General features: G+C 40.7%; 9 protein-coding genes across 16 annotated transcripts; 5 read left to right on the top strand and 4 right to left on the bottom strand.

The window, feature by feature from the left end:
- Positions 1-227: 227 nt before the first annotated feature.
- cep170ba (centrosomal protein 170Ba) lies at positions 228-20,197 on the top strand. 4 transcript variants are annotated; one of them, XM_028566083.1, is made up of 19 exons: positions 228-436; positions 1,218-1,355; positions 3,379-3,468; positions 4,383-4,461; positions 5,335-5,393; positions 6,593-6,743; positions 9,299-9,427; positions 10,549-11,037; positions 11,124-12,052; positions 12,250-12,369; positions 12,812-12,950; positions 13,070-14,671; positions 15,627-15,873; positions 16,136-16,268; positions 16,894-17,028; positions 17,126-17,217; positions 17,707-17,800; positions 17,905-17,956; positions 18,092-20,197. In XM_028566083.1, the coding sequence occupies exons 2-19, from the start codon at positions 1,251-1,253 to the stop codon at positions 18,304-18,306; spliced, it is 4,860 nt and encodes a 1,619-aa protein (XP_028421884.1). In that variant the 5' UTR covers positions 228-436; positions 1,218-1,250; the 3' UTR covers positions 18,307-20,197. The 4 variants fall into 4 exon arrangements, with proteins under 4 accessions (XP_028421884.1, XP_028421886.1, XP_028421883.1 ...); XM_028566085.1 differs by having other exon boundaries at positions 12,250-12,408; positions 15,732-15,873; XM_028566082.1 differs by having other exon boundaries at positions 12,250-12,408.
- A 129-nt stretch (positions 20,198-20,326) lies between these two features.
- Positions 20,327-26,005, top strand: pld4 (phospholipase D family member 4). Its single transcript, XM_028566210.1, has 11 exons — positions 20,327-20,417; positions 20,541-20,615; positions 20,716-20,876; positions 23,572-23,755; positions 23,870-23,990; positions 24,242-24,369; positions 24,446-24,646; positions 24,862-25,001; positions 25,088-25,253; positions 25,347-25,443; positions 25,587-26,005. The coding sequence occupies exons 2-11, from the start codon at positions 20,565-20,567 to the stop codon at positions 25,787-25,789; spliced, it is 1,452 nt and encodes a 483-aa protein (XP_028422011.1). The 5' UTR covers positions 20,327-20,417; positions 20,541-20,564; the 3' UTR covers positions 25,790-26,005.
- Positions 26,006-26,788: 783 nt separating this feature from the next.
- On the top strand, positions 26,789-30,211 carry srp14 (signal recognition particle 14). Its single transcript, XM_028565832.1, has 5 exons — positions 26,789-26,938; positions 28,552-28,624; positions 28,737-28,849; positions 28,956-28,988; positions 29,171-30,211. Exons 1-5 carry the CDS (start codon positions 26,915-26,917, stop codon positions 29,258-29,260), a joined length of 333 nt encoding a protein of 110 aa, XP_028421633.1. The 5' UTR covers positions 26,789-26,914; the 3' UTR covers positions 29,261-30,211.
- On the bottom strand, positions 30,123-38,469 carry xgb (x globin). The gene is made up of 5 exons (XM_028565831.1): positions 38,170-38,469; positions 35,759-35,866; positions 33,984-34,104; positions 33,668-33,748; positions 30,123-30,483 (listed from the first exon to the last, which is right to left on the bottom strand). Exons 1-5 carry the CDS (start codon positions 38,337-38,339, stop codon positions 30,364-30,366), a joined length of 600 nt encoding a protein of 199 aa, XP_028421632.1. The 5' UTR covers positions 38,340-38,469; the 3' UTR covers positions 30,123-30,363.
- Positions 38,470-39,224: 755 nt separating this feature from the next.
- On the bottom strand, positions 39,225-71,899 carry LOC114546792 (pleckstrin homology domain-containing family G member 3). 3 transcript variants are annotated; one of them, XM_028565853.1, is made up of 19 exons: positions 71,693-71,899; positions 64,614-64,681; positions 53,213-53,751; positions 50,387-50,487; positions 48,504-48,573; positions 48,358-48,404; positions 48,105-48,255; positions 47,725-47,856; positions 46,978-47,160; positions 46,676-46,768; positions 46,348-46,434; positions 46,227-46,257; positions 45,894-45,995; positions 45,724-45,756; positions 44,935-44,945; positions 44,195-44,587; positions 43,315-43,431; positions 40,819-42,262; positions 39,225-40,707 (listed from the first exon to the last, which is right to left on the bottom strand). In XM_028565853.1, the coding sequence occupies exons 2-19, from the start codon at positions 64,660-64,662 to the stop codon at positions 40,025-40,027; spliced, it is 4,266 nt and encodes a 1,421-aa protein (XP_028421654.1). In that variant the 5' UTR covers positions 64,663-64,681; positions 71,693-71,899; the 3' UTR covers positions 39,225-40,024. The 3 variants fall into 3 exon arrangements, with proteins under 3 accessions (XP_028421654.1, XP_028421655.1, XP_028421656.1); XM_028565854.1 differs by having other exon boundaries at positions 44,282-44,587; XM_028565855.1 differs by lacking the exon at positions 44,195-44,587.
- Positions 71,900-74,907: 3,008 nt separating this feature from the next.
- spint1a (serine peptidase inhibitor, Kunitz type 1 a) lies at positions 74,908-82,847 on the bottom strand. Its single transcript, XM_028565263.1, has 10 exons — positions 81,976-82,847; positions 81,210-81,367; positions 80,895-81,036; positions 78,718-78,885; positions 78,020-78,067; positions 77,777-77,905; positions 77,590-77,640; positions 77,285-77,455; positions 76,093-76,152; positions 74,908-75,833 (listed from the first exon to the last, which is right to left on the bottom strand). The coding sequence occupies exons 1-10, from the start codon at positions 82,385-82,387 to the stop codon at positions 75,649-75,651; spliced, it is 1,524 nt and encodes a 507-aa protein (XP_028421064.1). The 5' UTR covers positions 82,388-82,847; the 3' UTR covers positions 74,908-75,648.
- Positions 82,848-85,217: 2,370 nt separating this feature from the next.
- On the top strand, positions 85,218-91,665 carry ppp1r14d (protein phosphatase 1 regulatory inhibitor subunit 14D). The gene is made up of 4 exons (XM_028565270.1): positions 85,218-85,596; positions 90,782-90,862; positions 91,117-91,149; positions 91,300-91,665. Exons 1-4 carry the CDS (start codon positions 85,417-85,419, stop codon positions 91,366-91,368), a joined length of 363 nt encoding a protein of 120 aa, XP_028421071.1. The 5' UTR covers positions 85,218-85,416; the 3' UTR covers positions 91,369-91,665.
- Positions 87,361-96,624, bottom strand: zfyve19 (zinc finger, FYVE domain containing 19). Of its 3 annotated transcripts, none has more exons than XM_028565266.1 (12): positions 95,982-96,624; positions 95,764-95,885; positions 95,619-95,672; positions 95,366-95,532; positions 95,112-95,254; positions 94,719-94,827; positions 94,402-94,620; positions 94,167-94,243; positions 93,857-93,958; positions 93,595-93,758; positions 93,280-93,360; positions 87,361-87,808 (listed from the first exon to the last, which is right to left on the bottom strand). In XM_028565266.1, the coding sequence occupies exons 1-11, from the start codon at positions 96,033-96,035 to the stop codon at positions 93,282-93,284; spliced, it is 1,290 nt and encodes a 429-aa protein (XP_028421067.1). In that variant the 5' UTR covers positions 96,036-96,624; the 3' UTR covers positions 87,361-87,808; positions 93,280-93,281. The 3 variants fall into 3 exon arrangements, with proteins under 3 accessions (XP_028421067.1, XP_028421065.1, XP_028421066.1); XM_028565265.1 differs by lacking the exon at positions 87,361-87,808 and adding an exon at positions 90,683-92,021; XM_028565264.1 differs by lacking the exon at positions 87,361-87,808 and having other exon boundaries at positions 90,680-93,360.
- bub1bb (BUB1 mitotic checkpoint serine/threonine kinase Bb) lies at positions 96,229-100,241 on the top strand. The gene is made up of 9 exons (XM_028565267.1): positions 96,229-96,378; positions 97,235-97,393; positions 97,503-97,562; positions 97,654-97,798; positions 97,884-98,080; positions 98,168-98,328; positions 98,460-98,653; positions 98,740-98,840; positions 99,637-100,241. Exons 2-9 carry the CDS (start codon positions 97,251-97,253, stop codon positions 99,914-99,916), a joined length of 1,281 nt encoding a protein of 426 aa, XP_028421068.1. The 5' UTR covers positions 96,229-96,378; positions 97,235-97,250; the 3' UTR covers positions 99,917-100,241.
- Positions 100,242-109,702: the final 9,461 nt, after the last annotated feature.

Below are 109,702 nucleotides of genomic sequence, written 5' to 3'. Positions count from 1 at the left end.
TTTACTCATAGACAGTATTTTTTTACAGTATGAAATACGATACATAATACTAATATTAAATAATACTATTATTAATAATATACATTTATGAATTAATAATAACTATGCTACTAGAGGGCGTTGCTATCTTTTTTAATCACCCCTTTTTTCTGCACCCGGAAAACAAACGGAGTGAGCGCTCTTACTTCCACCACCTCTCAGCTCAAACTCGTACAGCGTTTGATGGACTTGTCAAGCTACGTCACCGTGTCGGCAGAAGAGGCGTTGGATAGTTTCGCCTGGCTGTCGTTCCCAGAGGAAGACGAGGGTGTGATCGAAATTTACCTGTCCAGACTTACCTGGTGCTCTTATTGTACATGTCGGCCGTCGAATTTCATCTTCTGTAGGACATTAAACACTGGCTTCACTTAGAAGTAAAACGGAGAAGGCGTTAAAGGTAACGTTGTGTCCTTGTTGGAAGCAAATCATTGGGGAAAAAAAGCTTGTTTCTGTCCAGCCGGAGGCTCACTAACGTTAACGTTGACGTTAGCTAAACAACCTCACTGTCACCGACAGGCTCAAACATTCCGCGTTGTAATTTAAAAGAATATTGGTGCTGCCATTACGATACAATAAATAGGTTGTAAGTTACGATATAAATACCATATATGGCTAATATTTCTGTGGCAGTAATGTTTAGTTAGCCAAGGTTACAGGATGTAGGCTAAACACCTGAGCGGTTAAAGTTGTTAGCTAACGTCACTCACGGGCGCCACTTTGCAACAGGTTTAATGAAACTGTTAAAGGAGGTAATATATATATATATATATATATATATATATATGGTCTTTTTTTTTAAATTAAGAAATAAATCTGCATTTGCGAGTTGTGTGAACATGCTGAATATCATCTATTGAAACATGGAAACCTGTCTGCATCTAGCTTGCTGACTCACCAACGTAGAAAATATCTTCAGTGTTATTTAATTGCATTATTTCAATAGTAACACAGCCAGACCGGAATTCGTTGGATAAACAGGTCTAACTTAGGTGAGATGATTACTTCCCATCAGTAATCTCTAGCTACACTACAGATTTTATTTAGGACATTGTTCAGGGACTATTGGATTTTAATAATGCATCCTATAAGTGTCATTCATTCAACCCTGATCAGATTTCTTTGACTAAAATGTCATCATTTTGTCTTTTTGAATATTTTTTATTGTTGCCTTTTCCCAGGATGCTAAGAAGATCTTGACTCGTGGCCCCGACATGAGTGTGACATCATGGTTCCTGGTCAGCAGCTCTGGCACACGCCACCGGTTGCCCCGGGAGATGATCTTTGTTGGCAGGGATGACTGCGAGCTAATGCTGCAGGTGTGTGCCACTTTGTATGTTTAAAAGCACAAGTGAAAGGGAACATGCATGCTCTCTTTGGCGGTGACATTGTAGAGGAGTTTGTGTTTACACGGCAAACGCCAGCAGAGTGTCTTAAGTCTGTCAAAAATGAGTTTTATTATTCTTCACTGAAAGTCTGACAGGACCACTGGTCACAGAAATATGTGAAACACCAGTGGGAGGCTCCCTACATGCTTCATGTGTGTGCATTTCGGAGCGTGTAACCTGGTGACAGTGCCTCCACACAACGTTGCCCCTGACAGTCTTTCAAACAATGACTTTTAACACAGCTAAAGAATTCCACTGTGTTGTTTTTCAATGCAGTGTCTATTATAAACACATTTCCTTTGTGGTTTTTGTATAATACTCTCTCCCTCCTATTTCTACTCACTCTGCATTTAGACCAGTGAAAGAGGATTGTTGCCTCAGAAGCAGTTGTTTATACTTTCCTTAGTCAGTGCTTTATGCCCAGAAAAAAAACCCTGCCAACCACAGACGTCGGCTAGATTGAAAAGTTGCTCATGTCCACATTTAGGCGTTGCCGTATCCAAGAAAAAAACCTCAGCTTCTCCCAGTCTAAAGTGATGCAGACTTTTCTGGTGCTCTGCGTAAGTGCTCAGGACTGCTTCCTGACTTGGCACACAGTCAGTTTCTGCTGCAAATTGTTTTTATTAACCACTTTAATCTTTTCTTACTCTGTTTATAGCTCAATGCATTTTTCCCTTTCAAACCACAGTTAAATGTCTGTAACGCGAGAATCCTGTTTTGCGTGAAAAGCAGAGATTGAGTGTAGGTGTAAGGCTGCGTTCACACACAGTCAGACATTAGACGGTCTGACAAAAATGCAGGTCTTCCCATTCATTTTGAATGGAGCTAGTGCATTTAGACTGCAGTGATAGGGGCCACAGGGGTCAGCCAGAAAAAAAAACCATCCAAAAAGTTAAGACCAATTCTTACTCCTACTGTTGTTTGAACGCGCCCTTAGCTATATCACATAGGCCTTGACTTTGAATGTTTGGATGTTCCATGACAACTGATGTCTGTCTCTGATGATCAAGGTTTGTATCTCCATGACCAGTAATTAGATCATACGCCTCATACAATAGTAGTGACTGCATGGTGTAGTTATTGTTTCCTAGCGCCAGCGCAAACATTTTCTCTGTGATTAAAAAGGGCAAAGTGAAGCTAAGGGTAATCAAAGTAGGAATGTGGAATTCTTAGTGCTGCTGCCCAGTTAACCTAATCAAGTAGGTCAACTGATTGATAACCCTGTACTTTATGCAGTACAGTATTTACAAGAAGTTAACTAAGTTATTTGGAAGTCCACTGAGTGAATAGGCCAACACAGACCGTACATACAGCCTGTGAATGCCGTTTATCCCACTTAGTAGGCTGTGGGGAAGAGTCACCTTTAACCTTTGTGATGTTGTGATGAGGAGGCCCAGAGTGCATAATGAGCAGAGAAGAGAGAGAGTCAATTAGTCTGAATCACTTGTGCAGTTTGCGTATAATTGATGGCAGGCATATTTGGAAGTAAGCACATTTTTCCTCTGGTGAATGGCAGGTAGACCATGTGCACACAGACTTGAGCTACGCACGCAGAGTTGGGTCGATGAGGACCATCTATTTGTGTAATCTACTGCCAATTTATAAGGCATGTTTGAAGTGTATGTATGCAGGGGATCTGACTCTGCTCGGATGTTAGGTTTTCATCCACTCACAGGTCCTAATTTAGGATCATAATTTAGGAATGATAATGATGAAAAACAATTATTTGCTCCATTAATCATTTAGTCCTTGGCATGTCAAATAAATTGCCCTACAGTTCTCCAGAACCAGAGGTTTCCAGATGCATTGTTTTGTCATAAGTCAACTAGTAAATTCCAACATTTGAGAAACTAAGAATGCTTTGTGTTTTTGCTTAAAAATTGTGCAAACGATTAAACGTCGATCGACTAATCTGTTCCGTTCTAACGACTTTTTGCTATTCCTTTCATTGCAGTCTCGCAGTGTGGACAAGCAACACGCTGTGATCAACCACGACCCAAACACTGACGAGCATATGGTGAAGGACCTGGGCAGCTTGAACGGGGTGAGTGAGTCCATCTCTAGTGTCAGACTACCTGTGATAAAGGAGCCAGCCACTGGGCTCCCTAAAGACTCCAGCCTCAACACCACAAACAATTCCCAGAGCACAAAATACCTCTCTGTGTGTGCCAGAGACGGGGCCGGTTGGTAGAACAGCGGTAATCAGAAGACTGGACTTTCCTGCTGTTCTGGACCCCCTTTTTTCCTCCCGTTCTTTCTATCTTACTCTCCAGCTCCCCCCCCTCTATCCCTTCACTGCTCTGTTGCCACTTCACTGCACCATTATCCCAATGAAATCCAGAGTTGAGCAGTGGGAGAAACCGTTCTTTGTTCTCAGAGAGTGTTTCTTTTGGCCTTGGTAACTGCAGCCAAACTAATCAGAGCAGAACAGTGCAAGGACCTGTAACTGAAATCCAACATTGCTGTGTTTTCCCCTAATTTATACAGTCCATGTCCCCCCCCAAGTTATCTTCATTTAGTCTGCATAGGATAAGCTGTGCTCCTCCATTATTTTTTTCTGCACACTTCCAGCATTATATATATATATTTTATATTTTTTAACAGTGATCTGATGATACACTCTGGAATCCCTCTCACCAGTTGTTAGTTCAGGCAGAAGATAGCCAAATTGATCAGCAAACTAAGCACTATTGCCTGTATTTATCACCTGGCCATTAAGCATTTTTCAAAAGGCGAGACAGCCGTTGCTTAACAAATCTCATCAGAGTTTTAATGTGCTGGTGGATTAACTTTCAATGGGAAAAGGGCCAGTTGCAAAAGCACCTTACAGTAACTGGGTGCGTGCCAGAAGGAATTAGAGAGCCTGTCACCTGCGAGTCAACACATTTACCTTTTAATAATGTGAAAATGATTTGAGTTTGAATGTGTTTTTTTTTTTTTTTTTTATCTATTTTGCAGACATTCGTGAATGACCTAAGAATTCCAGACCAGACGTACATCACCCTTAAGCTCTCTGATGTCATTCGCTTTGGCTATGATATCCTTTTTTATGTGTTATTCATTCAAATTTGAGTCATGTTTGACTTAACTTTGATTGGACCTGTGTGATTTATGTAACAGAGTTTCTGTTCTTCAGTTAGAGCAGTCTAAGTTGGTGATTAGCAACCTACACAGAAATGAGCCAGTGGCCGGCAGCTGTTTCAGTCACACATTTTTTACATTTTATTTTCCCTCTGAGGTCTTTAGCTACTTCGGCATGTTAAGCTCCTGTGGTTTTTCAGTCAGGGGTTTCAGATTATTGTCCACTATGGACAGAAGATCTCCTGTACCCTTTGACCCCCAGAGCAGAAAACTCATGAATTGTAAAAGATAACCGGGGGGAGGACACGACATCTAGCAATGTTTGTGAACAGTGTGTGGCATGTGATGTTGCACATTTCAAAGAGTGGGTCGCCAAAGATATGAGTTTGTTTGAATTGCAACAGGTCTGTACTGCTTATCTGTTTGTCACCTTCTTGCAAGCAGTAGATAAGGCACATTTCACTATCTTGGTGGGGGGGATGGGGGCAAGTTGAAAACTAGGCATGAAAGAAAATTCAATAAGAGTATTACAGTAACTGCACATATACCATACTTTAGGTAGCAGGTTTGTATTCAGAGTTTTTACATTTTCCTTAAAGTCTCTACGCCAACAAACATCTGACTAGAGAGCCAGACACTAAGCTGTGAATATTTCAATATTAAAGGTTAGATAGGGACAGATACAAAAAAAACATAGATAAACTTCAACAGTCATCTGATGTATGTATCATAATGTTTTTAGCCGAAGCAAATTCACGACACTTGTCCCAAGTAGATGTATGATAACATTGATTTACAAATTGTTTGCGTACTTTAACTCATCCTGCACATGCTCATGTATATATCCTGGAGAAGAGCGAACACAAGGTCCCAGAGGAAGCTCTTAAAGTAAGTAATACTGACGGCACGTGCCATTGCTTTAAGCCAGCAGTGCTGAAATGCTTGACATGGATCCTTGTTGATAAAGCGGGGTGTTCTTCGATTACTTTTATTGTCAAATAATTAATTTTTTTAGCACTTAGTCAATGAAGTGTGTGTGTGTGTGTGTGTGTGTGTGTCCGTGTGTGTGTCCGTGTGTGTGTCCGTGTGTGTGTCCGTGTGTGTGTCCGTGTGTGTGTCCGTGTCCTTATCCGGTCAGGTTCCTATGCCAACAGTTGTCAGTCATCTGTATGAGCTCTGTGCTTTGAAACAAATTAGATAACTGGTGTTAGACTGTTGGAACAGATCTTGTTTACTACTGTAAATGGTAGGGCAGCACGATATGACATTCTACCTTGATAATGATAAATGAACAATAATTAATCGCGTTGTTCTAAATCATCTTTTCTGAAGCCAAAATGTCTCCAGACAACGTACACTGCGCTTTTTTTGGGGGGCACAAGTTGCTCAGTCGACTCGGACTCTGTGTTTGAGTTATCCTCCATTATGCTTTCCATGCGGCTGACTGGTCCGGACGAAGTCACTTGACTACACACACGGTAGAGTGTTGTTAAGGAGAAAGTAGGCACATCAACAGGAATAAATTATCGAAATTATCGTCATGGGAAAAATAGGTTGATAACAGCTTCAGAATTTTGATGTTGATACATTTTTTATTAATTGTCGAGCCTTAGTAAATGGCCAGTCCCTGTGTCATCTGGATAATTCTTCCATGTGCAGCCTCTAGCCTCAGCTTGAACACAGCCCAGCTAACCGTTGACTACAGCTAGAGCAAATGAACGACGCCCCAAAATGTCACAGTTTAAAAGCCCATTCCATACTAACAAAGGGGTTAAGTCATCTACACAAAGACTTGTATTTACAATTACCTATTTATCTGGTATTTTAATGTTGGATAAATAAGATAAAAAAAATGTTATCTTAATTTTTTTTTACTTTGAAGTGTACACACTAATTTCTACCAGGTTTTGTTAAATGTAAGTATGTAGTATCCATTGTTAACAATAACAAATCGGAGCTAACACTGACCAAAGGTCAATGGTGGATATTCTTCCTTATACTGTGCATGTCTGAGGACAGCTATATCTGTACTGATTGTTGGCAGAAGGTTTCTCACATCCTGCTTTCCCTCCTGTCTGTTTGTGCAGCATGAGAAGTACACCAGCCAGTGGCAGCTTAGCATAAAAGCCCTGCAGGCCAAGGTGAAGGAAAAACAGCAGCTTCAGAGCCCAGAGAAGAGCAAAGGCCCCGTTTCCAAACTGCAGGACAGGGCTAAGCAAAGAGCCCAGTCTCTCACAGGTAAACAACGCTGTCGGCACATACTCCATAATAGCAAATATTAGCAGGAAGGCAGCAGGTTTTATGAATACAGAAGTAAATTAATTGTGCTTGTTGCCAGAAAGGAACTGTTCTTACTAAAGTGAATTTGAATACCATGTTCAAACATGCAAGGAAGAGGAAGTCTTTGCGTCTCCATGTGCTTAATGACTTTGGCTATAGATCTTGATAAGGCGGTTGTGGCGTCCTTTATTAAGCGCTTCCCTGGTGTGAGATTAGGCTGCCATGTGAGCTGAGAGGCTGAGGCCACAATCCTATGGTGTCAGTAAAGACATAGATCTTGACATCATGGAGTTGGCAGAAAGATATACATGAGTAAGAGCTTGCCAGAAAAGCGGAGGGGTGAAGAGTTAAGGACAAGCAGTCTTATCTCTGACAGCCATTCCTGACTGCTGACAAGAGGTGGGGTGCTGCAACACGGCAGTGATGGTTCAACAGGAAGGTGTGCAGGTTTTTCTTGCCAAGTTGCCACTTCTGTACATGTAGCTGGTGGTGGATTTGTTGCTGCTTATACTTTCCTGTTGCTGTCATGCCCTCTCTGCCCTGAGCTGTACTGTGTAAATCCTATTGTACAGTGTAGGCAACAGTGGAACAGTCACAGTCTTGTTAGTAGTTAGTTTTAGAGAAGCACTTTTGTGAATGAACCTCATTCACACTGACAAAACCTATTCCAGCTGCTGTTGATTTAGAAATTCTCTGGTTTTCTGCTTCATAATCGCCCCTGTAAGCTTAGAGGGAAAATTACAACTGGTGCTTAAAATAGGACTTTTCCAGCACTAGGCTCATATCTCACAGAGTGCCTTACAAATAGGTAATTAAACTGCAGAACCTTGCAAAACAGTTAGTAAGCCTTACAAGGACGGGAGTGCAGTTGTATCTTCTGCAGCTATAGGCTAACTCCAGTGATCCTGTAAACCTGACTGCAAACCCTTTGTTGAACATGCTCACTGAAGCCATGTTTACTAAGGTCCGCGCAGTGTGACAGCAGCCTTGCCCTGTGTTGTTGTGACCCAGTCCACCAATGAGATAACAAAACTAGTCTCCTCTGTCTCGTTAAATGTACAGTCACAAGAAGATAAGAATTTCAAAGTATGTAACAGAAAACAAAGCTGCACTTGTGTTATACACTGCATATCTCTGTTGACTTCATGCAGATTCCCTTTGGCTGAATTTGATTGACTGGAGACCTTGATACAATGTAGGTTCTTTTGGTTTATTCTGGATAGGATGGAGATGGAGTGCTGCGAGAGCTCCATATATAATTTTTTTGTGTGTGCTTTTGCTTGTTTTCCCCTGCAGCTGTACAGGATGTGGAGTGTGTCCAATTCTCCAGCTGTTTTCAGGGCAGGACACTTGTACAGTGTATGACTCAGTTAGGCCTTCTTTACTCTGCCAGGACCCAAGGCTATTTAGTATTTACTAAAGGGGCATGACATGGATAGTCCACATCTTCCCCTAATACTGTATACAGTACTTATCAGCACTACATGATTTAAAATGTAAAATCCCTTTTTGAACCGATTGCTCATGTACTGACTTACCATGTTGTCTAAGTTTCAGTACTAACATGAAGCAAAACATTAGCTACCCTTACCCTGTTCAGTCACATATGTAGGACAAACATTAAATAGGATTTTGGCAAATTGCTTAACTAATATTTTTTTTTTCTGGGTCGGCTTTCTAATAATTTATGTTCTCTAAAAAGGTGCTGTGCTCAGTCAACTTTAGTTGAGACACTCACCCTTGTTTTCTTTAGCTAAAAGCAGAGGGTTGTCTAAGGGGAAAGGAATTAGTAACATGTCCCACTGCTTCTCTTGTCACTGTGTTGATGTCTTATTGTGTGTGTCCAAGGCAACAGTGGTGAAGTGCTGTTGATGCTTAAAATTGTGAAGCCTCCACATTCAAATCCAGAGAGCTTTTTTTTTATCCTATGTATCAGGCCGAAAAGCGGCTTCTAGATTATCTGATTAGTGCCATATAGGCATGGCTGGCATGTGTAGACTGGCAAGCCAGCAGCTCAACCCCAGTTCAGAAACAGCCTCAGAGCAATAACCCTCATCTCCTCATTACATACAAAGGTCAATCTGCAAACAATGAGTGTCACTGTCTATAAGAAGCCTCACTTTCGTTATTCATTATATTCGTTATTCTATATCTTGTATCATATAGTTTTTGTCTTTAAAGATTAGGATTAGCTTCGTCCCTATTTGCATGAGAAGGATTATGTTGTGGTGGTTTGCGTGATACAGTTTGTATCACAGTTGGGCCCTCACTACTCTCTCTGTGTCATGGGAATGTCAGAATTGTAAAAAGCCCAAAGGCCTTCTGAGCTCTGATGTTGTACATCATTTTGTTTGTTTATGACCTAACAACATTGTTTAATCATATGACTAACATAAATGTATTGCTTTATAAACACAAGAGGCTGAATAAATTTAGTTCTTTGTTTGGCTTTTTCTCGCCTGAGTTGTGCCTAATGGTGTGTATTTGTCTGTGTTTGTACATTTGTCTGGTAGCTGCCACAGATTCCCCAATATCCAAGCCTACTCCTCTCTACGGCCAACCGTCCTGGTGGGGGGAGGATGAGGACACAGCCAACAAAAAGAAGAACGTAGGTGGAAAATCGCCAGAACAGGAGTCTCCAGGTAAGATAATTTATCTTATATTTTTACTAACGTGCACAAACCACAGACTTAATTAATGCATACTGAAGTGTTTATATATTTGAAAGCAGAATGTCATTTTGTACTACAGAGTTATTTGTACTATAAATTAGATTAGATCTTTCCACATTTGTGAGTTAGATCCTGATTTGTAATGACATGTTTTTCTATGGCACTGCTATCTGATACCCGTTGTGGGTCACTGAGAGATAGATGGTGTAAAGCCCAAGGCAAGTCTCTGGCCAGTTGTGGACTGTTAGCCAGGCCGCATCGTGCCAGGCCAGTGGGTAGTGCCTGTCTGCCTCGTGATGGATTATGACCCTTTAAGCTTCTGGAGGGGGGAGGAAGGGTGATTGTTTGCCTCATGGTGCCCAGGCTGAAACAGATTATTCCCGCTCAGCTATCCTCCGTTGGACTCTGCGCTGTGATATTTGGCCACATCCAACTGGCACCCAAAGACCAACTGGCGGACTTGTTTTCTCAGTCTAACTGCTGGAATCTTTGTTATTTGTGGCTCCCACTTTATGGGATTGTGCCTCAGCAACTTCCCAATCATCTCAATCCGTTTCCTTAGCTTTGTGTACCTCTGATGTTTAAGTTACTTATCTATGGGCACCTGGGTAGCTCACCTGATAGAGGGTGCACCCATATAATAATAACAATAATAATAATAATAATAATAATAAAAATTATAAATAATAATAGTAATTATTATTATTATTTATAATTTATACTTTATGAATCCCGCAAGGGGAAATTACAACAATACAGAGGCTCAGTCCTAGATGCAGCGGCCGCGGGTTTGGTTCCGGCCCTTCGCTGCATGTCATTCCCATTCTCTCTCTCCCCTAAAGCTGTCCTGTCTGAAATAAAGGCTTAAAAATACCACCAAAAAAAGTTACTTAGCTATAACTGTGAGCTTGAAAACAACAGGGCTTACAAATGTTTCTATTATTATTGTTGTTATTGTTATTGTTATTATTATTATTATTATTATTATTGACAAAATGGTATTCTTTCTATAGTCATTTAATCACTCCGTGGATTACGGTATGTAGAACCTCCACTAATACTTGTCTCTCACCACTGTTCATTTCTAACAGAGCCTGCTAAAGATGTGTCAAGATATGAGGTCAACGGTTCTCTGTCTGACAATCAGGCCAAGTCCATCTTCTCCTACCGCCGGGAGCCTAGCTACTTTGAGATCCCAACAAAGGAATTAAAGCAGCGACTTCCCAAGAAACCAGAGTCGCAGGTTCACGAGGTTCCCACCAAGGATACCCCTGATCCCACTGAGGTTGTCTCCTCCACACCTCCCGTGGTCCAAAGCCATGCCTCCTTCACCATCGAATTTGATGAATGCACCCCAGGTAAAATGAAGATCAAGGACCACGTGACCAAGTTTTCTTTCCGCCAGCAACAGAAGCTTCCTTCCACAGAGCTTGTCACCACACCCACTGAGGTGATGTCAGCAGAAAGCAAAGTTGCTGATTGGCTGGTCCAAAGCAATGCTAGCATGATAAGGAGGAGGTCAAAGGCTGAGGACATGTACAGCACAAACAGTGACCCATCACTTCTGAAGAACACCAAAAGTGAGTAATTTGTACAAAGTCTGTTTATGTTTTATCAACAGCTTTGATTGCAATAATGTGCTAACTTGTGGTCTTTACATCATCAGAAAACCACCATGAAGATGGCACTCACAGTGATTCAGGTGATCCTGCCATCAATGGAAGTGATTCCGTCCAGTCAGAACCTCAGATTGGGTCCCATGTGTCTCCACAGCCCCTGAGAGACTCCCCGCCACAACACTTACCCTCCCCTGACTCTGAGGAGCCCTTGTCTTACACTCCACCAGAGTCTCAGTCCCTATCCAGTCTTGGCAAGGCTGAGCCTCACCAAGCCTTTGTCATTGAATTCTTTGATGATAACTCAAGAAAGAAGCGCTCCCAGTCCTTCACCAATAACACATCTCCACCTGAGCCCTCAGGCCTCCGGCTCCAGCTGGAGAAGGCGAAGAAGAGCTCAAGCCCAAATGGGGAGAGACATGTCCAATCTCCAGCCTCCACCACTCCCGCAACCCAACGATACACTGTTCCCCTGAAGGACCTGGCTTCCACAGGCTTCCAAAGAGCTGGCTCTCTACGAAGGGAGAAGACAGAGGACCGGATCAGCACCAGCTTTTCCTCTCGCTCTTCATCATCTGTGTCTGTAAGGCCCTTTAGCAGCGTCGGCCGGAGGTCCAGACTCGCCCAGGAATTTACTGCTGAATTTCTCAAACAAACAAAGCAGTCCTCTTCTGCCAGCTGGGATAAAAATACATCTAGTCCCCCTACAGCAGCTAAAACGGAGACAGTGGTAGTATCCCAGACTAGTCCCCCTCCATCTAAAGCTTCCTACCAGCCACAGACTTCCTCTCCTATCCACCAGCCTGTTCCCCTCAAGGCCCCTTTGATGCCCCTGGCTTCTCAGAATGTGGAGGTCAAAAGTCCCTATGTTGGCCTCAAAAATGAAGATGAGGACAGTCTGAGTGACGCAGGAACCTACACCATTGAAGCAGATGTTCAGGATAGAGAGCTAGAAGAGGCACGGAGCAATATCGACCAGGCAAGTTTCTTTCTAAATTTAATTAATATAAATTTGGCTAATAATGACAACCTGTTGCTTGAAGGCAATAGGTCAGCTTTGCAATCACCAGTGTCTTCCGTCTCTAGGTAGAAAAAGTCCCACTCAGAATGAGACATTGGCAGTCCCACTTCCTCCATTCCTGCACTTATCAACTTGCACTGCTTTGTTCCTGACAGGTGTTTGGTGTTTTTGAGAGCCCAGAGCGAACCAACCAGAGTGAAGCAGAAACATCATCAGCATTTAGGCCTCTTAGTGTTGAGAGCAGGGAGCAGCATAGGCAGAGTAGCTGTGGGGAGGTGAGGCCAGCTCCAGAACAGGGACAGAGTCTGGTAAAGGTAAACCTTCCTGCTCAGGGTGTGATCAATGATTGGATGATATAATCAATAATGTAATAGCCAATTTTAAAGACAATCAATTAATATTGGCTCAGTAAACCTTACTTTTTCTTCTTGGGGTTTTTTGGTCTATCTCTCTATTGATTTCTAGATTTGCCTCATCTTTCCTCACAGGTTCTGGGTTCTTCATGGTCTTGGTTTTTCTTTCTAACCAAATATATGGAGAGAAAAAAAGCCATTTTATAACAGTTGTACAACATACTTACTCATGAAACAGATGATTGTTGTCTTATTAACATTATTTTCTACTAAGGAAATCATATAGTTCTTCAAAATGTCTAATCTTCTGTCTTTTTTTTCTTTTTTTAAAGATATTGAATAAGTTGTATGTTCTCTCGTGCAGGTTCAGTCAGCAAGTGCAGTGTTACAGGGGGCTCCGAAGTGGATGTCTTGCTGGGCCAGCTTGGCAGACAGCTACACAGAATCTGGCCCTTCATCTGGCCTCTTTGACATGCCTTCCCAGATGGAGCTGTCAGGAGGGGGTAAGCCACCGTATGAGACACAAGTCTATTTGAAATGATAATGAGACGCCCTGATGAATATGAATGATATTCAGTTTTAGTATGTGTAGTTAATATGCATTAAAACTGTTTCACTTCAGCACTAGGTACAATCATCCATAAGGCCACGCTCAGCCGACACCACGACAGCACCGACCACGATGGTTCAAGAGCTCGCCGCGTGCTGCCCCAGGTACCACTGGGGGAGAAGAGTGACATTCCAAATCCCAGCATTCATGTTCAATATGACCCACATACAACATTCGATGTCGGAGAGAATAGATTGGTGGCCCCCAGGTCTCAGGATAGCCTCGACAGGTTATCAGTGCAGGACGATGTAGAGCCTGACAGTCTGAGTGATGCCAGCAGGTCAGATGATGGTTCCATTATAGAGCAAAGGAGAAGACCGCTGTCAGACACGGAAGAGAAAAAAAATAAAGATAGACTCTCCACCAAGTCTACGTCATTCTACATTGGGTCAAAGGAGGCCGAGTCCCAACCTGAACATGGGGGCGTTCCTAAGACTGAAATAAAACATGCGACCAAAACTTTCTCAACAGCCACCCTCACCAAACCGAGAGGTAACCAGGACTCTGAAAAAGTCAAGCCCAGTGTGTCTGCTCCTATCCTGAGCCAGATTACACGGAGTCCAGAGTCCAAAGAGGGCACTGTTTCCCAATTAATCAGACAAGAGAGCTTCACCAAGGAGCGGCCTAGCAATGCCAGATTGCCCAACATCTCGGTTCAGAGAGGCCCTGAATCATTCCAGGGAGCGTGCAATCAGGACACTCATTCTTACCTCAAAGAGACAGAGGATGTTCTGGCTGTTCTGGAGGCCAAACTCCAAGCAGGACAATCAGAAACGACACCGTCTCCAATAATAGATTCTCTTTCTGCAGAGTCTGATGTGGATACCTCCAGCACAGTCAGCCAACATAGCAATAAGACCAGGCCAAACACGCTGACTAAAAAACCCTCGGTTAGTGGCCTTCATAGGGAGAGGTCTTCAGCCAGTATAGCTAGTCAGGACTCAAGTCACCAATCCACTACATCAGAAAAGTTGCGCTCTCTGGGAGCAGACGGCAACAATAAGACTGAGTCTGTCAGGAGACCCGTTGGACTGAGACGTAGTGTTGGGAAACGTGGCTCCACAGACCTAAGTGATGACCCTCAGAGCTTACCTTACTCTGATCAAGAGTCTAACATCCACCAAACCCGCACAAAATACACCGTGCCCCTTCAGAAGGAGGATGCCAAGACCTCCAAAGCGTCCCAGGCCTTGAATCGTGCCCACAGCTTGTCAGCCCCGAGACCCACCAGAGCGTCCATGCTCCGCCGGGCTCGCCTGGGAGAAGCTTCAGACAACGAGGGCACGGAGACAGACCGGGTGTCGCAGGAGGCAGGCAGTGCCCCAGCTAAGCAGCCCCAGGAAACCAAGAAACTCTCCAGGCTGGATCTGCTAGCGATGCCTCGTAAGCGGACAAGCTCGTTCAACACACCCAGCGACACCGAGGCCTCTTCCACCCCACAGTGGACTGGCAGGAGCACAGGATTCTCCAACCGCAGCACCGAGTCTGGCAGCAGCTCAGTTCGAAGGGCCTCTGCTTCGGGGTCGAAGCCTGTAGAAAGGCAGCAGAAAGCACCGCTGACACCAGTCACTCGCGGACGTTCAAGCAGTGCCAAATATGCCAGCAGCACTGCAAGTGAGTATTAATACAGACACTCACACATACCTGTGTCGTTGAGTTTAAAATATCGTGACTGGTGTAACCACTTAACTCCTGTCTTAGTCAAACCTAGTATCGTTGAAACAAATGGATTGGAAGCATTGCAGGGTCTGTTAATCAACCACAGTGGTGAATTGGTTTGATACGTTTAGTCCTCAGTTTATAAACTGTATGTTCCAGGAAATAACACCTGGGGTCTATACTTCAGCAGCTTTTTCTTTTATAAAAGTGTTATTTGGGAGGGAATTTGACTCTGGCCTTTCACTTACATCAATTCACACTAACCTTCCATATTTTCGTGGTGGTGCAACGACCAGCGCAAGCAGCGCTTTGACCTTAAAATTCACTTTGCCTGTCTGTGTGGTATTTTATTGCACAGGTGGGAGAAGCAGAGCAAACGGCACGTTTGTCGTGCTTGTGCAATTAAAAAGGCCCTTATACTAAAATACCTTTTTTTTTTTTTTTTTTTTATATATATAAAATTCGATTTTTCTTCATCTGCACAGTGTTCTTCTGCAGTTTATGGTAATCCTTGAGGGTTCTGGGGCCATGATTAAGATTATAATTCTAGCCATGTACAAAATGGTTTATGCTACACAACATAGTATTCACTATATTATACTTGTCTGGTACTCAGCTGCTGTACTGTGGTAATCAAGTACTCATTTCAGTTTGTAAATGATTTTGAATCTGGAAAAAAAAAAAAATAAATCAAAACCTGAGCCATTTTTCTGGTCAAATTTAGCTGTAGAAATGAGCACTTCCACGGCAACCTTTCGGTCTCTTGTTCTGGGGAGGATTTTGGTGACATCCCATATGCTTGGTGGTGTTTTTCTTGCCTGTATTCTTTGATGGTATCTCTCTTTCTCTCCTGTTTTCCCAACTTCTCTATCCTAATCCTCCGTAACTCAAACCAATTCACGACACCAAGACTCCAGGAGACGACAGAAAGGCTCTGACTACGCCTCTACCTCAGATGAGGAGTACGACTCAAACCAGAGCACTCCTAAACACAAACGCTCCCAACCTTCCTCAGCTTCCCATAGCCCACGTCATCAGCCTCGGCCTCAGCCAGTAGTCGCCCTGCGTCCCAAGCCCCTCAGCAGAGATTCGGAGGAGGAGAACCATGAGGGAGACAACTTCCACAGTTGGTCCAACCACAGTTCTGAGATCGCACGGTAAGGAATAGACCTAGTTTTTTTTTTTTTTTTGTGGTCATGCTAATATGATTTCCAAAGGTTGAATGAATGTGTTACTATATCCTGACTGACATCCAAGATGGTTTCACACATGCAGCCTTCAGCATTTCTATACTGCGGTTACCATTAAAGGGCATAAAGAAGATTTCACATTCAGCAGGAAAATAATGTAGATATAAAGATAATTCTTATTCCTGGCAGCCTTTTTTTTTTTTTTTAACACATGTTCCTGCCTGGCTAGGTTAAGTCAAGACCTGGCCAAAGACCTTGCTATCTTGGCCAGAGAGATCCATGACGTGGCAGGTGATGGTGATCCACAAAACCCTGGAGTGGCGAGCAGTGCACCTGTCTCCACGGTGACCGCTCATGAACAGGTACACCAGAGTTATTCTTAGGGCTGTTGCTGCTTAATCTAACACACTGAATCATCAAACCTCTATCTCTATCGATCAACTGACTAAAACTGAAGAGGCCGATTCTCTTTTTGTGTCCTCTCTATCACAAACTATCCTCCTTTTGTTAAAAGAGGAAGTATCTCTTTTGTTGCAGATTTGTATATATACCAGTAGTATGTTGAGTAACCCTTTACTTGAAGGTATCTACATAAGAGTGTCATGACACTGTCATGAACCCATGAACCCTAACTCCAACCCTAACCATAACTTGTCATGACAAAAACCGAAGGACCCTTACTAAAAAAAGCGTTATGTCATAAACGTTTACGACTTGTTTATAATGTTTATGACACGTTCATGACAGTGTCATGTCACTCTTATGTAGATACCTTCATATAACGTGTAACCGTATGTTGTTCTACTTTGGCTCTGTACATTATGGTTTTATCTCTCAGGCCTTGTTTAACACATCAGCTAAAAGAGTCTGCCTGCCTGCCTGCCTGCCTGCCTGTCTGCCTGTCTGCCTGCCTGCCTGTCTGTCTGCCTGCCTGCCTTTCTGCCTGCCTGCCTTGTACCGTAACACTAAAGTCTGAATGTGTTGCAGCTGGTTCACCGTATTCCAGAGGCTGGATTAAACTACCAGAGAGTCCCACCAAGTTCTACATCTACAAGGGAACCCGACCAGAGCTCTGCTGACCATGAACCGCACCGCAGGCAGCGAGCTCAGAGCAGAGACGAGGTCTGGCACAATATGCCGCTCCACCTCATTTTTTCACTAATCTCTGGGACCGCTACCACTAGGGGATCATTATAAAGTGTTTTGTTTTTCTCTCCAGGTCATTGTCGATGACCATCTGATGCTGAATCCAGTGTCTCAGATCACCTTGGCCATTAGAGAAAACACTGAGCAACTTGCTGACAAAATTAAGTAAGATGTTATTTATACTGTACATTCGTTATTCCCAAACTTAATCTGGGTTTGATGAAAAACTGTATTGATCCTGTCTGACAACCAGACTGCATTAAGCCAATAATCTTATTAAATTAGTGTATATTAGTTTAACTGAGTGAGTCAGCACACAGGCAATATGTTACTGAGATGTAATCTTCTGGATAGATTAGATGCAGATAAACCAGTTGGTGTTTAAATGGTTCCATTGTGGTTTTTCTAACCTTTTTATTTGAACCAGAAAAACAAACGCAAGATATCAAAGAAGAAAAATATATTTAGGTATTCTTGATTGAAGTTAGTTCTTCTAAGTCACCACAATCAGAAAGCTTGGTCTCACACCCTCAGTTTTCAAGACTCAATTAGTGTTTTAGTGTTTTGGACTCAGAATTGTGGATTATCCCTTTTTAAAGAATACTGTAAGAAGCCCACTTTCTAATAACTCAGTTTGGCATGTTATGTACACAGGGTACTATTCCAGGACAGGATGGATATTTGGGAAGAAATTGAGGCCAAAGTAAACTCTGACAATGATGTCCCTGTTATCAAAACCTCCAACAAGGTTGGTGACTTATGTTTGTCAGTGTTCAAGTTAAATGTATGCCAGTTAATGCCGTGTGTTTGTTTGTATGTTTGTTTGAGCTAAATTGGACATCTATATTTCAGGAAATCGCATCTATCTTGAAAGAACTCCGGAGAGTTCAACGACAACTTGAGGGTGAGTCAACCTGATCCTTTATGAACAATATAAATACAAATATATAATTATCATAGTAATGTTTATAATACTTTGTATTGTAAAGCCAAATACTCAGCTAAAAACTACATTAAACTCCCCCCCCACCCCTCCCAGTCATAAACACAGTCATGGAACCCAGTGCACAGTCTGAAGCATCCAAGGCCTCTGCGGTCTCCTCCTCGTCTGTTCGGCCCTCCAGACCTCCCATCTCACGGGACTGGAGAACCATCCATTCTGTCTCCAAGCGTGGCGGCGGCCCGAGGCCCAGTGAGAGTGTCAGGAGCGTAGGTGCGACACAAGATGATCTCAGAACGGGATATTTAGTCTGAGATGTGACGCAAGCACGCAGGTTCCAAAAGTGCTAAACATCTGCTGTTACTCCACAAACCCAGGTGTCAAACCATTGCGCACACAATGAAACCAAGGGGGGGGAAGTGAGACTGTATATGCAGAACTGTAGCCTCCCGTACATCCAAACATACACACTACTGCACTATGAGCACTACACACTTATGTAATTTACAGTGAGTGGGCGGCCTACATGTAAGATAAAGATTTGAGGAAGTACCAAAATACTTCAATAAACCTCACCTCTGACAGGCCTCAAAACTATACTTGATTCTCTGTGTTTTGGAGGTCGACCTTTTTATATGCCAATGATATGACCAACATTGCTGATTTTAAAAGCTTATTGTATGTACTTGGTTTATTTGAAAACCGGCCTGAGCATAATCATCTCAGGGAAATCTACTAATATATGAGATTCCTATGTTTAGCAGCAAATGGCATTTTTGCGTAAATATTCGTTTATTGATATTTGTTTCGGGTAGAACGAACTGCAGCAACACGAGCAGATCTTAGTGTACTTGTATCCTCAGTAAACCCATTGCTTTTCCTCGTATATGTCATTCCATGTTTTTGTCTTTGTTTGCCACTTCTCTCTTGGTGGACCAGATTTATCGAAGAATGTAAAAAGTATTTATTAGTGGTGTTTTGTGAGACACTGTAACGGAGACAACACAACTTTGGGAGAGTTAATAGACTCAGTGCCAGACAAGTTAATGTTCTATTACACAGTTGCTACCAGCCAATTTCTTGAGTATTTATTCTGTTAACATGTCCCAGTGTAGCGACTCTGTCCAGGCCCTCCTCAGTAGATGGCCTCTATATTCTGTCCAGCCGGAGATGAAAATCCCTCTGGAATGTGTGGTCCGACTGGTAGGAGGGACTCAGTTTAGTCACCTGGCAACCACAAACTCAAGTGGCTATAAAGAGAGTGATTTTCAAGCATTCCCTCTACCTTCTTTATTTGTGTCAAACACTATTTTTTTTGTTGTTCTCCATACCTCAAAAGCACAGTCTGCTTCGAGGTTTGGCCAAAGACAATCATAAAGCGACTGACAGGAATGAATCTCCTTTATCTGTGTTTGTACTGGGATCCTCACACCTCACCTAAACCTCCACATGCTCATGAGCTATCAGAGCTCCTTTCCTCTCAAGTCACAAGGTCACTTCTGATGGTCCTCACATGACAGGAGAAGTAATGTCATTTTAGAATTCAAGTTGACAAAGTCAATTGTGTGAAACTGTAAATCTGATGATTAGCTTGTGACCTGTTGTTCAGTGTGTAAATAGTAGAAAAATGATACCTGTGCATTGTACAAATTACCTCTTAATCTTGTCTTTTGCACTAATGTAGTACATTATCCCCTTAACCTAATATGCTGCAAACTGAAAGCAGTTACCTTCCAGCGACTGATTGTAAACATTTGATGCTGTTGAAGCAGGAAAAGAAGGCGACCCAGTACAACAGCAAGTTTCTGTTTCCCTCTTCCCAGTCCAGATAGTACATGTGATTGTAATTGGGAAGTACCTTAAGTGCCACAGAGCTGTGTGGGACAGTGGTTGTTTACAAACTCAAGCAAAAACTGAATGTTAGTCCTATTGACATCACTTGCTGCTATGCTTATTCTATTGGATAGTATTTCTTCTTTGCTTTACTCCATCTAAGTCAAAGCTACAGCAGGTTTAAGAGCTGAAATGTAATTCTTGTTTGTCAAATTTGTGTCCCTTTTTTTTATATTCAATTTATGTTTTCCTTCCTTTCACCCAGAATGATTTGGTTGTGATCTTGCTGTCTAGATGGTATTTATGTTTGGTTTGTGTAATTTGTTAGATATTGATTGCAGATTTTTCAAATAAATTTGATTAGTAAAGTTGTTTTTTGTCATGACTTTTATTCACTCCCTACACTTTTTTTTTTTTTTTTAAATAGCAAATACATGTCTCAACCTGAAATGAAAGTGAAAACAGGAACTGTGCTATAATGTATTCAGTAGCAGAGATATCCCTTCATCTCAGTTTTGGGTGTAAGCTGAAAGGGAAGAAGCGTGTTTGTTGTGAGCGCTTCCTGGTGGAAAATTATCTACATCTGCTTTGTGTAAGTTTTGCTTTCAATACTTTGAAAACCAATCATCTGAAATTTAAACTTAGTTCTTATGAGTTCTGTCATTAGTTTATTTTCTGTCTGAGATGATTATTTCCTGCTTTTGAACGTTTATAGGGGACGAGCATTTGAAAGGAAAAAATGTCTTCTATGTATAGCAGCCTTCATGACAGTTATGTTTCAAACAAAAGGGTAGGACGACGTCAAGAATTCACCAACTCATTCACTCTGTTTTGGTATAACATTTTTCTTATTCCTGGACTTGTTTTTCTATCAAACTTCATGTTGTTAGAGGTCAACCAGCTGTGTGACATTAGCTGTGGTTTTGGGCTGTCTGATAGTCCTGGGGATCCTGCTTGCCATTGCTGTGCTGAAAAGACCACCACCCCACAAAGATCATGAGACACTTCCTAATGAAGCTGTTGGGAGCAATTTCTCTACGGACCAGTGCAGGTAATAATTATATAATAATATATATATATATATATATATATATATATATATATATATATATATATATATATATATGTGTGTGTGTGTTAGTTGATTTGCTTCTTCTATTCTTTAATCTGAACAACTGTGGAACAAGGTTCTGTATATCTGATATCTGTTAGATACGCGGGGGCGTGTTAGATACACGCCCCCGTGTTTCTCAACGGGGGCGGTACCGCCCCACAGGGGGCGTTCAGAAGATGATGGGGGGCGTTGGAAGCAATATTTTGTAAAGGGGGGCGTTGAGGTGCCCTTGGGGGGCGTTTGTTTGAAAGCTAGTTTAAACCAAAGATTCACAATAATACATGTTTACACTTAAACTACTAAAAAAATAAGTGGTCTGCAACATTAAAACCTGCCAGTTTACAGCACTGCGACTGGACGAGACGGATATCCTAACTTTTCTGTGCTTCTGTCAGCTTTGTTCGGCGCAGCTCCGTTCATGGAAACGGGACGTAAGAGCATCATCTTGAATGAGCTCTGTAGCTACTAGTGAAGCTGCGTTGAGATAAGAAAAGAAAAAAAGCAATCGCCGCGACGTCCTGTTGTATTCTTTAACCCCCCACAAGTAGACTAAATTTCACAGTAACAGTTTTTCGTCAGATGGTTTATAGAACACAATGTTTCCTACTGTACCTGAATGCAGCTTCATTTCACGGAGAAAGAGAGAAAGAAAAGAGACGTGCGAGAGAGATTGACTGTGCTTTGTTGTTTGGCAAACATTTAGCTGTTCCATAAACTCCCGGCCAGTTGAGGGCTTGCGTTTGGTGTTTTAAAACTTTCTTATGGAAGCGATAGAGGCAGTGATGTTACCGTTTACTGTACGGGACTCTCACACACCTCCACAAAACACAGCGCGATGTGGGGTTGCATTTTCTCCAAACGTTTTTTCTGCTATTTACTCGCAAGACAGGCGATAGCAAACCTAGACTCTTCTAACCCTAAAAAACGGCTCTCACTAACGTTCAAGGTTGTAAACTTATTTCCATTCGGCAGTAGGTGTCGTTCTTCAAGTCGTTTGTCATCACCAAAATACTTTTCTGTGTGCGTGCGTGCGTGCGTCTTCTGCTTTTACCCTTTGATAAGTGCCAGCTTGTTTTCCGTTGGAACAATTCGATTTTAGATTTGAATGAAAACTAGATTTAAATGTTAAATTGCTAGCTGTTTCTGATTGGCTACTGTTAGTGTTTGTAATAATAATTATAATAATAATAATAATAATAATAATACATTTTATTTAAAGCGCATTTCATGACACCCAAGGTCACTTCACAAACAAAAAAGGACATTCAAATTATAGTCATCTTATAAAGGTGCTGAGGTTCACACCATAGTTTCAATGTTATCTAGTCTTGGCTTGATTGGCTGCTGTTATTTAATTTGAATGTCGAATGGTTGCATTTTTTTTAAAAACCTGTAAATATATAATTTCTATTCACATGGCTTTTTTGATACTTTGGAAACTAATACATGTGTTTTGTCATTCAATTTGATTTTTTGATTATTTTTGATAAGAATAGTAACAACAATAATAGGCCTATATTAGGGCATAATCATTAATATTCGGGGCAATTAACATACATAATTGTTAGGGACCTGGATAATGGATAGGGGGGCGCTGACACAAAAAAGGTTGAGAACCACTGACCTAGATGGACCCGTGCTAATACACCACCGGTGCCTTCAGGGGCTTCTCTTATCTACCGGACCGAATAGCAACTCGGATTTCGGTGCCTTATTTAGGTGCCACTTAAAGGCCTACGCTTCTCTCTGATGCTCCGAAAACGGACGTTAGAGGGAACTGAAACATCGCCAACAGCAGATAACGTTAGCCTACCGTTAGCTAGCAGCTGAAGTAAACACGGTTAAAATGCTGACAGCTAAACGGTGTAAAAGTGTGTCTGTATTTCACTGGAGAAGATTTCAACAAAAGTCTATATCTGTGTTGTCTAAAAAACAACACAGATGTTGCGTTCACTTGAAATTCGCCTCGACAGGCTTGTGCTGCATTCAAAGTTGTTGTAAAATGCCCTTTTCCCATCTAGTGGTTGTTTTTGTCGTTTAACAGGAATTTACTGGTGAAATAAGTTATTGTTAGAAGTTATTGTTATTACATTTTGAATAAATCATTTCATTTTGAGCAGACTGTCATTTTGGGCTCCTTTTTTTATTCTTTAGATGAACTATCATATGTACATATATATATATAAAAGTATCGTTTTAGCACCGGGAGGAATGATGTGTCACCTTTTTCAGCCCTTCTGAGTTTGCAGGTATGTTAGCTGAACATTGACTTAATAGAAATGACATTTTTTGATCTATGTAATGAACCATACAAAATAGATAATCTATCATACAACTTCTGTGTATGTTAAATAATGTGTAGGCCTTCTGTACAGTGAATTAATGAATGATTGTTTCCCCTCTTTTCCCCCCTCTTTATCATCGCTTTAATGGAAACTTTGTGGTCCACAGTCTACAAATTACAGGAAGTAAAATTACAAAACATACAGTATCTACATCTATTGACCTTATGGTTAATGATTCTCAAAATCAAATCTATCTCTAATTCTAAATAAGATAACTCTAAGTTATAATTTTCTCCAGTTCAGTTTACATAGAATTCCCTGAGCAGATGTCTTTGTTTATCTCTTAGCATGACCCTGGTGGAGAGCATCCCTCAACATATGAAATTCAAAGCCAATGTAACGCTTGGGATCCCTCTGGAAAAGGCCTGGAAAGATCTTATCTCCATGGCAACGGACCAAGTGGACGTGGCCTCTTTCTACTGGACTTTAACTGGGGAAGACATTAATGTTAACTCTTCCTCTGACATACCTGTGAGTTATCAACTAAAACAGAAAGTCACACGGGAACATACATATCAAATCTTTGTGAAATATGTTGTTTGTGGGAAAGGCCTAAAATACAGAGAGTCTGTCGATCCTCTGCAGGGAAGGGAGATCCTGAAAGAACTCGAAGAGTTGCCCTCCAGAAATGTTTCTGTCCGAGTGGTGACCAGTGTTCCCAGTGTGAGAACAAACTCCACAGATTTAAAGATCTTAAAACAGAAAGGTTTGGAAGTGACTCCCTTGTTCTCTACATTCACTGCAGTCAGTGGTGTAGTCTCAAGTATTCTCCAAGTCAAGTTTGTTGCGCATTTTTAAGTGGGTACATGGAAATCCTGGTTTTTTCTTAGTAGGTGTATGCTGCGTATACCTGCGTATTACGTAGACTACACCACTGACTGCAGTGTTGTTGTGATTTGTGATGCATTGTTTGCAACAACTTCGCTTAACTGCAGTTCCCTTTTTGATTGTCTGCAGGAGTTCAGGTGAGGAAGGTGAACTTTGGTCACCTGACAAAGGGTGTTCTCCACAGCAAGTTCTGGATTGTTGACAGAAAACATGTGTTTATTGGCAGCGCCAACATGGACTGGAGGGCTCTCACGCAGGTAACACCAAAACATTTACAGATTTTAAACCTTAAAACACTGCCAAACCATTTTCATAATTCACTTTTGTCTGTAGGTGAAGGAACTGGGAGTAGTTGTCTACAACTGCACCAGTCTAGCAACGGACCTCCATAAGATTTTCCAGTCCTACTGGGTGATGGGACAGTCCAACAGCTCCCTGCCACGGCCCTGGCCTGCAGAGTACGACACCGCCATCAACAAACATCACCCCCTGCTGGTGAAAACTGATAATATCTCCAGCAGTCTGTACCTCACAGTGAGTTCCTTAGGTTTCAGTTCCATTTTACAGGACACTGTTATTCTGATGGATAAGGGGCTGTTGTTTCTGTTTACACCGAAGTAACCGTACAGTGTGTGTGTCTTACAATTTCTGACCTACCTACCTACAAAACTCAAACTGTTACCTTATAGAAGTCAGGGTTTTATGTTTCAAATGTGGTATTATTGTTCAATATTTGCATTTCACTCCAGGGTTCTCCACCATCATTCTGTCCTCTATCGAGGACTCAGGACCTGGAGGCTATTCTCTCCATCATCTCAGATGCCCAACACTATGTGGATGTCGCCGTCATGGAGTACTTCCCAACCACACGCTTTGAAAAGCCTCAGAGGTGACCCACAAAAGAAACCCTATTTTTCCATCAACTATTCACCTCTTTTGCTTTATTTCCTCACTTTGGATTCTTTTATTGAACAGATACTGGCCTTTCATTGATGATGCCATTAGGACGGCTGCATTCGAGAGGAAGGTTAAGATGCGGATGCTGATCAGCTGTGGGCGGGACTCTGACCCAGCCATGCTGCCCTTCCTTCAGTCTCTAGCCTCAATGGACAGCCCTCACCAGGATATCAGCATCCAAATAGTAAGACACAACATGAAATAAATGCATCTGCTGGGGGTAAACGCTGATCTCGCCTCTGAATTAATTTATTTTTGCACATCATTCACTTTTCAGAAACTGTATATTGTGCCTGTGGGAAACCAGTCTGATATTCCATACACCAGGGTCAACCACAATAAATACATGGTGACTGATAAAGTAGCCTACATTGGTGAGTTTATCTTCATGATTATTATTTCCACGCATTTACTGTTGAATTTGAACTCAGTTATTGACCATTCATGCATTGAGGAGTATGTTTATTGCATGTGAATTGGTTAATAATTGACCAGATAACATTGTGTTGTTCTTTAGGTACCTCCAATTGGTCTGGGGACTACTTTGTGACCACAGCTGGAGTGGGTCTGGTGATTTCCCAGCATGCTCCTCACCCTGAATGGAAGACCAAGGCCCTGCAGGGCCAGCTCAGGGCAGTCTTTGAAAGAGACTGGGACTCTGAGTTTGCTGTGCACCTTGCTGACCTGGGGCACCACCCAGACTGTGCACTATCAAGATGACGGAAACTCCTTTATATGAGTTTCATATACATTTTATTACCAAGGCCATATTCAAACCATAGTTTTGTTTATGTAGCTGTTGTTATGTTATCTTTGTCTAAATCAGCACTTTTGGTAGATTTTCCCATGCTATGAATGGAAAAAACAATATAATCATATACACGTATTTCATGACTTTGTGGTAATGTCTGAAGTTCTACCGTCAACTCTGTAACATGTTTTGTGGAAAAAATGCCTTGGTTACCTTGTTTTAAGCCATTCTCATTAATATTCAACAAGTTCTCATTAATATTCTCAGTTCTCATTAATATTCAACAAGCTAAGCTGTTTGAATCTGATTGGCTAACAGCTAGCCAATGAGAGCCTGGCTGTCAGAATCCTTTACCCAGCCCAACTGGGCAAGCTAATGAATAGTAATGAGCTCAGGCAATATGATGTCAGACTGACCAGCTTTTGTAATTGGCCTGATTTCTCTCTTATTTCTTTTCAGTGCTAGAGCTGACAAGGTTGCAGTTCATTTTCACATTCACAACATAACACAAACACATATGGACCTAACATATTTCAAAAAAAAATGCAAGTAAAAACGGTTTTGTATGGCAGGGCACCTTTAAAGTGAATATGTGCGGAAAGTGTATAAAGTGAATGTTTTGAATGTTGAAGCCCTGACATTTATATTTTAAAGTATATCAGCTGAAATGTAATATAACGTGCCTTTACCTAGAAAAAAAGTTTATTGAGTTATCATTTATGTTTTTATAAGCTGTGGTGTGTATGATTACCTAACATACTGTATAATTATTAAATATATATGGTTAATATCATTTATTTAATGATCAATCATGTATGTCAACATCCATGAGATTTTGAGATTTTGTTAACAAACAAAATAATGTGTTTAGGGTCAGTCACTTCAAAATGTACAAAGTTTCTTCCAACTATTTGATGTATGACTGACTGAAGGGATCTTTGTGTGGTATTCCCCTCCCTGACAATAGGCGGCCCTGTGACTTAACGCTTGTCCCGCAGTGAAGGCGCAGGGCGGGGCTCCGGCTTGTGTAGCTAGTACGTGTGCTTCACAGCAGTTAGGGCCACTAAGACAACGCTAAAGCTGAAGTCAGAATCATGGTGCTTCTTGAAAACGATTCGGTAAGAACAAAAAGTATATTGTTAATAATTTGGTCTGTCGACGTTATTGGTTGTAAAGTAGACATTGACACGGTATGCTTTAGCTAGCTTTCTAGTTAACAGATAGCGTTTGCCACACGTTAGACTGACTCATTAGCCAGCCTGCTAACGCTTGGTTGAAGCTAACACTGGTTTCGCGTTAATCTGACGAATGTGTTACATTTTTGTACTTTCTGGAATTTTAAGAGCCATAAACTGGCTTTTCTAACGTGCAGCCTGTAGAAGTGGTTCTAATTTCGTTCATAGACACCAATATAGTAAAACTTGGACTAGCTAGCTAAGTTAGCACCAGGGTTATTAACTATAAGTTAACTAGCTAAACTATAAATGTAACGTTATTATAACTGTACCTTTTTATAAACTAAAACAAATCCGCAGTGAAAAGGATTTCTAGTTAACTAGCGATAGCTACAACTAAAGCTAAATATAAACTAAACTGAACTCTGAAACTAAACTACAACTAGCTAGCAAACTCACTCGGAAGACGAACTAAAAAATAATTTTAAATTCTAATCTTTTAGCTAGCTAACGTTGGTTAGCATTTAGTAGCGTATCATTTCAAGATAACCAACTAAAGCAGACTAAAGTAACGTTAACGTAAAGTAACAAATTAGTTAAGTTATTCTAGCTGATTAGCTAGACCACTGCTCAGGTTGAAGGTGGGCGAGGGCTTTGATGGGAGTGTATTGGGTAACATATCTTCATCTACCAATAATAGTGATACATGTGTAATTTCTACACCTGCACTACCACAACAAAGCTAACCGGAGACTCAGGAAGATGGCAATCAGTCTATACACACACAGGCCTGGGAAAAAGTCTAATTAATTCAAAACACCTTGTGTGGGTGTTCGGAGACTTTTTGATTACTATAGTTTAGCTAGTTAAGCTAACCTAAATGTTAAGGTTACCTACCAGGTCTTTTTGCAACCTCTGCTCACTGCAAGATTATTAGTTGACGTTAGCTACCTAAAACTAATGCAGTCTAATAGAGTAGGCTGAAATGTTTCTGATATGCTCTCCCCGTATTAATGAGGGCAGGCTAAAATTACCATAAATGTTAGTAAACTCATATCTCATTATACCCTTCATGGAGTTTGTTTTTCCAGGGGGTGTTGTATAAAGTCACCTACACCTAATGGCCCTCATTTATCAACCTAACGTAGAAACCAGCGCAGATATGAGCGCAGAAATCATCTTACGACAGGCTTCACGTGTGATTCATGAAACGTTCGTATCACACCAATCAGAGCGTAAGAATGGTCGTACATTAATAAATGCAGCGGCTGGAAACGATCGTAATCTACGTACGCACGTTTCATAAATGAGGGCCAATATGCGGTAAAACTGCTCTGCGCTGGCCGTTCCATTGGAACCTGTAGGCGACTTAAAACTACATTAGTTTAGGCAAGGTTTACCTAATACACTGAAAACTGAGTGTATAATCAGTCCAAAACTGTGGAAAGCATAAGGATAAGTATCTGTGTTGTGACTGCAGCCCCAAACAATAATGATCATTTTGGCAGGGCTGTTACTTGTTGGGGCAATGATGTTTGATTTGCTCTGTTGACCAGTTTCTCACAGAGCTCACACGGCTGTTCCAGAAGTGCAGAACATCTGGCAGTGTTGTCATCACGCTAAAGAAATGTAAGTAGATCCCTCCTGAGTTTTGACATTCATCATAAAATTTTAGTCCGCAAGTAAAGCTGCTTTCCCATTTTCAACATCTAATTATCTGGAATGATAATTATCTTTCCAGATGACGGGAGGACCAAGCCAGCGCCCCGAAAGGGCCACACAGAGTCATTTGAACCAGCAGACAACAAATGTCTCATCAGAGCATCTGAGGGCAAAAAGAAAATTAGCACAGTGGTGAGCTTACTGTGTGTCCTATGTTTTGATCTAACAGATCTGATATTTAGCTGGAAATGTTTTTCACAAGCTGTTAATGCTTGATTCTCATTTCTTGCTATTTTAGGTCAGCACCAAAGAAGTAATCAAGTTTCAAATGGTGGGTTGAGCTAGTTTTGTGTTTTGAATGTCAGTGTTGTATGGAAGCTATTGCCCTGGGTCACTGTATGCAGACTTTATTGATTAGGTCTCCTTGATGTTATCAAAATTATCTTTGGTTCATAGTAGTCTCTTTTAATAAATGAGCTGATAACTTATTCATGCTTTAAATCCTCTTTACAGGCATACTCCAACCTCCTTAGAGCTCACATGGATGGACTTAAGAAGAAAGATAAGAAAAGCAAAAGCAAGAAAACCAAAGCCACCCAATGAGCAACAGACTCTTTAACATAACCATGGGTACCTAAACTGGCCTGTACGATTTGAGGCAAAGGGAAAGGCCTCCACTAGGTCTGTCACCCCAATCGGCTTTCTTCCCATTCACCTGAGGCCTCTGAATCACTGTTCATTCACCCGGTGACTACTTTGATATTATGCCAGTGTTTGCATGGTAATGTCTCATCTCTGGCTGTTGGGTGCCACTGGCCATATAGAACCGAAAACCTGAGGATTTCTCGCAACTCGTGCAGGACAAAGCAAGTCAACTTAATTCAATCTCTGCTATTTCTGCTTTGGAACCAGGTCGTCAACAGCTGTGTCACCTCTGGAACCAAATACATGGAGCCCAATGATTATTACCTGCCTTTCATTCTATTTAATTGTTAGAGTCCATATTTATGTTATATTTACAGCTGACCCGTGAGCTGTGTTTTTTTTTTTTTTAATTAAATAATAAGCATTGAATTTACTGCTATGTTGCTTTGAAACACAGAACTAAACCAGATGTTGGAGGATTTCTTTAAACCAGTTTTACCAGCTTGATGAAAATTTACTTTATTCTGTTTTTAGTTTAACTCCTGCTGTACAATAATTTTTATTTTAAACCAATTTCTACCAAGCTGATTAAACTGGCCATCTTAAATTTGTAAACACCAATTACATTTTGTAATTTGTTACTGTGGTTAATTGAAAGGTGAATATGATTCTGAATGATGACATGACAAATGTTAAAAGTTGTAGATTTTACTGAAAGGCATGTTTGAGTTATGAATACATAGACGGTATTTGTTGTACTTCTAATAATGTCACACCAAGCAGGTTTAACTACAGCCGGTATATTTTGTCAGCCATTTGTACTGTCTCTTCGTGCGCCCACGTCCTGATCTCATGAAAGAGGACTGCAGCAGAATTGAAGTTCAGAAATAAAGTATGTTGTTGAAAGTCGTTGCAAGTTTTTATTTGTGATTAAAATGGCAAACTGACTGCAGTAAACATGAGCAATGTAGAAAAGGAGACTGTAAATACACTATATACATGAACACATTTCTGTGCTGTACTGATAAAAACAGTGAGGTGAAGTTAAGAAAAGACGCATCTCATAGCGCTGTGTTCTTCTTGTCTGGTCTTTCCTTCGGGGAGAGTGCTAGGTGGCGCTGTCTGTTGCTCTCTTCCTCGTATCCCTGCTTCATCAGGCTGGTCACAAACTGGAACATGGTCTGGGTCACAAACAGCACATGTTGAACTGGGCCAGGGTCCCCATAGGGGAAGGACATTCATTCTTTAGACAAAGTTTAGAATTGCTGGCCAAGGTTTTCAGAAAGCGCATGTGTGAATTAGTACAAAACAGTGCTATTAGACATTGTTTGTCCACTAATGTGCACCAAAGTTGCAGTGCAGGATATGGAATAGGGAAGGTTTGCTGGAGGTTGTATGTCGCTTAGTTATGGAATATAATCATTTTCCTTGATCAATATGAAACATTTAAATTAACCAGTTACTTGAAGAAAGTGTGGGAGACAAGATAAAGCTCTTTATTGGGATAGACTTTAGGCTTGTAGCAGGTGTACAATTTATTAGAAAATGTTCACATCAATATGTTATTTGAAAGACTACAAGTACCCATAATGTTGTATATAAGGTTTTGGATTTGTATATGTGTTATATCATTTTGAAAAAGTCACAGTATAGTATGTCAAAAAATAAGATAGTCATAGTATAGTTTGTTGAAAAAAAGTCATAGTATATGTTGAAAAGAGGGATAAAAAAAGTCAGTATGTTGAAAAATTCATAAAAAGGTCATAGTACAGCACGTCAAAAAAAGTGATTTAAAAGTCATAGTAGATCAAAGAAAGTGATAAAGTCACAGTATAGCATTTTGAAATAGTCATAGTATAGAATGTCGATAAAAAGTCATCGTATAGTATGTCGAAAAAACGTATATTATGTCTCAATAAAATTTTAATAAAAAAAGTCATGGTATACTATGTCGAAAAAAGTAATAGATGTTGAAAAAAAGCGATAGAAAAGTCACAATGTCGAAGTCAGTATAGTTTGTCAAAAAAAGTGATTAAAAGTCATAGTATAGTATGTCGAAAAAAGTCAGTGTGTCGAAGAAATTGATTAAAAAAAAGTCATAGTATAGTATGTCAAAAAAATGATAAAAAGTCATACTATAGTATGTTGAATAAAGTCATAAAAAAGTCATAATATAGCATGTCAAAAAGTTGTAATATTGTATGTCGAAAAAATTGATAAAGTCATAGTATAGTACGTTGGGAAAAAAGTGAAAATAAAGTCATAGTATGTCAAAAAAAGTCATAGTATAGTAGGTCGAAAAAGTCGGAAAAAAATCTTAGTATAGTATGTTGAGAAAACTAGAAAAAAGTCAGTGTAGTATATTGAAAAAAGTCACAGTATATTTTTTTAATAAAAGTAGTATATACATAGTAGTATAGTATGTCGAAAGAAGTCATAGTATATTATGTCTAAAAAGTCTGAAAAAAATTATAGTATGTCAAAAAATTAATAAAAAAAGTCATAGCATATGATGATAAAAAAAAGTCATAGTAGAGTATGTCGAAAAAAGTGATAAAAAAATCATAGTATAGTATATCGAAAAAGTCATTGTATATTATGTCAAAAAAGTGATAAAAAGTAATAATATAGCACGTCAATAAAACTGAAGAAAAAGTCAGAGCATAGTGTGTGGAAAAAAGTGGTAAGAATACAACTTTTCTCTTCATCTATTTGTATTCTTTATTCCTGTAAAGTAGGTCTTGAAACTAATTACACACTACAGGGTTTGAACACTCAACCTTCTATCTTCTAACCATTTGCTTATCACACTATGCTATCTGACCTGACACATATTTATGGTTTCATCATTTCTGTCTGTTACACTTAGTATATTGGTCCTCAATACTTAATGAAACATACCCTGTAAGATTGAAACACTCAACCTTCTGTCTTTCAATCATTCTCTTATCAGTCCAAGCTTTCGGACCTGACACAAAAGCTGTTTTTGGCATATTTGTCTCTTTCACTTAGTATATTGGACCTCAAAACTTACCAAAACATTTAAGATTTGAACACTCAACCTTCTGTCTGTGAAAAAAGTCACAGTATAATATGTCGAAAAAAAAGTGATAAAAAATCATAGTATAGTATGTTGAAAAAGGAATTTAAAAAAAATCATAGTATTGTATGTTGAAAAAGTCATAGTATAGAATGTCGAAAAAAGTGATAAAAAAGTCATAGTATAATATATTGAATAAAGTTATAGTGTAGTATGTTGGGGCAATTCGGGGCCTGATCACCCCCGACTGGGTCTCCCAGGTGAGTGTGTCTGATTTTTAAGACCCTGGGTTAATCACTGACGATGTGTCCAGGTTGCACCACAGTGTATTTTAAGAACTGTCATTGAAAGCGTGGAAGAACATGTAAACTCCTCAGCCTGGACTGGGGAAAAAAAGTGATGTAAAAGTCATAGTATAGTATGTTAAAAAAAAGTGATAAAAAAGTCATAGCATAATATGTCGAAAAAAAAGCCATTAAAAACTCAAAGTATAGTTTGTTGAAAAAATTTCATAGTATAGTATGTCAAAAAAAGTCATACTATAATATGACAAAAAGAGTCATAAAAGTCATAGTATAGTATGTCGAAGGAAAGTCAGTACATAGTGTCGAAAAAAGTCATAGTATTGTATATCGAAAAGTCATAGTATATAGTGGTATGACGAAGAAAATCATAGTGTAGCATGTCAAAAAAAGTGATAAAAAGTCATAGTATAGTATGTTAAAAAAAGTGATTAAAAAAGTCAGTGTAGTATGTAAAAAACATGATTTCAAAAAAAGGCATTATATACTGAATGCTGAATCTGCTGATTATTTCATCTGAGATATGTGTTTTGCCAAACGTGTATTATGTCTTAAACCCCTTTAATTTTGTGATGCCATTGTTGTGGTCAATGGCCAGAAAGCTTTACACTAAAACTAAATTCCCTGGAGTAAAGAGACGTATCTATTGTGTAATACTGAGTTACACATTATTCAAGCGTCTAATAATCCAAGGGATCTGTAAGTGACATAACATGATGTGACAGAGCCATGTTCCATTTTCTTAATATGCTCATGTATGGTTCAGTGAGATGTAAATTCCTCATCAGTCAAGCCTGTGTTGCACTGGTTTCCATCTTGACATGTTGCATAGCACATTAAAGAGACATGCAGAACTCTGACGCAAGCTGGACACAAACCGTCACTACTGCTGACATGCTGATTGCACACATCAAGTCTATTTCATAAGGCATTTACCCAGAATTAGTCGCTAAAAAGCAAAGGTCTCTGATTAACGCCCACATAAGGAGACACACACACAGGTCACACAACGGCACTCCTTACCTTCCACGCCTCCTCCAGCTCAGCTGTCCACCTCTCCTTCAGGATGGGCTGCACGGCACAGATGAATTCTGCTCCGACATACTGGAAAATAATTATGTAAGATACTTACTGATGTGCGTATGCCTTGTTAACAAGGATGATATCCAGTTGGTGTGTAACAGCATTCTTGTTATGTGCAAGAGTAGGTGTGTTTCCATTTTGCAGTTTTGGGTCAATTCATTCAGCCGCTGTGATTTTAGGAGTCTCACAGTACAATGGTGAGTCTGATAAAGAGCTACAGCTGAAAGTAGAACAAGTTGGATCATTGGGGTCTTACACTGTAGTACTTAGGTGGGGCGTTGTAATGATAATGGCTTTTTCCCAGCTCCAGAGCCAGACCTTCCAGTCTCTCCAGCTGGTCCAGTCTAGCCACGCTTTTCTCGATAAAAGACATCACCCTGAAAAAGATGGAGAAAAAAAGACACCCAGCCCGATTGATCCACCAGTCAATTGTGAATTAGCAGTAGACGACTATCAACTGAGACATCTCCACTGAAGATAAGTGTGTGACACTCTTCTCTGTTGAAAGGCTGCATGGTGAGAGGTGCAGTTTCACAAACTCAAATGTCCAGAAAGATATACACAATTGATTCTTATCAATCTAGCTCACACTCGACACTGTAAAATTGCACGACACTTTATCCCTTTATGTCCTGCACAAAACACCATGGAATCAATTTCCTTTGTTGCTTTTGCAGGTGTGTCTGTCACCACTGCAGAGTGTGTGGGTGACAGTTTTGAAGATGAATATGGAACAAAGGGTTAGAGTTGGTTTAGCTCTCTCTTTCCTCTGTCTCGCTGCCACCGAGGACATTTTGTACTAATGTCCCTGAGTGTGGTTGAAGGACCATTTGGCCTTATCACAGAATTTGAGAGCAGCCGGTTCACGCTGGGATGGGTCTGTGTGTCTCTGCTGCAATGCCACGCTAGCCTCTGTACCTTCAGGTCCTCAGGCAGTAATTGGCTGCTTTGGCCTTGTGCATAGAGGAACACAGAGAAGCCTGATGCACCCTGGAAACCACAGACAAAAGGCTGTGATAGATGCTACAAGCTCTATCTGCAGCAGAGTGGTAAGCAACCTTATAATGATACCACTACCTGAGGCGCCACTTATCTTATGATTTCATTCACTGTACTGTATGCAACGTGGTTTCATTATGTACTGTTAAAAAGATGAGTCCAGTGATATTCTTGATTTTTCCGATGAAAAGACCAAAACAACTACAGAATGTATTGATTCCACTAACGAGTATTGCCTGTAGCCAACGGCTGATATTCCTCAGTGCCACGTAGCTCCCTGGTTGTCCAAAAGCTATTGAAAACACATCGAGGACACACTGTCCTGCTGCCGCACATGCTCACTGGAGCTGTGATTCCCGACCAGGGGTACTTCTACTTCTCCCAAGGGGTACCTAGAATATTTGTGGAGTGGCTCTGATCATTTCAAAAGGCAGAAATTATATTTCGGTAAAAGATAATCCACATATTTGTATTTAGAAAAATTGTATTGTATTGTATTTTTGGAGGACTAAAAAATAGTCCTCCAAAAATTCACAATTCACACCTGTTTGAGGATTGTTTGCTACAAGCTACAGTGCTCAGATAGAGCTGTTTAAGGAAATTACTGAGCCTTATTTAAACATGAAACTATATATTTGTGAGTTGTTTTTAAAATGTACTTCTTCAGTAGGAACCAATGGGTGACTTGGTGCCACAGACACAGAAAGGAAGTAGATATTAAGAGAAGGACTAATGCATTGTTGGTTTTGGTCTTGTCATGGGATTTGTTTAAAACAAGCAAATATAGAACTATGCCTGCCCTGTCCTTTTTTGCATAACAACTAGGACAAGGTCATCATAATGACAGACGCCAATGAATGGATGTCACACTTTGATCGTTAAGTGTTAGCAATACTAGAGTGTGTTGGATATCAATATGCTCTCCTGACCAGTGTATATCGAGCTGCAGTACTATGCTATGCTATCATTGGCTGGTCTGTTCAGTTTGGCTAAAGCGTTGCTGTGTTATGAGTTACAGAGTCGGTGACTGACCGTAGACCGTGTGCCCTGAGCTCCCGGCTGGTCCGCAACCTCTCCAGGTCCTCCACGTCTCGGAACAGGAAGAAGACATCCTTGCATTCCGGATGGGTCTCAAACAACCTGTTACCAAGACAACAACAGCGCACGCCTCTGAGAGCTGCCTGTCACATTCATTCCCAGACCAAAACAAACCTATCTATCTATATAAATATAAATATATATATATAATCCAGCACAGACAACCTGGACATTTGTGCTGATGAACTGTAACATCGAGCTAGGCATTAATGATTCATATAATATAGTTTCAAAGACATGTGGGCGTGGCAGGTCTAACAGAAGCTTATTCTATTTTGTTTATTTTTTTTGTGCTTCTAACCTGAAAAAGATGACAGAGTCCTCATGAATAAATCCATTAGATGTCTGCAACATGTGCCCTCCTTGATAGATAAACTGATGAATAGAGGTGGTGGCGGAGGTGTTACAGAAGCGATGGTGTCTCTAATGGCTACTGTGCAAAACATGAGTAGCTCAGTGCCCTTTGACAAGCAGATGATAATACAGCGAGAGGTCTATTGAAATGCTTGTTTTATATTTGTCTAACCCCCTAGTTTGGCTCATTAGTTTTAAAGTGTAATTTAACTATGTTACAACTGGCAGTGGAACGGTTCTGTGCATATAGTTTCATTTAATGAGAAATTGTAAGGCTCTATTTTTTTTAGAAGAATCCTGAATTTGCATTCGATTGAATGATAAACTCAATGTCTAAGCCTACAACGTTTGCACTCTGGTGTAAGTGGCTGTGAAATTTGCTTTCTCAATATTCATACCTCCTGCTCACCAGCTTCATTGATTTGAGAATAGGGGAAATTGGCTGCTCTTTATTTTTCCAGTTACTGTCAACACAGCAGCAACCTGTAGAGAGCTGGTTATTTTATTCCATTGTGTGTTCTCTCGATGCATACATGCAGACAATGTAGCACTATACTATATCGCTCAAGTGGAATTTTAATTGGCCCTGTTCAGAGGTTGTATTCATCACTATCGTGGCACTCAGGAATAGAGCCCATCTGAGTCTTTAGAGTCTCTTATTTTGTATAAATTGGACAGAAGAAACATCCCCTTGCCAAGGAATAAGGTCTGTTAAATAAAAATAAAAATAGAACACAATTGAAAACAGGTGATTCATATTTGCTGTTTTACTGTAACAATTACTGTTCAGTTATGATATACAAGCCCTGACACCCGGGGGGCCCTGGGGGGGCCCTGACCCAGAAGAGGCCCATTAATATCCAGACTAAAATATAAAGGACTATCTTTTCAACTGCTGAGGTCACCCAGGGGACGCATGGCATTAATTGGACTTCCAGCCATGTGCCTGGTAGTCTCTTTACTTTAGATGCTGCAGCCTGTCCACGACTCTTTATCACCATACACATTCATTTGTTTTATTTCCCTGCCTTCAATTTTATGGAAGGCCCGGTGGCTGTGTATTATTTTGTAATGTTGTTAAGATGTGATAGGAAGTGATAAGAGGGGAGGAGGGGTATTCCGCTCTGATCTCTAAATGAAAAGCTGTGGGTCAGAGGGCAGAGCACAGGAATACTGGATGTTCACTTTTGCGGCTTGTGTGATAAGGTCAGGCAGCAGATCAGAAGAGCTTCTGTACACCTTTTGTGCCAGCAGGTCAGAACACGGTGCAGAGGTTTCACGGAGTTGTTTGATAAGGTTAAACTGAAGTTTGTCCTTCACTGTGTGTTATAATCAGGAATATTGGTCATTTAAACATATGATATGGGAAGAAAAAGTTGGACCTATTTTATGTCTTTTGGCTATAAAATTCACAATTTAGGCTACATTTACCAAATTATTACATCCACAGATATATATGTATCCACACTATATATATATATATATATATATATATATATATATATATATATATATACACATTTATATACACACATATACGTATATACACACACATATATATACACACACATACATACATATATACATACATAAATATATATACATATATATATATATAAATACACATACATATATACACATATATATACACATATATATATATATATATATATATACATACATATATATATATATATACACACATATATACACACACACACACACACACACACATATATATATATATATATATATATATATATATATATATATATATATATATATATATATATATATATATATATATACTCACATACACATACATATATGTCTCAGTGTGACTTGATAAAACTTTGAAATTTAGTGACACTATATAACATTCCTGATCCTATAGCTTTACATTATCTACTCCCCTTCTAATTAGCCAACTAGACAAATTCATTTGAAGTTATTTAACCTGGAAAAGCACAGAAAAGGCTTAAGCATCCTACCTGACAAACATAATAATCCCAACTTTGGCTATATCGTCCTGGATAACTTTCCATGACTCCTTGATCATCTGAATCTGATCCTCGCTGGGATACGCAGCACCAGCAGCCTCCTCTGTAGTCCTGTCTCCAAACTCCGCTTTTGCTGCCAGACCTGATATTGCGCAGCCCATTCTTCATTAAAAAAATTAAAAATTATGTTTTTGCGGCAATCCAGGAAGAAAGATCGAGGGTTTGTTGATTTTGTGTCACAGGACATCTAATGTTGCTGGCATCATCTGGTTTAAGTGAGCGCCTGCTCCGCGTCTTAACTACACGCCTCTGGTCGGCATCACTGATTGGTGTCAAGTCAGTAAATAGACAGACAATATGCAAGTTCTAGTCGACGGTTCAAAAAAATAAACCTTCGTTGATGACAACACATTACAGGGAATGCTGAGCAGTAACTGCGCCTTTATGTTGAAGGATTTTATGTTGACTTCCGGTGTAAGTCATGCCTGACTTGACGCAGCGTTTTCAGTTGAGGGAAATTGACAGCGCGCACAAAGCAAAGGCACCAATGCTGGGCTCTGCAGTCATTTTAAATAAAAGACAGATTACACAAATTAATAAAGACATACACACGTGCCCACCTTATTATATTGCCACTAGCTGTTCCAGTCGGATTCTGGTAGCAAATTTAGATGAAAGTGCACGGAGCAAAACTTTTACGTGTCAATTGTATTTCAATTTCAATTCAACATTTTAACCCTTGTTTTGTTGACATTGGGGTCTCATAGAGCTCAATTCTGTAGACCTATGTACTAATATTATTAATGATTAAAGTGGTAATGCTTCCATTTGCCACAAACTTGCCTATTTGATAAAAAGGTGACAAAATACAGAAAACAGCATAAAACACAGTCATTTACCAAGTAAGACATATTTCATGTTATATGGGCTACACATGGGCAAATAATATTGTGTACTTTTCTGTAGCAGAATTCTGAAACCTGTCATTAAGTTAGGCACATTTAAAAGCAATTCTCATAAAATTAGGAAAAGTAAAGGACCTACAGTATGTGGATCCTTACCACCGTTTTTATTGAAAATATGGGAAACTTCAAGTATGAAACAATATATTTTCTGGAATGGGAAAGTAAAAAGGGTTGCTACTGGTCAGTATTTACATGAGGCCAATCTCCCAAATATACAGTTTTATAAATAATATTAAAGAAAATATACAACTTATTGAAAAAAATAAAGCTCCAGTGATACAGTATGTGAAAACAGTTTTAGAAGCAGCTACAGTAAACGTGGAATTAATTACACAAATAACTGCTGTGACCACATGCATGAAAGTCAACAAATGTTAAAAAGGAAACCCTCTTTGGTGTACAGTCGGTCAGAGACACAGCTCTCTCGTCAATGACACTTTAACTCCTTTTTGCTTTCCCCTAAAAATACACCGGACAGTTTACATGGTTAAATGGTAACATTGCTATAGTGGTTACACTGGGGACCAAATAGATACATATAACAATTGAGTTGAACCTAATCTTGAATTCATACAAGAGACTATATACACATTTTTACATACACTTGTACAGTCAAATACCCAATGTACAAATATTGCAACCCACCTTTTTAAAGACAATATACTTTCCCCTCATGGTCCTCACCGATGACCAATAATATCCCTTTGTGTTACACTGGGACCAAACATCATCACTATGTCCTACAGTGAAAACAACGTGCAGACAAAAAGTTGCATTCTTTTCCTTGTTGTTGCGTTTTTTTTTGGGGGGGGGGGGGGGGCAAGGAAATAGTGTTTCCACATGATAGTCCCTGATAATAAAAATTTACATAATTCACATGTTCATGAACTTGTGGTTAAGCTCTGGAATTTCTCTCGTAAGCTTTTCACAAGATTACTTTCTGTCAACTTCCCTGAAACCGGCGCAGCAGACTTTGTGGCACAGTCTTGGCCCCCTTGGAAAACGCTGTCCCCATCTTGTAGTTTGTAAGTTTCTTTTGTTATCAGAGACACCGGACTGTCGTAGCAGCTTCTCACAGGTTCCTGAAGGTTCTGTACTTCATGGAGGGGAAGAGACCCAAGCATGTGGTCCAAGGAGCTCCACCTGCACAGCAGAGGCGGAAGCTGGGGCTGGGTCCAGTCCTCTACCACAGGACACCTTTCTTTGTATACCGTCTCAGACGGTGTCCTCGGACAGTCTGTCAGAGCTTTGTGAAGATCAGAGGCACTATTGTACTTGTGTGAGCAGCCATTACACCTGTTTGCACAGCACCCCAGCATCCCGTTTGGGACTGTGCAGCTACGGGTTACTTTTGAGGAGTGGGAGGTGTCTGTGTATTTGATGCGCAACTCCTGTACGTCAGGCCAGTGGAAGGTATCTGTCTCTGGCGGTGGGCTTTGTGGGAAGCTAACTGTGCTCTGGGAGCTGGCTTCAGAGCTGGGGGTCTGGCCCGGGCTCGGAGAACACTCTTCGTGGATGACCGCCTGATCGCAAGTCTTTAAGGGCAATCTCAGGTTGGGTTTACCTGCACACATACACAAAAAACAGTCAGTCAGTCTTCAGTTTTCTCCATACATGAGGTAAAGAGGTAGGTTACTGCATAAGAAAGCCACATGGCAATTTGCATCCTATTTACCCTTTTTCTGTAATTGCATCTTCTCCTCGTGAACAGCGGGCATAGTCTTCAAGCCCTGTTGATTTGCTCTTTCTCGGTTCCTCTGCCAGACCATTGGTCTGTTATTTTTGATGCGCTGACTGTACTGACGTGCCAGCTGGAACACCTTGCTTTTCATCTTTCCCATGTCTTGTAGGATCTGGTCCTCGTCAATACTCGTTCGGAAGCTAATAATCTTGGGTAGTTGGCCATGGTTTACATGGCTCTGGTCTTCAGATGAGTCCTGACAGGATCCTCCCACTGCTGGAAAGGTGGTGGTGGGGGATGAGATGGAGGAGCCATCTGAGACAGTGCTTAATTCAGACTCTTCTAAAATAGGAGGTGGTTGCTTACTGGTTGTAACATCTGAAGTGTCTGAGCTGATATCCTGCATCTCTTCTAATCTTGAGTCATTAAGTTGCTCCTCCGCAAAATGCAGGACATCCTGGCTCTCCTCCTCCATTTCCATGTCTCGCAGAACCTTGTGCATGTCTGATGAGAGTCTGACCTCTTCTTCTGTGGTAGAGGAATCTGTGATGCTCTGAGATCTAGCCTTGACCTCCACTGGTCTCTGTGGTTCAGCCTTTTGAGGAGTGTCAGTGTTTTGAATCTTTTCCAAGCCAGGAAGGTCAAACACAGACCAGGAAGTGGGGCGGTTCCGAGAGAGGCCTTTCTTGTGGACTGGGACAGCCTGCTCCTGAGGAACACTGTTAAGCTGTCGGCTCAGGTGCCGGACCAGACCTGCTGGGATATAGGAGAGACTCTCCCTGCGCTTGATGCTGAAGTTAGCATCTTGGTGCTCAGCATGCTCGTAGTATCTTCTGATCTTGCGGATGAGGAGGCGATCTTGTTTAGAGAGAGTGGACCTGAGTTTCCCTTCGATGAGGGCGTTCAGTGCAGGATCGTGTGCACGCGTTGAAAGGTAAGCCTCTGAGGTCACCTGTGGCTCTAGGGAAGAGCTGGCCAACATTTGGGTCTGTTCCTCAAAGTCCATGCAAGCTGAGGGGCTTTTGAAGACGTCATTATCTATTGAGGGTGAGGGGCAGGCGAGGGAACCCAAGTCCTCTGAGACCAGACTGCTCCGTCTGGAGAGGCTGCTGATGAAGCGCTCAGCTATCATACTTGCTTGGTCCAACACAGAGGAAGGTAGGATGCTTTTATTGTCTAAAAGCGCCTCTTCTTCCTCCTCTGAGAGCTCCCCGTTTGTCAGTACACTCGTCTCCTCCACTTGGAGAACAGACAAATCACTCTCGCCTTCATCTTCCTCTCCAGTTTCTCTTGAGGTATCCTGAGGTTCTGGTGTGTCAGCTTCTTGTTGCAAAGGGTAGACAGGCGACTCGTGGCACTGGGAGTAATGCATCTCCAGCTGATCGCTCTTCCTTGCTTGAGGGACACAGTCTAGAGGGCACAGCTCCTCCGCATTGACCTGAAACATGATAAGAGTGTTTGCAAAGTGGGATGTAATGAGTAAAAGAGATATTAGGATGGCAAGCACTCTCTGTTACCCATTAACGTAATGGACCTAGGCGGTTTAATCTAAAGCATCCACAATTTATGATGCATGTCTTTTGTCTAATGAGGCCCACTTGAGCTTTATTACAGTGATCTATTTCTATGCACAATATGAAACTGTAGTAAAAACGAAGGCGACATTGTGATTGTATTTGCAGCTTGGTTTCTAATGCCTCCTTGTTGGACCATTTCTATTACCCGTAGCGAATTAAACGGTAAACATTGCGATGTCTGCGGCTCCAACAGCGTTCATAGTGCTGATGTCACCCTAATCGGTCATTAATCTAAATTTGTTTCCAAGTGATGTCTGCCTCTTTGGGAGTGCCAGCAATTGCAAAAAAGTACAGCTTGGAACTGTGTGGTGGAGATAAGGTTAGGAAGAGCAACAACCTACACTCTGCTCACATGCAGGAGCAATTTCGCAAAGTTACTGTGAGAATCAGGTAAGAACTGCTCCAAAATACAATTTTGCCTTTCTCAGTGGGAGTGCTGACAACAGAACAGCAGTGTTTGTATGTGTATGTATGTGTGTGTGTGTGTGTGTGTGTGTGTGTGTGTGTGTGTGTGTGTGTGTCATTTTAATTTCCAGGACTGAAAAATAAACATCGGGCACTAATATAGCTCCAGGCATGTTTTCAAACAGGCCTTACAGAAATGCTGTGCTCTGTGGGCAAAGGGCACTTATTAGGTAGGGACTTACTTAAATGTCTAATGCAGTATACATACAGCTTGCTCTCATTCACAGATATACTTTATAACAACAGCAAATAGACTGAAAGTTTGTCATTCAAAATATACAATGGTTAGAAAATATACTTAACAAACCAAGCGATACCAGGGGCATGAGTATAGACGGTTATTCTTTAACACAGGAAATAAATGTCACAGGTGGCCTGAGAGACACGTGTGGAAATGAATGGATGAGTGTATAAATCCCCCCCCCTAAAAAAAGGCTTTATTAAGTACCTGTGTGGCGAGAGTTTCTTTCACAGCCACATCCACATGTTTTTCCTCCTGCCTGTGTGTTTCTACCTCCTCTCTCTGTATAGTTTTCAGTTCAGCCGTATCTCTGATCTGATCATCCTGAAAGAGCAAAACAAGGCATTAAACCGTGGTGGTTTATTCTAAATCATCCTAAAGGTCAGCCTTGACAAATCCACTACAATGGTTATAGATGTATTAATTCATGTTCAGAAACATAACAATTTACCTTAACAAAGACTTTCTAATTATAAATATTCAGAGGGGAAATGGAATTAGGAAATATGATCATCAAAGAGCAAAGCTTTTGCTATTATAATGGTCATTTAATTAGATGGCGACATTAACCTTTGAAGTCAAATTATATTTAACAGGGCATTCCGCCTCTGGTTCTTATGATAATGCAGGCATGGTTTCAACAGCGTAAGCTTCGACATCAATCATGTCCCAAAAAAAACACAATCATGAAAAAAAAGCACACTTTAGCTACATGGATGAGGGAAACATATAATCAGAGGATAACAGTGCATGCACAGTCGTATGACCTCCAATCCCAGATACAACAATGAACCAGAAAAGCAAAGGCATGCACCAAGTTTGACTTTAAGGGTTCGCCCATACGTATGTTTCAGAGTTTGTAGTTTGGGAGAACTTTAGTCCATGCACTTTAATAGAAGGAATTCAACCTGAGGCATTCAATGTGCACAGTGCAAATGGTAGCAGGTGTTAGTTGGTTATATCTATGAAAAAGAAAGAAGAGGGAGAAGGGCGAGAGCCAGCGTGGGAGAAAGAGTGGCAGGGAGTGTTGTAAAGCCAGTGGAATGGAGCAGGAAATGGGAAACCTGTGGGTGGCAGAAACCCTCACCGTTGTGAAGTGAGTAGAAAGCAAAGCCCTGGCTCTATAGTGCCAGCAGGAGATGGCTGCCAGCACTGAGCTGGCAAAGTCGGCTACCTGGTCGTCTCCCATCAGTATATCTTCCTTGTAACTCTCCTCCTCCTCCTCCTCTTCCTCTTCCTCCTCTTCCTTTGCCTCCTCTTCCTTTTCCAGCTCCTGCCCCCCCTCACTGGGTGAAGAGCCCAGTTTCAGGTCACTGTCAGTAGGACTTAGCTGCTCCAGAGAGTCCCTTCTGGAAATTACATCCGCCACACATGGACTCTCAGCCTGGGGCTCGCATAGAGTGGAGGCCAGTGTACTGACACTAGTAGCTGGCTGAAGGGAGCATCTCTCCCCCAGCAATGCACCCTCACTGTCTGCATGCTGTAGCGTGAAGTCATAGACATGTGGTTTGTTATTGCAAGGCCAGTGCTAGAGCCATGATGTGAATGAAGGCTGTACATGGGATGGAATCATCATAAAGCTGCTTTAGCTCTGGGTGAGATATGATTTGTGTAATCCAGGGCAAGTCAAAGTATGTTCTGTGAAGATAAGGTCTGTACTTTTTTGGATGAAGTTATTTTGCAATTAGAATAGAATTGAATTGCTGAGTCAAAACTGGGTAAACCATATCTCACCCCAGCCCGCTGACCTAAAAACGGCATTCATACAACAGAATGAAAAAGCTTATCAAGGTTAATAAAAGACTACATTTGGATTTCAGCACTTACCTTTAAAACAGCTGCAAGGAGAACAAAGATAAAGAAGAGAAGGAGAGATAAACAAAAGAGAATGTCAATAACTGACAACAAGCATGCTCAATACACAATATTACATGAAAAAATAACCTCAATACCATGTGCATCTTGTACAATTATGGTCAGGACACAATCTCTGCCTCCGCAAGCAGAGACTGAGTGAGGCAGTAGTTAGTCTGGCCCAGACTTAAGGGAGGCCTTGTGATTAGATAAATACCAATTAGAAACATCTTCCTCTCTGAAGCTCAAACTGGACATGATGCAATTAGCCAGGATGTGATGACCTACTCCCTCACTGAGATGGGAAGGGTGACATGAAAATTGCTTCTTCATTACATTGGTTCGAAAAAATTGATCCGGACTGGGAGCAAAGAAGAACTGGGTAGAAGAATATGGAGGTTTTCTCGTTCATAATGGCCAATTAGAATAGATGAGGGCAGGGAGATGCCATCTGAAGGGAAGGTTGAAATTGACTATTGAAAAGAGCTTGTGTATGACAAAGCTTTCCACCAATGTGGCATAGGCCAGTGGAGTGGGAGTGAGTCTTTTGATCTGGTTTTCCAGGTCTCTTTGACAGAGAACAAAGCAGAAGTGCAACAGAGAAGTGGTTAATAACCTTAGCATTATAGGGGGCTGCGGGGCCACTGGACAGCACCCCGAACGTGGCTCAAACTGACCCACCACTGATGAATCTGCCCTTTTGGCTGCCAAAATCTTTCTGAACATCCAGTGATATAAACAAACTCCCCACAATGTACCAACCTCTTGTGCTCCTTATGATTTGTTTTGCAGGCTCTAAAAACACAGAAAATTTAAAAACATAACAGTGTAAGTGGCAATTAATCATCAGCAATTCTATTCTATTAATTACAAATATTAATACATAATAAATAGACACAAATAGCTGCATGGAGTAGTTTTTTTTTTTTAACCTGATCTCCTTCTCCCATTTTGCCCTTTAAGATGGAAGTCGTCAGCTTGGCAGGACTCTGCTTTCTTCAGCCTCTCAGGACTATAGTGGTACTTCCCTGGGTCTGAGCAGCGGAGAGATATGTCATCACACTCAGAGCCGCGATTACAAAAACAATTTTCGTCACAGAGATAGATAGGTTATGGGCTACGCCTTCCTGGTAAATTTGACAGCATTCCACATTTTCCACTGAAATTTAGCCATCCTCCTCTTTTATGAGCAGCATCTTTGGTTGCTATGGAAACAGTAACATTGGCCCTAGCGTAACAAAAGTTACTCTATTTGTAACACTTACAGTTAGAATTGTCCAGGATGGCGTCTTTTGCCTTTAATGAAAAAGACAGAGTGTTTAAAATACGAGGCAACTCATTAGCTGAGAAGAATAAAACTCCTGTAGGAGGGACTGTGTTGTTTACCTTCAGTGGGACGATGGTGTTGTGGTTCTCAAGAATCAGTCTCTTAATGTGATGGGCCCAGAGACGCTTCTCTTCTACTGACTTGGTCTGGAATAACAAGAACTTGCCATTTAGAAAAGTAATTGACGTTAATAAACACGCACCAGATACACGCATGCTTACAGGATAGAGACAAACTACAGTGTGAAACACCAGCTCTTAAGTTTTTGAGAAAAAAGGTTTTATTAACACAGAAGGTGTTTTGTGATATTGCCGCACAATTGATACAATACTTTGTAATTGTGCTGCAGAAGGAAACAGGTTGACAGTTACTGGTGTTCACATTTACCTGCACTGTATGGGGTTGCTTGGGATGCTTGAAATGGATGACACTGAAGAGCAGGGGATCCTTGGCACTGTCAAGTAGCATTAGGGTGGAGCACTGCAACCACAATGAATGTAGTGATGTAGCTTAACCCAATTGAGTTGGCTTCAATTTGCTTCCTTATTAAAAATGTTTTAATTATGTAAATATTGGGTAATTTAACAGAAAATATGATCTTTCTGTTGTACACCAATATAATTATCTTCACCTGCATTTCTTAAACTTTTAAATCACTAATCAATAAAAAGAAATGTCAAAAGACATACTAAGATATGGGTCTTGTAGACATAGTGTTCCCCTCTTTTCTTGGTAATAAGGAGCATCTTTTCGAAGAGGAAGAGTGTCCGGGTGTTCTTGGCCCGCAGGACATGAAAGGTGCCCTCCAGCACCAGCTCTCCATTGGTGGTCAGGTCAGGACCCTTCCAGTTGATCAGAAGAGACTGTATCTCCTGCAAGATACAAATGAAAGAACACACACACACACATACACACACCGTCAGCCATGTTCCTTCAGTATGAAAGAAAATAAATGCCAGCCACGTTTCAGCTTTTATTTGTAATCCTTATAAAAACTAGAAACTGAACCGGCCACTCGGTCAACAGCTCAAACGGAGGGAATCATTTAAAAGCTGTAGCCCTCAATTTAGCACTCAATTAGACTTGAGAAAAGGTGAATAGGTCAATACCAAATTGTGAAGGTTCATGGTTTGTTTCGGACAATATCTGCTCGGAAATACTTTATAATACAACTTATGCAAGAGATGAAAGCAAATATGTGGAATAAATTAATGAAAGAAATTAATTTGGGCCCTCCAGACTCTGCAAGAGCATAAAGAGTTACAGCAGCGCTGGACAACAGAGGTACATCAGAAAGAGAGGGGGGGAAAAAAGACAAACAGGGTGCAACAGATCATCTTGCAAATGCACCTGAGTACATTTTGTACTGTCTGTATGGCAATGGCATTAATACGCCTTTTAAGAAGGTGTTGGCATGCATGTTAATTCAGTCTGACCTGCACTCTGACAGCATGTTCGTGTTTCCTCTTCATATCATTGATGTACCAGGCCACTCCGGTCATGGTGTCTATGGCCTCCTGAACAACCTCATAGCCTTCCTCGTCTGAGTCAAAGTGCCTTGCAATTTCCTTTAAAAGAGATCAGGGACAGGTATAATTTCTGACAAGTTCCCCCCTACAGGGAATTAGTTAAATCCTTCCCCAAACAAAGAAAGATGTGTGCCTGAATCAATCTTGCCTGCAACAGTTACAAAATGACAAAAGGTTTGAGAACTACTCGTTAATGGTTGATAAATAACCAGAAATCTACCAAAGCCTGCAGGCTGCATTTTGAAGAAAGGTTGTGAAACAAAATGACCGCTGAGGACATTCCGTACCTGAAGTAGCAGGTGATACTTCAGGATCCTCTGGACTGGCTTTAGCAGATAGGATCCCAAAGGCAGGGAGCGCTTCAGAGCAGCTTGTCGATCGCTAAAGAACTTGGCCAAAGTTTTACTCCTCATGCAGTCAGTCAGTGCTGCCACCGAACTGGAGGACAGCAGAGAATTATATTAATCGTGAAAGATTTGACTCTCAAAGAAAATACTATAGCAAAAGCCCAATTAAAATTAATATTTTCTTGCCACTTACTTGGGATAGTTGGTGCAATACTGAGTGTATATTTCAAAGTATTCACTCTAAAGGAAACACAAGTCAGACAAACACATCACTGGTGTTTAGTTTCATGAGGAACTGATATCCCTGTAAATCAGCATGAGCAAGACGGTTCCTCTCACCTTATTTACAAAACATTGAGCGATGGCCACAGGGTCGTTCTCACACATGTCTAAGGACTGCAGCAGTTCACTGAAACGCAGAACACAACAAAGAAAGAAAGGTGAATATTAATGGACTTGCTAACCTAATTTCTTTGTCTAGGTCAGAATACAAAAGCAGAGGGAAAACACAAAAGAAGGAATAAAAATGAGTGGCGAAGTAAATCCATTCTTAAACTTCTTCTGTGAGATTTGAAGGTAGTTATGAAAAATCTCCACAAGATGGCAGCATACACCATTAAACATGAACCTTGTTGCATGATCAGACGGCGCGTGAAAGGACATGCATTTGACTTGGAATTCTCCATGCCTACAGTCCCATCAAAAACAAGCTTTATTAAGAGCTTGAGAAAACAAAACCAGAGAGCTGTACAGCATTTTAATACTTGACATAACCTCAATAACATGTGCATGGCTGAAGGAGGATACAAGAAGGAAAAACACAACTGCACAAAAGAAACAATCACCACAAGTGCCCTGCACGAAAGCTGCTCAGTTTACATAACACATGAAATTACGAGAATCAAAACACAGTTCATCACACTGCATTCCACAACTTAGATCAAAGACAATGGGGCTTTACAGAAACCTGACTAGCAAATGTGTCAACATGTTCATGGTACAATGAGAGAATCTTGAATGTTGAAATTTGTTTCAGAAAAAAATGTAAATTTTGTTCATACTGCATGATTACTTTGTCAATATTTAAGGTTGGAAGAGGGTTAAGTGTTACAAAGAAATACAAATTCCTGGATAAAAGAAAGGCTGTTTATCAATTAATGTGCATGCCAAATGTGAGTTCATGACACTCCTAGATTACAAAGCCAGGCAAAAACGGTTATCAAGACATTTACTGTGCATACTGTACAGTATGTGTAGAAAATAGTTTGTCCGTGTCAGTGTGTGATCCCTGGACAGTGAATAAACAGGCATTGGGATTTTTGTTTTTTAAATTCTCAAAGAGACACTGTAGAAAAAAAACGAATGCCTTTAACTCGTTTCCCCTGGGCAGCCTCCTGCAAATTGGTACAACTCTGTTGCAATATTAAGTAAACATGTGGCACGTGTTCACAGGCTGACACAAGCATTTCTCCACCTTAACAATGCCGTGATAAAAGACTAACGCAATCTTCATTGCCAATGTAAAATAAAACATCGGCCTCCTAGTGCAAGGTGACAAGAAGAAAAGCCAAATCTATTAAAAAAAGGGCAACACATGGCCCTTTGGATCCAAAATTTGTCAGAATCGGTCTTGTACAACAAATTAGAAAGCAATAAGAATCAAATCATCCCCATTTGTGGTTCAGAGCTGTAAGATAGCCTTGGCATTACCGGGGAGGCTCCTCGCTGTGAGAGCAGAGAGGAATGTTAATGTGTGTTTTGGCAAGCAGTGTGGTCAGCAATGAGTACATGTGGACATAAATGTAAAGCTAGCTGCACCACCATTTCTCTGGCTTTCTGGTATTTGAAAAAGTGTGTTTAGTGTAGGTGTAGAATGTGCTTCTCTTTTGTTTGTCATTGCATCCGTTTTGTGTCAGTGAAATAAGGGGGAAGGGAAATAAAAGTATTCATTCTTCAGTTACCTTACAATATAGTATCATATACATATGAAAGTATGTGAAAAAATTCCTCAATTAAAGGAAGTGGACACGAATGCAGTAATTTCAACTACGACTGTTCATTACTCTTACTGCGTACTTTTGACTGTTGTGACCATTTTTAGTAAGATATACTTCATTCATCATAACAAGGAAAATTGGATGGGGATTTTAGTTTTGGTTAGAGCGTTATTTAGAACAGAAATATTGCTTCTCAGTGTGTTCGTATTTGTCAGTGTGACTTACCTATTGAACTCATAGATGTCCTCTATGTTTCCAAACAGGGCACACACTTGCTCTGGCCGTATGGGAAGGTTACTCATATCAATAATGTGAGCCAAATAATCCTGGAAAGACATAAAAGATGGAGTTATACATAAAAGGTCATATTCAGTGACATATTAAGTCATACAGGCACTTTCAAATTCTTACCAATAGAGGGAGCATGTATGTAGAAAAACTATTTTGTGTTCCTGTTAAATCCTCTATGATGTTTTCATCTGACCTTTGGTTTGACCAAGTGATTCCTACAGTTGTTGGGCTACACTGTATTGTACCTATACAGAGAAGTGCTGTATCATCATGATTTCGAGGCTTTTCAGTTAAAAAGCAAAAAGGCAGTATCATCACAGTAATTCACATACAATTAATGAGATCTTTAGAGGATCCTTTTAAGGATTTGTTCCATTGACTGGAAGTCAGTGTGACTATCTGGAAGAGGTTCTGTGGTACCCAGACCATAAACATCAGCACAGCCTGTTCCCCTCCGACTCCCCCCGGACCTCAGGAGTATTCAGAAGTAGATAAAAATATCTAAAAAACACAGTAGCCAAATATGCCAACATCTGGATGATTATCCTCCCTCTTGGTCAATTACACACTCAAGTGGCATACAAACAACTCCAAACAAGTGGGGAGTAAGTTGACGAGAGACAAACACGCACACATGCAGCGACTATATAAAGAGCATACTGGTAAACAGCTTGTACACACACAGCCTCCCAGACAATGTGGTGTAGACACACAGACACACACAGACACACACTTAGCAAGCCTGCATGCAGTCCAGATTAAGAGTATAGTCATCACATCGCAGTACTGAATGAACTGCAGCCGGTCATGGATGGAGAATTCCAGTGCAGTGAGAGCAATGCTGACTCGTAGTCAGCAGGGCGTCTCATAGTCTCCTATAGAAAGCTCGACCCCACTGTTAATACCATAAACACGTGACCCTAGCATAGTGTGAGAGATTTAATGCTATGCAGTCGTCTAGTCTGCTAGTTTCAGCTGTGCTTTATTACAGAACAGGAACAGCTGTTTTGTCCTTGTAATACTGTTATTGGTCAAATCAACAATCATCATCAAGTGTCAAACAAGAATAATATTGAGTCATACGTTGGACCAGGTCTTTCTGAATCCCATAAGCACTGACCATGTTCAAGTTTCAACAATGTTGAGTTAGATTTTTCAGGGTGTGTTCAGGCCAGGTGTTGTATTTAGACTTGCAAGACCAGCTGGGTCAAACAGCTGTGCTCAAAACTTTATTTCATGGATAGACAGTTGAGAGTGAGATTTGAGAGTGAGTGATAGATGAGATCTGAAGTTAGCAGTTGACATAGCTTCAACAGCTGCTTGAGAGTTCAGTGTCAATGTGGAAGCTTTGAATTAGTTTGCTGAGGAAACACTGCCAATATGAAGGACGAGTTTAACATGTCTCTGTCAGATTCAAGGCCTGGTGTGAAATTAAAATGAGCTGCATGGGATCAATTTGATGGACGCCATACTGTAATCATACAAGGATAGAAGATACATCTGTACTAGACTGGCTTCCCACACTGTAGCCTATAGAAAAACCAATTGCTCTCCTTTCATCTGTGATATTTCTACAGTTGGTGCAAAAATGGAGGGGTTTGTGTTGGCTGGGAGGGCCTGAGAGCTCAGGCTAGGCTTGAGCTCGCTGCAGGGCCTGTGTGACTGGGGCCAGAGGAGGCTGCTTGATGGGCTGCTCCTCCTGTCAACTGAAATAGTTAGAAGTCCTGGAAGTGTTTGTCCGGAGCAAGTCGTTACTCAAGCTGTGATGAGGGCTGCACTCCCTCCCACAGCAACTGCCAGACGCCAGCACAGTCTGAGACAAGGTGAGGTGCTGGTTTACTGCCAGTCAGTCTCAGAAATGCCTCACGTGTTAAAGACATCACCATAAGTGCAGTGGAGATTGTTTGGCAGCAGAGTGCTCCTGTTTCTATGCAGGACCCAGGAAGAAGGTCTCTTGGTCTGGAAGTTGTTTCCAGACTACAAAGGGTAAAAAATGTGATAAGATGTTAAGTTGCCTGTTGAGTGGAGAAATCATTCCTGGCCCATTTTCCATGCTTCACATCTCTGAGATAGACTTTCTGCTATCTTTGGCTATGATCGTAAAGCCCATGATTTCTGTCATGAAAGACCTGCACTGTGTCCCAGTTTTGACACTGTTTGAACTCCAGATATGAGCGGAGTCCATAATCCCAGGCTACAGGCTGTAAACTTTCACTGCACTGTAAATATACAGAATGGTTTATATACAACACTATGACCAGATCATAAACTGCTCCACAGCCTTCATCTCTATGAACTAGAAATCTATAAACAGAGCACACATAGTTGCCAGATGTCAGGCATGCATTTGTCAACCGATTGATTTGTTTAGAAAGCAGGAAATCAGAATTAATCCTGGTAATGAAAAGAAAAGGAGAAATCCACTGAATCTTTTACACATTTGTCACCACAAACAGCTGCTTGGAACAAAGCAGACATTATTTGTTCTCAATAGCCACTGAGTGTAATTTCCCTATTTTGCCTCGTAGCTGGCCAAATTCAGTAAATCACCTCCAAAAAGTGCTGCAGACATGAAGTCATTGCTGCACAATAATCCAAGTTAAACATGTGCTTTAAGTACACACAATACTGATGATTTAGTCTCTATAATATCAAATGGTTGGCTCACAGTGAATACTTGGCTGAAAGTACAAGAAAAACACTAACTGTAACGGAAAATTAAATTTCAGTACAGTCAGCATAACCCTGACATCCACTCACCTCCACGATGCTGCGCAGGTCCTTGACGTACATGCGCTCTGTCTCAATGATCTCCATGACAACACGATCCACATAGGTCAGCTTTGGGTTGGGCGCCATGGCGTGAGTGACGACAGGCGGGGCGGGGATGTGAGGTATTTCACCACTTGCCTTCCTGTCGGAGGTGGCGTTGTTGTTCCACTGGTTGCTGATCACCCTGGGCTCCAGCCGTTCCTGCCAGCGGCCCCTGGTGCATGTGAGGGTGGGACTTCGGTCCCCTGCCCGCTCTACGGTGCTTTCGGCTGGGCTCAACTCCAAGTCTATGTCCTCCTCGCTCTGTATGGGTGGGGTGGTGGAGGAAGGAAGGGCTACGGTGCTCCCAAAAAGGCTGCGACTATCACGGGATGAACCAGAGGACAGGGTGGACGCCAGGCTCACTGGACGTTCACCCTCTCCGTCCAATGGCTCCACACATAGCCGGGTGTAACAGTCTGAGCTCAAGTCAATGTTTGTCTGGTCATGTTCACTGGTGGAGAGCGGCGAGGACAACTGAGGAGATTCTGGGACAGGTAAGAGGAACACAGACAGAAGGTAGGTGTCAGGATTTGAGAGATAGACCTTAAAACTGTCTATTTTAAGGGAGTTTGATCAGCACACTTGGGTAGTCATCTCACTTTGACATTTTTAAAGAGACTATTCAAACTACAAGACATATAAAAGGTCACTTTTTAAGCCTTAAAAGGTTGAGTGTTTCATATTTCAAAAGACACATTTTGGTTTGAGAATAACTTTAAAACACCTGCTATTTTATGGGTCAGATATCAGTTGTATACTTTAATGTAGGAATCTCACCATGGCTGTTCTCTTGCAGCAATGTATTTAATCATATTTCCACTACTGCATACCTGGCAGCTGCCATGTAACCAGGTTTCTGTGCAACTGCACTAAGTTAACTTAAGAAGCTGATATGACACCACCAATAGTAAACAGTGCAACTACACGGTCACATTGCTCATTTATATAAAAAATAAAATAAAAAAATATATAATAATAATAATATATCTCAACAATGGAGTATTAGAAATGCTATCAAGGTTTATTCAATTTTCTGTTAATAATAAGTAGTGTAATGCTGTTATAAACCAGATGCACTCTCAAATTGTCAAATTTAGTGATGACTTTTCTCACCAAGTGGATAAATAACAGCAACTGCATTAAAACACCATCTGGGGACGACTTCAGATAAATATAATTCTAGCTACAATGAACAGACTACTATCCAGAAATCAATAAAAGACAGCTCAGAGCTCTGGGTTTCTGCTCCCAGACCGAGACACAGGGGAGTGGTTTACAGTAAAAGGCCTTGCTCAAATCATTAATGACATGGCCTAATTTCAACACTGCATATTCTATGGAAATCCAGCCATTTCCTCTTGTTCTCCTGACTGCTGAAGGCTGAACCTTGGAAAAACAGAGAGGGGGAAAACTGATGGGAAGAAGAAAAAAAAAGGGAAGGGGACCAGCAGCTTTGTTTATATATCTTTATTGAGCTACGTTTGAATTTAGAAAGAAAATGGAATTCATATTCAGTTTCACATCCTTCCTGGCCAAATGGGGAATTTTCCTCACAAACGTTTCCTAAATAGGCTATATGAAGTCATGGCGGTGTGAGAATGGAGCACTGAGCACCACTGTGCAGAGAGCTCCATTTCCTTAGATATTTGCAGGGAAAAGGGGTCAAAACCGTTTTGCCAAGCTAAAGAAATGACACTTTGTCATGTAATTAGACTTCAGGCTAATAAATGAAAATCTACTACGCAGACTTCCATCATTAAGCAAATTGTTAAAGCTGGTGTAGGCAGTTTTTTTTTTGGCGTCACAGATAAAAATTCCATTAACTTTTCAGCATATTGTAATTCAAGTGAACTGAAAGGAAACTAGACTTCTGCACCCGCTCTTGGCTCAGTTTTCAAGTTTTAGAAAATGTACCCTGTGACAGGAGACCTTGGCCAATCACAAGTTATTTCAGAGTTCCTATTGGCTGTTCTGCAAACACACGTGCGTGTTCGTTCAGATGGTAAAATAATCCTGCAGAAAAAGTTATTTTTTCAGCATTGGCTACAACTGCCTACACTGCAAAGGTAACTGGTAACCGTATCCAAACGCTCACGGCTGCGGCTAATTCAAGTTCATGTTTATGTAGCTAGCTAGAGCCTGGAATCTCAGTATATCATTTCAATGGGCTTTACAGGAACAACAAGCTTGCAAAGAAAACAAGACGGTAATTCTCATAGAATAGATACTATATAACACCATCGGGATCACAATCAAGATTGGGAGGATTGGGAGGATTGAAAGGTTACGTACAGGTTACTGTATGAAAGCGCATGCATATTTGCCCATGCTCGTCTGGTGAAAAGGGAGAGCTGCAGGAGGAAGGCTGTATAAATTCTGGTGTCATTTTTGGCCTTTTCCAGAAAACTGCCTACCCCAGCTTTAAGCAAAGTGGGAATGGAGAACATAATTTGGTGTTGATAGCCTACAGATGTAGCTTATGTCATGAGCCTGAAATACACTACTTTCACCAGTGTTGACAAGCTTATAACCTAAATATGTTCATCATTACATTTGCATGGTTGGTCAGCAGCCCACAGGCTGGTAACACAAAACTGATGTTGTAGGAAAAAGGTATTTTGTCAATCTGTAAGAGGCTGCAACCAAACTGATCTTCTGGCATCCTCAAAACTTTCCATGACTCAGTACTGAGCTCATGAGAGTCTTGATCACGCTGAACAACTTGCACCACAATCCACACCAAGCCGCCCCAACAACACAGTTCCCATGCAAAACCTCACAGGGTGAAACGGATGAACTGGCAAGCAGTAGCCGACAGTGACAAATCACAGGATTGATGGTTTAAAGGGAGTGTATTGCTGAGTTATTAGACTCACTACACCACTACGAATCAGAACGAGGCATCTGCTTCCTTTCTGTCTTTACATTTGGTTTTTAGCTTTCCCGTGTCTGGCATGTGAAACTCCCTTCCTCCTTCCTTCTCTTCCTCACACTAAATACCCCCCTAAAATAAAGCTACTATGCTGCAGACTGCAGTCAATGCCAAGGGGGGTTGGAACAGCACAAATCAACACCATGTTTGCACAGTTTCACACTTGTTTAGTTAATATATTATTGCTCAGAATCATAACCTATATCTCCCTAAGCACATCCTAAGAGCCAAAACAAGACAAGTCTGACTGAACTGTACTAAAAAGACAGTGGTAGAGTAGAAATACTATCTGACATCTTAAGACTTGAGCACACACTTGACTCCAGCAACAGCTTATCTTCAGACATAGACTCTACAGGCAGGCATTATCTGTGGCTGATACCACACACCACAGGCTTAAGGGGAAAACCGCAGTGGTGGACTGTGCACTGACTTTGTTGAAACAGGTCTTGCAAAGAAATGCAAATGTTCTGGTCAACATATAAGTCCAAGATAAGCAGAGAGCCTGTTCCTGTACGATGTAGTGCAAATTGTTTCCATTCTGCCTGTCGACAATCTGCAGTGTAGTCTGCTTCTCTGTGACCCCTACAATTCATCAAGCATGTATAGACAGGGAAGAAGATGTATCGGTGTGTGTTGTTGTTTTTCACCAGTTATGATGCAGTTCTTTTTTAATATCCTAAATAATAGGAAACCATTATCGTACAGACAGTGTAGAAGCAGAGTGTCTGTTCTTGCTTGGTGCCAAAGAGTCTCTTCAGCATCTGCAAACATTCATCACTAATCTCTGAAGGATCTTAAGCCACAGTGTGCCGTACTGCTGTCAGAAACATATACGTTTTCACTTAAAGCAAGCATGATTAGGCTGTTTTTTATATTGTTTGTTAATGTCATCTAATATTTTTAATTTGATGTATGTCCTGTATATCTATAGTGTGCATTTCTATGTGTCAGCTGTGTCATGGTTTGTTTGCATTTGTTGGCTGTACAATTGTTAAAGACTTTGCAGTGTTAAAGCCATTGCCTTAATGGTTAACAATGGGAAAATGAATATACATACTAAACTAAATGTCTTGTCACATTCAAGCATTTTTCCCTTCAGCGACTGAGACTGATCAAAGATGAGCACAGCTTTCTGACTGCTTTAAGACCACATTTGTTACAATTAACTTTATTGGTAGGAAAAATATTTCTTGGAATTCATCATATAAAGCCCAAATACCAACGATGTCTTGGCAATAACTGCAGAGAAAGGTCTATAAAAACAAAACCACTGTAGCAGGGGCAGTGAGCAGTGCACGCTAGTTTAAACCATCTTTTTTCTACAAAACTACCAATTGGCTAAGGCATTCAAATGCAACATCTGCAAAAAAAACTACACTTCACCTGTCAGCGTTAAATTAGTGTTAACTGACACACTGAAACTACTTGAAAGAGTAGAAATTTGGACATTTACACAATATAGCACACTGATTACAGCAACAACAGCAGCTAAAACACGTGCAGCTAAAAGTCAGATTCAACTGCCAACCACGCCATAGATTTTTCACAGACCACTATTTCACAATCCCCCACCTCAACCAAACACTCTCCTTTGTTTCACTACTGCATCAATACAGTTGTTAACAGACATAACCATTAACAAAGTCAAGGCAAGAGAGATAGTATAGTATTTGGACTACATTTCAGGCAACCTCAATAACTCACAGTAGTTTTTCAAAGGCCATTTAGACTCAACAAAGTCACCAGAAAGACTGCTAAGGGTGTAGACTGTGTGGTCATTCATGGATTACATTACATCAGCTGCTTGTGTGTGAACAGATTACGAATGTTGTTGCTAGATGAAAAATGGTTGGAATTCCAACCATTTCCAGATAATAAAAAAAAAAACTCCCAACCCCTAATTGTCATTTTTTGAATTCCAGTTTCCAGGCTGTTAAGCCAAGGTTAACATTTACAGACAAAGGTGTGTTGATGCTACAAGCATGACCTTCCCTTCTCATTTGTTGCTTCTATGAATCCAAATGGACAGTGGATAATTTTAATGCAGTGCTGGCGTAAGCTAATACAACAAGTAACCAAATAACCATGTAGGGTTAATGTAAAGCTGGGAGGAGGCCTCGGGGAAGACCCAGGACTAGGTGGAGGGATTATATCTCCAACCTGGCCTGGGAACGCCTCGGGATCCCCCAGTCGGAGCTGGTTAATGTTGCTCGGGAAAGGGAAGTTTGGGGTCCCCTGCTGGAGCTGCTCCCCCCGCGACCCGACACCGGATAAGCGGACGAAGATGGGTGGATGGATGGGTTAATGTAAAGTGATTCTGCATGTTAAGAAAAAGTCCCTTTACTTGATGATAAAACCAGTGAGTGTGAGGGGTATAAATGATAAAGAGAAATGAGCATCAGGTATCTGAGGGTAAATTCCTCTATTTCCTTGCAGAAAGCAGACAGGACACTTACCAAGGGAGCTCCATGACTAATCAGTCTTGAACTAATAAAGTCTACACTTGTTTCCATTTCAGTCTGAGCTTATCATGCAGTTAACAAAGCAGACAAAAACTTGTCCGCCTCTGACATCATGGTTATATGAATGACATGCAGAGCCTAATAAGGTGGTGCAGAAGGTGAATAGAAACACTGACATGAATTCCCCAGCACCTGGTTATTAACTTTTCTAAAAGACTACAAACTCAAGTACGACAGAGATGATTTTGTGTCCGTCTGAAGTTATGGGATGACAAAGCATTCCTTTATAAAGAAAATGCTCTGGCTTGCATAAAAACAATCTTAGCATGCTTGGCTAATGGCAGGCATATCTAAGAAACTGTCACTAATGTTCCAACCATAACCTCCAGTGCCAGGATTATATCAGAGCAACACATTTTCCAGCTGAATATTACCTCCTTCTCTGGAAACATGATAAGACACAGCATGTAGCTATGACGTTAGTGGTTGGTTGCAAAACACTGTCTGACGATGTGACTCCCATTTCATTCATGCAAAACCAGACTCCATTCAAATTCTACCCAAGGCTATAGTTCACTTTCCTCCAAAGTCTAAAACTGCCCCGCCCACATTTTAGATAAATAATCATCAGTAATGTGGACATACTGTAATAGGCAAATAATAGAACAGCTAGAACAGTCTGGCAAGTTCAGAAAAGTACATCACTTTACTGTAATGCAGCCTTTAAAACCATTAAAAGACAGCACTTATGTCATATCACATATTACGATATCCAAAATCTAAGACGATATCTAGTCTCATATCACGATATCGATATAATATCGATATATTGCCCAGCCCTAAAACAAACTAGACACAAACAAGGGTAATAACGTCAGTCAGAAGAAAATGATGGTGTGAGATGGAAAACATTAGAAACATCAACAACAACAGATAATAATAATTCCCATCAAGTTGAATACATTGTCAAAAAAAATAATCACTGATCAAAACTACATATAAATGTACTGATTATTGTAATTACCTACATGTTCTAATGTGTCAATCCTCGCATACCTTAAAGTGTACCTGTAAAGTGATGAGATTCGCCCACTGAAGCAAGAAACCTGAAAGACTAAGGTATCAAAGCCCTGCTTGATTTATTACCTTCTCCAATCCCTCCATCTCCTGTGACCAAACTTTCAATATGATGAACGATGAGTGTGCACTGCAAAGTTAAAGAGGGACTGTCTCCGAGAAAGACACACCTTTATGACTATTTCAGATGAACTTACTGGGACCACAAGGTCAAACTTCTTCTAGATTTGCCTATGAGACTCCAAAAATAACCCAAAGCATGTGTTGCACAGTTCCTCCTGTGCTGTTCGGTCTGGCTTTTGTCCTTTAGTTTTCTAACCAAATCAGTAGCAAAGAAACAGGAACAACATAGACTATATCTATGTTGAGCATGCAAATGCTTACCCTAAAGCTGCAGGAGCACTTAGTATCAGAAAAGGACTTTCTCTTTCCACTGGAAAACTGATAGCAGAAGCCTGTTGACATTAGCATCAGTGTTAAGCCTTTTTCTGAGCATAGAAAACAAAAGAAACATCCCACTGAGAGAAACAAGCCCATGCCTGCTTAGTAATACTTCACACAGCCGCTCCTGCTCGATTCATACTGACTCATGTATCGAAGGGTGATGAATTTGAACAAAATGGACAATGAATCACATCCTAAGTTGTCTTGCAATATTCCACAAGAAGACACTGGCTTGATCGTACTTGCAACTGCGTGATCAATAACGATAACAACTGTGAAATTTTGGTAATTTTAGTGCTCAGTTTCATTATGTTGAGTCATCTGGGAAGAGCATTCCTTGTTTCCTGGCACTGTTTTGGAAGCTTCATACATTCCTTCAATCCCCTTAGGATAAAAGGTGTTTTTTTTTTGTTTTTGTTTTTTACAAGTGCTGGTAATCTACACCAACATAAGTCTCATGAGTTAGTTTACAACTTTTTGTACAACATCATAGACTAATAATATACAGTCTATGTACAACATACACAGATTTTTTTTGCTAGCAGATTTTGTGGGGATTCCCAATGGCCATAAACTCCCCCCCACCCCACCCACATACACACACACATTAAAGCATGTAACAAGTTGGAAAAACCTAGTTCCTAATTGGCTGATTAGTATGTTCACTCACAAGCAACGACAAAAATCAACAACTTCAAACCAACTCTTGAGGCGACTGCTAATCTGCTAACTCTATTAGAGCCAAGTGCAGTGTGTGACCCTGTTTCCCCTCGGGAAATAAAGATGGAAGGGAATTGTGTTTTGCAATACATCCCAATAAAGCTCTTCCGCCCCTCAAGATCCACTCTGAATTTCCATCTTCCACACCCCTCCACAACCTCCGGCACTCAACTCCTCCCCGGTGGCTGTTGGGACACAAGGAGGTAGTTTTACACTGATCCCCTTGGGAAAAACTCCTCCCCACCTGGCAACGGTGAATGGCTGCCCCTCAGGAGGGCAGGAGGCACAAGCACAATCACACAAGGTGTCTCCGAGGATTAGGCCCCGAGTTTCACAGACCATTATCAAAACAGCATGAGTCAGAACAGTGGTGATTAGTCACTGAGACCGATGGCCTGGATTGATTTCTTATCCCTTGATGGAGGAAAGAATTTAGGACACGTCAAGGGTGTTCTGCTTTAAAGAGTCCTTTATATGTACAGGATGGTTTGATTTTCACCTGCCTTTGGCCTTAAAAAGGTGCTTTTAATGCTTGGTTAATAATTAGCCTGAAGGTTGGTAAATAAACCGCATGGACAACAGAGGCGGAGTACACACATGCAAACTGAACCTGCATTCCACACAGACAGTCAAGGTCAAAACGCTATGCTGGGAAGCTTTGGAGGAATTCTGATGTTTAAAAGTGAAACTAACTGTGTTTTGTGTAGTCTACACATTTCACTCATTTATTAAACATCAGGATGCTTTTGTTAAAACGTTTTATATTCCTGAAATGCTTGTGTAAAATATTTACTCTTGGATCAGACAAGGCTACTATAGCCAAATACTCAGAAAAGCTAATACAAAATGAAAGTTTGTGGATTAAACCTTTTAACATACACCAATTTAAAACAGGAAGGGTAAAAGGACAAAATCCCTTCACCAGCATTAAAGGATGACATGTTTCAGAAAGGCATCTTGAAGTACCAAAAGGACAAAACTCCTCAAAAAGTTAAAATGTAATCCTGTATACCTCGCCTTCGCTGGGCCCTGGCCCTTAAAGGATCCAGCTGTGCCAGCTAACCTCAGTGCATAGGCATGTGGATGATCCACTTAGGAAACTCCTCCATAAACAAGCCCCCCTTAAAGAGCCCTTTAGGCACTTGCACACAGCCAGCTTTGGATCCAATCAAAACTCACATTTCCTCTGTACAACACACACCATCTGTGCCCCGAGGTGTGAGTCCATTGTAAACTTCACCACCAATTTGATAGTCTACAACCAAACTATCCTCCTTTTAGCGCCTCTCTGCAGAGTCCACACAGGCTGATGGCAGGTGACAGCTGTGTGAAGTGTGGAAGGTCAAGCTGGAACACTTCATTTACTTCACATTTAGTCGTTTATCACATGCAGTGCAATAAAGGGCATGATGTTGTCTCTCCTGTAGTTTAGACCTCTATTAACACTTACTGTACACAGCAGTCAAATGAGGAATTTGACAGCTTGCTTTGGCACTTACTTCCTTGTTTGTTGTGTGCATTTACTAAATAGAGAATGGATAGGATTTTGTTATCGTATAATAAACAGCATTAATGACATATACCATCTACAATAACATGTAATTAACATTATTAAGCCAGCATTGTGTTTAGCATTACATCTGCAGCGTCACTCAAATATTCGTATGCACTGCATGCCTGTTTACAAAACGTCAACTGAATGTTAAGTGTTATGAGGAAGCTGATAAAGAGTTGTATTGATTCAAATGACTTTCTAAGAGGCCATTTAAAGGGAACACCCAAAGCAGAGAGCCTGTAACTAATGTGGGTAATCCACCGGAAGTCTCTATAGGAGGAATGCCATTGTACAAGGCTGTAAAATCATTTACATTGAACTACATTCTTTTGTTCAGACTAAGGAAACTGAACCAAACAATGAAATTAAATACAATGAGTAGATGTGGAATTCTATCACAATACAGGCTATGTTACATAATGATTTAAATTAACGTTTGCAACACTAGCAAGATGTGGACATACAGGATGAGAGGGTGTCGGGAGTGGGACTTCAAAACTTGAACAGGAGTTGCTGCAGGCTAACCTGAGGCTGCCTGTGATTAACGCTACAGTCGATTAAGCAGAAAGAGAGTTCCAGTCCAGGAGCTCCATTGACAAGCCCACTCAGAGACGCAGCCATCACTCCCATCATACATCTATATCCACACAACCCTATGCCCACTGGTCTGGAAAAGCTGCAGTGAATGGAGATGATCCGTCCGTCCCCCAGAATCCCTTTAAAGCTGTACATTCTGCACACACAGCTACATTCCTGCCTGGGGTTAAGTAGGTCAGAGGGAACCCTTATCTTTGAAAGAGATGCTTCATGCTGCCTGAGGTCTGTTGATGCCTGGCTGAGCTACTGTCATTGGATTGACAGGCTAGACTTTTTAAGCTAATATATTTCCCATGTGGTGTTGAAAGTTTAGCTTAGGTGGACATTATGATGGGTCTTATGAAAGTTCCTGTCATACAATTATTCTGGAAAAGGAATTCAAAGTGCAGAATAACAAAAGAAAGTAATGCATGATAAAGCTTAGCGCCATCCAAAGCCTGCTGGTGGTGAAAATGACCAACATGGCTTCTTTTCACTTCAAAACTCTTTGAACCTTTAGAAGAATTGGAGCTGGATAGGCATCACAACCTTTTTATTGTTTACCTTGACCAGACAGGGGGGGCTTTCCTTTCACCATGTGCATTCCTCCTGCCTGTTCACCACATCCACTCATCACCTCACACACAGATAGCGCATTACCAGCAGCCCTGTCCCTTAATTACCATCCATCCATCCACAGCAGGAGGGGGGGTAGGTCAGTCACACTTGAACTCAAACAAAACAAAACAAAAAATATTTCTACTGCAAGTGGGTGTTCTGTCATGCCAAAGTCATTTCACACTGCATATCCGAGCTGCAGAAGGAGCTTTGAGAACGTGTAGTCGGTGCAGAGTGGCCTTTTGAGGAAATAGAGACACACATTTTCATGAGGGTGGCACACGTCTCCCCCAGCCAAAAACCTCCTCTGGCTAAAGCTCAACCAAAGGGACAGGCGCAGAGGAAAAAGGGAACAATTGACACACTGGTATTCTTCAGCCAAAGTGGAAGCCAAGCGCCAAATGTGTTCAGTAGAGAAGAGCGGAGGCGTGGGGGGCGGCGGGGCGATTGAGGGACAGAGCAGGCAAACAGATACAAAGAGGCCCTGTGTCAATGCTGTGGCTCTGTGACTGAAGATAATGAACACTAAAATAATATGTAATTTGAGTGGCCCCCAATATACAAGGTCAGCACCGCTGGCTAGACCAACCATCTTGGCTGTCGGGGATTCTGACACATTCTGGTTTGATGTGTGAGCGTTCAGGGGTTTCAGCTATATGAAAGGGGTTGGCTGAGCTCCAAAACCACACAAAGAGCCTCTCTGCTAGTCTGGACTGTAGGTGGGGAGTTCACTGCTCTCACAGCTCAAGCTTCTATATTTCCTCTATTTCTCCATTTTTCCATTTACCTCCACTCTGATGTACTTCTGTGTTATGTTATGTTAGTACACTGTCCAGGGTAACCAGATATACCATTAGGAATAACCCTACTTATTAAAACTCCATGTTATAAGACTGGTCAATTCATAGGCAGCAATTACCAGAGCATGGGTCATACTCAATATCATTGCATTGATCTTACCTTCCCCCATTGGGCCCTGGTGGAGAGCAGAATGGGACCCCTCTGGCATGGCACTCAGGCCTCTGAAGCTGACAAAACAAAACAAAACATGAAGGGTCAAACAGAATTCAGGCACTTCATGTCAGGGCTTACAGTACATATCACATGGCACTGTTTATCATTATTGTTGGGTTCCCATTCAAAAACACCCTGTGTTTCTTTAGGTTATGATAGTCTTCTTTTTCAGTTTTTCAAGTGTGCCATGCTTTCTCACAGAAGGCAAACAGTCTATTCAGGTCTCATATAAAAAGGAAATTCTTCCCATTCCCCTGCTCTGTGCTGGCTCATACCAGCCACTTGCAAATATATAGCAAAGCTGGGACTGAGGTATGCACAGTGGAGGCAACTGTGACATGAGTTAATGCTAATCGTAGAGAAAGGTCAGGAGGTTAGACGACAGCCTAACTTAACATAAATGGACACCCAAGAGACTTAGCAGCTATAAAGTAAATGTTAAGTTATTTGAGAACCTCAGAGACTGCCATTTGAGCCATATAAATATCAATTAGGCATCTTTAATTGATGTGTATTTCAAAAACAGCATTTGAAATTGCTTTACAAAAAGAAAGGTGACCACTATAAATATGAGTGTTTGCTACATAAAATTACTGAAGAATGAAACAGGTGAACCCAACAAAATATTATACAAGTCTTCCTTGTTTATTAGTGTTACAAATAAATCCATGTCACATCAAAACAAAACTCTCATTATCATAGTAACTGTCCAGTGGGATTACGGGTTCACCCCTGGTGGCATGTATTTTTCTAATCCCTCATGCCAGGCTGCGGTGCCGTTAATGATGAGGTGTGTCCCCTCAGAGCACTGTGCTGCCAGCTTCTCACATCACTGAATCACTCTGGCTCCTTATAACAAATTAACATGGAAGACATGCGTGCATGAGAACTCTTCTCCCTGTGATTCCTGGTGAGCCTCCAGCCTTTTAAACATCACATTCTTGGGCCAGCTAGATCAGAGGAGCAGGAATTCTTCAGGGATTAGGGTGGGCATTGTTCATAGTGCGTTTGCTGGCCACTGTGCCGAGCTGACAGCCAGGCCAGCCGAGGCAAAACCGAGACCACTGCCAGGAGGTTCACCAATTAAGATGTGCAGGAATGCAAGGAGGAAAGCCACAGCGCTGGATCCACACATTAAGATCACTGCTTCACTGTAGGGTCCCTGCAGCTGCAGCCTGGACTCAAGTAGAGCTTATTTACTGGACAAGAAAGTCAACAGCCAATACACTATCATTATTGTTTGTTCACCCTACAGCAAAGCACAAGGGAATATAGCAATACAATCTTTTCAATACATACACCCTATCAAAATGACATGTAGGTAGGGCTGGGAAAAAAAATCGATTTGATTTAAAAATCGAGTTGGTAGGTCAAATCGATTCATATTTTCAAAAAAAATGATTTTTTAGATTTTTTTTGAATCCAAATACAGTATAAATAATTTGGATGTTTAACAATCTTTGTTGCACACTGCACAGTGACTTTTCACTTAGAGAAAGGGTTTGCCTTTGCAATTTTGTTTATGTTGATGCACTTTAATTAAATACAATAAATATTGAAAAAAATTCTAGAGGAAACACTGCAGTTGGTGACAAAATTGACAAGTCCAGCCTACGTCACTATTTTAAATCTGTTGTGCCTTCAACGTGGATCTGACTGAAATCAATTTTGTTGCATTTTTTTAGAGTAAAGAAACTTAGATTTGAGCTTAGTCAATGCAGTGAAGCTACAGTGACATTTTTCAGTAATAAAGCCTCCTTAGCAGGTCTACCCTGCAGGAGTAGTATTCATGTTGAGGGTCATGCTTTGAACTTGTCTCAGTAAACAGTGAATTTATAAAATCCTGTTAATCCCACCTACTATGACCTCTTAGTTAACCCCACTTAATGACCAGACCAAAACTATGCTAATCTGTCTTTGGTCAATGAGAGGCTAGACTAGGAATAATGGGCTCAAAACCTAGATATGCTGTAGATGTCTGGGTCTTAAAATAGTTTTTCCTATGTCTTATCAAAGGCTGTCAATAGGTGTAGAAATAGTTTGGGTGGAGAAAGTGAAAATGTCTAGCAGGACATGGTAAAGCGTCCGTCTAACCCACAATCTTAACACATCTGGACAGAATTCAACAATCGTAACTCATTAACTTTCACCTCTTTGTTTGCTGACATATGGCAATTACAAAATCTTGTTTTCCTAGGGAGGGGGCACGGCCAAATTTCAAATCCTAAAGAAAACACTATACAGGCTTAACATTCATGCCAAGCTGGCCACCTGTGCTTGAACTAGCTGCCATTTCACACAAATGGAGAGCATTTGGTTCCCACAGCTGATGACTGCATTACCCGCAGCATGAACCTCTTGCATGGGAATCTGCAACTTGCCCCGTAATTGAAGACAGATGCTACCAGAGCCAATCTGATGGTTATTAAAAGAAAGACCTGCCATAGATCCCTTCTTCAGTCCTTGTTCATCTAATTGCCAGGCATGACACTGATCCAGGCAGCCAAAGCCTGAATTCCTCTCTCTAAAAACACAGCAAACAGATAATTAAGGGGAGCAGATGCTGGCTAAGATACAGCACTCATGCAAATAAAGAGAACATTTATACTGAGTCATCATCGCAAATGTGTTAAAAGCTTCGCTCTGAGAAAATACGCAGTGACAAACATATACCTTAAACCAAGGCCTCAGGCCTAACATGTCAAAAGAAAAAGGGTCCTCGGGGGAGGTGTGATGACTATCTGGAGCATTTTTGTTTTTACTAGTAACAGTCTGTCAAGGTTATGAGAGAAGTGAAACTACTGAACATGTCTACACAAGAAGCCAAAGGAAACCAAGACTTCTGCTCTGGGAGAGACAAGCCACTTTCTATGTTTCTTCAAGAGTTATAGGGGGCGCAGACAAGTCAGTGAGGATGTGACATAATATTCAACCAAATAAAGCTTTATCAGATGCCAAGCTTGCTGCCAATTAATGGACTGTGCTTATATTCAAATCTCCAAAGAAAACTCCCATCCGCCATCAGCTGCCCTATTGCCAACTGATGATGCTCACAACTGATTATATACAGTTTTGATCCAGCATCTGAATCCAGAAAGAGAACTTTATCAACCTTTTGTGCAACAATTAACAGCACAAATTGATTTTTCCTTGTGCGGAGCAAATTGATGGGAGGAGAAGCTAAAAATAGTCCAGAAAATTCCGGCTGCACTTCTCTCTCACAGTTGGAGACCTACCGGATCACGTTGCATGCACCGTCTGCCCCAACTAGGCCCACGGAATCTGGAAGTATGACATACGCCCCCTGGGATGTCTGAAGTCAGACACTGTGGTACGGGTTTCTTTAAGACACAATCAGTCATGGATGTTTACATTCAGAACATTTAAAACTCAAACCTGGCATGACAGGACAGAGATCCAGGGTCCTACAGGCTGACTGAGACAGCCTTTATTTTTTCAGCACTGATGCCATGTTTATCTTGCAAGACCTCCCTCTTACCCTCTAACCCCGTCTACCCGGGCAGAAAATATCCCCTGATAAACAGCCTTTCTGTTAGTACCCTCTTTCCCACATTATTCCTGCCATTTTTCCCCTGACACAGAGTCCTTAAGACACTAACAGCTTTTCATTCACTGGGGGAAACAATAAACCCTTACGGTCTCTCTCCACCTCAATCAAATCCACAGCTTTTACAAAAGCACTGCCCTAACCCGTGACTTCCCACAGACACACAACATATGAGCCTCTTATTTTAGTCTGCTGCATCTGTGAGCATGCAGATGCGGGGATAAGTGATCCATCCCAATGAACACCCACAGGGCACTTGTGAGGAGATTTGCCCATATGGCGCACGTATCCTGGCCAAAATAGCCCTTAATGGGAGAATAATCATTCCCTGCTGTGCTGAAAAAGGAGAAATAGCAATTTTCACCTACCCATCAATGACCTATAACCACAGAATGCGTACCTGGAAAGTGAAGTTGGCAAGTGCCATCTTAATTTGCAAATGACAAGTGAAGATTTCCAGTTCTTTAAAATGATAAATGGTTGACAACGAGAGGGAAAGCAGTCCTCCATAATGTCCCCCAGTGTTTGGAGGGAAGAGTAGAAGACTGCTGGGTAAAATAAGACGGCAAGTCTACAAATAGAATTGGAGAGTACCCATTTAAAGGTGCATTACACCACATCTGCAAGCAAACAGCTCCCGTGTGCCTTTGTCGAGGTAAAGCAAGAACTTTATGGTCTTATAAGATCCGAATCGCTTTATTCGCCATATGTACAATGTACACAGGAATTTGACTTGATGATACAGTGCAGAAAAATAAGAAAGTTTAAATGTTAAGGTAAACAGTTGACGTTAAAGACCCAGGTCTGTCCTAAGCTGCATCAAATAAGCGCTTAACCGGTAAATGACAAATAATTAATGTGACTTCTGAAGAGGCCTGCACGATTCGGGGAAAAATATGAATCACGATTTTTAAGCTTAGAATTGATATCACGATTCTCTGCCACGATTCTTTTCTCACGAAGTGTAAAATATATGGCACACATGAACCATTACAAAACAAAACAAATTGGCAGTACCAAACATAGATTCTTTTTGGCACCTATGGCACATTGCAAATCACCACAAGCCTGTAAACATAGAGGCTTCAATGAATAAAGAAAATAAAGTACATACTCCAGGTAGGGAATGAGTCCTTACCCCAAGTGAAGGAGTTCAAGTACCTTGGGGTTTTGTTCGCGAGTGAGGGGACAATGGAGCGGGAGATTGGTCGGAGAATCGGCGCAGCAGGGTGCGGTATTGCATTCAATCTATCGCACCGCCAGACGAAAAGAGAGCTGAGCCAGAAGGCAAAGCTCTCGATCTACCGGTCAGTTTTCGTTCCTACCCTCACCTATGGTCATGAAGGCTGGGTCATGACCGAAAGAACGAGATCCAGGGTACAAGCGGCCGAAATGGGTTTCCTCAGGAGGGTGGCTGGCGTCTCCCTTAGAGATAGGGTGAGAAGCTCAGTCATCCGTGAGGAGCTCGGAGTAGAGCCGCTGCTCCTTTGCGTCGAAAGGAGCCAGTTGAGGTGGTTCGGGCATCTGGTAAGGATGCCCCCTGGGCGCCTCCCTAGGGAGGTGTTCCAGGCACGTCCAGCTGGGAGGAGGCCTCGGGGAAGACCCAGGACTAGGTGGAGGGATTATATCTCCAACCTGGCCTGGGAACGCCTCGGGATCCCCCAGTCGGAGCTGGTTAATGTTGCTCGGGAAAGGGAAGTTTGGGGTCCCCTGCTGGAGCTGCTCCCCCCGCGACCCGACACCGGATAAGCGGACGAAGATGGATGGATGGAAGTACATACTGACCATTTAAGTACAGTAGGCTACCAAAAATAGTGACATATAACACATTGAACTAAATATGGCCCTGATACAGGCTCTATCTGAACTCCTTAAACATGTCTTAACATAATTAAAACATGTCAATGTCAAATGCTTTCAATAAACTAATTGAAGAAGAAAAAAGTAAAATAAAAAAAATAAATAAAAGTAATTTAAAAATTGAATCGCGAACAGGGGTGAATCGAAATCACGATTTATAATGATTTATCGTGCAGGACTACTTCTGAAAAGCTCAGAAGCAGGTTTTCTTTTTTCTGTTCAACAATGAATGTTTTTTTTATTGATTTTTCATTGCAATTACAACCTTTGGGACCCCCTGCCCACAACTACATTTCTCTCTTAACCTCTGATGTATGTGACCGTATCACATCCGCACACAGAACAATGGCACCACCATTAAATTGAAGCAGGTTTTTAAAGTTATGATCTCCATAGATGAAACCACCTCTGCATTCTGCAACTCTGGTCATTTTATCACAGCTGCAGCATACCAAGACTAGGGAAGAAGGAATAAAGTGCCAACTCTGAGATCCAAGATACACTTGGGCTGTTTCCTGTCTGGACCACCTGAAAGAGAGCGCTGTTCATCACATTAAGGCAACATTTATCTGAAATGATGTTGAGACTTATTGTCTGAAAGGTCAAGTGAGGTCAAAGGAGTAAAAGATGGAACTTTTCACTGGCAACTGATTGATTATTGTGCCCCATTCTTCTTCAACAGCTGGTGGGGAAAGTCATTGACCTATGAACAGCCTGCATTTGAAACCTCACTATGTCTCACTGGGGTGCTCATTAGAAAAAAACAATTAGCTTTTGTTGGGCCAAGTATGGGCTCCATAGGGGGGGAAATGGGATGCAGAGAAAGAGGAAATAAATGATTCAACGGCAGCATGGAAGTTGGTTTGTCTCACAAGTTAAATCGGACATCATTGCTAAGTGGAAAAATCTCATCCTCTAAAAAAAAAAATTGTCTCCAGCAGCTGATCAAAGTCCACCCAACTGAGTGTGTTCTGTTTCAAAGACAAACACTACTTATCTGACAGAAACTGCCCCCCTCCAGGGCTACAGTATATCTTGGAGGTTGTGAAATTATATGAAGCACTAATGCCCTAAAATCTGTATACAATACCTGCATCGATCTATCTATTAAAAAAAAATAATAATAATAACTTGAATTTCCCCTTGGGGGATCAACAAAATTATCTATCTATATATCTATCTATTTAATGCACGTCAAAAAGTCGAGGGGGTTCATCATAAGGAATGTGTTGAAGTGTAACATAACTCCAAAACGCTGCTTGGTTGAATCCATGAGCACAAATACACGCATGCAGATGTATAAGTTTCTGTGGCAATTGTATTACGTTAGTTTGTTTAGCTGAAATAGAGCAATGCTAAAATGGTCAACTCGATCCACCCCTTGGTCATTTGTTTAAACGACAGCACAAGACGTGCCTGACAAAGCTAATAACATGTTTAGTGTTTTTTTAACAGCCCTCAAAAAGACAAAATCAATAACGACTAATATAGAGGAATAAAGAGGAATCCTTTTGACATACCGTTAGCTTAACTGACATCATAGATAAATTAACGTTGAGCTAAGATTTGGTAAAGTTGTCAAAAGCAGTTCACGTACCGAATTCAACAACGTCTTTCCTCCCGTCGACTTTTGTCCTTAGTAAAACTTTTCTCTGCACTTTCTTGATGAAAATCTTAAAATTACTCCGGTAGTTTTTTTTTCCACATGTTAAAAGCGGCTCAGACAGACACAGACGTCCCAGCGCAGGTCTTCAGCTTGTGCTGCTGCAGTCCATCTACCAAACAAACACTGCGGCATGCATCTTTGAAGAACTGGAAGAACTGATGCTGCCTTCAAGACCTGTCGGAAATATAGCAACTACGAAGTGAACACCACAACAAGAAGACGTGAATTTTCTCTTTCTTCTGGTTCTGGCTTATCTCGACTGCAAATAGAAAAACATACAACATATGTATGTGATTGCCTTATGTTACCGATTGACGCTCCAAGTTAATTAATAATATTGGTTACAGAATAGCTGATGTTGCTGTAAGATGCATTTCGTTGTTTTGTTCAGATTTCTCACTTCCCAACAAAAATACACGAATAGGTACCTTAAAGTAAATCAACACCAAAGTCGTTTTACATTTTTTTTTTTTAAAGTTGTTTTAAAAAAAAAAAAAAAAGCAAGAAAGTTCACCGGTCTTAAGATAGTCTAATTTACGAGGGATACTTAAATGTAACAAAAGACAGCTTGTTTTTGACAGGCCAGTGTCTGTTGAGTGTCAGGGGTGCACCATAGTGTTCCCACATCTGAACATCTGGCCTGCATAGTTCGGTAACTTCTTTCAGTATGAGATCGTTTAAAAAGGGAGGGAAACAAACGTGTGAATGTGTTCTTCTATTAAAGTATCGTTACTTCCACTCGTGGAAGAATACATGGGAACCAATGACAGGCTTGTGAAAGGACTTAACAAATTGTAACTCTGCCAATTACATTTATGACCGTCAGGTCAGTTGACTGGGGGGCTCACAAAGGATGCCTTCAGTGAATCAATTGGGTGGGTGCTAATTTATGTGTGGTTGATTAAATAGAGAGGGGCGCTTTTGCTTTGCACAACCCCCTCTATCCCCTTATTTAGGATGCATGTGAAGAACAACATGCTGGACAAGTTTACTGAAAGAGTCAACAAAATAGTTGAAAATGCAGCTCTTATTGTCATATACAGAAGTCTTATATAATTAACTTTCTCCAGCACAATGTGCAGCTTTATTGCCTTAAATTGCCCTATTCTATTGATTCTTAATAAGAAACATATTTTAAAATCAAAGAAATAGTTTGCATAACCCATATTAATTTGATTGAGCCGCACAAATCTGCTTAATTCAAAATCTAATAAACCAATATCGCCATCTGGTGGTAACGAAGAGCAATGTCTCTGTCCCATGTGTAGGTAACACTGGATTATTAATCTAGAGAAGGATAACAATGTAATTCCATTTATCTGATCACATATGTGGAAAAATGTCGGTAACTGTATTGTCTTTATAACTTTAAGAAAAAAAGGTCAGTGCAGGACTATTTCTTATTTAGAGATAACAAAACTCTATAGATGAATGTGTAATATAAGATCACAGTGGATATAGTCACTATATGACTACGGTTTAAGGTTTAAGACGAGTTTAACCTGTGTTGTGTGGAATAAACTCACATATTAGACCCCACAGTTGTGTCCTCAGAGGCTGCAGTTTAAACCACACCTGTGGTTTAGCCTAAATCTATTTTATACAGTCTATGGTCTGGTCCAACCCCAGTTGCGGTGTCCTGTAGAGATCACCTAACTAAATGTCACTGTATCTAAAGCTAAACTTTAACCTGCTGTGGCCGTGCTCTATATAGTCATGGTGTTCTCAGGGATCAAATCAGGGATCTTCAACAGGGGGTCCTGGACACCCAGGGGGTCCTCAGAGTCAATGCAGGGGGGCCTCCAAATTATTGTTAATTGTTGTGTTGTAATGTGTTGTATTGTTAACATATTATTAGCAAATATAACTCCCCTCTGATGATAGGCTTACTGGCCTATAGGTATAGTCACTAAGGTCATCCACATGCCAACACTTATTAGGCTATTTTAATAGCTTAGTATTATATGCAAAAAAAGGTATGTATAAAGGCTTTAAGCCGCCCTACACGTTACTGTAGGCCCAGTTTTATTATGTAACTTAATTTTATACAACGTCACCTTCCTAAAATAATTGCCTAAGTCATTTTTTAACAAAAATGATTTTGTTGCCTAAATCATCTCCTCATGGTGATGGCCACCTCTGGTAAAATTTCCTACATCCTCAGTTGAACAGGTCATGTGATTCTACACCTTTAGTATAATTGCCAATGTCAAGCATGTGACTTAGGCAGTTTTATTTTTTGTGTTTTCCGAAAAACCTGAAAAAATGACTTTTAACAAAAATGATTTCTTTGCCTAAATCATCTCCTCTTGGTGCTGGCCACCTCTGGTAACATTTCCTACATCCTCAGTTGAACAGGTCATGTGATTCTACACCTTTAGTATAATTGCCTATGTCAAGCATGTGACTTAGGCCATTTTATTTTTTGTGTTTTCTGAAAAACCTGAAAAAATGACTTAGGCAATTATTTTAGGAAGGTGACAACAATATATGTAGGGGGTCCCTGCTTCTCAGTTAAGAGGTCCTTGGCTTAAAAAACATTGAAGACCCCTGGATTAAATGTTCTATATTTTGATGTAAATTAGGTTTAGTGTATAGACTAAAAAAACGTGAGCAACTACACCAAATGATAAAATATGCAGTGCATATTGTTCCCATAGACTGTTCCAGCAGCATTTCTTAATTCTTTAAGTAGTGATTTGATATAGTGATATGATGTACATGTACTTTAGATTATTTTGATTGGTTAGTCATACAAGCGTAGGTGTAGAGGTTTGGAAAGAGTTGCATACTGGAAAAGCTACACCTGGAATTCCTGAAGTTCACCCTAAAGTTAAAACAACCAACCAGTAATTATTTGTCCTGTAAGAAGCTTGGATTGGATAGATGTGTTACAGTAAAAAAGGGGAATTGACTTTGAGGGACGTCGCTAGAAAGTCAAGACAAAACAAGTTCATTTTGAATTACTACATTTATTTAGTCATGATACTGCTACAGTTCTAGAAACCTATAGAAAGGTCATATGTACAAAGAAGTGAAGTTGAATATAACAGCAAGGCTGCTTTATAAAAAGGTATCGATAAGCATTATTTAATGTATGCATTATGCTTTCTGGAAACACTTAAATCATTGAGGAAATAGCTTTAAGTAAACTATTTTCTCAAAATACTAAGATTATTTACAACATCACACATGTATGTGTAATTCGATGTAACAATGGTTTAAAACAGGATTATAACACATCTGACATGAGTGAAGAAGCTAGTGGACTTCGGGAAGTTGAAGGGATCACCACATGACATTATGTATCCACAAAATTTCCCAGAGCTCAGTTTTAAGAGGACACGAGGGGATCTTAGACTCTTACTATGAAGTAACGGACCAATGTGGACCGGGTGACAATTGTGAGCTAACTTTTTAACTGACTTTATTTAGTTTTTTTAAAGAGTTATTCACTAAGAACTATCAGATTGTTTAATGGATGCAAATACAACAAAGTAGAAAACATTTAGGAATATAAGCTGATCCAATAATATCCATTGGTTATCTACCTACACACTAATGACAATCCTTCCCTGTTAACCTGAGTACACACGGATATCTGACAATTCATTTTAACAGGCCACTGCATTGAAAAAAAGCTAAAAATCGAAATACAATACATCACATTTCATAACTGAAGACATTCTAGTTCTGCCTTCTATGTACATTACCCCTAAATACATCAATATATGGACCAAATAAAAAGAGATCCCCTCCAGCATTCAAACTTTGTCAACGGACATTATTTCCTCTCTCATCAATGGGTTTGTTCAATGTACAACACAGCTCTAGCAACCGGTGTCATTCACCACCAGGACAGGGGTCAAAAGGTGAGGACCGAGGGGTCAGATGGGCTTGGTGGTGCTGTTGTAGACCAGACGCTCTCTGTCCTGCAAGCTGACCGGGGCGGTGCTGACGGGCACACGGTGGTGCTGTGAAGACTTCCTCTTTCCCTTCATGAGGCAGTACACCAGGATGACTAGTAGGACGAAGATAGCCACACCCAGAAGGGCAGCTATCACTACAATACCTGTTAAAGAAAATAGAATGTGTTATTTTAGTCATTCAAGTCATTTTAAAGCCCCTACATGAAAGGCTGCAAAGCTGAAACAGCAGATCACAAAATCAAATACTGCTCTCAGCAACTCAGTGAACTGGATAAGTGAGCTGGAGGAGAATGAAGCTTCAACAACATTACTGAACCGCAATAAACAGGAAGGCAATGCTGAAGGAGCTGCATATATTTTTGTTTTTCTCCAAATTTTAACTTTTTAGTCTAGTTAACATACCTGTGTTGCCTTGAGACATTTTGTCTGCAAATGACCCCTTTCTTGAAAATAAGTCAGTTTCTGAAATAAAGAAAAATACAGGACATTGTTTTAGACTTAATGTGGTACATGACATATACAACATATAGCCCTCTTCTATGAGTGGGGGGAAATTAAACCTGCAATAACAGACTTCTTGGCCACTTGAGGACAGCTGTGAACACAACACTTACATCTCTTTTAAAAGAGTACTACTATCGATTTAGCATTATACTAATAATATATTAACATTGTCAAACTCACGGTGGTTTTCTTCTGTTTTTTTCTTTTTAAAATCAAAATCGATGCAGCAGAACCGGAGATATTTTCTTTTTTAAATTTCTTCTTCCTTGTCAAAACCCAGCACCTACTTTACCCCCAGTGCAACGTGCCCGCCGACAGTTTGTTTGGAGATTCAGGTGTGTTTTTCGGCTCTAGCAGCTAAATAATTCATTTGCTAAAATTGCTCGTCAGTGTCTGCCGTTGCTTTGACTGAAAAAGACACTGAGCGGTAAATCAAACAGTTCTGTCTGCTTTCCTATTACATGTAGTCATTTGTTCAATTAGATTTAAGCAGTTTAAACTTCTTACTGCATATTTACATATCCTTTGCAATGTCATATCCTTGGAGCAACATCACTTAAAAAAAAAAAAAACAAGTAACTAACACATTACATTTGTTTGTAGTAGTTTCATATCAGTTTTGGACATTAACAAAGAAGCAGAACTTCCTGATAGATAACATATTCAGAGTTTAGATTGACATTTCACCCTGTTCACAGTTTTTTGTCCCGAGTTGTCAACTGTTCCCGCTGGGCCACAGCAGGTCATAGCTGATTAGAAAACAATGTGAGAAAACAGCCTGAGGCAGCGTAAAGTGCTGGCACCACTTAGACAGCAGTAGAAAAGAATGACAACCTAAACAAAAACATTGTATCAACAAAAAACTAAATAACATAAAAAAAGAATGTGTGGAAAAGGTACTGGCTGGAGAATGAGTGTGGGGAAAATTATACATTCTTAATGTGCCTTATATGGGGCCTATCACCAGTCTGTCTGTCTGAAAGATGTCTGGGATGCGTGGTATTCTGCTTATTTTAGCAGCACAGATAGGATGTCAATTTACCAGGACCGGATATCTGTAAAATGACACTCAACATTGATAATAACCCACCTGTTACCCCATGGCAAACTAACAAACACTGCTCCTTCGATTCAAATCGGTTCGCATTTCCTTCGCAGCCACCGTAATTGAAACGGAAGCAATCCTTTTGGAGGGGATTGTAGTACCACTTGGTATAACTCTCCCTGCAGCTTCCTGTGTCGGGCACCTCTGTGCAGCGCACTGTGTATGACAGTAATATTATTAGTATTAAAAGAAGGCAAGGGCGTGTTTTTTCAATCACAATAAATTCACAAATCATCATGCCCAAAGGTTTGAAAAGCACACAAAAAATAAAGAATAAAAGTTCAAATCACCTTTTTGCTCATCAACTGGAATCTGCAGCAGAATCCGAAATTTGTCGCCCACTAATAAGCACACAGGACATAATTGAAGTTAGCATATCTTTCAAGGAAACAGTTTATCAGTGTCATACCATTGCTGCATTTATATTTCCATGGGCCTGTTTGAAAATGAAGCCCAGTTTGCATAGTCACTGCTCACAGTCCTCGCAATTCTGCTCATCTGAGCCGTCGCTACATTGTGGGGATTTGTCACACTCCAGGGCCCGATCCAAACAGCAGCCGTTCGCACAGGTGAATTCCTCCTTTGTACACTGAGCATTACATCTTTCTGTTGGGAGACAGACACACACAGAGACACACAGACACGAATTGCAACTTGCAATGTCAATTGTTTAATGGAGTAAAGGAAATTGTCAGGAGCTACAATACATAGCATTTGTACCTTGAGGCTCGGTAACCAGTATACCTCTACCACTTTTACTTGTTTTTTCTGAAAAGGAAAAAAAAGAATTTGATTAAAATTGAATCATTTTAAAAATGACACGTTTACCTGGCAAACGTATTGTTTACCAGGAAACTACTGTAGACGTCAGGAAATTACAGACCCAGTGAAGAGGTAGTCTGATACCACCCCCCCCTCCCCACAAAACAAAAATATCCAATTTTTGCACTTTGGTTTTTGTACAGATTAAACAAACAGGATATACCATGTTCCTTAAAGAGTTTTAGAGGTGCCGATAGGCATTTTGTAACCTTCGGACATAGCCAGGCTTGTCGTTTCAGGTTCTCTCTGAATATTTGTGTTAGATAATTGCTGATGATATTAATGCCACCATTAGCAGGATTTGAACATTGGTGGCATTGGCAACCCCCAGTAGGATCGAAAAGACACTGTAGAAGACGGCAATGCATGTTGCCACCCCAGTGAGATCATTCTGAAAGCAACACCTAGCCCAAACCAATATTCACCAAGATCATAACATTTTTCAAGAAAGAAATCCCCCTAGTCATCCACAAAAAGGGTGCTATAGTCAAACAGAAATTTGACATGCAGCCAGTTACCTTAATATGTAATGTCTGTGACCAAATAAAACATCACACCATAGAAAATTCAAGTATAAAAGCTCATAACACAGATACCTGAGCCAGCGCAGGCATTGGTGCACTCCTCCTCGGAGAGATAGTTGTTGCGATTCTCCCTGCAGCCCCCAAATTTGAACTCCTCACACTTCTCTGAGGCTGCATTGTAATGCCAGCGAGGGAAGGAACCGCGACACGGCCCAATTTTCATTGGAACCATACAGTGGTCTGGTGGGACACAAAATAAAGGATTATGTTCGACAAGGACGTAAACATGAAGTGAACATTGGGGTGGCAATCTTGCAACGCCACTTGAACAAACCACACGTAACGTTAGAACTGCAGTAGGCTACACGTAATAGGCCACTAGAAATGGTTGTAATAATAATTGTGTATTTTAGTTATGATTATCATACAAATTTGCTAATGATCATTCCGGACAGCGGTGCATAGTTGCCTGTCGTAGAATAGCAATATATTAGCCTATCAATATATTTGGGGGTTCGCCCAATATATATTATGATTACTGCCTCGATGTGCCTTACTGTTTGATTAACAATTGATAATAATTGTTTGACTTACAGTCAGTAAAAACAGCTTCCACCACTTTAAGAATTCTTAAGTTTGAAAGTTAATGATTTAATTTCCCCCCTCACACAAACAATCAGTTCAGTGAAGTACTTTTACTGATGGTAAAATATAGTTAAAATTATCAAAGTTGTCTTATGTACTCAGCACACTCAAAGGCTGGAAAGTACTGCTTTTGTAGTTTGTACTCCCTTCCTGCTTTTGGTGTCTGGCTCATGAGTAGACAGACACATAATTGCACATGAAGCTGTCCTCTATTAAGAATAGCAACTCCGAAAAATAGATGGTGTGTTGTGTAGATAGACAGTGAGGTAAGAGCATGTGATGTAGGTTGTCTGCATGTGGTTGATGATAGATCACCACAGCGCTCACACACACTATAGCCATTTCAAGAAACTATACAAGGAACTGAGAGCTGCACTTTCATTACCAAGTTCTCATGTTATCATGACAGATTGCCATTCCAGATTGTTTAGTTGGTATTCAATCCATTCATTATTGTGGTGTAAAAGTGGCAGCATTGACATGTAGTCACTGCCATGCCCAGGCTTATTCCACTGAAGCACATTCTTCACACTATTCAGGACACAAGCTGTTAATCTTTAACTGAGCAGCTGAATGGTTAAAAGTCTTTTCTTGCCCTTCAGTCTACAATCAACCCACAGGCTGCAAATACAGCCACAAGTTGAGAGTACTTTTAAATTATAAAACTTTAATCAATACAGAAGAGGATTAGACTGGAGGCTAAAATTTTGTTTGTGTTGTTTGTTTTTCACCCACGGTGAAACCAGACTGACGTGTTTCGTTGAGTCAGGGGTGGAGAGAGTGGGATGGTACTAAGAGCAGTAAAAACCACACCAACTGCACTACGCACTTCCATTTTTATGAAGTAACAAAGCGTGCCAAGAGAACTTCACTGCGGCTTTATCAGAAGTGTTTCAAGGGAAGTGACCAGGATACCGCACATGGCAAAAAAAAGACAATTTACCAAACTGCTTTACCAAAGACCAGTTCCATATTTCAGTTTTATTTCAATCAACAGTTTCGCTGTTACAAGATCAAAATCTAGTCTAACCAACGTGAGCTTTCTTTATCTCACTATCTCCATGCTGTGATGTCATTCAGTACACAGGAATTAGGCTAGCATGCCTCGACAGGTTTGATCATCAACTAACACCGAACGGCTCATGCATTTGACAAACCTAAACGATGGGTTGAGTTCCTTGGAATTGAAAAACAAAAGAAAACTCAGCCGGTCCAGAAATTGAGATCCTCAGTAGGGAGTTTATAATTTACACTCGGGTTATCACCACTTCAAATAAAAAAGGGAAAGATTTATGGAATTTAAGAATTTGCTTAAAAATGTAAGCACCAGAGGGTATCGTGTCCCAATATTAAACACAAGTCTGGCGACTCTGAATAAGCCAAAAGAAATGTCAGCAAAACACAGTGGACACACGACTCCTGTTTATTACTAAAACTCCACCATTTCTTCAGCCAGGTCTATATTTGCAGAGAAACTAATGTTGTGCAAGTTTTGGCATACAGGACGAAAATGTTTTCCACGCATTCCAAGAAAACCTGAATGAATAATGTCCTGTATAAATGAATAAGTTCAGATGATGCTGAGGCTCAGTCTTGATACTCACGCTCAGACTGCTCAGGAGTTAGGACCAGGACGGTGACCTTGGTTGAGTCTGACTGGCCGATGGTGTCTGTGACGGTCAGCTGGAACTTGTACACCCCAGATGTCAGATTGGACACAATAATCTGGTCAGGAAAGTTTGTTGTCTACAAGGCACGGAAAGACAGTGGTTGTATTTTTTATTATCCACAACTGTCACCAGTAGACTAAAAATAATACAACAGTGGACATTTAAAGGGAATATCAGACGCAGGATTGTTTCAAACTCTCAGAAAGATTTTAGGCGACATCAGTTTTGCATTGTGATCTCTTCACTCACCTGAATGACAGCGTTCGGATATCCGGTGAGCATTTGCCAGTGGTAGGACTCAATCCCATTGTCATCTTTGCTCTCTATGCCGTTCAGTGTCAGGGTGTCCTGAGGCTGGACCACTCGGTCCTGGCCTCCGTTGGCCACTGGCGGACGGTCAGTGCCATCTGGAGAGAGACCATGGGATATAGGTGAGCAAAAATTACACATCCTCATACAGTTTGAGTCCCACCTGAAGAAGCAGAGGAAACCTAAAATCTATACCAGGGGTCATAATGACCTGGAGATGTGAACATGCCAAATTGAGGGTTTCTACCCTCAGCCTGTGGCCTCACATTGCCTCATTACAAACTGTGTTTTAACACAAACCACTGGAAGGGTTTGAAAGAATTTATTTGAGCACTTGATTTTATTTTCCTACGTAAATGAGCCAAAAAGATTTAGGCCTATTTAACTGCTATGTCCACATAGACACTGTAGATGGAAACTTACTGTTATTTCTTTCTGTAGAAATGAAAAATGTAGGTTACAATGACAGTTTTCATCATACTGAATGATCCAAACACACAACTATTCAGTTCTACAGAAAACATGACAAAAAGCATAACCACAGTGATCCTAAAGATAACAGGGTGATTGGCCCTCTTGATAATCTCACCCACAGGGGGCCCAAACTGCGACATGCATCTCTACATTGAGCTTTTTTTATATAAACACATGACATGCAAATTATAGGCCTTTCTTAAGAATGGTGTTGTAAGAGTTTTGGTCTTACCTGGGGGGGCATCCACTTGAAGATAACTCTCATAAACTGAGCCCAGGATGTAACTCATGTATCCTGGCTTCCTGACAAAACGGCAGGCGTATTTCTTTTTGTACAGACAATCAAAGAGAAAGCAAGAGCTGATCAAGCCTTCACCGTCTCCTTTCTCCATGAAGGCGACATTGCAGTTGGGCGATTTACAGCAGGCGTTCACGCAGTCCTTGTATCGATCCAGTTTCGGCGACGATAGAAACGTCGCTCCGTATTTCACAGAATCGTCGGCATCGAGGACAAAATCCTCCCGACCTTCCTTGAATCGGTCTAAGCATGCCTCGCCAGACTCCTGGCCAGAAGTGGAGTCTAAAAGTAACACTAAGAGCACGAGCGCAGACGCTCCCAATTGTCCCATAAGGAATAAATTCATTTTGGAAGTCCTGTAAAGATTACCACACGAATGAAATCCAGAGATCACCTGTTATGACAGTAGAGAATAAAAATAAAATACCACTTAGCCAACCAGGCTATTTAAAACGGGCAACTTCTTCGACGAGTGTTCAGGCCGCAAATGGGGCAAAAACACTTTGCGTTTTCTCACAAATCAACCTTCAGCTCCTCACTTCCTGCTAGGACCCCAGAAATTGTTCAACCTCCACAAACGTTCTCCTGACGGATCTGATCCTCTGATCCTTTCCAACTCTGAAACTCTCAGGAAATATTCAACATTTTGATGTCGACAAAAACTTGAGAGATTGACGACATTGCCCAGGTGACTCACCTGAGAGATACAGGAAGTGAAATTCCACCCATGAGATGCCACTCCCTTCTTGTATGACTGGGGCGAACAAACAAAACAAAACAAGGACAGAGCGTGTGTGTGTGAATGTAAAGCATAATTGTTAACACTTGGAGACATGTCCGACATTGTAATTTTTCATATTGTGATAGGGGGATATGACCTGTATTAGAAAGGGAACTGAACTGCTTTCACTGACCATTTCAGAACATGTAAAATAGTAGGCTATGTTTTTTCTTCTTCTTCGTTTTTCTCTGGTATTATTATATATCATACTGGATTTCACTCATGAAAAAGTAATCCTACATCCTGAGGAAATAATACAAATAACACTACAAACAGTCATACAGCTACCAGAGGACAATGGGAATGTTTTACCCAATAGGATAGGTGATTAAAAACATAATGTACAAATAGCCTACAATGTAATAATGTTGAATTTCAAGTGTAAATAAGGATTTTTTTACTTTGGTATTCCTGATATATAAAATAAACTGTCTTCATATCATAAAACCTTTATTTTTGGAATGTTTAAAAATAATATAAATAATTATTAGTTTGTGTAGCACTTTTTAAGTGCACAAATTGCTTGCTAGTATAAAACCATCAACAAGATTAAAAAAAACAACATTAAAATACAAACCAATAGAAATCGGGAAAAAACAAGAGTAACAAGAGAAAAAAAAGAAACAAAACATGGTGGTAATATGAGCAAATAAATAGTCCCCGTGCTCAGAAAGTGTTTTAGGCTAGATTCACTTGTCACAGCTTTCCAAATTCCAAGCTTTAATCCAGAAGGTGGCAGTATGATCTCATCTGCAGCTCAAGAAGCAGCTGAGGGTGAACCACATTAAATTCTCAAAGCACTGTAAAACATGCTTTTTGGCAGACTTTTCCTCACATACAGTGTAATCATTAACACGACTTATCATTAAAACTCACAGGAGCACCAATCGTCTTTTCGCAATTGTAGTGATACTGATGATTCATGCATTGAGTCATCCAATTAAGGTATGCGATGAGTCATGAAGTTATCAACAACTAGACGAAGCAGGAAGTGGTCGCTCAAATTATGAAATGTACTGTAGATTAATTGGTTTTATGATTTAGAATGAATCATAATTGCAGGCAAATTTAGCAAGAGGATAATAGATTTTTAGATAGTATCCACAACCTCTACAGCTTCCTGCCAAGTGGATCTTACATCTTTATCCAGCTGTGAAGATTTAACAGTAGAGGTAAAGTTTATTTAGGCTACTGCCCCTGCTGTCCTTTTCTCCCACCTAGAATGCATCACCTGGCCAGGGCCAAGGTAAGAAGGCCTTACACAAGTCCCTGGTACACGTCCCCTTTTTTTTTTAGACAACCCTGATGGTGCAGAACCAAGCAGCAAAAGACAAGATGAATGAATTTGTTTGTCTGGAAAGGTGAGCTGATAAAGGCACTCAATAATTCAGTGTTTGTAACAGACGGTGCATCAGTGGGTGAACACGCGCAGCTACGGCTGATTGATAGTCCCTGCCAAAACAAAAAACTGAACCCCATTATTCATATCGTAATAGGATCTGTGGAAACTCTGCAGCCCGTTGTCTCTGTGTCTCAACTGTAATAGTTTGGCACCGGGAGGTACAACTATGAATTTTTGACCTTGGGTTTATGTGCTACTGGTGATATTTGACTTCACAAACATTGATGGTTTCAAGACTTTTATTTGACATTTGACTTCTAAACACCCATAAATAGTCCTCCTCTATGCATCCATTATTAATGGGTGCGTAACTGAGGATGCCAATTTGACTTCAAGGCTTATTAAACGTACACCTGATAATGCCTGTTATAAAGGGCAAAGCAGCCATCACACTAGAGGAACCCTGGCTCACCTGTCAGGGGGACCCAGCTATTGTTGGGAGTGTTTGCGAACACAAGAGCCCGTAGCATGCCAAACCCTTTTGACTTTATGGGCAGACAAATACTTTACACACTCCTGCTGAAAATGTGGGTGGTGTGCTGGTATGTAGATGTTTCTGATAATATCAGAGATAAAAAGAACACACATATTTCTATATTTTGTGATGTCAGTATCACATGTTGGCATATTTTCAGCCAGAGTAATATTCCTAACTTGATTGCTGTGGTTGCCCTCTCACCCTTTCTCCAGTTTTTATCACTGCAATTGAACTCTGTTCTCCCACCTGCTATAACACAGAGAAAGAGAGCATAAAGCAAACACACACTCTATGAAGTGCATGTGCGCGCACACACACACACACACACACACACACACACACTCAAATGCATGCACAGACTCACATGCACGGAGGCATATCTCATTACCATCCTCCTGATAGTGCAGCCAGTGGGTGTTGCAAGAGGAGGGACGGAGAGCAAGACAGCGAGAGAGAGAGGGGAAAAGAGAGAGGACAGGCAAAGGAACATAGCCAGCGTTATAGAGAGGGAGAGCACGAACACTCAACAACATTACAGGAGATACGCGTGGGAACAGCAGCCCACTGGAAAAGCAGAAGCAGAGTAGAAGACAGAAGAGGGTGTGCAAAACAAACGTGTCAGAGCCTGTTGGTCTGTCTCTGTGTGTGTGTGTGTGTGTGTGTGTGTGTGTGAGCTCAGTGTGTTTCCACGGTTCTCCTGAGGCCGTGGCAGCCATGGCGTCAGAGCCTAGCACCCAGTCCAGGGTGATGTTCCAGGCAGCGGACAAAACACAGGAGCCAGCGCACCGCAAGCTGGGCAAGCTGACAGTCAAATACAACCGCAAGGACCTGCAGAGGAGGCTGGATATCGAGGAATGGATCGACGGGCAGCTGCACCTGCTGTTTGACTGTGAGGTAGGGGTAGGGCTGGCTCACACAGACACACACTCATGATGCACACTGTGTCGGGTGCCTGAGGATGTGGTGAGGGAAAGGAGCAAGGGAGGCACTGAGCTGGTCATAAGTGCATACGGTGGGCTATCCATCATGTATAAGAGATTACAGCGACCTAAAAGAGGAGTGGGAGGCAAGTAGATTTGCTTCATGGCTGCAATTTCTGGCACACAAGCACTCATGTGTCATCAACATGACTGCAGTATCAGCTGTGTGGTGTGCTCCGTGGTGTTCTACCATTGTGATAAGATTATTTTCCCAATGATGTGATATGATGTCTGATTTAGGTCATTAGGTAGCATTTGCAAGCAGGTTGTGCAATACCTCGATCATTTCAAACATATGGTTGCCATATGGCTACATTCACGATTAAGGCGTTTAGAAATTGGTTTTACGCAGAGGGAAGTTGAATTGATTCTAGGATCAGTAACATCAGAAGCAAACTATATCAAGGAGGAACAGAGTCAAAGCACCAAAACAATATCCCTGTAACTCTGTGATAAAGTAAGTGCCAGAGAAAGTTTTACAAAATAAAAGCTAAGGACCAGGATAGAGAGGGTATATTTTATTTTTCATTATGTCATAATTTTAGTGTCTGTGTCTGTTTGCAGACACATTCCTGTTGACAGTCACTGAATAGCCATGCGTGATAGAAACTACACACTTAGACTGCCCCTATATGGATGATAATTAACGATGACAGTGATTATACATTAGAGAAATTTGCTGTATAAATAAGCAGTTTTTTTTCAAAACCATTCAGGATATGCAGTTTATATGAACACAGTGCACATGTTGTGTAAAAACAGGAGTTGTAGTGTGGAAATGTGTGCTCATTATTTCCATAGTGTGCCTAATTAGTGGCCTCATTGCATAGATGTTAATGTTTAATATCTGCATGGGATTATGTTGAATTATGTTGAATTATGTCTCATGCTCTCTCTCTCTCTCTCTCTCTCTCACACACACACACACACACACACACACACACACACACAACGTAACCTTCATAACTCCGCTCCTGTATGGTGGGATACAATCCAATTATGTCAGAGGCTCCATATTGATTTGCTTGGCATTCTCTGAGGGGGAACCATGGCAACAGATGTCTCAGCGCCCACATGAGGCAGCATGGTACAGCAGAATTAGAGCTGTCTGTTTAGGAGCATAACCTTTCTAATGACGATGCAGATAAGATGACAACACCGCCTTGGTTTCATGCCGGAGATGGCAGAGACAAAATGTTTCTCATTTAATTCTTGAACTACACAGAACTCCTTGGCTGCAGATGGCCTGTAGCCACCTCTCTGTCTGGCATCCCCTTTCACTGCCAGGGAGATCTTTGCATATGGCATATACTAATGCTGCAGATCAGCTCTAGTGATAGACAACTAGCCTCTCCAGTTTTGATCATTTATATCTCTTTTTCTAGACCAGAAGATAATGAGGGTTAAGTCTTGTAGGGTTAATTCATTTTAATACATTTTAAATGCCAAGAATTTTTAATATTGTGCTACTATATTCCTCATCCCAATACTTTATTAGCTTTATTCCATTTACATCGTCAAGCCTTCTTCCCTGTGGTAATATATGATAATATGCTTGTAAAGATGAGGGTGGAATAAATTACATTAGTGGAAACCAGGACATGTGAAAACAGATCTGAAGTCTTTCTCTGTGTTCTTTTGATCTTGTTCTAGAAACTGACTTTTATTATTTCACGTTTGCAGTACTCAGCCTTTCATGTTCTGGTTCTAACATAATCTAATGTGAAGATACATGTACAGCCAAGATAGTGGATGTGCATGTTCCCCAGCAAGCTGAATAATTGGATCTCAGTATGACTGATGAGATGATGAAAGATAGCAAAAACAATAGAGAGCGCCTGATGACGTCGTGAATTCAAGTTAACAGAACTTCTTGTATACAATAGACTGGATATTTGCATTAGCCACTCGAGAATTAGTTGGGGCTCGTCCATGTGCACCGGCCAGTGTAATGAATTTTGCATGGGCTCAGGGGAAGGTTACTCTGTTGGTTCTCAGAGTCTTCCGCGTGGAAGCATTTACCATCAGTCCCTTGTGTCACCACCTGAATTATTTAGCCGCATCTCTAATTCACACAATTGCTGCCCCGGTCTGGAGTGGCTGCCCTTCGTTGCAATCTTCACACCCTTTGAGAAATGATAAACAAAAAAAAAAAAAAAAAAAAAAAGTATGAAAAACTGCTCTCAGATAAACTTGAAAATGTTGAGCAAAGTTTATGCTTGTGTTACGCTTGTGTGTGCATATTAACCCAGATCAGTGTTTCCCTACCAGTGACTCTAAACTATGAGTACTTTTCAGTGAAAGTTTGTAAAAAAAAAAAAAAAAAAAAAGAGAGGAGATTAATCTCCAAGATGCCACCAACCGTGGGGGATTCGGTAGTTTGGTGCTCCTTGTTTCGTCTTGTTTGTAATAAATTCAGTTTTCTGCTGCAATACCCAGAGCTCTTTCACCAGAAACAACATCAGTGGACTTAATTCCCACTTAATTTAATTAAATTAATTAATTTAATATGTTTGTTGGTTTGTTTGTATGTATGCACACAATCACCAAGGCAAATTTCATGTAGTTTAACTACTGTGGCAATAAACTGCTTTCTGATTCTGATTCTGATTACACAGAGGAAGGCAGTACAGTTTAACCACAATGTGGGAGCACCGTAAACCTGTATGCTTAACCCAAATATGTCAGCACAAACCGAATGTGTTATGTGTTAACTTCCTCCATGACCTTGGCAGGATGAGGCAGCACTGTGTTATACAGCTGTTACGTCTCCTGTCATCTATGAAGGCACAGAGTTGAAGTACTCCTCTGCATGGAAAGGTTATAAGGTTATGTTGGACATTGACCTGAATGAGCCCTGGGGTACCACTGTCTCAACTTACATAGCATGAGTTCTTTAGCTGGAAATTCCACCACAGGGGGTCATCAAAATCATAAGGAACTATTCATTGATAAGGAATTCAATTTCATGACAGTCTTGCTAGTAGTTAGGAAAGTTTTGCATGGGATGACTGAGAAGTTTTAGTAAACTTTGTTTACACAGCACCACCCTAAACAATGTAACAAAGTATTTCTTGATGAAATCAAACATATATAATGCTAAAATAAATACTTTATGTTAAGAAAAGAAAAATGAAAATGTATATCAGGCTGCTACTTACTAAAATTTGAGTTTCAAACCAAAGAACTCCAAGTCACTTCATGTTAACGATAAAACTTCCCCGATTCTGAATTATATTATATATTCTAGTGGAGGTCATCTTATCTTGACAAAATCCAACTGCTTATCCAGACTGCATCTGTATTGCCTGTCTAAAACTGCAATCCTCCAAGAACCACTTTGATATTCATGAATTCCAATATTAATGCCAACATTCATTTTAGCTTCAGTCCATTGCTTTTAAAATTCAAAAAGTGCTACTGAGACATTTCTGCCCAGAGGCCTCATTAAAATTCTGTTTTCCTCTGACAATGAAGGTAACTCTCAACAAGCTTAAATTTGCAACTGTGTAATATGACTGAATATGAAATACTAAAAGGGCACTGGCATGGTCATCGTAATTCTAAATGATAAATGCACAGGTTCCTCTTATTGACATTCAGTGGTGCTCTGCATGGCCCTGCTGTCACATGCAGACAGAGGGAAGTTTAACCTCCAAAAGGAATATAGCTTTGTTTATAAAATGATGTCCCTGTCCATGCTCATCGCTAATCTAGTACTTAGGTAGGTTTCACCATTTAAGTGCCATTTAAGTGCAATTAATGTAAATATATTAATAATCCTTGTTTGGTGCAATTAAGTACTTCTAAGATTAACCAAAGCTTACATATATTATAGAAATTATAGCAACAACAACAAAAAAAATTTGGTTATCCCCAAAATGTATAGTTGATGCCAAAAGAGAATATACCTAATTTGATCATATAGAATACACACAAATACATATATATGTACATATACACACACACACACACACACATACATATATATATATACACATATATATATATGATATATACATACACATACACAAAAAAAAACAAGCGTTCAGTCCTGCATGTATCTTGCAGACATCAGCAGAATCACACAATGTCCAAACCAGCAGCATGTATCAATTAGAGGGCGGCACCGGGGATTCTGAAGGTGGGCCTATCTATTCTGCTACTCAGCACTTCCGCACTGATTAGCTCTCTCCTCATCCAGAAAGCTGTATGAGCCCTATCCTCACCAGCCATGAAAAAATATTCCTCTTAAAAAGAGGACCCACTTGTCAAAATTGAGTGTACACCTGCTGACTCACAATGTCTTATGATTCCTCCAGTGAACACTGTTCATTTCTTCTGAAAATGTAGTTAAAAGGTGAGGATAAGAGCTTGTGACACAAATTGATTTCTTTGCTGTATTTCCTTTTTATAACCGAAGACTGTGTGCCCATGAGCTTGGCATTAATCTTTCAATGTACTGTCAGCCATTGGCTAACATTTTAGATATTACAGTTAATGTTGCTCTTGGATTTGTATTTTAACTCGTACTGTATGTGGGACAACCTAGTTGAGATGAATATATTCTTTCGAGAACATTTAAGCTGGAAGTAATCTCTTAGTAATGGCTGAGCTAAATACTAGCTGGGTAAACCAACCATGAAATCTGATGGTGTCATGTGACAAGTACGGCCCCCTGGAACCTTTTTGGTTCTGCCTCAGTGCTCGTCAGCGTTGCTTACGTGTGCAACACATCAGCAATCATATTATTGTTATAAGAAATTATTATGGAATCAAAGCAGTGTGTATTCTTATTACTATAATACAGCCAACACTATAACTCGGGTGATCAGCTACTGATAAAAGTGCAGTGCCAACTCTTAACTCAAAGTATATTTAATTAAGCGTTCATAGCACTGTGCTGCTATGAAATCCTTGCCATGTTGCATCACATCCTGCATCACATCTTACGCTTTCTTTTCCTACTGAATGACTCTGCTCATTGGTTTGGACACTGCGAGTGGAAGGGACGGCAAGAAGCCCAAATTATACTTTTATATAAGTTCATGCAACGGAGTAATATTGCCTTTAATGTTTGTTTGTTTTTGCTTTTACAGGAGGAAGAGATTCCAGAGTTAGAGATTGACATAGATGAGCTCCTGGAGCTGACAGACGAGGGGCAGAGAACCCGTCTGCAGGTAAGATTGCGCAAATGTTTAGTCATTAAGTGGCATCCCTAGTTAGTTATATATTCAAATACTGCCATTTCTTTCAAATAAAGGACAACCCAACATTTCAACACCTTGACACCTGGGTACATACTTAACTATTTGCAATGTGGGGAAATAGCTTAACAAGTAGCTTTGCTGGAATCCAATGGTGCAATGTTTGCACAGAAAAAGCAATGCCCAATGTTGTAAGTGAGCCTATTTTTGTTCGTTTTCTTTGTTAGGAGCTGTTGCAGGAATGTGGAAAGCCAAAAGAGGTGAGGCAAAAAAAACATTTATGAAACTACACACACATATAAACATTTCAATGTTTAACAGAGAAAAAAATATTACTGGTTAACGGTTACTGTTGTCGTGTCTGTTAAAGTTACATGCAGAAAAAAATATTGTCTCAATCTTTCCCTTAGGATTTTATCAACGGGCTGCTCTACAGGATAAAGGGTCTACGCAAAATGTCCGGCCCCTTGAAGAAATAATTATAGGTCAAATAACGAATGGAGACAATGTGGAGCCTCTTATCTTCCCATCTCCCATGTGTTAACTGTAACATGTCAGTGGGACTCTCTTCCTGCCCTCTGCCACCCCTTTTTGGCTCTTAACACCAGAGCAGACAAGTTTTGAATGGAATTTTTTTTTCACTTTAATTTATGGACTGCTATAACATTTTGTCTTAAACATACATACCAATAATGCACATGTGATAAAAGCTGTACCGACTATCACTCAGACGGACTGTTTTTTTTTTTTTTGTGGAAGACTGTCACTGTACATTTTCGGTTGCCTATTTATGTACATAAATATTTTTGCTCTGATAACAGTGTTGTATGTCGAAATAAAATTGAACATTTTCAATACAAGGCTGTTGAGGACTCATCAGAAAAAAAAAGGGTTACATCTGATTAAAAAAAAAAAAAAAAAGTGAGTGACCAACAGTATTATCAGGTATTACTCATTTCACACAAATAAATGTCCATTACACCCATCAATTTACAGTACCTGTTAAAACACATATTTGCCTTAAAAGAATGATTATGTCCTGCTGTCTAGAGACGATGGTAAGATGTTACTGTAGCACAGCTGTCAGCATATGGTTCCCAGAATATGAAGCTTCAGTTTTCTGGCGTTAAATCTTTCAACAGAGTGATGAAAACAAAGGAGATGTTGACATGTAAGTCTAGGAGTAAACACAGTGAAATCAGCAGCAGGAAGGTCCATTAAGTATGCATCCATTATCATCATCCATTTCCTGTCTGTGGTGCGTGTATGACACGGCCAGACAAGGCACAACACAGTAACAGCCTCCATACAAACCGTAATGGAGCAAGCCCCCAGAGGAAAGTGTAATTATGGTTTCTCCTCAGCTTGACAGTAATGCACACTGATGAAACTGCACTCTGGCCTACTCTCTGTCATACACAGAGGGTCTTTTGGCTGAGGCCTCCATCATAGTAATTTGCTTGGTTCACCCCCCACTTCCACTCTTGCTTCTCTGACACAGAGGCCATCCATACTGTAAAGACTACACTTTTGACAAGGCCTGCCAGCCAGTCAGTTTGTCAAGTGATGATATCAGTGATTGAAAAAAAAAATTTAAATAAAAAAAAAAATTAAAAATAAGAGGCTTTAGTGTTAAAAATATGACTAAAAAGATGTGACATAGCACGTTTGCATCCTTTATAATGCAATTACACATAAGGACAAGAAAGGCAACACTCATGTCACACTTGCAGCCAAACAATTACAAGAGTGACTACAGTGGCTGCCAAAAGAAAACAAAGCCCTCAGTAATCCTTTTATACTGACTCCTCTGTACTTCTTCAGTCCAGAGCTGACAGTGGTCTAGGTTTACACATCATCCCAGATGAGCTTGTGATGTGGCTGCTTTCTGTATGTGCCGTCTTTCTTTTTTAAATAATCAAATGGTGACAAGGGCAAGTGACATAAGAAAACACTTGAAGCTTCTTATTCAGCTGGACATTTAAAAACATTTAATGTGCAGAAGCTGTGCAGTTTGCTAAAATGAAAGAAATATATGTTTTTCATATTATACATATTGTACTACATTACAGTGTGAGTCTATTTCTAGGCTTTGCCAAACATGTTACCCATTGTTTTTGATTTGTTCAGTTCATTTAGATCCCTGTTAGCAATTACAGAAAGAAGATGCTGCTCTTCCTGTGGTCTACACAGTAGCATGAATATAGCCACTTTGGACGTATTAGATAAATTAGGGTTAAATTCGGGCTTGTTTTAAATATTAATAGGTAGTGTTTTAATCTTCTGAGACACTTACATTTATTAACAATAATAGGTCACTTTAAGTCTAAAGCACAAGTCTAACTGTGATGACTGACCAGAGCCTGATAGCACCAACAGCCCAGTCTCACCATCATGTCTTCCTCTTCTTCTTTGGTGCAGAGTAGTTAGTGGTGCGATGCTCCTTCCTGTCATATTTATCATGGCCTTCCCTGGGGGGGGGGTGGGGGGGAAATAATGGCGAGTGGATTGAAAATTCATCACAATAAATACTTTATATTCATGCTGCTTAACAGTATGGCACCAGCCTGGCTCCAATCTATCTGGGTCACGGTATGCATTCCAAATCACAGCCATCTTTCTTGGGCATCAGAGCAAAGATTTCCATGCAAAGCTCGACTGTGTGTTTCTATTGCACTTATTAGAATGAATGTATGTTAACCTACCTGAAGCAGCGGTTGCAGTATAGGTCTCCATCACAGGTGTGACAGCGAATAGTGGCATCATGGTTACAGATGCAGCACCATGGAAGCTCCTCCTCATCACTGTCTGATGGCTGATGTGCAACAGCAGCTGGTGAAATCCTACTCTTGGATGCTGGAGCCTGGGTCTTTAAAAAAAGACATCAATTCAACAAGGGATTAAAATGTTATTCTCTTTAATAGCTTGAAAATGTTATGAATTTGTATTTCGGATGTGGTTTAGTACCGGATTCTTGGAAGTTGTTTTCTTTTCTACATTCCTTGGTCCACTGTGTTCTAAACGTATGTTGTAGCCACTGGCCTCATCCAATGCAGCTTCTTCTGAGAGCTGGAGCAAAAATATAGAAATATAGGAATTTCAAAACAATTCACATTACAAATGACTAAAATGGCAAATAGCAGCCCCTTGTGGCCATCCAAACTGGTCTAGATTAGTTCACAATCATCTTTTAAGGGTATGATATGCACAGATTTATCATGTAAAATGTGATATAATCTATATGACAGTGTGAATATTATTTTTCCTTAAGTGACACCTGTTTTAACACTCTCATCACAGCTTCTTCTTCAGTTTCCTCCTCACTGTCAGGGTGCTGAAAGTCCTCCATAGTTACTAGAAGTGACATGACAAATACAATAATGAATTCACACTTCTGCCACAATGTTTACAGCTAGAGCTCTTGTCATTATTTCCTGACATTCTGGTGTGAAAGTAAGGACAACCAATAAGGTTAAGAAAGTTGTACACCAAGATCTTTGTGTGTGACGCACCTTTGTCAGGGTCCTGCCCCTTCAGTGTCGCCATCCTCTTGGCCATGTGGAGAATCTGATCCTGGGAATGGCGCTCCTTCCTCAGCTCCTCCATGGCCTCCTCCAGGACACGGGCCTTCTCAGTCTCCAGCTGCTTGTCCACTTCCTGGTTCTCCTCCAAATTCTCATCCAATGTCCCCCCCTCTCCCTTGTTGAGATCATTCATGCGGCCATCTTCACCTGCAGAGGGAACAATGGGTTTGAGCATGTTTATAGCAGCCGTGATATACATTCATTAGTAATTGAATGTGGTGGAAATCTATAAGACAAATAATTACTGCATTCAGGATTAGATTGCTGGTCGTCTATAGCAACTTCCTCTGTCATCTGAGTAATCAGATCATTGGCTTGTTCAGTCGGAGTCCTGTTATCTGGAGGCTGGTGCACCTGTACGGATGTGCACACAAGTACTGGTAAGCAATTATAGCAAACTATTTAGCATACAAGTCCTTCTAAATAGCCTCTTAGGCAAGTAAGTACAATGTATTTATAAAGTGCTTATCACAGATAAAAATTACAAAGTGCTTTACATAAGACATGCAAGCTAATAAATACAAGTATTTTTAAAAAAAACAATACACAATTAAAATGACAAATTCTTTAATAATTTAAGCTGTCCTGTATTGTAAGGCCCAATATGTTAGAAACAAGTGGGAACAGGTTTAGCTCACAGGTGGAGGAGCTTGAGATGGTGGAGTCTGACCCCGTAGAACTGCCAGGCGGTCCTCCATCTCCCCTGCAGAAGGCACTGGCCGGCTGGGAGCCTTCAGAGCAGCAAGGCGAGACTCAAGTTCTTTCTCAGAGGGGATAGACTCTGAAGAAGAGGTAAAAATCTTACAATGGCTTTTGCCAAGAGAAAAGATATTATTACTATATGTGTCCGATTCAATCAAAACGGTTAATGCTAAAAATCTAATTTCATTACTTGGCGCAGTGTCCTCCTTCAGCTTTTGAAGTCTTTCAGCAATAGCCTGATCTTCCTTACTCAGGCCTTTGGTTGGTAGATGGCCTACTTTACTGTTACTATTGGCCCTTTGTGCAAGAGGCTGTGTTGACTGTCCCTGCTGTTTGGCCTCAAGTGCAGCAACCCGTCTATAAAAGAAACATGAATTTTAGAAATCATGAAACTGCCGTGTTGAAGTGTCCTCTATTCAAATTCAACGATATAGCCTACTGACTTTTTGTAATTTTCAGGAGGAGACCATTTTCCAGCACTGTTTGAAGATTCTCCACTAAAAATGAAGAAATGAAGATGAGCAACAATGCTTATTAATACTAATTAATAACCACATGTGGTATTCGTTTGCATGGTTTGACCTTTACCTTGTCAGATTACCATGGCACTGTTTGCAGACCTTCTGCTGGGTGTTGCCACAGCGAGGCACCACAGCACTGAAAGTCAAACAGCTGGAACAGAAGGAGCGACCGCAGCTCTTACAGCCCAGCTGTGAGGATATTACAACGTAAATTACATAGTCTGCTTTCCTTAAAACGTTTAATGTGTATAACTATGTGATTTATATGAGTCAGCAAGGTCTTACCTCCTTCTTGAAGAGACTGAACTTTGATGCACAACAATAACAACGGTTGTCCATGCCGACACGTGTAGAGTCATGAGACAATTACAAGTTGACCGATATGGCTCTAGCGGTGTGAAGAAAACGAACTCTATTAACAATAATTTGGCAACTAGCTACCTATTTCTCCTTTCAACGTTTCTATAATCACAACAGGAACCATCCCGGAAGCTGATGTATGTGACGTTCATTTACGTTTTCCTGTTTCTTGTTCCTCCAATCAGCTTTCTCAAAATTCTCTAGCGGTCTGTTCAAAACACAGAACCGACCGCTGAACAGCGTTCCTGTTACGGACGGTGTAACGTTAGCTAGCTAGCTAGCTGTAACAATCTGGAAAAGAGACGAAGGAAGCTTGTGAGCGGTATGAGAAACCACACTTTGTAGTTCACCAGTTTCGTTTTTATATGTGACTGGTAAATGTCGCCAATATTGCGGACAGCAACCAAAACGATCGAGCTAAAGCTAATTTTAGCTAGCTAGCTTGTTAGCCCCATGGATGTTAGACCCATAGACAGTATATACAAAAAGAACGCACCACGTCATGCACTAGCTATCTAACTAGCTAACTTTACTAACGTTAGCTAGATAGCTAGTTGATAGGACACTGGATACATCACAGGTGTCCTTCAGACGTGGATATAAGATGATAGCTACAAATAGCTAGCTAGTCATTTGTTTCTGTCAGATATATAAGGTGTTGCGTAAGATGATAACATTTTACTAACGATTGAAACGTCAATTATTAAATCATAACATTAGCTATATGATGACATAGGATCATAGTCCGGTGTCGTTATATGATCAGCCCTAAATGCTGATCATAATTATTATAATATTGAGTATAATAAACTAGGATATTTATATGGTGCAGTTTAGACATGAACGTGTTGTATTATGTGGAGTTTTACATCCTCAACAATGCTATAAGAAGCTAAAAGTCAAAGGGCAGGATTAAAATGCAAGATAAATTGTAAAAAAGAAAAGCTACAAATATTCACATGGGAGAGAATGGAATGTTAGGGATGTTTCCTTGATAAATGGCTTAAATTGTTAATCTATTATCAAAATTGGAAGTCAGAGAAAATAAGCCTACACAAATTATATTCTATGAAAAAAAATCATCAGTCTAGTCTTAGATGTAAGAAGAGATTTTAGAAATGATTAAGAGCACCTAAAATAAATTACGTGTGTGTGTGTGTGTGTGTGTGTGGCGCCAGTTTTAGTATTTCCACAATGGCAGAAGGAGGAGATATGGAATGGGAGCTAAGCAAAGAAAACATCCAACCACTGCGACGGGGCAGAGCCATATCAGCCTTACATGAGGCGCTCAGTCTACAACAGGATGGACTCAGCTCTGCTATCAACCAGCAGAGACAGTATGGATGATCTTTAAAACATTGTGCCCAGATTGGGTGAAAGCAGTTTCTCTTAAATGCTTCTTCTTTTTTTTCAGCAGTTTTTACATGATGGCTTTTGTTTCTCCAGGGCCTTTGAGTCTGAACTGCGTATGTATGACGGAGATGATCCACTTGATGTTTGGGATCGGTAAGTCAAATATGTAAACAATAGTGTATTTATATGTTTTGCTCTTAGTCTAATCTAAAATCTAATCCTCATGTGGTTCTGTCTTTTAAAGTTATATTAAGTGGACCGAGCAAACCTTCCCTCAGGGAGGAAAAGAGAGCAACCTTGCCACACTGTTGGAACGAGCTGTGACCAGATTCACAGAGGAAAAGAAATATCATGATGACCCTCGCTATGTTGATCTCTGGATCAAATTTGTACGTGTATTATTTTAACCTCTGATTATTTTTGCTACTTTAACAAATGCAGCAGTAATAACTTTTGCCATAAATGTGTATTTAGGCAGAAAACTGCCCGGAGCCCTTGGACATTTTCAGGTATATGCAAGCACAGGGAATTGGAGTGACACAGGCATCCCTCTACATCGCTTGGTCTGAAGAATATGAGAATCAGGGCAATTGTCGCAAAGCAGACCTGGTCTACCAGGAAGGATTCAAGAAGTGTGCGGAGCCGCATGATAAGCTCCTACAGTTTCACAAGTATGGATTTATCCAGTAAAGTTTGAGATATAGTTTGAAAATTCAAAATATTGCCACAATCACAATTTTCCGTATTGTTATTCATAGGGCTTTGCAGGCACGCGTGTCCCGACAGGTGATGATGAATGTGGAGGAGGATAGCGATGATGAGCCTAAACAACCCGAGAGAGTTTCACTTGCTGAGCTCAAACACAGAGGGAAGAAAAAGGCCATCGCCCCCATCAACAGAACTGGGTCTGCAATCAGAAGTAAGCTTAAGAATATTCAAATAAAATCTGTTGGGGATTTTTAAACTGATATTACCATCCATCCATCATATTACTATCCAGCACCTTTAAATATCAGCATTATTATTAAAAAAAGGTGTTCAATTGAACAGGTATTTCTGGAGGCATGCAGTCACACGGTGCCCCTGTCCTGGGCAATGCTTCAAACAGTCGGTTGGTGGTCTTTGATGAGAACAAGACTCAAAGTGCTGGCCCTTCAGAGCCCAAGTTAGAGGCGTGGGCAGCCCCTCCCACTTCCAGGGCAAAGGAGAACGAGCGGAATCCTGAAAAATGGTGTGGTGTCAAGGTATGAGACGAGGAGGTGTTGTCTTAGTTGATTTAAATGTGTGGAGTGTAACCCAGTGATGTCAATGTAATGTTTATGTACTACAGGTGCCCCAGAAGTCCAAATTCGGACATACCGTTATGGCCCCACCACCTCCCAAACCCACCTTCCAACCATTTGTTGAGGAGTCGGACCAGCCTCCAACAATGTGAGAGACAAGACATGACAAGAATTCTAGCTTTTCTCTTTTTGCTTTGTTGCTTTAATTTGCTGAACATTTATTTTACATCACACATTCAGGTTCATGAAATAGGAAGCAACATATTCCTAAAATCGATGACTATCACTGAAATGACTGCTTCAACAATTTGGATTATTAAGTAAAGCACTTCCTGTTACAACCTCTCAATTGTGACAATTTTTGCTGTTTTTTTTTTCAGTTTCGTATCATTGCAAGTTAATTAAAAATCTCTTGTTTTATAGATGTTAAGAAAAAAACTATCACATTTTTTTTTTGTTTACGTTTATTTCACACGTCATCAATGTATCATTTAACATAATTTCATAAAGTACAATGATCATCATATACAGGGCACGTGAAATAGGGAACCCCAAATAAGCTACTAAAAGCTTTTTGGAGGGGGCCCAATAACAATAAACAACAACAAAAAATATACAAACCAAAAACTTAATTTACAAAAATACAAAATAAATAATAAAAAATACTGTTAAAAATACATTAAGGCTTGTGTTCATTGGGCAGTACATAGTTTTGGTCTTTTTTTAATTGACTGTACAATTCATTGAAAGAATAATACATATAATAATAATAATAATAATAATAAAATTATAATAGAATATATTCAATACTTAAAACAAATGTAAGTTGAAGCACTATTCATGACTTATTTTCAAGTTCAGTCTGTGATCTAAGTTCATCCTTCTCAAGTTATGTTAGTAAAACATTTTTGATTTGATTTGGCATCTCCCTTCTACCCATACAGGACTCCTTGTAAAATCAACCCGGCAGTGAACACCGTTTTATCAGCACGTAAGCCCCACCGAGAGGAAACTCCTCTAAAGAGACTACAGGAGCACCATCAGCAGCAGAAGGAAGCAGAATCAGGAAAACTACAGGAGCAGAGCATGTACTGTAAAGAGCTGCTGCTCAGTGGCGCCACTGAATTCTGCTTTGAGGAACTGCGTGCTGAACGCTACTTCAAAAAAGTGACACCAGAGGTCAGAGGTCAAATGGATCAAGCTTGCGCCAGTGCTTCAAACTGATGCATCTAAAAGTTGACACTTTTTTTAAACAAATTTTTGCCTTCATTTACACATGATTTATCTGCAAGTATCATGTTGTTAGTGACTGTATTGTGTGTTATCCTGCTGTAAATATTTTGTTTTTTCCAGTTACTCCGAAAGGTAAAAAGACAAAAACGCTTTGAACTAAAGACAAAGTATTTTAGTTGTTTGATTCACTATAAAACAGTGGGGGGGACAAAGAACCTGTACGATGTAATTTAATCCAGTGCAAAAAAAACAAACAGTTGACAATAGTGTGGAACATTTACACAATTTCACCAAACAAATGAAAATAACAGTATTTAAAGGAACATGCCGACTTATTGGGAATTTAGCTTATTCACCGTAACCCCCAGAGTAAGACAAGTCCATACATACCCTTCTCGTCTCCGTGCGTGCTGTAATGCTGTCCGACGGCTCCAGCGGCATCAGGCCAGCACAGAACATCAGGTGAATGGTTCCAGCAATCCTACTGCTCCGAATAAGTGACAAAATAATGCCAACATGTTCCTATTTACATGTTGTGATTTGTAGAGTCACAGCGTGTACAAAAAACAACGTAACATGAGACACAGCTGTCTTCTAACTGTAAACAAACCGGGAACTATTTTTCTTTCTCAGGTGGAAGAATATAGTATTTGGGCGGAGTGATATGCTCGCAGCAAGCCTGTCTGAGAATATAGTTCCCGGTTTGTTTACTGTTAGAAGATGGCTGTGTCTCATGTTAGGTTGTTTTTTGTACACGCTGTGACTATACAAATCACAACATGTAAATAGGAACATCACTTTTGTCACAATTTGGAGCAGTAGGCTAGTTGGAACCAGTTACCTGCAGGATCTGTGCTAGGCTAAGCTAATGCTGGAACCGTCAGGCAGCGTTACAGCACGCACGGAGATGAGAAGGGTATGTATCGACTTGTCTTACTCTGGGGGTTTACGGTGAATAAGCTTAATTCCCAATAAGTCGGCGTGTTCCTTTAAAGGCCTACTGGATTGTATTATATGTGTCTACTCCGTGTAAACACGTTTGTTCACCACAGCTAGAGTCTCTGCTGCAGATATACTACTCACACGTATTCCTAATTTCCTGCTTACTCAATTTATTAATCTCTTTATTTTATAGTTCTTAAGAACAGTAAGGTTTATATGTGTGCTGCCTTTTCAAGTTGATCTGTCTTGTTTAGTATTTTCTTGAGCAGACATTTCAGTACAATTCAAACACTTTCGAAAGAGGGTTTCAGTGAAGTTTGATGTCTCAGTCTGAGTGAAATGTCCCTTCTAGGCATATGTCACTGGTGTTCAATAAACTGGTGAAATTCTTTGTTTTGTTTTTCAGACTGAGTGGGTTGTAGTAATGCACTGTCAGCAGGGGGCATTCGAGGGAAATTATGGATTGAATTCTGGTAATGGTATTTGGATTACTAATGGAGCTCAAGAACAATTTAGTGCTGACTGTAATCTGTTGCTGCAGTTTAAAGACTCAACACTGGTGTGCATAAATAAAAAACAATCTGCATTTAAATAAGCATACATATCATTATTGCTGCTTATTCTAATGAAGTGACTCAATTTTACTTTGTCACTGCAAGATCTATCTTAAGGAATTCCAACACAGGGCATCAGACGCTTATGAGCAAATCATGCATTCGGTTAGTCAAATGTTAATCATTGACCAGGAGAGGTTACCCAGAAGCCCGCTGATTAAAGTGGTGGGAGTAAACCTAATCTACTGTGATGATGGGATGTACTTCACACGCAGGCAGCTCCCAGGCCAGAGTTTGATGAATGGCTGGAAGATAGGTGGTTGGCTCATTAGCAAGTGAAATCCAGCCTTTGCAGTTGTGGGCAGAGCAGGCCTTGGTTATCCCCAAGAGGTCACTACCCTGATGTACTATGGAGTGTTGCTGCTTTTACATGCGCATGGACCACTGGAGGAACTGACTTTAATCTCATTTTTGGAAATATGATGCTGTCAGCCAAGATCCTTTCAGCTGGTGAGTTCCCAAACTGTCTGCTTTAAATTTTGGCTTAGCACTGAGAGCAGCTGAAATTCAGTGATAAATGATAAGCAACATGAAGCACTCCCATCATAACACAGCATAATGCATCCTCTATGGCTCGCTATTTGGCAGGACTTATTAAAAGCTCATCCATGAAAGCAAGCAGCCAGTGACTCCGATAGCATCTCAGACAGAAAATCCATAGCTCTCCCTTACTGCAGTGGACAGATGGTACAAGCAAGCTACCTTTTCTTAATGCTCTTTGGACAGGCCCTCAGAGAAGACCTTTTGTCCAGCACTGTTACTTTGATGGACAAGAAAGCCAAAGACAAGATGTGCCACGTTTTACAGTCCGAGCTCTTAACCTATTTGTTGTGTTTCCATGCACCTGTTCACAGAAAGTTGTCTCAAGCCTCTACAGTACCTCACTTAGATATTTTGCATCAAGATGAACTGCACTTGGCCAGCCAGGCATGGAGAGGAAAGAGTCTCTAAAAGTGCATCAGTAAATCATGAGAACAATTAAAAGTATGGAAGCCAATTCAAGCCAGGGAAAGAAAGAAATATGGAAATAACTTCACTCATAGTAGCTCTTTTTTTTTTTACTTAGTATTCCATAATGCTGACCTACTAAATCATAATTTCGATTTGGGAAATCAAAATTATGACTTACCTCATAATTGTGACTTTTTTGTGTCACAATTGAGCATTTTTGTTTTTTTATTATAACTGCTTTCTCATCTACTTTTTTCTACTCTGGGCAAAAATGGGATTGGTTGAAATACAGAAATAACATGGAAAATAATAAAATGTTTAATAATATATGATAAAAAAAGAATTAATAAATAAGACATGATGAAAATAAAATTGTGTGGTCAGATTAGTAAAAGGCTCTTTTGAAAAAAGTTTTGAGAGGTGATTTAAACCTGATTCTGCAATATATATCTGCATATATGACACTATTGGTGAGCAAGCAGGAGAATGACACAAGCTTTGTCTTAATTTCTCTTGTAGTTCCCTCACTCTTACAGAATTAAAATGAATTTATAGGTCATCTGGAAATGTCAATGGATTTTGACAAGAAATTACATTTGCTTTAGCTGCATAGACTGAACCCTTATAACCCATTGGTATAATCCTTACAGATTCATCCTAAACAATAGAATTAATTGAAATGCAAATAATTAAGGCAGTATCACTTATATGGCCCCTGGGCTTTCATTTTAATGACACAGTGGTTAAGACTGCTCAATTGTAAGCCCTTTTTTACATTACAAGTTGTTTCCACTATTTATCCAAATGGGGGGTAAATGTATTCAGGAGATGCTTTAAAAGGTCCTAAAGTCTGACAGTGAAGCTGACAGATACATTTGAATAAACCTCTCTATTCCCCTTTTAGTTTGAATCTAACAGACATCTTAGTTACCATTATAATGTCTCTCCATAGAGACATGCTTTAAAAAAAAACAAATCAAATAATCCTGTCATTACAGAGACACTATACAACATATAACTCACATATCCTGCAGAAACAAAACAAATCAAATAATGATAGAAAATAATACATTTTTAAATATAAAAATATGTATATCTACTAGGGATTGACCAATACTGGTTTTTCAAGGCCGATACAATACCAATTATTAGTAGTTAATGAAACCGATAACTGGTTTTTGGAATCGATAAGCATTGACAGTGAATATGAAAATAAGATTTTGGAATGTTACATACTCCAACACAAAACTTTGTTTAAATGCTCTAAGCAATTATTTAATAAATTAGCAACATTCAACACAATACACCGTAAAAGATCGTCAGATAGTGTAGTGGGCGGTACATTAGGGAAACCGAAGCAGAGGGACAGAGCTGTAGCGGAGCTAAAGTAGTGCACTTTTTAATAGATTTACTTTATCGGTTATCAGGCAAATAAAATGCCAATACAGATAATCTGCAAACTGCCAAAAAAAACGGCCCGATTATCAGCCAGGGCCTTAATTTACAATAATTTCTCTTTCCTTTCCTTTAAATCTTGTCATTAAATCAAAAATGAATTCCTTAGCCAATTGTACAACAGTAGGCCTACTTATGTCAGGGACAAAAATATGTTCTTATTTTTTAGCAAAATTTACCCATGAGTCATATATTTTTATAATGCATTTGCTGTATTTGTTGAAAGAAATGGTCAGGTTGAGTAAAAGCTATCATGAAAGCAGAGAGAAGTTTTTCATTAATTAACCTTTTGACTGCTTAAGTTTCCTTCATACGGGCCAAACAGAGATATGAGTTTGGGTACATAAATGGCTCATCAAACAGGACTATTTTTGTGACAACTGCCATTTTTTGCATATAAGACACTAATTACAAGACCATTTTATTGCTTTTCGCAGCTCTGAAGTCAAAAGAAATCAGGAAAATAAGTCATGCGAGGCAGTAAAATATTGCCAAGCCAATAAATATCTGTGACAAAAATTCTGACAGGTAAGAGTGAAAGAGAGGGAGGGGTTGTGTCTGCTCTACCCCCAGCAGGCAAGTCATTGTTATGTATTGGTTCAGTGGAGCCTTTTTGATGTGTAAGGAGGAACATCATCATTTGAGCTTGTTATAGTGCCTTTGCAAGTGTCTCATCATATCAAAACGCCATGTATAACATGTATGCCCCAAATCTGGCTCACTCTGCGGCGAGCAATTTCTGCACGACTTGACCCTAATACATTTTCCTGCTTTGTGTCTGGTCTTAGCTGCTGTATAAATTATTCAGGAAATGATTGTGGTGGAAAGAGAGGGGAATGCTTCAGTCAAATAATGAGGATGCTTAACTGGGGCAGTGTTGTAACTTCAGTTTCTTCACCTACAAAGAAGTCACATTGGATTCAAAAGAGATTGTGAGGATGAGGATTGCACCCTTTACAGAAATAGCCCCACACTGTCCCCCCCAACCCCACTTTACACACACAAATACAACAACCCCTCCCGCCATCTGCCATCCCTGACCCTGTCATTCCATGGATAATGCATTTGACTGAACAGCAGCACACTGGGCGAACACAGCGCCCTCGCGTTCTCATGTCACCCATAAAATACGTGCAATAGAGACAGAGGGAGAGATGGAAGGCAGGGAGGTGGGTGAAAGGTATCCCAGGTGATGTAGCTGAGCTCTCCTCTTCTTACTGTCACTGGAAACCAGCTTAAACACACACACACACACACACACACACACGCACACATACGCACATGCTGCTATCAATTCTTTTGCAGCCCAATGAGGGAGTGGGAGGAGGCAGAGAAGGAGGGAAGTGATAAAGAGAGAGAGAGAGGTGGGAGGGAGTGTGTGTGTGTGTGTGAGAGAGAGAGACAGCAAGCCAGAGAAGAAGAGGGAGAGGGGGGGGATGGAAGGAGCTGTATGGGGCTGTGATATTCTCTCCTCCTGGATGCTGCCTTTCCTCTTCATGGCTTTGTCCCTCCTTTGTACGGTCACCCTGTGTCCCCAGGAGCAGGCAGCGGTACACGGACCAGCACTCAGCCACGGAGCCGGGGTTGAATCAGCCCCAACAAAGAGCCTTTGAGATGGCAGTGTGTGCTTCTGCCTGGAGGGAAGAACGCATCAGGCTTTCCCAGGCAAGCGGCAGCCTGCAGTGTGCGCTTGCTTGAGAGCCAGCCCTCCACGTCGTTGTGTGTATGAAAGAGAGAGAGAGAGAGCGTGTATGTACGTGTGAGTGTATGTGTGTGTGAATGTGAGTGTATAATAGTGTATGTGAGTGTGTATGTGCGCACTCTCGCTTCCAATCCTTCCTGGAGGAGAGAGGCTCTCCTCTTCACTAAACGGAAAGGTAAGGGGGGTGACTAATTTTTTTTCCCCCTCTTCTTACAATTATTTATCCCTGTTTCCTCTCTCCACGGTGAGGAGATTGGGGTAAAGAGGGGGGAGGTGGTGGGGGAAAAAAGGAAAAGAGGCTTAACGTCATAGATAAAGAGCAGGCTATGTATGCCGTCGGTAGGCATTAGCCGTGGTGGAGGTTGAGAAGAAGGAGTTGGAGAGGCTGTGAGCAGAATGCAGTGCAGCCAGGTCCTGATGTTGGGGAGAAAGGGTAAAAAAAAAAGGGAAGAGAGTGGGTTGCTGGTTGTATTCAGTGATTGACTGCATCTCAAAAGAGCCTTCACCTTATGCTCACCCTCCTCCTCAGATTCCCCACATCCCCTTTCTTCCTCTGTCGCTTCTGTCCTCAACCTTTATTTCAAGAAAAAGGATACAACAATCCCTAAAATGTTGTCTTTTTGAGATGGATCACTCTTGACAAATACAGACTGTGCCATTGCTATGTGCACTGTGGACAGAGGCTTCCAGTTTTTACCATTGTGCATTTTAATGTGTGTGCGTATGTGTAGGCTGAGTTCTCAGGTGATCTTTCTAGTCATACCCGTGCATGAGGATTTAAGCTGCTACTGTATACACTTCAGTAGATGGATGCTGGCACAGGAGAGTAGACTGACGTGACATATTTTGTTAACAGCATTTACCTTCATCTGTTAATGTAATCATTAGAAAACCTGTTGTGCAAGAGCTTGCATGAACGTGGGAGGCGATTTTTTAGATTATAAGAAACAAGGAATCTGCCCTGTATTGTTGAAAACAGCTTTGTAAAGTCTTTATTTCAGTTTCTAGATTGCTAAATCCCCAGTGAAAATCAATTTGAGGCTAAGGTGTTTTAAAAGAAGTGCATAGATTTTAGTTTTCAGCTAGTGCTTAAGCATCGCATCTGCACTCATTCTTATTGACAGGATCTAAACATTCATGCAGTTGCTTAAGAATTGTGACTGCAGACATATACTGTAAGTGATCAACACAAAGGACTTTTTCAGATCGACAGGATTTTGATCCAAACTGCATTCTCCGTACTGGTGTTTTTAGCAATGCATTTTATGTCTCATTTCAGTCTGATGATAAAGTAACTGAGGCTCTTCTGAAACTACCATGTGTTTGTGTCTCAGGTTACTCAGGTCACTACTTGATATTCAAGAAAGAGGAATAGAGGAGGGAAAGGAATAGAGGAGGTGGCAGAGAAGGTCTCTTTGGTGCACACACACACACACACACACACACACACACACGCACACACACACACACACACACACACACACACACCTGGACATCTGCTTCACTGAGGATGATGTGTACGTTCCAAAATGTCTAAAGTTTTTCAACGTTTTTCCATCTTGCTTTCACGCTCTCAGTGCAACACAAACTGCCAGCACAGACTCTAGTCCATGTACTGGGACACTGACAGGACAGGAAGTGATAGGGTCCTCACGTATGAACACAGCACACAGGTGTAGGTGGTACATCATTGTCATGTGCCCCGCTGTGTTCATGATTGTTTGAGAGGAATGCTCGTGTCATGTTCATGTCAGCAGGAGGGGACAGTGGGCATCAGCAGCTTAGCATTGCCACCAGCCACGAGACGTCAAGCACTAAGGATTAAAACAGAGCCCAAATTAGGACAGCATGCCATGATTCCCCTCTCTGGGCTGAAACAGCATCCATGCTGGGTGACGGAGGAGGGTAGCAGAGTTGGTGCAGATTGATACTCAGTGGTTAAAAATGGTTGGTTGCTTTGTCCCTGGGAGAGACACGCTGAGGCCTGGGCTAAAAAATATATAAATCAAAGCTTTCATAAGCACATGCGCGCACAGTAAAGCTTGCACAGAGGCCTGGCGCATCAATAAATTAGACCCAAGAGAGAAGAGTTGGGCTCGTACCATTGGTCCAGGCTGATCATAGATCTCCATCAGCACAGCGTCAAATTGTTCAAAGCAGTTGTGAGAGCCAAGAGGATCTTTAATTAAACAGAGTGTTGGTCAGTGCTGCATTTCTGTACTCTCCTCACTAGCCTTTAGTATACATATTGTTACATTGCATGAAGAAGCACTCTTTCTTAGTTCAGAGTGGTTTTCTAGTGATGTGTCAGCATCAGTAGAACATCCCATAAAAGCCCCAGGACACTAGAAGTGTTGCCTTTACAATGTCATTATGTTAAGGTGTTTGGAGTAGACAGAGGCTATAGCTTTTACTGTGCACTTATGTCCACACTCATCGCTGCGGGACACAACAAACTAGTTTTCTTGTCCATTATCTTGTCTGGTAGAAACTGGCCAATATGTCAGATGACAGAATGATATACACACTCTGTTGATGCAAGTGTCCTGTCCTTAAATCCCCTTTACTGTGGCTTGTTTACTGCAGACAAAGCTGTCCAAGATGATGTAGAAAAGAGGTTACATCTTCAGAACAAAGATTGCGGCTTGCCACAAAACTGTGCCACTAAATTAGGCAAATAAACACTGACACTGTAAATGTCCATCTATTCAGCATCTTTATTCTTTTCATTTCTGTCCTCTCGCTTTCTTCCTTTCCATCTCTTCTGCAGTCACATCCGAGTGTCCAGACTCTACTTTCCTCGCCCACTCTTTCTCCTCCTGTCCTGACCTCTCATTTCTTGTTTCCTCCTGTCAATATTAACACAAGACTGATCCCCCCTCCTGCGCAGCTGTCTGCCCTTGAAGAACTGACAGCCAACACTGATGAGCACAGACATCCCATTTTTCTATACATTTCCAATCCTGCGGCCTTTTGTTACTCATTCAGTGCACAAGAAAATGACAGACAAGCTCTTTGATTGTTTAATTTCTCAGAATCGCAGTGCTCTGTGACTTCAAACCGTTTTCGACTTGCACTACTTCATGCAGAGGTTTGAGTGAAAGCCTACACATGACGCATCGCTGCGAGTTATGTGACATTAGAAATCTTGCGAGATATGTCACTATCAATGAACTCTCTGTGTGGATATGGGTCATCCCTGCTTAATGCCCAATTTGTAAACTGAAATTCAAATGCAGAATATGGATATAATTTCATTGAATATTATTTGCAGGGCTGTAGTCAAGTCCACCTTTGTCGACAAGACAAGTCCAAAACCAGGACTAGTCGAGACCGAGTCAAGACCAATCCAAAGAGGTTCAAGTCCAGACCGAGTCCAAATGAGACAGTCAAGATCGTAGAAAGAAAGGGTCAAATTAGGCCACATTATTTACTTAAAATATAAAATGTTCCCATTCTTGAACTTATTACTTGTCCTGAAGAATTCATAGTACAAAAGTGCTCGCTGACATTGTGTCTGTGGCCAAAATAAAGTTGATTTATATCCGATGACTGAGGTATATAATGCAGCCAGGTGTATACCAGGCGACCAATCTCGTTGTCCATTCTAGATGGATTTTGAATTAAACTTATACCTGTTTTCTGAACGAGCGCTTTATCAATGGTTTTGTTTAGAAGGAGGAAGTTACTTTAGAACAAAAGCATATAGGGCCTCATTCACCAATATCTTCCTAAGTTTTCTCTTAAATATGTTCTTAAGAAAGTTTCTAAGAGAAGTCTACGTCGGATTCATGACGTGTTCTTAAACAGCAGAATTGTTCGCACCTGTGTTCTTAGGATTGATGAATCCCACGTCTTCGTAACTGATAGCGCGTGCCAGTTGTTCCCAATTAGCATAAGATAACGCCCCGCAAATTCCCATATAAGGACATGACACTTCCTGTGCACCTCCTGGGCGGTGGAGGAAGTACTGAATCTCAGTACTTAAATAAAAGTAAAAATAACCAGAGACATATTTACTTTAGTAAAAGTAGAAGATGTCCACTACCACAAACAAGGCCTGGCTTTTAAAAAGAAGTTCCTATGCTAACCAGCATAAAACGGAAATGTGTT

The sequence above is a fragment of the Perca flavescens genome, chromosome 20 (genome assembly GCF_004354835.1).
Source record: "Perca flavescens isolate YP-PL-M2 chromosome 20, PFLA_1.0, whole genome shotgun sequence".
NCBI classification, from domain to species: Eukaryota; Metazoa; Chordata; class Actinopteri; order Perciformes; family Percidae; genus Perca; species Perca flavescens.
Note: the sequence above shows the minus strand (reverse complement) of the source record. Positions and strands in the feature narration are given on the sequence as shown.

What these genes read in the sequence shown, in the direction of transcription:
- cep170ba (XM_028566082.1), top strand. Translation starts at nt 1,251, where the DNA reads ATGAGTGTGACATCATGGTTCCTGGTCAGCAGCTCTGGCACACGCCAC. An exon ending in CGGTGACCGCTCATGAACAG is followed by an intron (nt 16,269 to 16,893) that starts GTACACCAGAGT and finishes AATGTGTTGCAG; the next exon opens with CTGGTTCACCGTATTCCAGA. An exon ending in TTATCAAAACCTCCAACAAG is followed by an intron (nt 17,801 to 17,904) that starts GTTGGTGACTTA and finishes TCTATATTTCAG; the next exon opens with GAAATCGCATCTATCTTGAA.
- pld4 (XM_028566210.1), top strand. Translation starts at nt 20,565, where the DNA reads ATGTCTTCTATGTATAGCAGCCTTCATGACAGTTATGTTTCAAACAAA. An exon ending in AAAGATCTTAAAACAGAAAG is followed by an intron (nt 23,991 to 24,241) that starts GTTTGGAAGTGA and finishes GATTGTCTGCAG; the next exon opens with GAGTTCAGGTGAGGAAGGTG. An exon ending in CCAGCAGTCTGTACCTCACA is followed by an intron (nt 24,647 to 24,861) that starts GTGAGTTCCTTA and finishes ATTTCACTCCAG; the next exon opens with GGTTCTCCACCATCATTCTG.
- srp14 (XM_028565832.1), top strand. Translation starts at nt 26,915, where the DNA reads ATGGTGCTTCTTGAAAACGATTCG. An exon ending in TGCTTCTTGAAAACGATTCG is followed by an intron (nt 26,939 to 28,551) that starts GTAAGAACAAAA and finishes TCTGTTGACCAG; the next exon opens with TTTCTCACAGAGCTCACACG. An exon ending in TGTCATCACGCTAAAGAAAT is followed by an intron (nt 28,625 to 28,736) that starts GTAAGTAGATCC and finishes TTATCTTTCCAG; the next exon opens with ATGACGGGAGGACCAAGCCA.
- xgb (XM_028565831.1), bottom strand. Translation starts at nt 38,339, where the DNA reads ATGGGCTGCGCAATATCAGGTCTGGCAGCAAAAGCGGAGTTTGGAGAC. An exon ending in GGGATTATTATGTTTGTCAG is followed by an intron (nt 35,867 to 38,169) that starts GTAGGATGCTTA and finishes TCTTGGTAACAG; the next exon opens with GTTGTTTGAGACCCATCCGG. An exon ending in AGCTGGAGGAGGCGTGGAAG is followed by an intron (nt 30,484 to 33,667) that starts GTAAGGAGTGCC and finishes TTTGTGACCCAG; the next exon opens with ACCATGTTCCAGTTTGTGAC.
- LOC114546792 (XM_028565853.1), bottom strand. Translation starts at nt 64,662, where the DNA reads ATGCCAGAGGGGTCCCATTCTGCTCTCCACCAGGGCCCAATGGGGGAA. An exon ending in ACACCATCGTCCCACTGAAG is followed by an intron (nt 46,258 to 46,347) that starts GTAAACAACACA and finishes TTTTCATTAAAG; the next exon opens with GCAAAAGACGCCATCCTGGA. An exon ending in GATGCAATTACAGAAAAAGG is followed by an intron (nt 40,708 to 40,818) that starts GTAAATAGGATG and finishes GTATGTGTGCAG; the next exon opens with GTAAACCCAACCTGAGATTG.
- spint1a (XM_028565263.1), bottom strand. Translation starts at nt 82,387, where the DNA reads ATGAATTTATTCCTTATGGGACAATTGGGAGCGTCTGCGCTCGTGCTC. An exon ending in TGAGCAGAATTGCGAGGACT is followed by an intron (nt 77,641 to 77,776) that starts GTGAGCAGTGAC and finishes TGTGCTTATTAG; the next exon opens with TGGGCGACAAATTTCGGATT. An exon ending in AATGTCTCAAGGCAACACAG is followed by an intron (nt 75,834 to 76,092) that starts GTATGTTAACTA and finishes TTTCTTTAACAG; the next exon opens with GTATTGTAGTGATAGCTGCC.
- ppp1r14d (XM_028565270.1), top strand. Translation starts at nt 85,417, where the DNA reads ATGGCGTCAGAGCCTAGCACCCAGTCCAGGGTGATGTTCCAGGCAGCG. An exon ending in ACCTGCTGTTTGACTGTGAG is followed by an intron (nt 85,597 to 90,781) that starts GTAGGGGTAGGG and finishes TTGCTTTTACAG; the next exon opens with GAGGAAGAGATTCCAGAGTT. An exon ending in AATGTGGAAAGCCAAAAGAG is followed by an intron (nt 91,150 to 91,299) that starts GTGAGGCAAAAA and finishes TCTTTCCCTTAG; the next exon opens with GATTTTATCAACGGGCTGCT.
- zfyve19 (XM_028565266.1), bottom strand. Translation starts at nt 96,035, where the DNA reads ATGGACAACCGTTGTTATTGTTGTGCATCAAAGTTCAGTCTCTTCAAG. An exon ending in CCTCCTGAAAATTACAAAAA is followed by an intron (nt 95,533 to 95,618) that starts GTCAGTAGGCTA and finishes TTTCTTTTATAG; the next exon opens with ACGGGTTGCTGCACTTGAGG. An exon ending in TGATGAGAGTGTTAAAACAG is followed by an intron (nt 93,959 to 94,166) that starts GTGTCACTTAAG and finishes TTTTTGCTCCAG; the next exon opens with CTCTCAGAAGAAGCTGCATT.
- bub1bb (XM_028565267.1), top strand. Translation starts at nt 97,251, where the DNA reads ATGGCAGAAGGAGGAGATATGGAATGGGAGCTAAGCAAAGAAAACATC. An exon ending in CCACTTGATGTTTGGGATCG is followed by an intron (nt 97,563 to 97,653) that starts GTAAGTCAAATA and finishes TGTCTTTTAAAG; the next exon opens with TTATATTAAGTGGACCGAGC. An exon ending in AACTGGGTCTGCAATCAGAA is followed by an intron (nt 98,329 to 98,459) that starts GTAAGCTTAAGA and finishes TCAATTGAACAG; the next exon opens with GTATTTCTGGAGGCATGCAG.